At 48.1% G+C, this 143,321-nt stretch overlaps 1 protein-coding gene across 1 annotated transcript; it reads left to right on the top strand.

Moving 5' to 3' along the window:
* The first annotated feature begins 47,278 nt into the window (after window positions 1-47,278).
* On the top strand, window positions 47,279-136,876 carry Pdia5 (protein disulfide isomerase family A member 5). The gene is made up of 17 exons (XM_041673175.1): window positions 47,279-47,421; window positions 70,197-70,323; window positions 72,641-72,728; window positions 81,488-81,571; window positions 81,899-81,944; window positions 85,618-85,710; window positions 87,519-87,579; window positions 92,213-92,280; window positions 101,731-101,822; window positions 101,907-101,978; window positions 109,351-109,487; window positions 121,740-121,810; window positions 122,324-122,484; window positions 126,583-126,713; window positions 130,593-130,663; window positions 136,251-136,385; window positions 136,651-136,876. The coding sequence occupies exons 1-17, from the start codon at window positions 47,386-47,388 to the stop codon at window positions 136,729-136,731; spliced, it is 1,554 nt and encodes a 517-aa protein (XP_041529109.1). The 5' UTR covers window positions 47,279-47,385; the 3' UTR covers window positions 136,732-136,876.
* The last annotated feature ends 6,445 nt before the right edge of the window (window positions 136,877-143,321 follow it).

Below are 143,321 nucleotides of genomic sequence, written 5' to 3'. Positions count from 1 at the left end.
CAGATCTCCGTGGTACCCGGAAGGGTGGACAGAAGCTGCCTCTGTCCTAGGTCTCTGAGCCCTTGCCATCTTTTGTCTACCTTTACCGTGCTCTGCCACCCCATCTCAAACCAACACCAACTTGGAGCCTGAGAACCCCCGCCCCCCCCCCACACACACACATAGGGCTCCCCAATTTTCCAGCCCTTTTAGCCCTTTTCCTGCCTGTGGATTGAAATTTGAATGAGAAAAGGACTGCGTACCAAACCCGGTAGATTTGTAATAAACTCCAGTAACAGATGTTAGGTTGCTGAGTAGGACCGAAAAGCCAGAACTGGCGAGTTGTTGGTTAGCCTCACACGCTACACGACCTTGGGAGAGCCTCTTCAAGCCTCAGTTTCCTCAGCTGTAAACTGGAGCTGGTGACGTGCACCCTTACCGAACCTTAAAAAGGAGAACCAGCAGCAGATCTAGGGAGTGAAATTGCCTCAGGGACACTGGGAAGGTGTCCATGGGTTGCACGAACCCACGAGAGGCGGAGTAATCTCCACAGCAGAGAGACCCTTAGCGCAACCTCGCCAAGCGGGGTGGGATTGTTTCCAAGTTTCAGCGATCTAGTGTTTCTGGTGGCTGGAAGTCGTCGGCAGGGAAAGTCGTGGAGAGCAAGCCTCAAGCCCTGGCTGCCACCGCTGCAAGCACGGATGGAAAGGGAGCCCTCTGCTGAACAAAAAGGGTACTTTAATTATCAAATAAGGTGACCTAAGGAAGTGAAACAGTGGGAAAGACAAAGGACCAGAAAAATTAAAAACAAGAGAAGTGTGCTTCTAAGAGAGAATCAGAGAGGACCGCGAAATAATAATACTTTGGGGAAATAAAAACATTAGAAGACTTTCTGGAATGCCTTGGAGGACTAGAATAAACTCCGGGTGAAGCACTTCATGTCACAAAATGCTGGGTAAAGGAAGCCCTGGATAAAGCCAAAGGATGGAGGCAGCGGGAGTCTCGGGAAGTACCCCGCCCAGCACCCCCAGGGTGATGGAACAGAAAGGCTGTGCTCTAAGAAAGCCCTTTGTGAGGTGCTGCGAAACGGGAACCGGTGCCAGATCGCAGAGATAAAGACTTTCTAGGGCAACAGAAATGCTGAAACTCATAATGTGCTGAATAAAGAGGAACTCACAAAGATAAAGCCTATTCTGGGCCCAGAGAGAGATGCAAAGAAGGGGAGGGGAGAGAGCATCGCCTGGGCAGAGACAGGTCTAATGCAGAGATCAGCTCAGAAGAACCAATGTGGTGGAACACAGATCAAACCTCACGAAGACAAAAAGGTCAGCAGTGGAAGCCACTTGGCAGAATCTCCGGGGAGGGCGGGTGTTCAGTTCTCCCGATGCCCAATCTGGACCTTTTCCACGCTGTAAACGCTGCCCCAACCCTCCCACACACTCTGAATCTCTAGAGCAGTGGTTCTGAACCTGTGGGTCTCTACCCTCTTTGGGGTCACCTAAGGCCACCAGAAAACACAGATATTTGCATTATGATTCATAACAGTAGCAAAATTACAGTTATGAAGTAGCAATGAAGATAATTTTATGGTTGGGGGACACCACAACATGAAGAGGTGTATTAAAGGGTCACAGCGTTACGATCAACCACTGCCGTAGAGCATTGTTTCTGCCATTGAAAAGATACAAGTACGTGGGACATAAAATATCTCTTTTTAAGACTTGGTTTTATTTTATATGTATGTTGTGTGTCTGTGTGAGTGTATGCCCTGTGTATTCAGGTACCCATGGAGACAAGGAGAGGGTGTTAGATCGCCAAAACTGGAGTTAGAGACAGTTGCGAGTCACCTGATGTGGGTGCTGGGAACCACACTCAGCTCCTCTGCAAGAACAGCAAGGGCTCTTAACTGCTGAGCCATCGCTCCAACCCCTAGAAATATATTTTAATTAAAATAAAAAAAATTAGTTTCATAAACTGCATGGAAGAGAACCTCTCATTTGTTTGACTAGGAGAGAGTAAACAAATGTCTTCTGGATGGTTCTGTGCGCCACAACTCTCTCTTAAAAGCATTCAAAGCCTCTGTTCTTCACACAGCCTCTCACCAGTCTTCTCTCTTCCCACTGTCTGGACTGTTTTCTCTTCCCACTGTCATCCCTAATTCCCTCCTAGCTTTTGTCTACATCTTATGAATGAGCTGGGTGTGGGTGGCGCAGGAAGAGAAGAGATGACACCCGTGTCTGGGAAAACAGGAAAGGAAACCATCCTCTTCAAGGAAGAGCAAAGGAGAGACGCTAGGAGGCTCAGGGTGGGGAGCAAGCCTGCGTGCAACCCTGAGCTAATTAATCCTAATTGCATCCTACTGTGTTGTATTGATTATCAGTGATTACTCAAGGGCTCTCAATATCAGAGAGTTCCAGAAGCTGGACACTATAAAGAAGGGCTAGTTTCCTCATGAGCCTGCCTCACCACCTACTCCAGGCATTCCCTAGTGTTTGGCAAACCCAGCCTGGAGAGAATCTTAGAATTATTTACTTGGAACAAAATCCCAAGTCTTGGTCCCATCATCGGCAGCTTCTGCCACTTCCTTAGACCTTTGCAATCACCTCTGCGATAATCACCTCTGGTAGAAGCCATCCTCCACCTACTCAAACACTGTTAATTAAACTGAATGTAAATACAGTAATTAATACCGAATTATCCCAAACAAACAAGTCAAAGAGCTGTGAACACAGGGGGTGAGCTGAGTCTTAGCGTTCACTCTTGATGGGGAAATTCCAGTGTTACCTAGCACTGAGATTCTAAGAGACTGAAGAGTACACATTTTCAGGTTCATGGGTGACAGAGCTGAGGGGAGGGCAAGGCTGTCCCCTTTCCTCCCTCCTGGGTGACAGAACTCTCTCTGAAAAAGAATATAGTGCAGCTTCTCCCAAGAGACACATGTGTATCACCCACATGCCTTATGTGTGTGTATGTGTGGTGTGTGTGTGTGTGTAAATGCCTGTGTATAGCCTTAGCACTAGCACAAATCTTGTCTTACAGCAAAAGGCAAACAACAGCCAGCAATATACTGATAGGAGAAAGAAAATTGAAAACAAAACAAAACAAAACAAAAAAGCAGAGATCACTTATAACGTCCAAATAGTTTCCTGGTCCCAGGATTGCCTACTCATTGTGCTGTGGGATGACAAAGGGAAAAAAAAAAAAGCAAATTCCCATCTCAGAAGTCACTGTCACTCTGTGAACCAAAAACATACTCAGGTCAGAGGAACTGAAGTGTCACTAAATGACAGCTCTGCCATTGTCCTCAACCACCGCGAGGGATCTTCCTTCCTTCCTTTCTTCCTTCCCCCGAAATTTAAGTGCCACTCACTATGTGAGGTGCAGAGTTCATAGGAAGACCCTCCCAGGCAGGCCGGGAAGAAGGTAAAATTCTAGTCAATGCAAGAGAAACCACAGGACAAGGGCTCGGCTGGCACTGAGAAGGCCAATGCCCAGCTCTACCAGGCAAGCTAAGGACATCTTCCCTGAAAAGGGCCATTCTAACTGGGAATGAAAGATAGGGCAGGAATTTGCCAGACTGAGAAGTGGGAGGAAGCAGAGTATTCCAGGCGGAGGAAATAGCATGTGTAAAAGCGCAAGGCGATATAATTAGATTTGTGTTTGAAGAATTACTTGGTCCTGGTTAACAGATTCCGAGAGAGCTGAGGCAGTAAACGTGAGCAGGTGCGTTGTGTGGTGAAAACAGCCTGATGGCAGCAGGTTCAGCCTCCTTGGCTCCAGGGTGGCTAGGTCATTGAGGAGCTGGGTGACCTTGAACAAGCCTTTTATGACCTCCTGGACCTCAGTGCCTTGTGGCTAAGGTGAAAGGGTTGATAACTGGTTTCTTAGGTCCACAGGATTCCACGATGCTCCCTTCATTTGCCCATACTTCTTTCAGTCCTGCTCTATACGATGCCCTTGGCCATGGTCATAATTTATTCTTGCAATGTGCATAGCACTTTGTAGTTTATAAAGGCGTCTTCTATCTGCTGTCTCTTTGACCTTCATGTGCATATGAAGGAGACAGGCATACTGGAGCTGATCTTTCTCGTCACCTGTCTATAAACACCATCTCCGTGTTGCTAACACTCAGGCTCATGCCTGCAGCTCTGATCTCACACAAAAATATAACTAACTGCTGTTCCTCCCTCTACAGAAATGGTTCCCAACTTGTGGGTTGCTACCCTTTGGGGTTCGGATGACCCTTTCATAGGGTTCACCTAAGATTACTAGAAAACACATACGGTGGGCCAATGGTCTTGTACCCTATAAAGATTTGCCACTTGTATTGGTTTAATAATGTGCTGATTGATGAGTAGTAGCCAGGCAGTATAGGTGGGGCAACAAGAATAGAAGAATTCTGGGAAGAGGAAAGCCTCAGTCTGCTATCGTCACCCAGACACAGAGGAAGCAAGAAGAGAATGCCTCACTGATTAAAGGTACTAAGCCACATGGCTAACACAGACAAGAATTATGGGTTAATTTAAGATGTAAGAGTTAGTTAATAAGAAATCCTGAGCTAATAGTCCAACCAGCTTATAATTAATGTAGGCCTCTATATTTTTCTTTGGGACTGAATGGCTACTAGGCCAGGCAGGACAGAAGCCTCTGTCAAACACAGATATTTACATTACAGTTCATAACAGTAGCAAAATTACAGTTATGAAGTAGCAATGAAAATAATCTTACGGTTGGGGACACAACATGAGGAACTGTATCAGAGGATCGCAGCATTGAGAAGGAAAACCACTGCTCTCCAGGAATGCCTGCTGAGTTCCCACACTCACCCTGAGCAACACCTAGCATCAGATGAGTGCTTCCCTGAGACTCCACTGTAGCAAATAAAAACTCATTTCCTTAGGACTGGGGTTGTGGCTCAGGGGGGAGAGAACTTGCTCAGCATGTGCAGAGTCCCAGAAAACAACCAACCAACAAAGCCTTCCATTCTTCGCCAAAGTAACCCGCAGGCAAGCCATCAGGAACCCCTGCTGTGTCTGCAGGTCTGTCTTCTGCTCAACACTTTTACCACCATCTCTACCGGCTTCCGGTTCCTGCCATTCTCCTCTTCCCTGATGTTTGCTCTTTCTGTTTTCATCTTTGTGTCTTGGGCCACTTTTAATACAGAAGCCCTCCTAAGTCACGTCCCATCATTCTGCTCCAAACCCTTCTGTTGGATCCCCACGTAGGCCGTGTTCTTTCCAGGCCCAGGTATGTGCGGCTCCTTCTGACACCATGCCCTCCCCATGTCCCCTCCCCAGTTTCTCTTCAGCCACACCACCACTGTTTCTCCGCTGTTTCTCAAAGATCAGAGGTTCTCGCCAGAGAGCCTTTGTGTTTGACGTTTTCCATCTGGAGAGCTCTCCTGCCAAATGCCCACACGGGTCATTTCCTCACTTCAGCTTCCGCTATTGACTATTGCCACCTGACATTTCACCTGAGTCTACGTGCCGTGAAGGCAGAATCGGCCTCAGCAAGGCTGCAGCTCCCACCCACAGAAAAGTACTTGGCAGAAGAAGCTCAGAATACTGTTTTAGTGTGTGTAAGAATTAACTGTCCCCATTTTGCAAGTAGGGAAACTGAGGCACGGGGATAGGGCTGGTCCTCTTAGAGCTCAGACTTGGATCCAGATGTTTCCTTGTGAAATCACTGGTTTACTCTTAGATAACACCTACACTGGTACTTTAAGTGGGTTGTAATAGAAGATGGGCCTTACAGAAGAAATGTGGAGTGCTGATTGCAGTCTTGCCCATGGGCTGATACCAGGGTATCATTTCTCTCCTCGGGCCCTCCCAAGCACCTCTCTCCCTTCCTCTTTCCCACTGTCCTGGGACAGGATGTAGATTTGGGCTGAGTGTAAATCAGGAGCAAGGGAGAGGTGTCAAGGCCAGAAGACAGGCTGAAAGTATGACTGATTTAGGGGTCACACCATACTTCCTGGCACTCAGGACAAAGGACTAAGGGGAGCACTCAGTGACAGACCAGGACCCGGGGTCTCTTACATGCGTTTGGGCCCAGAGAAAGCTGCTCAGTGCTCTCCAGTATCTGTGATGACTTTCCAGGACTGGCTTAGGATAGGATGAATGTGACTGGAGGTTACCCAGAGAGGTACATCTGACTAAGAGGGTCCCAGATTGTCATCAAGAAGGGTTTGCACCTCTGCTTAGAGGTCACAGAGAATAAGGGGAAACCTCCTGCCAAGATGGGTGGACCCCATCCCCCAAGTGGTTGAGAGGTCTAGAAAAATTCCATTCTCAGAATCAAATGACTCCTCTCTGCTGTTCCATGACCCTGGATTCTCACACTGGGGAAACAAGAGGCAGGCAAAATGCCTTAGCTGGACAAGGTAACTCATACATGATGATACAGGGACCTAGTTCCCAACCTTCGGAGAGGGAGCTTTCACAACAGTGTTACTGGCTGGGTAAACAGAAGGATGAGAGGGGCTGCTGCTGGGTCATGAATGGCTGGGATGACAGAAGCCTCGAGGTTTGGAGCAGAGGCTGATCATGTGAGACAGGTGACAGGGTGCAGACTAGAGGAACAGTTATAAGGCTAGTGTGACAACCCCAGTGGCTGTCCAGTGGCTTGCAGAGGACAGACAAGTAAAAAATAAGATGGAGAAGAAGAGAAAAGAACAAGAGATTCACCAGGCTGTGGTGGTGCATGCCTTTAATCCCAGCTCTCAGGAGGCAGAGACAGGTGGATCTCTGTGAGTTCGAGGCCAGCTTGGTCTACAAAGGGAGTTCCAGGACAGCTAGGACTAACACAATAAAACCCTGTCTAGAGAAACCAATAAAAATAAAATGAAACAAACAAAAAATAAGAGACTCAGCATGGTACTTAGAAAGGAGGAGTGTGGGAGCCAAATAAAGACTAAGCAAAGGCTGGTCGGCTTGGGGGAGCTTGCCCCAGTCTGGGAATTGAATGGAGGTGGGATGTAAAAGAGGAGGGCAGGCATCTTGGCAATGATGCAAATAACATTTGTCTCAGAGAAGCCCTGATTTTGGTGGGGTGGGAGGAGGGGCAGGTTTCTTCTTTTCAGTTAAAGAAGAGTTTTCACAACCCTGTCATTTGCTCAGCTCTGTTCTGTGCTGCAGAGGACGCTGGCAGAGGCTGAGCAGCACTCAGGGGATGATCATCTCCCTGGGGACGCGAGGTGCATCCATGGAGCACACAGCAAGGGAATGCTGGTGTTGCTGCCCCAGGCAAGAGACTGGACAAGTTCATGGAAGAGGGAGACCTCAGGGTTCCCTAAGGGAAGCTTCCTGGAGGAGTGTGTGGCAACCTTGGGCCACCAAAAAGGTGCAGAGGAGAAAAGAAAGACAACGGTGATGTTCCTTGAGAAAAGAGAAGAGCCAGGACCCATTACCAACTAAGACCTCTCCATTAGGCTTTTGATAAAACTTTCTAGAGAGAGCCACCTAAACATTTGAATTAACACAAGAAAGGAGGAATGAAGTCTCTTTGATCAAGAATATCTTGCCTGGTGGTGGTGGCACACACTTTCACTCCCAGAACTCAGGCGGCAGAGGCAGGTGGATCTCTGTGAGTTTGAAGCCAGTCTGGTCTACAGACTGAGTTCCAAGATAACCAAGGCTGTTACACAGAGAAACTCTGTCTCTATTAGAAAGAAAGAAAGAAAGAAAGAAAGAAAGAGATGAAAAAGAAAAGACAGACAAACAGAAAGAAAACTCAATGACAGAAAGCGAAGAGCAATGCCAGTTTAGCCTCCTCTAGAAGATAAACGAAAAGTTCTTCCATGCAAGAATCCACACAAGGACGACTGGGTGTGTGGCATTTGGGGGACTGAGGTAGGAATAATGTGAAGTTTACATCCCATAGAAAGTTCAAGGCCAATTTGAGCTTGGAAAGAAAACAAAATCAATAAACAATATAATATAGACACACAATGGAGTAGTGTTCAACCTTAACAACAAAGGCTGTCCTCATCGGTGCTTCAACAAGAATAGACTTTGAAGAGATGAGATGAAGTGAAAAAAACCAGACACAGCAGGGCAAATGTTGCACTGCTGCATGTATATGGTATCCTACTCATAGAAGAAGTGAGGGGTCGGGGAGATGGGAAGCATTCTGCATGCAAAAGTGTAAGGCCCAGAACCCACACAAATGTTAGGTGCATTGTAGATGCTTACTAATGTTAAAAACAAAGGAGAATCTTGTGTTACACAAAGGAACTTACATCCAAAGCGAAGGCAGATCGGCAAGGTAGTCTTTTCTACAAGAAGGATAGACCAAGACCCAAGGGAAAGGTTAGATGAGTCCTTGCTGGGCTAACTATCTTAGATACGAGCAACAACAAAATGGTTTTCCTGTCAGTCATCCCTGCCTCTGAAGGCAAACACTAGAATCCCTGAACTACCTGGCTGTTGAGACTGGCCATCTCAGGGAGCTCTGGGTTTGACTGAGAGATCTTACTTCAGTGAATAAGAGAGAAGAGCAATCAAGAATAAATCCCAGCATGATCAGTGGGCTTCCACATGCACAATGCACCCACAAGCTTACATGTGTTCACATACGAGCATGTAAACATGCCTGTATCTGGGGGAAGGAAAAAGTGGGAGCTATGGTTTAGCAAATAGAGATTTCTATTGGGAACGATGCAAGAGGCCCGGGGATGGAGGCGTGACAGGGGCACGATGTGGATGTGTCCAATGCCACACGGAACTGTGTGTTTAAAACTCACTAACACGAGGCAGGCATGGTGGCTGCCAGGAGAGGCACACATCCAAGGTGAGCTGTGGCAGTGTGCTCTGAGTGACTCAGCCTTGACACAGAGGAAGATTTACAGCAAACAAATTCTCCTGTAACCAAACACTAGAACTATGGCGGTGACTCCGGAACTTAAGCAAAGTAGGAAATTAATATAAATAGAATGATGCAGTTCATATATTTAAAAGTTACCTTTTGTTTTGTTTTATTTTTCAGAGACAGGATTCTTTGTATATCTCTGGTTGTCCTGGAACTCACTCTGTAGACCAGGCTGACCTTGAACCAGCAAATATCTGCCTGCCTCTGCCTTCCTGAGTGCTGGGATTAAAGACACACGCCACCGATGCCTGGCTTACATTTTTTATTTTTTTAAGATAAGATTTTGTCCAGGTGAGTCCCCGGTTCCAGTCTTCCCACCACAGTCTCTCTGGGTGCACGGATTACGGGTTTAGAGGGGCGATGGACCCCTTTGCAAATGTGCAGATGAGGAAGTTTTTCACCTTTTCCAAAGTTTCCACATGATCCTCACACAGAACTAGGGTTGAGTGCTCAGAGCACCAAGGCTGAAAATACCCGTTTGCCTGGGGTTCCATCTAGGCACCGCCGTTTGCCAGCCGTGTACTGATCAAGCTACTTAATCTCTGTTTCCTTATGTCCACGGCTCCAAAATTTGGTGCTAAAAAACCGTTAAGTTGCAGAAAGAAAAGATTAAGAGAGACACCACAAGTTCCACCCGGGACATTTAAAAAGTGCACTAAACATTCATTTTTATTGTTATCAGCCCAGTTTGTGTAAATCAGCTGAAAGATGGCAGATAAGTTTAACATGGTGCATACAGTATGCTTAAGAATAAACAAATCTGGGGGCTGGAGAGGTGGCTCAGGGGTTAAGAACACTGGTTTTTCTTCCAAGAAGACCCAGGTTCAATTCCCAGCGCCCACATGACAGTTCACAACTGTCTGTAACTCCATTTCCGGGGTAACCAATACCCTCACAGACATATATTCAGGCCAAACACCAGTGCACATTAAAAAAAAAAGAAAGGAAGGAAGGAAGGAAGGAAGGAAGAAAAAGAATAAACAAATCTGCCAGGTGGTGGTGCAAATTTTTAATTCCAACATTTTGGAGGCAGACGCAGAAGGATCTCTGTGAGTCTGAGGCCAGCCTGGTCTACAAAGTGAGTTCCAAGACAGTTAGAGCTGTTATACAGAGAAACCCTGTCTCGAACAAACAAATAAATCCAAACCCTGTGGAGTCGCTATCAATGAATGATATGTCTGAAATGAATGTCTGAAATTATTCCCAGCTCCCAGTATATGAGTTTCAAGTACTCCTCAGTTCTAAATGCTCAGAAAACATGCCATTGTCAGCAAGGGGAGAGACGCATCCAACATAAGTGCACCCATGCACGTCCCTGATCCTGGTGGAGGAAGAGAGAAAGAACAAGCTAGTAGTGTGACTGGAGAAGACAAGCTGCAAAGGTTAAGAACACCCCGAGACTGGACAAGGGCAGGGTGGGACTCATCACACACATCAATAACCGGGGAGAAGGTGAACATGGACTCACACAAGCCAAGTACTCGCTGGAGGGGAAGATGATCAAGGAACAGCTAGAACAAATAAAAGAAATGGGTAATAAACTCCTGGAGCACATTACTTCAAGATGTAGGACCTGAGGGAAATATAAATGAATTCACACAGGGTCTGGAAAGAGGAATGTCAGAGTTGGAAACGGCTACCCAGGGAGGCTGACATATGTCCACCTAGAAGGTCGGCAATGAAGAAGGCAGTGAGCGTGGCCCCTCAACAGTGAAGAGCCGGATACAGACTGCAGAACCGAATGCCGTTGGTCTGCTGCCTTCAGGGATGCAGGGGTTACTGGCTTGGCCAAAGCCAGCGGTCCAGAAAGGGAATTTGTATGCAAGACTAAAATCAGATTTTTAAGATATTCAGAGCCAATAGTGGGGGACAGCAGATAGTCCAAGAATCCCACGGGGTTGTAATCCCTTTCACCCAACCCCTTCTAAAAGATTTTAAAAAGGTGATAAATACCAAGGCCCTGAGTGTTGACAGCAGAACACAAGAATCCCAAGGCTCTTTTACTACACATGGTGGGCTGGAGCAGAGAGGTCTGTGGGGAAAACTCATTACCAAGTCAGTGAACTTCGAGCAGTGTCTTACCTCCCCTGGGACCAGTGTGAGACAACTTCACCCTCTCTCAGCCCCATTAGCTTAGGAGTAAAAGGAGAGACTTAAAAATCACAAAGCTGATTTCTTGGGCTTTCCTCTCTTAACTAGTGGGAACCGACGCTTTCCCCAAATTCCTCGCTATAATTCTTACCAGCCCCAGGAAATGACTTAGCTGCATCCCGGCAGCCATTGTACCTCCTGTGCATAGCGCCGAGCTGCATACAGTGTAAAGTTCAACAAATATTTGTTGAATGAATTAGTGGAAAATTCCTCTTTTCCAGGTGGATTCTCACCTCAAGTACGGAAAAGTAATTCCCCTCTACAGGAGGTAGAAACCAATCCCTATATTCTTGTTGAACGTTCTTTGGTCGTCTTAGGGTGAACATGGCTTGACTTCCATCTAGGACCCTATACACCTGGGATGTCCCAAAGAGATGATGTAGACACAGGTTCAACACAGAGCCTGGGCTGTAATAGACAACGCAATGCTATTATTCTTTTTTCTTTCTTTTGCCTAAGTAGGATAACTGCCTAAGAGGGGCAGGCAAACATAGAGACTTTAAACAAGGAAGGCATCTAAATGAAAGCAATCTGGAGAGACCATGGTGCATTTACAGCTTGCATAATATGTTGTTCTAGCCACTGAAACAGAAAAGACTATAATAGTGTCCTTTGTTACAATTTTACTATAGGCCTCACTATTTCCAAAAAGGATTCAAGGCAAGTCAAACAAGTTTTTAAACAAACAGACATTTAAGTACAAAAAGCAAGCAAACAAAAACAAATAAGGCACCAGCTAGTTGGTGGGTTTGATGGGATTCAAGAATGAAAGAAGTGAACCTTGGGGCCAGGCAGAGGCTGAGATGGTCCATGACAAGAATCACAGGCTCTGGTGTCAGTAGGCCATAGTTGAGGTGGGTCAAGATGGTTGGCAGTGAATGACCTGGTTACAGGTCATAATGGAGTCCAAAGGTGTACACCTGTGAAGTTCCTGGGTGAGGAGAACGTTCTCAGTGTTTGATCATTCTAATAAAGCGAGAAGATAACCAGATAGGCATGTAGATGTATTTAAATTTGGAAATGAGAAAGAGCATTGCTTTGAGGAAGACAAGATATACTGATATAATCTATGTGTTAGCTTTTCATTGCTGTGACAAAATATTGGAGTAGAGTGAAGCAATTGAAAAGGCAAAAGGATTTCTTTGGATTTACAGTTCCAGCCCATGATCAGCTGACTGACTCCATTGCTGTTAGCCTATGATGGGCATTGGCAGCCAAGAGCAGATGGAAGAGTAAGCTGCTCCCTAGTGGTGGTCAGGAAGCAGAGGGGGGGGAGGGGGGGAAGGAGAGAGAGAGAGAAAGAGATCACATTAGCAGACTTCTCCCTTACTTCACTGCTGTGAATTAATCCTTTTGTACAGATCTGTCACTTGAATTGGTTCAATAAAATGTTGATTGGTCAGTAGCCAGGAGGGAAGTATAAGTGGGATGACCAAACTAAGGATGATGGGAAGAGGAAAAGGAAGGGCAGAGTCAAAGGTCATCAGTCAGATACAGAAGGAGCAGGAAATACACATGCCTGCTAATAAAAGTACCACCATGTGACAGAGTGTAAATAAGAACTATGGATTGATTTAAAATGTAAGAGTTAGCTAGTAACAAGCCTGAGCTATCAGCAAAGCATTTATAAGTAATATTAAGCCTCTAAGGCAATTATTTGGGAAGCAGCCACCAGAAATTTGGGAGAAGGTGGGACAGCACAGAAAAACTCCACTTACATTTCATGGTGCCATCTACATTCAGACCAGGCTTTCATCTGTCAGTTTCTGTTCTGTAGGCAAGCTATCTGTGGAAATGCCACCACAGACAGACCCAGAAGTATGCTTCATTAATCCCCTAGGTAGCTCTCAATCTAGTGAAGTGGCTAACCATCACACAAAGCAATACTTGAGACCTTTAAAAAAGATTATGATTGTTTATCTATTTTTATGCCATACCACATTTGTGGAGGTCATAAATAGGACAGCTTACTAGAATTGGTTCTTTCCTTCTGTTGTGAAGGTCATGAGGATTGAACTCTGGTCATCAGTCTTGGTGGCAAGCACCTTTGCACACTGATGTGAAAATGTGATGTACATACTCTGTGGACTACCATGCAACCGTGAGAAGAGTAAAGAAAATAAAGTTACATCTCCTTGGCCTGGTGTTTCAGATCTTGAATATTGGTTTCCTTCTATCTTATTTTGGTCTAAAGTCAAGGCGATAGAAAGATAAAAACTTCTGTTTTTTTTTTCTACTCTGAGAGTGGTGTGGGAGGTACTTCTTGTGCTTATGAATTGAGCAAGAAAATTGAGAAAAAAGTCAGAGCTCAGATTAGGATGGATGAGAAGAGCAAACCAAGAGAAACATGGCAAGGACTGTCCCCACAAGGAATCTTGTTGGGATATGACCACAACTCAGCACCAGAACAGTGAAGGCTCCATTCAAGGACATCTTGTACATCACTGTCTTAGTCAGGGTTCCATTGCTATGAAGGGATACCATGACCATGGAAACTCCTATAAAGTTTAAAAGACATTTAACTGGATGGCTTACCAGTTCAGAGGTTAAGTCCATTATCATCATTGTGGGACATGGTGGCATGCAAGCAGATATGGTGCTGGAGAGGAGTTGAGAATGGAAAAGGATCCCACAGGCAACAGGAAGTGGTCTGAGTGCCACACTGAGAGAAGCTTGAGCAATAGAGACCTCAAAGCCTGTCCCTACAGTGACACACTTTCTCCAACAAGGTTATATCTTCTTCAACAAAGTCACTCCTCTTAGTAGTGTCACTCCCTTTGGGGGTCATTTTCTTTCAAACCACCACAGCCAGCCTCTAAGGTCCAAAGAACTTCAGCCTGATACCACCCATCATCTTATGACCCATTCTTGGAAAGGTGAGACCACCCCGAGTTAGTAACTTTTAAATCAACATGGTCTAAGAAAGACTGAATTTTGTTGAATGTGCTTAACTGTGCCAGGAATAACATTTCTTGAATTAGGCAGAATAAAGGCCTGAGGTCAAATGTTAACTTGAGTTATAAGAAAATAAAGTTACATGTTTGTACACCTGAGTCTGTGGGTATAACATCCCATTCTGGTTTTCAGTGTTGTTGTTGCTATAGTTACACTTCAGTTAGCCAGAGAGGCTCCTTCTAAGAGCACCCAGCTTCAGGAGGCCTGAAAAGAAGCTAAACAGAAGCTGAAAGCTCCTTCTTGTGCTGAGAATGCCTCAAATCTGGGACAGTAATGAAGATGATGCAGAGAAAAGGGCACATAGCACACACTTAGAAGCTGGCTGACTTCCGTGCTGTCAGTCCTTATTTTTCTCTTCTCTCTTCCACCCCATCTCAGCTGTGTGACCTTGGGCACATCATTTAACCTGAGATCAAGAACTATAACAAAAGAACTGTGAGGATGCCTGAAACATCATTTGCCCTATGGGGGTGTTAGTCATTACTTCTCTATCAGATAAGACTCTTTTGGGACTCAGGCAGAGTTACATTTGAGTCTTGCCCCTTGCCGTTGTCTGTTCAGCATTTGCTGAATATTCGTTACTGTGTGTGTAGGTAGAATTGAACTGAACAGGTTGACTATAGCTAGTAAAATTGGAGTGCTCCCTGGGAAAATGAAAACTACAAGAAGAGGGAGAGGAGAGGAAGGAAAAACAGAGGGAAGGCAGCAAGGCAATGCCAAATGAACAGAGGAGGAAGACCCTGGCAGGAACCACACCCACTACTGATCACCTAGGACACCTCAATTTATCTATCTGGGGCTCACCTGGCAAGTGAGATAATAGTATTAATAATGATGACGACACTCATAATAATGATGAATAATGATAATACCTATAACAAAGGATCCACAGAGGATTAAGGAGCTGTCATATGCACCGTCTGTGTTTACTTTTGGTTTGCTTTGATGTTGTTTACTATGCTGGGAACAGAACCCAGGGTCTTGCCTGTGTGAGGCTGGTGCTCTGTTACTGAGCCACATCCCCAGCCCAGAACTCCATCAATTATTTTCATTATTGTACACATTGACGAGACATTTGAAAATGTATATTCTCATTTAAACTTAAAGAAATAAAGAATGAATACAAAAACTATTGTCATTTATTGGCCAAAATGTTTTTAAAAACCTGCAGTTCTTGAACTGTTTCCATCCTATGAGATACAAAAGTGACTATCAATTGGAAAGAGAGAATTATTTTAAGATGATTTTTAAAAAAATATTTCTTTATAAAAATAAAAGCAAAAAATAAAATTATTAAAATATTTATTTATTTTTATTTCATATGCATTGGTGTTTTTACCCACATATACGTTTGTATGAGGGTGTCAGATCCTCTGGAACTGAAATTACAGACAAGTGTGAGCTTCCATGTGGGTGCTGGGAATTGAACCTGGGTCCTCTGGAAGAACAGTCAGTGCTCCTAACTGCTGAGCACTTAGCAGCCCTTAAGATGATTTCTTTAGGGACAGTTGTGCCAAGAGTCTCTCTCTCTCTCTCTCTCTCTCTCTCTCTCTCTCTCTCTCTCTCTCACACACACACACACACACACACACACACGTGCACACACACATGTGCACACACCATTATGACCTTTGTTCAGCTTAAGCCTAAGAAGAGGCGTTCATTAGGATCTCTCAGAAAAGTCAATATGCCACCCCCTACAGCTGAAGAACGGGAGTGGTGAGCAGGAGCCTGAGGGTGCTGTGGTCCAAGACATAGCAGGGGAGTCACAATGAGGGAGACACGGGGGACATTTCAAAACACTGGAATGGGCAAAGCTGTTTTTGATATGACCCAAAGAATGCAAGTGAAAAGAGTCAAAGCAGACAAATGAGCTTACATCAAATGACAAAGCTTCTTCACAGCAAAGGGAATGATCAGCAGAGTGAAGACACAGCCCACAGGACAGGAGGAAATATTTGCAAACTGTTCATCCAGCAAGGGATTAATGTCTAGAATATATAAGCAACTCAAACATCTCAACAGTTAGAAAGCAAACAATCCAATTAAACAATGGGCAAACGATCAGAATAGGTATCACGAAAAGAAAACACACAAATGGCCAGCAGGTAGATGGAAAATGCTAAGCACCACTAACCATCCAGGGAAAGCAAAGCAAAATTGCAGCCAGGTATCATGTCACCTCAGTAAGGACGATAGCCATCAAAAGGACAAAAGCCAAAAACCAACAGCAAAGATGGAGAGAGACAACTTGCACACACCAGCAGAATTAGTAAAGCCATCACAGAAAGCCGTATGGACATTCCTCGAAAAATAAAAAAAAAAAAACAACCATAAGAGGCATCCATCACACTCACAGGTGTACAGCCCATGGATGCAACATTGGCATGTCAAAAGACATCCTCATTGCCACACTCGCTGCAACATTACTCCAATAGCCAAGATACAGAAGCAACCTAAATGACCATCAGCCAAGGGGTGGATAAGGAAAATGTGAAGTACATACTGGGTGGACTACCATGCGACCATGAGAAGAGTAAAATTCTCTCATTTGCAGCAACATGGATGAGCCTGTAGGACACCGTGTTAAAGGAAATAAACCAGGCCCAGATAAAGTGATATCAGTCATGTACAAGAGTTAAAAAAGTTGATAGCACAGATGTAAAAAGTGGGTAGGCTGGGAAAGGTAAGGGGAAGGGGGGAACAGAGAAAGGTTGCTTATTGGGCACTGGGTTGTCACAGGTTAATAAATGGAGCACACCTTAGTATTCCTTAGCACAGTAGGGTGACTTTTTCACATAGCTGGGAGAGCTGGATGTGGCCATGCACATCTGCAATCCCAGCACTTGGGAAACAGGCAGGAAGATGACTGTTGAGGACTAAATGGAACCCTTTCAAAAGAGTAAACGAACAAATTCTAATGAGCCATGAGTTGAAATGAGCTGACAGCCGAGCAGAGAGGCTATGGTGTCTTAACAAATGCCGAGAATCCACTGTGAGCACATGTGAGAACCAGCGCCATTGAAACATTCAAGGGTCTACAAAACAGCTGGAAGGGAGGACTGAGTGTTCGCAGTAAGAAATAAGAAGTGGCTGAGAAGGTGGCTATGGCCATTACTCTGATTTGGTCGTTACGCTTTAAATAGGGTGTGTGTGTGGCATTCACTCTTTGTCTCACACACATGTATAATTATTACACGTTAGTGAAAAATAAAAATGGTTCCAAGTGCATGACGGTGTCCACAAGAGAGCCAGGTTCGAGTATCCACTGTGTTATGAGAACCCAAGGCCATTTTAGGACAGTACCAGTCAAATAAACACTCTCTCCTCCCTTCCATTTTTCCCTTTCATGAGGAGCCAAGGCAGACAGCTTGCTGCCTGGCTCATCCCACTTGGGGAATGGAGGAGGAGCCATCTTTGAATGAGGAGCAAAACGCTAACAGGATTACCTGCTGTAATTCTATGACTGAATGTAGGATTGAGCTTGCACCTTAGAGTGATTACAGGCTGTTTTGTTAAGGAGAGATGACTAGAGTTTTACATTCTGAAACAGGACTGTAGATTTCTTCCAATGAGCAGGTTTATCTAATTATTTGCTTATTACTGATTGATTATTTTTTTTTTTTTTGAGACCAGGTCTGGCTATGTAGTCCAGTCTAGCCCTTCTCATAATCCTCCTGCCTCAGTCTCCTAAGTGCCAGGACCACAGGTATGTATCACCATGTCAGCTCCATCAAGTAAGTTTAGAAAGACATGAGAAATAAAATAAATGTTTTATTATCGCATTCTCTGAGTCTGCGCTTGCTCAATGTGTTGATTGTGTATGGCTCCCAGCTCCAGCAGTCATTGCTTTGCTGTTGTTGTGCTGGGGTGGGGGTAGAGTTGGGGCTGGGCGGTATGGTTGAGGGTGAGAGGGTGGGTGGGGAGTATCTGTCTACCTAACAACTGCCCCAAGCTGATGGGAGATCCCAATTTCATCCAAGGAATGAGCGCCCTCATTGTTCGTTCAGTACAACTCGGCCATTCTTTCTCACGTGTGGCTAGTCCTGCATCTAAGCTCAGCCAAGGAGAATTTCTTACAAGACTCATGAACCCTGACAGCAGGGGTGTCATCATACAGAATTAATTACTCCCAGGAGCCGCCATTAATCCCTGGGCCCAGAACCACGGAACGTACCTTGATTCTATGGTTACTCCAAAGACATTCCCTTTATTCATGCATTAGCTGTCAGTGGTTTTTGCTCCTTGCAATAGAGAGATCCTGCTTGTCAAACTGGAGGGGAAACATATGTGGCAGAACAGAGCTGGCAATGTGACAAACGTTATCCCCGGGGAGGGAGCCCTGCTTTCCTCTAATAGAAGTGTCACAGAGCACAGCACAGCTCCCGTGGAGGGTGGACAGTTACAAAAGGTGGGCAGATAGACAGTCAGATGTATAGGTAAAGATGCATGCATTTTTCCTTCTAATAGCATACGGTCATTCTCTCTGTGGCCTGGTGCCAACTGAAAAGCTGAGTGGAGGCCGCACATCACAGGCAGTTGATGGAGCCTGAGCTCCCGAAGTTCTGCTGTGGTGTTTCCATGTAGGACACAGTTAGATGAAGTTCATAAAAAAAAAAAAAAAAGTCACTTCATCCTGAAGCGATGGACCGATTTTGTAGCTCCTTCCAGAAACTCTTTGTTGTCTACGGTCTCTCTTGAGCAGTTTTATGTATTGAAACTGGGTTTTTATTATGTCTGGCTTAATGATGTTTATCTCAGTAGAAGTCAGTGAATCAAATGTCCTGGGGTTCAAGCAGAATAAAATAGATTAGAATCAAGAGTTCTGTATTGAGGTCTGGAAATTTAGCTTGGTGGTATTATATTTAGCTGCAATGTGTGAAGTGTTAAGTTCAATTCCCTGTGTCAAGCACCCACACACACTCCCCCCCCCTCACACACACACCCTCCCTCTCCCACCCCCCCTCACACACACCTATGTATGTATTTCTGCTTCAGGCATTGTTGCTTCTCTAACCAGTAGCCCTCCTCCTCTACTATCTCCTTGCCAGTATAATGGTGTGTACTATTAAGACACGAATCTATATTTTAGGGGTGGATTGCCCCAACCTAATCAACAATCTTAGTTCATTCAAAATACTACTTAATTTGTTAGTAATTAGTTTGGGGAAAGACACTTGACTTAATTTCAGAGAGTCACTAACAGCCATTTGCTTGGTGGGGCATGAGACACTTACTTTCCATATAACTATGACAAAACACTCTAGGAAAGAACAGCCTCAGGGAGAGAGGTTTGCTCTGACTCGCAGTTCAAAGGGACACAGCCCAGGACAGCTGTTGTTGTGTGCCTGGGAGCACACCTGCAGGGGCAGCTTGCTGAAGAGCTGGTCTCAACCTCATGGCTCAAGAAGCCTGGAAAGCCAAGTCGGAAGCTAGGTGAGCTATAGCCCTCAAGATCTGCCTTATTGCAACCTTCTTCCTCTTCCTCCCTCTAAGCCCCATTTCTAAAGATTCCAGAGAGAGAGAGAGAGAGAGAGAATACTAACTGGATGGGCAATGGCTTGGACTTTTGAAATCTTAAAGCCCACCCCCAGGGACATACCTCTTCCAACAAGACCACACCTTCTAATCTTTTCCAAACAGTTTCACTAACTGCAAACTAAGCATTCAAACATTCAAATATATGTACGGGGTGGGGGGGGGGGGCGTTCTAATTCAAACCACCACACCATAATAAGAATTTTTTTTTTTTTAGTCTTAAATAAGATACAAGGAGAATACTGTACTTTTTCTGTCTCTGGAAGCTGATGTGTGGAGTATGTGGTGCCTAGAGATAGTGCAGCTTTTGCTGGCTATGAGCAATGCAGGCTAGTGAAGATGGAAAAGAACGAGACAGGATAGAACTTGCTCTTTAGTGAGATTGTTAAGCCAAAAAAAAAAAAAATGAAGAGTTCCTAAACTGTCTTAGGTCTTCGTTTCTTATTATATGAATTAGTGGTAAGTCTATTCATTTCTTCAATCATTTTATTGATGCTTTGTATTGTTTTATGAAAGCTTTTTCCATTTGGTAGTTCCCAATGCATTATAGAAATTCCCCTAAAGGACTCTTTCATATCTGTACGGCTGGTCATGAGGCGGCAAAGATACTTTTCTTAACTGGGCTTAACATTCTTTTGAACCTGTCAAAATGATTATTTGTGAATTGTGGACCTCTCTAGGTAAGCAGAACAGCTTATTACTTAGATAATTATGAACTACTCCCCGAGGCTGTGGCCTCACAGCGTCTTCCCATCTCCCTGCCCTCCTCCCTCGCCTGCCTGCCCGCTCTGAGTTACTCCGCTCGTCCGACCTATGGACCAGGGGAATATTCTGAATATGAAGTATTATCACAAAACAAATGTCATGAGTTGGCTGCTCTATCATGTAGACACTATGGAGGATTTTTTTTTTATTTAGTCTTGTGACAATATTACAGATAGGGCTTTCATAATGCTTGTGCCTGAGAGGTTGTTCAAAGTCAAACATTAAAACGAACTCGAGGAAATCCTGACCAGGATCATGTATGAAGACACATGTCCCTTGCTGAGGAAGAGAGGCTGTCTGTAATGCAATAAAATTGGCTCAAAATAGATCTGTACGCCATCTTGGCAACAGCAAAAGAAACACACACCTGGTGTTTTGGTAGGCATCGGAGCTCCCGGTCTAGTCACCAGGGGCAGAAGCGCAGCAGGAACCGATGTGGGTGCTCAGGCTATAGAAGAGTTAAGACACGTTACCACGGTGGAGAAGAAAAAGCTCCTCTGGAGGAGCCGCAATTGCCAGGGAGAAGGCAGCTCTGACCTTTGATTCGCTGATTAATTTTGCAGAAAGGCAACCTGCAGAACATTGCCCCCAAGAGCAGCCAGGCCATGACCTTCACCCAGCTCCGCTGGAGAGAAACACATAGCCAAACGCAAAGCTGACTTTGGGGCTTTTCCAAAAGAGCAATTTACAGGCGTTTCCTGGGGTCACCGATCACTCGGTCCCATGGGTCGTCCTGTCTGATGCCATTACTGTAGTGCCAAGACACGGCTGCCACTGCGGATGCCGATGCCAAGGCCCACGTCACCCATTGCTCCTGCCTCCCCCTTGCTATCTATACACGCGCCTTCCTCATCCTGCTTTCTGTCTGCAGAGGCCCATCAGCCCCTCAAGGTGGTTAGTCGTGTGTAAAGGCAACAAAGTGTCTGTGTCCAGGGCACTCCTTCCACTACACCGCTATAGTTTCCAGGGCTGGGACCTGATTGGTCCCAAATTATGCTGATTGGAGTCCTGTCCTTGGAAGCACAGAGGTTGAAACAACAGGGGACAAAGGGCAGTCTCCAGACACTGAGAACCAGCAGGCTGAAAGATGAAGTCAGCTCTGTTCTGCAGAGCAGGAGATGGTGCCCAGCATGGAGAGGCAATAAAAAGGGAAGGGTTGCTGGGTGGTGATTGTGCATACCTTTAATCTCAGGAGGCAGAGGCAGGCAGATCTCTGTGAGTTTGAGGCCAGCCTAGTCAACAAAGCAAGTTCCTGGGCAGCCTGGGCTGCTATACAGAAAAGTCCCGTCTCGAAAAAACAAAGACAAAAACAAACAAACAATAACAAATAAATAAAATAAAAACGAGGAAAAAGATGGGAATGTCCAAAGCAGAGGTGAGACACCTCCTGGGCTTCCAGGCTCTAATCCTGGTTGATCCACAGTCCTATGACTCCCCGCACTCAAAACTGCAGCCCTCAGGTGCAGCTCCATTTCTGTGTAGCTTAGCAAACTGTTTCTGAGCAAACGAATCCAGTGTGTTACAGCCGGGGGCCTCTCTTCACTCCTCATGTGCCTTCTCGGACAAGTTGGTGGAGCTCGCACGACGTCCCTGCCCTCGCCGAACATACAGTGCAGCGGGGAATGCCAGTATCACACAAATAATCACTCAAATAAATATATAATGAGAAATCTCTCAGTTCCTTTCCCTGAAGGACTGAAATACGTCCCGCGTAGACACTTATGAAGATGAAAACGCATTTTAATAGGTTTCAAAGGTCAGGTCCCTGCATAGCAACAGTTAACTTCAGTGATGTGGAAAATGCACTAAGCCTAGCCCCTCTTTGCCTCCTGCCAGATGACTGAGGCCGCTCTGTGGATTGTAGACTTCAGCTCCCATCATCACCTTTATTGCTCTCTTTAAACCCTGGGGTTTCAATTTTCCTTCCCATTGGAGCCATCGTTGCTTCTCACGACCCTGGCCTTCCCCCACTGTAATTCTCTAGATCCGGGCCTGGAGCATCCACCGACCGCTCTCTAGCAGAGGGCTGCTCAGACCCCAAGGAGCTATGTTGTCACTGATTTATGACTCTTCATCCTCTGCCTGTTGAGGAAAATCACTTTATCAAGATGAAAAGTGGGTGGGAGTGGAGCCGGATTTCCCCTTTGGCTGCGAATGGCCCTCCTGCATATCTCTGCAGCATTATCGGGACTGCATGGGAGAGACACCGAGGAATCACCAGAGGTATGATTTGCCTCGCACTCATTCAGTTTTGCTTTTCAGGATTTACAGGATGAGATGCTGCAGCTCTGAATGGAGAAACGAGGAGTGAAAACAGCCTGCCCACACACATGGCCCAACGGGGAATTGCTACCTCAGTCCCCCAGTCAGGGGATCTGAGCACACTTGTCACTAGAGTCGTCATCAATATCATGGTCTCCTGTGTTAGTACTGGAAGGTTCCTGCATTTCTGCCCAGTGAGTCCACTACGTCTCAAATGAGGGAAGTGGGGTTTAGAAAGGAGGGGTAAGCTGAGGGTGGTGGCTCACACCTGTAATCCCAGCCTTCAGCAGGCTCAGTCGGAGGATTGCTGAGAATTTGCGCTGGGTCTGGTTAACATAGTGAGTTCTGGAACAGCCCCACGCTACAGTGAGACCCTCTATCAAGAGTCCTTTCCCCTCTTCCCCCATCAAAAAGACGACGGGGGCCAGAGATTATCTCAGTTGTAGAACACCTTTGTTACATACACAAGGTTCGGTTCCCAGTGTCATCAAAGGGAAATAGAGAAGCAAGCGAAGGAGGAATGAGTTGTTTGGTACCATGCTATGAGGGCAGAGCAGAGGCCAAAGACAGTCTGATTTGGAATGTTATTAACAAGCCTTTTGTGGGCAGCCTGAGACACGGGGCCCCGTAGAGTGGCCTCGGTACTGCATATAGTAATTTTAACATCACTGAGGCATCCCCAGTCTCAGGCAGATATGGAGATTTATTTTACCATTTGTTTCACCTAAATAGTTGTACCACTATATTATAAAACCTCTAAGAATAAGACAAAGAAGAGCTTGTTGTCCTAGAATAATCTACGCGAGCATTTAGCTCTTCTGAGATTTCCTTTATATTTTGTTTCCTATGCATGTTCTTCAGATTGTAGTAAACTCACACAGTCTTAGGTCCTGTGTTTTCATTTCATTTTATAATGCAAGCATTTTCCATATTATTACTTTGTCTTCATGACTGTAATGTTGATGATTACTTAATATTCTACCAAATAGATGTATTACAGCTTACCCACTCCTGTTAACATTGGACACTGTATTCCTACAATTTTCAATTAACATAAATAATGGTACAATGAACATCTTACATGTATAGCATTCTCTCCATATTTATGTTATTTCTTTAGGCTAGCTTCCAAAAATGGAATATCTAAGCCAACTATCCTGAGCCATTTTATGGCTCTTGAAACAGATTGCCAAATTGCCTGCTAAAAGCTTCTTACCAATTTACATAAACAATTTTGAATAAGAGTCAAAAAAGATGACCAAATAAAAACTTAGCCAGGAATTAAATAAGAACCGCTCCATATACTCGGTCTTGTAGGCAGGGTGGTTAAACGCATTCTGACTTGTAGGTCATGGGGACATCAGCGCTCTCTCTCACGGGGTTGAAAAGAAGAAGAAAATAAAGGGCCGCAGGCTGGCTGTGCTCTCATTACTTCCAAGCTTCAGTGCTGTGGTTTCTTCTGGCGGTGCAAGAAAATAACTCCAATACTGTCAGACAGCAGAGACCCAGGGCTGCCCCCAGAGGTTCCGGTTTAATTAGACGGGCCGTGAATGTGGTCTGGCTCTGAGATTGGAGACATTCCCCAGGTGTTTCTATGGGACGCAGGTTGAACACCCCTGCATGGGTCTAGAGGCTGCTGATTTCAAGACATAAAGACTCTTGATGACTTCCCTGGGTTTGTTTCCTTCTAAGCTTCCTGTGCTCCAGGAGACCTCAGCCCGTGGGTGCCAACAAGTCTCCCTGCTCCGCCCATCCTGAGACCAGAAATGTCGGCTCCATCCGGCTCCCACGGTCCCAGAGTTTGGAGTTCCAAGGATTCCTAAGAGGACCAAATGAGGACGTAGGGAAGGCAGGGATGACTATGGAGTCCCTGTGCTGCCTACTTGGGATTTAAGATAATAGCAATCTCATGTTCGACTGGAGAGAATTGGTAAACCCTTCACAACACGTCCATTCCTAGAGCAGTGATTCTCTGTCTTCCTAATGCTGCGAGCTTTTAATACAGCCTCATGTTGCAATGACCCCCAAGCATAAAATTATTTTTGTTGTTGCCTCATAACTGTAATTTTGCTGTTGTTATAAATTGTAATGCAAATATTTTTTCTGGAGATAGAGGTTTGTTAAAGGGGTTGCGACCCATAGGTTGAGAACCACTGTTCTAGCATCTCATACAGCCTTTTAAAAGAGTTTATTTGTGCTAAAAATGGAAAGCTCTTCAAAATGCTGAATGAAGAAGACCAGGTACAAGAATGAAATGCATTACATTTGGGTGAAAAGAACCCTATTACATATTCGCTTCTCTGTACACAGAAGGTATCTGGAAATCCCATAGGGACACAAAACTGTGACCATTTTAGAAGCATGTCTTTGTGGCCAGGCAGCTGAGAAGAAGGAAGGGGACCTGAAATCATTTTTCCACGCCCTTCTCTGTGGCTCCTGTGCCTCTGGCATGTGGGTTTGTTTGTTTGCTTAATTTTCAAATTGTATGGGTCTAAGTGTTTTGCCAGCATGCATATCTGTGAAGTACATGTGTGCCTAGTGCATGTGGAGGCCAGGAGAGACATCAGATCCCCTGAAACCGGAATTACAGATGCTTGTGAGCCACCATGTAGGTGCTGGGACCTGATTCCAGGTTCTCTGCAAGAATATCAACCACTTTCACCCACTGAGTGATCTTTTTAGCTCCAGCTTGTTTGTTTTTTTAAAAACTTACTTGTTTTTCACTACTTCGCCCAGACTGGTCATTAACCTTTCCTCTTCTTGTCTCTACCTCCTGAGTTGTACCACACCCAGTCACGTGCTGCTTTTATGATTTTATTTTTCAAAGAGTGGTGCAGATATATGTCTTTGACATTGGATGGCTTGACTTGTGAGTTTTCAACTTTACTACGACATGAAGGCAGCATACATTGGGAAGACATGGAACTTTGGAGCAAGATAGCAAGTTGTAGTGTTGTACTCCCTTGGGAGGCTTGTCAGTGGCAGCTCCCATTAAGCCTCGGTGTCTTGGAAGGAACTGCTCACAGTGTTGTAAGTTACAAAGCTTGATTAGTGGGGGTACATTGTGTGTGTCTCTCTCTTTCTTCCTCCCCCAAGTGTGTTATAGGTATATGGGTGTGTTGTGCACATGAGTGTGCAGGTGCAAATGCCAACACACACTCATCCAGAGGCTAGAGAAAGACGTTGGATGGTTTCCTCTATCACTTAGTGTCTTATTCCTGTAAGACAGGGTCTCTCACTGCATGGGACTCTTGCTTGAGACAGGGTCTCTCACTGCATGGAAAGCTTACTGTTTTGACTAGGCTAGCTGGCCAACTAGCTCCCAGGATCCACCTGTCTTGACTCAATGCTGCGGTTGCAGACATCCATAGTCATGCTGGGCTTTTTTACGGGGGTGCTAAGGATTCAAACACATGCCCTCAGGTTTGCATAGGGAGTGTTCTTGCTCACTGTACCATCTCTATAGCCCCATCACAATGTTTCAATTTATGATGAACATCTGAGGATCTGACAGTAAGCAGGGAAAGATCTGTACATGGCTTTGTGTCTTGCTGGGTGTGATGATAAACATATTTAATCCCAGCACTGCAGTGGCAGAGTCAGGCAGATCTCTGTAAATTCTAGGCCAACCTGGTCTACATAGAGAGTTCTAGGCCAGGCAGGGATACAGAGTGAGACCCTGTCTCAAAACTAAATAAATGCATAAATAAATCATCTAGCAATCCCCTGTAGTACAGCACACTGCAGATCTAAATGTACCTGCACTGTCTCTTCTGAGGTGAGTCAGGCCGGTGTTATTATCACTTTACAAACAGAGTAGCTGTAGCATCAAGAGGTACAGGCATAGCGAAAGGTTCCAGGCTGATAAAAGGTGGATCAGAGTTCAGGGCTTCTGCTCTGCAGCCCTAGCCGTCCTCCTCCTCTTGGTAACCCCGTGCTTTGAAGCAGGATTCTGATGGCCCAGAAAACACTGGTTTCCACCTGCCATGCTACCCACTTGGAGCCTGGCAAGCATAGAAGATGCCTAGGACGTCCATGGGAGAGAAGACGAAGAACTGGCAGCTCACTTGCATTCTAGGCGTCCATGGCAGAGTCACCAAGCAGTAAGCATGGCCTTCCTCTGTCTCCCAGGGCTCAGCCTGATGGGAAGGAAGAGAGTGTCTTCTGCTGAAACTGCTGGAAATGTGGGGGCAGGAGGAAGAAATACAATAATTGATTGCTACAAAGGCAGCACGTTCAGCATTTAGGAAGCTGAAATCCATTCCTGGCCCATTCCTAGACACTGACTCTGGGCAGTAAAGAGTTAATCATCAATCACTGCTAAGCCTGATTCTGAATTCTCCCTTGTAGGGAGCTGAGCTTTTCAGAGGTGTGCAGGGAGGGCTCATATCCACTCAGAGATCCATAGTACACTCCTGCCCCCATGGGCGTCTTTAAAGGTCATTTGTGTACCTGGTTTCCAGCTGCACCCTTCATCCCTCCCAGATAAATCCCGAGCACTTATTGGGGGGACATGGCATGCGTCTTTCTTACCTTTGTGTCCTGCAGTGCCTTGCCTCCAGGTAGCATGAAAACCCCTCCATATCTGTCAAAGACTGTGTACTCAGTCACGAGGTAAAGCGAGCAGACACCTGGTTCCCGACACAGTGCTTGAGGGCCAACGGCTCGCAGACAATTTCTTGTCGCTTCTCATTTTCATTTTACTATGGAGACATGGGACTACTTCCTCACCATTCTGGGACCATGCATCCCATTCTTCTCCCTCCCCTCTCACGCCTACATCTTCTTAACACATCCAAATATTCCTCTTCTCTCTAAACTGAGCTCAACTCTCACTTCCTCAGAAAGGCTCTTTTTAGCCTCTCCCCATTGATATGGAACTTCTCTGCCTTCTTTCCTGGTCCCATAGTGGCTTCCCCCCTCCCCCGGAGCACGTGTTCTAAAGAATCTGCTTTGCCAATAGTAAATCAAGGTGGATGGGGGAGGGGATTTCTGTCTCAACACTGACCAGAACCTTCCCATTCATCTTCAAGAACCTACTAGGGAGCTGTTGACACCCTGTGCACTAAAGAAGTGCCCACTGTCATCTGCAGTTATTTTGTGTTCCTCAGCCACCGCTGAAAGAACTAGGGATGAGCATCAACTGAACTGAGCTAGACTCATCTGTCTGTTCAGTCTCAGGAATTAAACAGAGGACATTTACGACTGACTTGGCCAATACTGTCCCATCCATCTATTCTGGACTAAGCCGTGTTCCCCACCCAAACAATGACGATATCACAGCCCTTAGCACATGTGACTATAGCCTTATTTGGTCTTTGCAGGTGGCCAGTTGAGATGAGGTCATGAGAGTGAGCTCTCATCCAATGTGACTGGTGTCCTTATGAAAAGGACATCATCTAGACACTGAGATAGACACAGACCAAGACAAGATGATGTGAGATTGTAAGGAAGACACATTTATAAGCCAAGGGATGCCCAAGACTACCAGAAGCTAGGAGAGAGGCAGACCTTAGAAGGAGCTGGCCCTGCAGACCTTTTGACTTCAGATGGCTGGCCACAAAACCTGTGACACAACCAATTGATACCCCAAGCCACCCACCTAGAGAGATCCTAGGAAATTAATAAGTCTTCTCTCCTGTCAAGAATGTGGTTCTAGAAGCGTGACTCTCCATGGCTCAGTGGTTAATAGCACTGGCTGCTTCTCCTCCAGAGGACCTGGGTTCAATTCCCAGCACCCACATGGTGGCTCACAGCCTTCTGTAACTCCAGTTCCATTGGATCAGACACCATCTTCTGACCTCCACAGGCACCAGACACACGAGTGGTGCACAGACACATGCAGGCAAAGCACCCATACACACATAATTAAAAATAATCATCCTAATAAGTGCTACTCTCCTCTCCTCTCCCCTCCTGCCCTCCATGGTTGTCATCACCACTCTCATTGTCTTTGTCATTGACGTACTTGTGGGTCCTTTGTTTGTGCTATTATCTGTGAGGTTGATCCTGTTTGTCCCTATTTTATAGAAACAGAAACTGAGACTTGGTGCCAATAGTCACACCTCCAGTGAGCAACAGAGCTCAGATTTAGGTCTAGCTAGTGCTCCAAGCACCACTGTCTAACAGTCCTCCCACCTCTCAGAGGGCTGAAGACAGGTCCCAAGCTACATCAATTAAAGATGCTCTCAAGGATTTTTTTTTCTAAATATGAATTTGGAGGCCAGGGAGATTTGTCTAACCCGGTGGCCTGAGTTCCACTCCCTAGGACCTGCATAGTGGAAGGAATTTATCTTCTGATCTTCACACTCATGCTCTCCCAAATAAATAAATAAAATATAAAAACAAATCTCAGAATATGAATTTGAGAGAGAAGAGGCAATCTTGGATGGCCACGTTTGTCAGGTACCCTTTGACACCTATGTAGCAGGGACAGAGCTATTAGAGAAAGATAGTTAGAGATGGGTGTTGGGGAGATGAATGACACTTAGTTCCTTTTACTTTCTCATCAAGAGGGCTTATTCCCACCCCACCCACCCCAAAGCTTGTTTCCAAGACCCACATATCTTTCCCATCATTTATAGATAGATGATTCCAGATGAGAACACAGACACACACATTAGGAACCAGAACTGAAGGACTCTAGTCTCATTTGAGGTGGTCTCCTAAGTGACCGCTTCTCAGTCTCTGTAAGGAGTCCCCCACCCCAGTAGAGACTGAATACCAGACATAATGAGAGAGAGCAAAGAGGAGAGAGAGAGAGAGAGAGAGAGAGAGAGAGAGAGAGAGAGAGAGAGGAAGAGCTCTCTGTATAGTCTGAGAGCTCTGGGTTCTAAGGCTTGTCTGCTTTTCTGTCCTTGAAACCCAGGAGCCCTCCCCACGCATGTAATCCTCTCCTTCTTTTCAGTTTAAATTGGCACAAGTTGGTCTCAATAGGTTGCATGCAAAGAATCACAAATAATACACGCGCAGTAGGAACCCAATAACTGTTGAATATAATGGAAAGTTCTTAAGGGAGGCAGTAAATAGGATGGAGGCTATTGCTTAAGAATACTGCTCAGAAGCCTGCATTTGGGGGAGATTAGTTGAAGGAGCACAGAAGGCAGACACCATAACAAAGAGGTACTCACAGAGGTCAGGATTGGAGGAGACAGGACCTAAAGGACTGGGAAGGGAAGTGGGAGGTTCTGAGGATAAGGAGTTGGTGGGGCTCTGCATTTGAGGAGAGTGGGGGTGAAGGAGACGGATGTCAGAGATGTCTGAGAATCTGAGCTTGTTTTCAGAAGGATGAGACCGTTACTAGATGGCGAAAAGTCAGGGGAGAAGCTAGCTATGGTGGTAATGACAGAGCTAATTAGAGCGACTGTGCAAAAAGGACCGTGGCCTCGTGTTCAAGAGAGGAAATGCAGGAAACCTCCTGAGGCAGAGCTGGAGCCTCGGAGGCCAAGGCAGCTCTGGAAAAGCATAAAGAAAGAAACGGTGAAGGCAGGGAGCTTATTTTAGGAAGGGAGAGAATGAGTTAGCTGAGAAGTAGAGACAGAGCGGTCCAGGAGGGCAGAACTGCAGCATTAGTGAGGAAATGGAGGAGGGAGACCTTCCAGAAGGTGGTCATGGGGAACGGTGCTCAGAATGGCAGACAGATCAAGAAACGACAGGTCTCAGGGGACCAAGACAAGGTGATTTAGCTCACTGAGATTATGAGAACCCCCAGGGAGCAGCGAGTCAATGATGAGGGAAGAGGGCAGATGGCAAGGTCTCTAGGGAGGGGGTGAAGTAATGTAATGTCAGAACAGGCTGCAAGAGAATGCGAGGATGCTTTACAAGCAAGGGAAGAGCTAGGCTGTCTACTGGATGAGAAAAGTGCAGCCTCCAGAGCTGGAGGGACGGTAAGAAGCCTGGGGCGCCCCTCCTGGTTTAGGGATGAGAGATGGGGGCTGTGGGTGGGACTTGAGGCTGACCGCAGCCTCATTGACAGAGAGGTGAATGAGAAGAAGGGAACAGAAAATAACCATAACCCCAGCAAACTTCGGCAAAGAGAGAATTCACTGGGAAGCTCTCCTTGGCTCACAGAACCCAGGAGTATATTAACTACTGATGCTTAACAAATTTGCCCAACATTTAGAGGGTAAATACAACACATTTATAACCCCAGTTTCCGCAGGCTAGCTGTTCTGAGTCGTTCTGGCTTGAGGGCTCTTATTAAGGTGTTCTTGGGTGGTGGGTGAGTTTGACCTTCAGAAGTTTGGGGCCGGAGGAACATTTCCTCTTTTACTTGGATGTTAGTTATCAGGACACCTTGCAGTGGGCAAGGGGCTTCATTCTCCTATAGATGAGTCTTTTTGTAATGCTGTGGAGTATTCTTGTGGCTTAGCAGTTGGCTTCCTCCAGAGTAAATAGTCTCAAAGTGAGGGGAAGAATGAAGAAGAAAGAGCCATTCCTGCTAGGATCTACTCTCCCAAGCCACACTTCGATGCATCCATGTGTCGCTGTATTCCATGCGCGAGAATGAGTCGCTCAGTCAAGCTAACTCTGATGGGGAAGGTGAGTTAAGTCTCACCCCTTGATGATGATGTATGCTTGTGTGCATGTTCTAGAAACTAAAGGCAACCCAGGAAAGTTGAGGAATTAGTCTTAAGAAAGTAGGCAGGAAGTTGTATGGCTAGATCTCCAGCCAAGGTCATACCGAAGAACTGCCTGGCTAGGCAAGATGTTGGAAACTCTGCTGCCCAACATGGCAACCTACTTGTCAAGTATAACACTTGCTCCAACACACAAAGTCATCAGCCCAGAAGCTGATTAGATGAATTTGTTGTCACTGTGTCCACACCTCAGTTGGCATGATCTTTGAGACTTATCCAAATATGAGGCAAGATCTTGACTCACACCAAGACCTACACAGCTCAAACACACACACACACACACACACACACACACACACACACAGAGAGAGAGAGAGAGAGAGAGAGAGAGAGAGAGAGAGAGATCTTCAAAACATACACACATGCATGCTCGCATACACACACTTCAAGAGCATTCCCCACACCAGAGGGGCTCTTGGCTTATTCTACGTTCCCTATTGGGTGTCTATAACGGTTCAATTCCACTGACTTTGGGAGGGAGTGTGGACCCTGTGGGTTGAGCAGCTGCATCGTGTTTGTGCCATAGGATAAAGAGAAACACAAAGTGCCAGTGAGAAGCGTAGTGCATCTGTATACCCAAGATAACAGCGATTCAGGGGCCGAGGCCCTGCAGCCCATCTTTGAGAATGCCAAGACTCTCCTGCAGTATTTGGTGGGAGCAAGGTGTTGGGTTTCACATCATATATAGGATGAGGCTTGGAGTCGTTAGATGTCACTGTAACAGTGGAGTGACCCCACAGGTGGAGGTTATAGAGATATCTTAGATTCTTACACAGGGCTTTAAGTGCACACCCTAGTAATGTGAATGGTATCATTGAGGTAGAAAACAGGTCAGTTCTGGATTTAGTTTTAGCAAGACAGTGATTTTTTTTTTTTTAATGAGCTAGATAGAGCCGGAGGCCTTGTAGGTAAAGTCACCAGAGAAGGAAATTCTGGGAAAAAAGTGAGGGCGGGTGGCGGGGGGGGGGGGGGGGGGGAGGGGGGGGGGAGGAATACAGATGTATTGTGGAAATAGCTGTCAAGACAGATGTAACCAGAAGGAAGGCACCTTCCTCAGGTGCTCATGGTCACTTGGGGTCTAGATTTCTAATAGTCCCACAGCTCCAGCTCAAGGGTGACGACTGAGTAGAGTTTAGGGGCACTCTAGTCAAAGAGGAAGACCATCTCTACCTAAAGCTAAAGAATGGGAGCACAGTGGTTCGCAACCTGTGAGGCTCGACCCCTTTGGGGGTCAAACAACCCTTTCACAGGGGTCACCTGAGGCTATCAGAAAACACAGATGTTTGTATTACAATTCATAACAGTAGCAGAATTATACTTATGAAGTAGCAATGAAAATGATTTTATGGTTGAGGGTCACCACCACACGAAGAATTGTACTGTGAGAACCACCGTCGTTGCAGGAAGCAGGACGAATAGGGTGGAGAGGAAGACAAGGCCAGGAAAGCTGGAAGTCAAGGACAGCAAGGACAGGTCTCAACTGCATTTGCCAACTTGAGAACTGGTCTCCGTAATGTGATGTTTCCTTAATGGAGTGTCAGATGGAGGCCTTGCAAGTGGCTGATGATGAATGTCCAATCAATGTTCGACAGGGAATTATTAATTACTCAATACCCAGCCACACTGCCCTCAGGCCTGCCAGAGAAATAAGACCCTGGCAGGGATGCCCTGAGGTGTGTTTATGCATGCTGGTTTTGGAAGAATCTGTCAGGACTCTCTCTTGGTGAGATTACTTGGTCAGTTTGCTCTCTCTTTCTTTCTTTCTTTCTTTCTTTCTTTCTTTCTTTCTTTTTCCAAGACAGGGTCTCTCTGTACACAGCCCTAGCTGTACTAGAACTCACTCTGTAGATCAGGCTGGTCTCAAACACAGAGATCTACCTGTCTCTGCCTCCCTATTGCTGTGATTTAAAGTGTGTGCTACCACTGCTGGGCAAGAAGCAGTGTTTTTACTTATAAAGTTTTCTGCTCTTCTAGAAACGTAAGGATTTAATTATAGAAAGCCAAGGCTTCTAGTATTTTCCTACTGTCATTCCTCAGCATGTAAGTAGTAGGTTGATATCTTTTTGAATTATATTGTGTTAGAATGGTCATTTTAAAATTGCTCTTTGAATTATTGACTTAAATTTCATAAAAACCATTCAATGCATTTGACTGGGGATTAGGACAGAATTTCCATCGATTTCTGAAATGGCCCCAAAGATACTTCTGCCATTTCATATTATATATTTATGCAAAGCAACTTTCCCAGCATTGGTGATCTTAAAATAAAAATATTGATCAACCCTGAAAAATATTCAAGACTCTTTATAGCATGCAGTAACAAATTTTCAGCCAAGCCTTGTTTATGCAAAAATAAATAATTAGGTCTCTCTCATTAGTATGAAATGTTGCACTAATCTTTAAGAAAAGGTAAAATTATATATATAACAAATAACTATTTTAAAATAAATTTTTTTTCCAGGTTCATTATTGGTGAGTGTTTGATTTGTGTACCTGTTTTATATATTTGTTGCCGTAAGCTCCACATTAAGGGCCATTTGTCATATCCCACGGCCGGGCGACAACTGCCGGGTCCCGCCAGGTTTATTTGTCTGTACTTGGAGGGAAGAGTGAGGATTAAGAAAGAAAAAGACAAGAGACATTAATAGAGTTGGGCGGGCATAGAGTACTACCGGGTCCCGCCAGGTTTATTTGTCTGTACTTGGAGGAGAGCATGAGGATTAAGAAAGAAAAAGACAAGAGACAATGAATATGGGAGGGCATCGAGTAAATACTGAGCTTCACTCTGTGTTTATTCCTCATAGGCTTCATAGACTCCAATCCAAGGAGGAGGGGGAAGGCAAGGGGCTTCTTTGCTAAGATACAAAGAACAAACAAAGTAACCACCTTCTCAATACCCAAAGCATCAAGTAACCACATCCTAGGTCAAAGCGTCCTGGTAGTAGCCAAACCTTCTGTGATATAACCTTGAAGGAGCAAGAATAGGTCTGAACTCTGTGACCCTTAGTCAAGGTGGAGTGGATCCACTTCTGCGAGTTCCCACAATTTGTATACTTGAGCTTGTAAAAATTTGTTGGACGAAAATAGGGTCACAGGTGTATAAAGCTTAAGAAGCCCCGACTTAGGCTGGGAGAGTGCTTACCATCTGTTGGAGGCCTTTGTGATATGGATAGCCTGACGAAAGGCTGGGAGCCACCAAGAACAGGGCTGCACAGAAATGTGGCTTGGAACCTGTTTATCTTTACTTTTCATCGTTGCTTTTACCCCAGCCCTCTCTGATGGCATACCTGGGTCCCTCGTTGCCTGGCTTTCCTGGATCGCAGCCTTCTACTATTCTCTGGTGAGCTCTTCCTATTGGACAGCAGGTCTACATTGTTCACTTTCAGTGGACAACTCTGTGCTCATTGACACACTAAACAGCCACACCCTGAGACTGTCACACACCCAGACTGCAGCAGCATGTAAAGGGATGGTTAAAACGGCTCCATTTCAGAACTGTGAACACAACAACCATACAGGGAGTGTGAACTGCTCTTCTCGTTACTGTGACTGGATTCTTGCCAATAAATGACTCAGGATGAAGAGTTTGGGTGGCTTACAGTCTGAAGGGATACTGTCCATCATGGTGGGGAAGCTGTGGGGACAGGTGTATGAGGGATTTGGTCATTGCACTTTCAGTTGGTGTGCTGGCTAGTTTTATGTCCACTGGACACCAGGTAGAGTCATCTGAGAGGAGGGAACCCCAACTGAGAAAATAACTATGCGATTGACGTCAAAGGGCTCAGCCCATCGTGGGTGGTACTGTTGTGCCCAGATCACAGAGTCCCCGAGTCCTGTGTGTAAAAACAAAGAACCTTTATTCTTACACAAGTTTGCAAACTCAAACTCTCTGCATGTCCCAAGTATTGGAATGATCAGAGACCCAAGCTCAATTGGGGTTGGGTTTTTATAATAACAAACATAGGGGTGAGAGATTTCTAAAGTTCAGGACCCCCGATTGGCTGACATTTGTCTAGGGGTGTCCTGGTGAAAAGAGATTGGTGTGTGCTGGCGGCAGGTGATCCTATCCACAATGGTTGGAATGCTAGGAATTTCCTTTGGATGGTTTGCTTCCAGGTGGTGCCTGGGTAGTCCCAGTTTGTGGTCTTTCTTGGAACCTGGTATTGCCTTAGGGTAAACTACTGAGACTTGGGCCTCTATTGAGCTTGTCGGGGCTGAGTCCTCCGTTGCCTCCCTGGGCTGGTGAATCTGGGAGGTGTCAGAAAGCCGGTTGAGCAAGCCTTGAGGAGCAAGTCCGTAAGCAGCACTCCTCCTTGGCCTCTGTGTCTGCTGCTGCCTCCAGGATCCTGCCTGGTTTGAGTTCCTGTCTTGGTTTCTCTCAGTGGACTGTGACTCAGGGATGTATGTAATGATTTCAGCCACATAAGGCAGATACTTCCAGGTTCTAGGGGCCATGCATGTGCAGACAAGCCCTCAGGCTTGTCTAATGGCCCCCTGGAGATGTTAAAGGGTCCACTTGCAGTATGGATTACATCATTCACGTATGACTCAGCTAAGCCCTTGCGTGCATGCGTGAGCCCTGTCATCTGTATGATGTAGTCACATCAACCCCCTGTGCGCATGTACTAGGCAGCTTTTAAAAGCTGGATGCGCCATCTTCCTTTCTCTCTCTCTCTGCACACTGACTTCCTCAGGCCTGTACACACCCCCTCTAATAAACTTCTTTTTTTTTTTTTTTTTTGGTTTTTCGAGACAGGGTTTCTCTGTGGTTTTGGAGCCTGTCCTGGAACTAGCTCTTGTAGACCAGGCTGGTCTCAAACTCACAAAGATCCGCCTGCCTCTGCCTCCCGAGTGCTGGGATTAAAGGCGTGCGCCACCACCGTCCAGCCTCCAATAAACTTCTAAGCGAGTTTGTTGTGTGTTTGTTCCGTGTTTCCTTCACACCCACGCCAGGTAGTTTCAATATGTAAGCCAAATACTCTTTCCTTCTCAAGTTGCTTTTGGTTGTGGTGTTTCTTCACATCAATAGAAACACTAACTAAGCCAGTCAGAAACCAGAGCATGGACAAGAGCAGGACTGGACTATAAAACCTGAAGGCCCGTCTCTAAAGATGGCGCAATTTTCTAAAATATCACCACCAGTTGGGGACCAAATGTCCAGAAACTTGAACCATGGAAGACATTTAATATTCAAACCACAATGAAGGGGGTAAAGCCCTTGTGCTCCTGAACCCAATTTTAGACATTCCAAATGTATTTTTCTTTGTAAAAAGATTTATTTTTTTAGCCAGGTATGGTGGCACTTCCCTTTAATCCTAGTGCTTGAAAGGCAGAGACAGGTGGATGTCTATGAGTTCAACGTCAGCCAGATCTACGAAGCAAGTTCCCAGGCCGGCCAAGTCTACACAGTGAAGCCCTGTCTCAAAAAGAAAAAAAAAAGATTTATTTTTATATTTTAATTATGCGTATATATGTGTATATGTCTTTGTACAGGTGTGTGCACATGAGTATAGGTATTAATGGAGGTCAAAAGAGCACATCTGATTCCCTGAAGCTAGACTTACAGGTGTTTGTTGTTATGCCCAGTCCATGGGGATCCCAAAAGACTACCAGGGAGACCAACTCACCAAAATGCAAAAGCAAGGTTTATTTGTGCACAATTACAAGCTGGCAGGAACCTCGTTAGTGCAGCGAAAGGAGGTACCCCACCCTTCTAGAGGGCATTATTTAAAGGCAAAATCCAGAAAAGCTACACTAGCAGGGTGTGGGGTGTGGGGTTCAATCCTGATTGGCTCTAATCTAGGGACGTTTTAGAAATTCTTATTTTTGAACCTTGCCTGTTGCTTGTCAAGTTTTTTAATCAGCTGACCTTCAGGTGGGGACATTCTGCGGTTATCTGTACTCTCCAGTTGGCTACCCTGTTACTTTTGCCCCTAGCTATTTCTAAAGACTGGAATGTTTTATGGGAAATAGCTTACACAAGACACAAGATGGAGGCGAAGGACAAAATGGAGCAACTTTGGTTCTTCAGTTGTGAACCGCCCAACATGGTTTCTGGGAACCAAACTCTGGTTTTCTATAAGAGGAGCCTTTGCTCTTAACTTCTGAGTCATCTCTTCAGTCCTTCAGAATCATCTCTCTTAAAAAAACAAAACAAAACAAAAACTATTTATATATAAATATACGCAAATCTTTTAAAATTATGCACATGTCTGTTTATGAACACGTGCACACATGTGTGTGCCCCCAGAGTTCAGAACCCCTAGAGCTGGAGTTGCAGACAGTTGTGAGCCACCTGGCATGGGTGTTGGAATCTTAGTTCTTCTGTGAGAGCTGCAGGTGTTCTTAACTACTGAGCTATCTCTCCAGCGCCCCAGAATTGTATTTTTGATTCCACAAGACCTCTGTTCCTGTGGTCTTACTCCTATGTCTACTTTCTGCTCTGATATGAACCTCATGCATCACCCTTCCCCCCAGCATCGAGCATGCCCTGTGTCTTAGCGGTCCAGTACTCAGAAGCAACCTTTTCATATTTACTGGCAACAGAGATGCGAATCAGTCTCCAGTCACTTGGTGCTTTAACATCCAAGGTCAGGGGTGAAGCAGATAGTCTCCAGCTGCCTCCTAACCCACAATGTATCTAAACAAAGTCTATCTTGGGATAAAGTTGGGCATATCGTCATGGGAGGACAGCACACATTTTCTCACAGATCTCCTGAAGGGCAGGGCACTGCTCCAGAGTCAGCCGGTTCATCCTAGCCGTGTGGTACAGCAGAAGATTCAGGGTGGACATAAAGACCCAGTTTCTCATAGAAAACGAACGAAGTGGGGCTTGGAGCATTGATTGGTTCAAGACAAGTAAGACGGTGCTGAGCTGGGGTTCTCAGTCCTCTAGCTCCCCAATTCCAGGGTCTGCATAGTGGCCTCAACTCTTTCTGGCAGAACTCGGAGACACCCTGGTGTAAATAGATTGAATGATATTGAAGAAGCAGAACAAACTCCATTTTGGAAAAGAACTCCATTTTAGACAGACCCTAACTACGGGGATGAATGCAGCCCAGCAAAGTCATAATAAACATTCCCAAGAAACTGTGCCTGCCCTGGTCAAAGTAATCCATCAGGGTGTTCAAACAGCATCTGTTTACATCTGCTTGCTTCAAACGTCCTTGTAAGGTACCTGATTAACCACTGTTTTAAAATTCTCCTATACCCCTATCAATGAATTCAAAAGTTGTATACTTTTACCCAATCTTGAAACACTTGTGCCACCCTGCTTGGGGTTTTTTTCCTTTAAAACCACCCTACCCTAAAGCCTCGGGCCATTTTCCCCTAAGTACTGTGACAGTGTGTTGGATTGTAGTTCGAGCTAGCTAACTTATAACCAATAAACCCCAGTGTGTTTGCATAAGACTCTGGCTATATGATGGTCTTTGGGGGCCCTATGACATGGGCATAATATGATAGCACTTCAATTCAGGTATCTGGGTAGATGGATGCTCCGGCACAGGACAGACAACTCAAATCTAAGTGTGAAAGCTGACATAGTTTAATGTCTCTTAAATTGTCTGAACTTTTAACTACATATCTAAGAAATCATTGCTGGGCTGGAGAAAGGGCTCAGAGGTTAGGTGCACTGGCTGCTGTTCTTGAGGTCCTGAGTTCAATTCCCATCAACCTTGTGGTGGCTCACAACCACCCTAATGAGATCTAGTGCCCTCTTCTGTCATGCAGGCAGGAGACTGTGTACATAATCAATAAATCTTTTTTAAAAATCATTGCTAAATTCAATGTTATGAAGCTTTCCCTTATGTTTTTTTAAATTACATTAATATCTAGTGTGCGAGTGTGTGTGTGTGTGTGTGTGTGTGTGTGTGTGTGTGCGCGCGCGCGCGCGCGCGCGCGCGCAGGACATGCATGCTTGTTTCTGGCTTGGTGGCAAGCTCCCTTACTTGCTGAGCCATCTTGCTGGCCTTTATTTAGGCTTTGATCCATTTTGATTTCATCTTCATTGGTGCTATAAAATGTGGGTTCAATCCCATTCATTTGCACAGATACTCAGTTTTCATAATTCTAACTGTTGAAGAGGTTCCTCTCCAGTTTCAGCAGCCATTTCTAAATGCACAGTTCAGCTGGCACTGGGAATATCCACGTGGTTGGGCAATCATCAGCACTAGGCATCTCTAGAGGGTTTCGTCATCCAGTCATGGTGATTAGCATGATTGTTGGCACAATGTAGAGTCATCCGGGAAGGGCGTTTCAGTGAGGAGTTGGCTAGCTTCGGCTGGCCTGAGGGCATGCCTCCGAAGGATTTTCTTTATTGAGGTGGGAACCTACGCCCAGAATATGGGTGGCGCCATTTCGTGGACTGCCGGGGAAAGAGTGAACTGAGCACTGTCAAACACCCTGATCCATTGCCCTCTGCGCTTGACGGTGGTTGTCATATGACTGCTTCTTTCCAGCTCCGAATTGTCACCTGAACTGTAAACTCCGTGCACATCTTCTCTCTTAAATTTCTTTCGACAAGAGTATTCCATCGCAGCATCTGGGAAAGAAACGGAGACGCACTTGCTGTGAAACTGTGTTATCTAGAGGTATGGCATAGCCTTTGCGTCTTGAAATCACAGCATCTATGGTTACCAGCAGGAGACACTCACAATATGGGTCCTATGAACATTCCACGGTAGAAGTGAGTGTGTGTGTGTGTGTGTGTGTGTGTGTGTGTGTGTGTGTGTGACGGGGGTGGGAGGAACTGGTCAGCAGATCCACACCCCAGATTCCAGCCACCTGCAGCCTTGGCTGCATACAATTCTGCTCCAGCTGCATTTGATCTTGGAGAATATACCCTAGAATATATAGAAGGTGGAGGGGCTGACTGGGTACGAGATTAAAGTGTTGCCGCCTTTTTGAATCATTATGCCTGCTGGATAAGGCTTTTGGTGATGTAGCTGAGTAACGCCCCTCCCATAAGAACCCCTCGCCAAAAACAAAAAACTAAGCCCAAAACCTCATCATTCCTTAATCTGTGGCTGAAATTGTTACTCTAGTCTGTCCTTGGTGCCATATCTGGAGTGAATAAGTGATTGTTCACACTGTCCTGGGAAAAGTAACACAATGCTCTTTTGGAAACTCTGTATGGATTAAACAAATCCCTTTGGCCCTGGAACACACTGATGATGTACTTTCTATCTCTGTGACCTTATCGCTGTCTTTGTTCTAAAGGACCATGGTCTATACAGAAAGTTGTGGGATTATAGAAGGGGAAACTGAGTCCTGGGCTGGTAGAATATAAGACAATGGGGAGACAGGGTCTGCTATCAGTCAGCCGAGGTAGATGTGAGGGATGGGGTCAAAGCCTTGTAAGGCAGCCCCTGGAACTGTGGGCCCTGTGCAGTGTCAAACAGCCTAATTCCTTTCATTGGTTCTCTCAGCCAGGCCTAGATGCTACCAAAAGATTTCCTAGCTGTTTCTCTTTTGAGACTTGGTGTCTTTTTACATTTCTGTATTCAGAGCTAAGTTTTCCTACCTCTCCATTTCATTCCTCCTTTTTTATTTCAAATTGTGAACTTTATTGAAACACAGCATTTGTTCAGTATACTCCGCGAATGTGTGTGGTGTATTTTCCCAGTATGAGCATGCCCATGCATCTAAATTCAGAGAGTGAAGAGAATTTTCCAGTATCTCAAGGGATCCCTTTCAGTGATTCCTCGTGCTCTTCCACTAAAAATCTGTTCCTTTTGGCTTCTGGGCCTTTTATACATGGAAGCAACCAGAACACATTCCTTTGTGTCTGGAAAGTACTTCTTTCTGAATTCCCTCCTCATGCTGATCATCACAAAATGGTCAATCTGTTGGCCCACATGCCAGCTGGCAGGATGGAGGGGGTTGGCTACATGAACGTAAGGAGAGGTCAGATTCACAACCCAGAACAGGATAGGAGTTTCTCTAACTGGGCCCCAAGGGTCTGGTGCTAAAAAACGGATGGCTCCCATTGCAGGCCCTAATGGAGGAGGGATGCACTTGCCACGTGCTCCCTTCCAAACATTTCAAGGAGAATGAAGCTTAGAATTTCTAAACATTCCCGGAAGAGCCATAAATCACATTTCAGCTTGTTTCAATTGTAGAATGAAATGGTCTGTTTTCTTGGAGATTTTTATTCTTTCTTTTCAGTCTCTTGCCCTCTGGTTACCTGGCTCTCAGCTCCCAGACACGGGGCTGGCTTGTTGCCTTCCTTCCTTCCTTCCTTCCTTCCTCCCTCTTATCCTCCTCCCCGCCATGTGATATTGTTCCTGGGGAGACAAATATTAAGGTGTACTCACTCCAGACAGATAATTGACAACAAACCAAAGTCACGATGCTGCCAGAGGTTAACTTGGTGAACCAATGAGCTTATTAGGATTACTCATAGGAATGTGGGATCATTTACAGACAGTTGCATCTCATTGGAAGCCCACCCCAGTGTGGGTGAGGATTCATGAAAGTTGGACCCCTGCAACTTTCTGTACAACTTACAGGTAACTTCACAGACTGTAGTCTCCTCTCCTCAGCTGTCTTCACTGTTTATGTAACCTTAGTGAAAGAGGGGGTCTTGTAAAACTGCTAAGATTTAGGGACTTATTAATATTTCTGAGTTTACTTCCTGAGTCTCTCTCTCTCTCTCTCTCTCTCTCTCTCTCTCTCTCTGTCTCTGTCTGTCTGTCTCTCTCTCTGTCTGTCTCTTCTCTCTCTCTCAACAGGGTTTCTCTGTGGTTTTTGGAGCCTGTCCTGGAACTTACTCTGTAGACCAAGCTGAGCTTGAACTCACAGAGTTCTGTCTGTCTCTGTCTCCTGAGTGCTGGGATTAAAGGCATGCGCAGCCACCATCCAGCCTACTTCCTGAGTCTTAAAGGGTCAGTCACCCTTTAGAACTTTCTGAGTCTTGGTGAGCTCTCCCCGCAGGGTGATAAGCTCCAGTTTATATAATGATCCCGTCCTCCCCCTTTCCCTTTATTCCTCCCCTTTCTTAGCTCTGACAATTGAGTTTCGAGGCTTCATAGAGCAGGAACTTGATCTAGTCTTAGAAGACATTTAAGTTACAAGGAGTCCTAATGATTAGAAGCCTCACCAAGCCTTTCCTTGCTTAGACCTTTCAAATGTCACTGTACAATTGCTACTGTAACAGCCCAGGCAATTAATTCAGCTCAATTAATAAATGACTTTCTATGTAATAAGTCAGCAGGCAACCATCATTTAATCTCCGTATCTCCCACTCCCACAACGCTTCCTCCTGCTTCCCCCTCTGCTCCTCCCACTTGCTCTTTTCCCATCTTCAGAGAGCTCCCTTGCCTGTTGAACTTCAGGTTGACACTGAGTATTGCCTTGGATCTGCCTGCTTCCCCTGAGCATCAGGGTTAGTCTGGCTGTTGTCCTGGTTCCCTAGAGCTCCCGTAACAGAGCCTCCGGGACTAGGACGGCTTAGAAGTCTACATGGCCGGTGGTGGCGCACGCCTTTAATCCCAGCACTCGGGAGGCAGAGGCAGGCGGATCTCTGTGAGTTCGAGACCAGCCTGGTCTACAAGAGCTAGTTCCAGGACAGGCTCCAAAACCACAGAGAAACCCTGTCTTGAAAAACCAAAAAAAAAAAAAAAAAAAAAAAAAAAAGAAGTCTACATGTTCATGTTCAAGGTCAAGGTGCTGGCAGGGTTGAGCTCTTCTGAGGGTCTCTCTCCCTAGCAATACTATCTTCTCTCAGTATCTTCACACGGCCTTTTCTCTGTGTGTATTTGTGTCCTAACTGCTTCTTTTTCATAGGGCAGAGCCTACCTCAATAACCTCATTTAACCTTTATTAATTATTTCTTTAAAGTCTCCAAAGCCAGTGACATTTTAAGGTATTGAGATAGGACTTCAACATATGATTTGGGAGGGGACATATTTCAGTCCATGATAGCTACTAAGAATAAAGTTGTAGCAAACACTTTAAAGTATAATTGGTATATACACATGAGATTGATGGTTAATTTTTTTTTGGACAGACTTTTACTCATAGTCTCAAACTCACTATATAGTCACGGATGACCTTGAACTTCAGATCCTCCTGCTTCCCCCTGAGGGCTGGGATTATAGGTGTCTGCTGCCACAGTCAGTTTCCTGTGATGCTAGGGATCAAAATCCAAAGCTTGTTACATACTAGAGAATCACTATAATAACTGAGCTATGGTCCCAGATCTGATGGTCAATCTTGAATAGCAACTTGATTGACTTGAGAAACACCCAGAAAGTTTAGTGTTCTAGTTTCATTTCCATTGCTGCAATAAATTGCCAGAAAGCAACACAGATGAGGAAAGGGATTACCTGGTTTATGGTAGTTTGAATGTAATCGACCCCCATAAACTCATCAGAGTGGCACTATTAGGAGGCGTGACTTTGGTGGAGTGGGTATGGCCTTGCTGGAGAAAGCGTGTCACTGTGGGAGTGGGCTTTAAGGTTTTCTAGGCTCAGGATACCACCCACTATCTGAGTTGACTTCTTAATGCCTTCAGGATGTAGGCCTCTCAGCAGCTACTCCAGCACCAGGTCTGCCTGCATGCCGCCATGCTCCCTGTCATGATGACAATGGACTGAACCTCTGAAACTGTAAGTGACCCACCCTCAATTAAATGTTTTCTTTATAAGAGTTGCCATGGTCACGGCATCTCTTCACAGCAATAGAAACCCTAATAGCTTAAATTCCAGGTTACAGTCCATCACTGAGGGAAGTCAAGACAGAAACCCTAAAGTTAATCCTGGTTGCTATTCCACATCGCGTTACCTCTGATGCAGGAAATAAACTCCTTCCTCTCCAAGTTGCTTCAGATCACGGTGTTTACCACAGTGGTAGGAACCCTAACTAAGACAAGGACCATCTGCCTAAGGAATGGTGTCTTCAGTGGGCTGGGCCCTCCTATGCTAATTAACAGTGAAGACAGTCTCCCACAGACGCGCCCAGAGGCCAAGGGAATCTAGGGAACTCAATAAAGCTACCTAATTTTAGCTTGTGATAAATTGATAGCGAGAGCTAACTGGGTAAAGAGTGCCCTTTTGTAGGCACATCTGTGAGGATTCTTCTAGAGATGGTTAAGTAAAGGGGTCTGAGAGAGACCCACCTCGAATGCAGGCTTCACAGTCTCATAGACCGAGCACACAGATTGAATAGGGGGAAAGGAAGCAAGCCAGGTGGCGTGGGCATCTCTGGTTCTGCTTCCTGCTTCTCCGTCCCTGTCCCTGTGTCCCCCCCTGCCCCCGCCACCAGAAACACCACACCAACACAAGCAATCCCTTCCTCAAGACGCCCCTCTTGTGGGGCATTTGTCACAAGGACACAACACTAACACCGGGAGGGGTTAGTTTTTCTCGCAAGCTTCATTTTGCTCATGGGAAATAGACTCACTGAGAAGAGCTGCATGGCTCACCTTCCCAGATGTGGGTCGTGAGTTCGAAGCTGCCGAGTGTGTTGAGGAAGCCGTGTTCCCCACCTGTTGTAGAAATTTCTGAAGTTCCTCCAGGTGACTTCATAGGACTATTCACCCAGGCAACATGGGAAACACCCATGGTTGAGCCTGTCTCAGGCTCTGGAAGTGGGATGGTAAACAGGAAGAGAAATTTATATTCCTGGTGGAGCAACACACAACAAATACAACTAAATACAGCTGCCCCTTGGTATCCTCAGGGATTGCTTCCTAGAGCATCCGCAGGGTCCTCACAGACAATGCACCACAGGGTTGTTCAAGTGGCATGTGTAAAACAGCTTCGTATTCGCACATAACCTGTGAGGACCTCTCATGCACTTCACACCATCTCCACATCACTTATGATACCTAATGCAATGTAAATGCTATGGAAATAGATGCTTCACTAGGAGGGAACAATAACAAGAAATAACTGATCCTATGAGGGGTCAGTATCGTTGGAGGTCTTTGTACAGACTGTTCTAAAACCACACTCGGTTGAATTTATGGATGTAAACCCGTGGCTAGAGACAGAATGAAAAGGCAGACCGTGGTCAGTGAAGGCCAAACAGGGACAGAGAGCGAGGGAATTAGGGGCTCAGGGATGGGAGGATGAAATTGCCTTTTACGGTTTCCTGTAAATGGGGACACAGGAGAGCTCCTGGAGGATTAGACTGTGCCAGTCAAACAAAGGCCTGGAAAGAACAGGAAGTAGGAGCTGCTCAGGGGAAGGGTCCCAGGAATGAGTGACAGAAGAGGAACTGGCCAGAGAGAGATGAGGATCTGGATGAGGTCCAGAGGGCAGACACAGGACTGCAGGTCCTTGAGAGGTTTGTTACTCTAAGGCAGTGGTTCCCAACCGGCAGGTAGAGGCCATTTGTGGGGAGGTCAAATGACCCTTTCACAGGGGTGGCTTATTAGGTATCCTGAATTTCAGATATTTATGTTACGATTCATAACACTAGCAAAGTTACCACTATGAAGTAGCAACTAAAATAAGTTTATGGTTGGGGGTCACCACAGCATGAGGAACTGTATTAAAGGGGCGCAGCGTTAAGAAGGTTGGGAAGACAGTTCTAAGGGCAACAGGAAACCATTGAATGGGTTTAGAGAAATGACTCACAAGACCCAAGTGACATTACCACATGGGTCATTAGGAATAGCAGGGACACTCTAGAGACTGCTGCTACCCTTGCCTGGGTGGAACATACCAGTGACAGCAGGGGGGTGGCAAAATGCCTCTATTTTGGAGGTAGAATAGACAGGACACGGCAAGGAATTAGATGGGTCTCTTGGGAAGGGGCAAGGCAAGGGTGACTTCTAGATGTGGCCTTGAACCTCTAGATAGCAGGCAAGGTTTATTCAGAGACCGTCGCCCAAGTCCTGACTGTGTACTTCCACTGTCCATCTGCATCCTCAGACAGAGTAGGTGTCCAGCAAACATTCCTAAATGAACAGCTGGCTGATGACATGCATGGCAAAGTGGATTTAAAAGAGGACTTTTTTTACATTAAAAATTTATTTTATGCATATGAGTGTTTTGCCTCTATCTGTCTATGGGTACTGCTTGGATGCCTAGTGTCCTTGGAGGTCAGAAGTGGGCATCACAGCAGCTGGAACTCAGGATACAGATGCTTGTGAGTTGCCGTGCAGATGCTGGGAACCAAACCCTAGTCTCTAAGAGCAGAAAGAGGTCTTAACCACGGAGCCATCTCGCCAGCTCCCATTTTACAGTTTTTTTCAGGTAACTGACATTCACTGGCCATTTTAAAGCACACAGTTTGGTGACATTTACCGCGTTCACAACGGTGAACAACTTACCCCTCTATATTCCCCAAATCCATTAAATAGTCATTTCCTATTTCTCCCTTTCCCGAGCTCAACCAATAATCTGCTCACACTCTGTAGCTTTGACAGACTTTCGATATTTCATATGAATGTAACCATACAGTATGTATCTTTTTAAATATCAGCATCATATTTTGGTATTTGTTCAAATCACGACACTTCTTTTTATTGGCTGAATAGTATTCCTTTGTGCGGGCAGATGTCACATTTTCTCCATTGAGGTTATTTGGGTTGTTCCTATCTTTTGGCTAATGTAAACAGCATTGTTAGGAGCAGTGGTGTGTGCAAGTACTGGTTGAGTACGCTTTTCAATTCTTTTGAGTTTATTACTAAGGAGTAAGTGAATCATATGGTAATCTATGATTAACTTTTTAGGGATCTCTAAATTGTTTCCAGACCTCTCAATAAAATTTTGCCAAGGGAAAAACAGAGGAAAGTCGGAGCCTGGGAAGTAGAGGGTTTACCTTATTCTCCACAGGCCACACTAGACTTACAATTAGTTATCTACAGTCAAATGACTGGAATTCCCTGAGTTGTCTCCTAATCCTCAGAGTGTGTAAACTAATTTCTGTGGGCAGAGTGACTTGTTGGTTCTGAAGGTCCGGGCATAGAGCAAGGTCCCCAAGTGAACCACTACCCCTACTCCTCACCCTCCCCACCCCTGATCCCTGCAGCTGCTGCTCCGTGTCCCCAGAGCAAAGTCCATCTCAGAGGAGTCCGGGTCAGTGGTTCATGAACTACAACTCCCGGCAGGCACCTCTCCGGGCCGCCTCTCCCAGCCTAGTGCGCAGGCTTTGGCAGACGTGGCACCGGGAACTCGGAGGCGGGGAGCGGCTGCGAAGTGGCGATTGCTGTTGGCCGCCGTGGAGCTGGCGGGCGTGCGCGGGAGCCGGGCGCAGACGGCAGGAGGCGGCGGGGATGGCGCGGGCGTGGGGGCTGCTACTGGCGATCGGGGTGAGGCTACGGGTCGGCGACATGTGCGCTCAGCGTGGCCGTGGGCGCGCGCGGTCCGGGGCGGTTGGGGGGCGTGCGCACCGGGGGGCAGCAGGGTCCTGGTCCTCTGCGCCCCGCCCGGGTCGGGCTGGGTGATCCCTTGCTCGGGGTTCGCGGTCCTGCACAACTTTGCGGGGGCGCAGGTCCGGGACGCCCTCAGCCGAGGCAGGATCCCCCGGGCGGCGCCTGCACCTGTGTGAGTGCGGGGTGGAGGATGCCTTCCACCTGTGCAGCAGGAAACCTTGCTCGTGGGTTGGACCCCGGGAGAAAGGGCGCGTAGCGGGCTGGGGTGGGGTCGCCACCTCCAGGAGTTCTGCTCCCACACCCACGTGACGCCGGCTTCAGCTCCGGCCACTTTCGAGCAGTCTGACGCCGCGGATCTTTAAACGTGTCTGTGTTTCTTCCACGAGCTGGGGACAGTAAAGATACCCGCTAACGAGGTTGTCAGATGGGTCTGCTGAGGAGTCGGAGGAACAAGCTCCGTAGACTGCAAAATGATACCGGAGTGATACAGGAGTGGAGGAGAGGGTGAAAGGGGGTGCAGACTGTGGGGATGGGAGACTTTCCAGGGCATTCCCCGGAGGAGTGGGGATGGGGGTGCCTCTGGGGTGAGGGGTTGCTGTGACTGTGTGATGGGATGCTGTGGCCTTCTTCCACATCTCTCCCATAACTTCTGTCTCCCTTCTGTTGGGTCCATCCTTGTCACTCCCACTCCCACCAGTTCCAGAAGACTTCCTGCTCCTATCACTCCACTGTTTTCCCTTTGGGTGTGGCAAGGATGCTGAGCAGATTGGGGGTGGGGAAGAGGGGTGAGTGGCCTTAAACACTTTCTCTTCCCAGGGTCCTGGCCTTTTGGGGGTCACCAGTAAGGAGTAGCCTCGAGTTTTCTCTTGTGTGGAAGTAGGTGGCGAAGGAAGCTCCCTGTGCCCTGCTCTGTGTCCTCCCTCCAGGAGGGACCCTGTAAGGGTGGTGCTGCCGGTGGTGTTGCTTGATGTTTGCCATCAGTTTCCTGGAGCCAGTAGGTCTGATTCCCATCAGGATGTCAGTCCTTGAACTCTGAGGGAGGAGGGTTCTGCTTTCTTCCCTTTTCCCTCCCTCCAGTAAAACCAAGGGCTTAGGAGTCTGAACTTTTACTCTGTAAACATTTATCAACCACGGTGTTTGCCACCGACCTGAGTTTTGGGTGGAGAGCAAACTACACTTTGTGCCCGCTGTCAGATGTTGCCTGTGGCTGAAAAGCAGTCAATCCAGGAGCAAATAAAGATAGAAGGACGAGAGCAGTTAAGAGCTAATGCTCTTATTGCTGCTGGTTGCCTGTCACAGGAGAGCCATACATTATCTTTGAGGGAGAGTCCCTGTGGCCTTCCCAAGATGGGTGGGGAGCAGAGTGCAGGAATAATGTGTTGTAGATACTTCCTAGGTAGAGGCCTGCAGGTACCTCCCCATAGGCAATGTGGAAGAGCACTGGAGTTTTCTCAAAGCACTGGCATATGGGAGTTCTAAACAAAGCATTTTATGTCTTTTCCCCTAAGCAAGTGTGAGGTAGAGAGATGAGAGCCTTCAATCAGCAGGCAGCGATAAGGGACTCCTGGTTGGGCCCGGTAAGTTTAAAAGCTATGTGGATCTGATAAGGGACTCCCAGGTCTCCAGGAGCTCTTTGGGTTCTTTGTTCACTCTGTAGTGACTGAAGGCCCCTGGGTGTAGCCCAAGGGATATGAAAAAGTACTTACTGGATCTGATGACACAGGCTTAGAATCCCAACTACTTAGGAGGTGGAGGCAGGAGGATCAAAAGTCCTGTTTGGACTACAGAGTAAGTTTAAGGGCAGCCTGGGCAGACCTTGTCTCACATGGGGAGGAGGGGGTATAACTCAATGACAGAATGCCTGCCTAGCATGTACTAGATTCAGTTCTTAATACCGTATAAAAAAATAATTCAGTATCCCCGGTATTGTGGCCTCACTGTCCAGTATTAGGCTATCTGTGGCGAGTAAGAAGGACCATGGGTCTGAAGACACAGATCAGAGGGTAGAGTGCTTGCTTTGCAAAAGTGAAGCCCTGGGTTTGATCTCAGCATCGCGTAAATGGGGTGTGGTGTAAAGTCAGGCAGCTGGACCAGAAAGTCAAGGTCATTCTCAGAATTTCAGGCCAGCCACCACGTCCTAAAAAAGGTGAGCATTGTATAAGAAGGTATTTTGAGAGGCCACATTCACTTTTTATCACAGTATAAGAATAACTGCTGTATTTCATTAGTTATTTTAAATCTCTGCCTAATTTATAACTTAAACTTGATACCAGGTACGGGTGTATGAGGAAAAGTCTATATGTTCTGCACAGTCTGCAGTTTCCAGCAAACCACTGGAGGTTTTGGAGCCACCCCTTTCAAATAAGGGAAGCCATGATGGGAAGGGTTCACAGAGATTTGTGTTCAGGGCTGTGCATGGACCACATCGTTTTATAAACGCAAAATACGGAAGTAAATTAATTACTCAATAATTGTGGCATGGTGTAAAACCTTCTGGCCACTTTCAGACTTTGGAAAGTAGTGTTTCTTTGTTAGTTTGGCATCTGTAACAAATACACCATAGACTGGGTCTTTATAATGACAAATCTGTCACTGTTTCAGATGCCGGATGACTGATGCCAGGACTCAGGCAGGTTCTAGGGCAGATTCTCTTCCAGGCTGCTGACCGCTGATTTCTTGTATCCTGTGTGACAGGGAGGAGGATCCAAGAGCTCTCTGGGTCCCCTTTAAAAGCACTGATCCTATTCATGCATATTTAATCTTTCAGCCCTGATAACCTTCCCAAGGCTCCAACTCTTCATACCTGACACAGTGTGGGGGGTGTTAGGATTTTGACATTTGACTTTTAGGCTACACCAAACATTCGGTCCATTGCGGTAGTTGTAGAGAATATGCTTACTACAAGTAGTGCTTGTTGATCAGATATGCTAAGATGTGGATGAAGACCATCTAAAGAGGAAAAAGGCTCATGTGTAAAAACCAAGATACAGAACTAGACTTCAGAGTGGATGAAGTTACAGATGAAAAAACTACCAGAACATTGAAAGACTGGTTGTTCTAGAAGGTGATATGGTGGGTGACTTTTTTATGTTTTCTAATATATATACATATATATGTGTGTGTGTGTGTTTATGATCAGAAAAGTTTTTAAAAATTCAAAGGTTTTCTTAGCAGCCCTTTTTAGTCTTCTAGAACAGTTCCCGGTGGCACCTGGACTACAGAGGGCAGGACCCCTCAACCTGTCAGCCTGCTTTCCTGCTGTCCAGCTGGTGCTTCCTGCCCAGCCCAGCCTTCCCTGAGGGTCACACGCTTTGTTATGAAGTGTCTGGCAGTCACAGGATGAGAACTGTCCTGTCAGGGCTTAGTAGCTGCCTCCAAGTCTGATGGTCCTCAAATGTCAGGCCAAGGTCTCTGCTGGGCTGTGGTGGAATTTTCAATAGTGTACAAACAAATTCCAAAAATAACAGCAGTGAAAGGATTTTTTTTTTTAAAAAATTAATTCAAATATTTCCAGTTAAAAACTTGCCTATGAGCTAAGTGGTGGGTAGCACATGCCTTTGATTCAAGTGTTCTGGAGGCAGAGGCAGGTGGATCTCTGAGTGAGTTCTGGGACAGCCAGGGCTACACAGAGAAACCCTGTCTCGAAAAACCATGTAAGTAAGTAGATAAATAAATCTTGCCTGAGGCTTTGGCAGTGACTTAGTGGCAGAGTAGTTCTTAGAATGTGGGAGGCTCAGGGTTCATGCCCCAGCAACACACACACACACACACACACACACACACACACACACACGTACTTCTTTCATGTCTGTTATTTATTTATTTATTTATTTATGAGACAAGATTTTTCTGTAGCTTTGGAGCCTGCCCTGGAATCAGCTCTTATAGACTAGGCTGGCCTCGAACTCATAGCGATCCACCTGCCTCTGCTCCTGAGTGCTGGGAATTAAAGGCATGCACCACCACTGCCCTACTCACGTCTGTATTTTAGATGTGATGTTTTGTGTCTTTGAAACTGAACCCAGTGGTAGTATATTGATTTTTCACATCAAAAAGCCCAATCTTGATAAAAATTTATATAAAAATAGACAATGTATCTATTTACAAATATTTTTTTTAAAAAAGTCCATGAGCTCGAGACATTTGCTCTTTATTTTGTAGTGCTGGGAATTGAACCCTGAGCCCCATGCATGCTAGACAAAGCACTCTACCCATGAACTACACCCCCACCCCCCAGCCTTCTGCAGAGCCAAAAGAAGAGCCAGGTCTGCTGAATTGTGAATTGCGTTCCTCCCAGTCCCTTCTTCAGCTTGCTTGCAGTGCCCTTGCCCCTGCGGTGACTGGAGAGCTCAGAGCCCAGGAGACAGGGGGTGCAGGTTCAGAAGGCATATGTGTCCCATGACCTCTCCTGCAGAGCTTTTGAGGTACACTCAGGCGGGTTGTCTTTTTCCCTGACACCGTTGTATATTTAATAGGCCTTTGTGGGCTGGCCTGGGAACCTAATTGCCATTGATAATGCTCCTTGGAGCTTAGAGTGCACTGTTCCTACAGAAATAAATGCATTACTGAGGAAGTCTTAAAACAGATGTGTGGGGTACTTAGGTGGAGCTATGGTTGAGTTCCACATGGATGCCAAGTGCTGACAGCTGGGGACTCAGCCAGGGGCATATAGTGGGCACCGAGTGACCAGAAAAGGCCCCAGGAAAGGGTTGTTCTCACAGGGAGGGTGGCTTCCAGGCTCTGTGGCTGTTGGGATCCTTGCCTGACTAATGTGTGGTGGGCGCATATCCCAGGCCCTGGCATATGGGTGACGGAGGAGCATTTGGTGGAAGGAGTAAATGCTGCAGACAGGGAAAGAAGCCTCCCAAGACTGAGATGTGAGCAAGACAGGAGAGGGGTCCAGTTGGTGGGAAGCAGAAGCAAGAGTCTGGTGGTGGGAGTAAGAATGGAAAAGTGGAAATGTCTGCCATTCCCAGGACTGGATTTTGTAGGCCACAGAACGACAGACGAAAGTGGTCCCTTTAACAACACCATAGACAGTGGATAGAGGGGAAAGGCTGAGTTGTTTGCTTTGCCCAGAACACTTCCTTCTTGCTTTCCTCCTTGTTATCTTTTCAAGTCAAGTGTGATGTGTTGGAAAGAAAGCGACTTTCAGCCAGCTGATGCTCTGTAACTGCATGGCCTTAGGCCCCCTCTTTACTTGTCTGTAAAATGGTAATAGTATCCATTTTGCTGGGTGGAAACAATGTAAGAAGCCTGCTGCACAGTGCTCAGCATCAGCAGGAGCCTCGGCATCTCTGAAAGCTGTTGAATACGAGGTGTAGGACATTGGTAGAGAGTAGGTCATATACATTGGTGGGCCAGACTGGCAGGTGTGAGCAGGGGACCATGTGATATGGGTGGCAGGTGGTGGGGCCTGTGCTGCTGGGGTTCTCCCTCGGGGCTTCTTGGTACTGACCCTCGCCTTCTCCCTCTTTTGCTTTACACCTGGGGATTGGTTGATGCCTACAAAGAGGCTGAGGGGTTAAATCTTCTTTCTGAAAGTCGATCCTCTCTTGGGGCCGAGACACACTGACCAGACCACATTAATCCCTAGAGGGTTTCACCCCAACTTTGTGGTTTTGTTCTGCAAGGCTGTTCTGTGTGGTTAATTTCAAAACTAAGTACCCAGGTTAGAAACAGTTGCAAGGAGAGGGTAAGTTCTTTTAGGCTGTGTAAACTGCCCAGACCTCTTGCTGCTCTATTTTGGGCCCCTCACCGCCTCACTTGCTGTTCTTCTGTGGTAGCCTGGTCTGTCCCTTCTGCTGGTCCTGTCTTACAGCATGCTCCTACTAAGTCTCGGACTATTCTAGTGAGTGGAGTTGTGACAGATTTTTTTTTTTTTGTGACAGATCTTATATGTTTGTAGAGGTACCTAGCGTTGACCGGCTTGATCCAAGTGTCCTTTCTTCAGGGTGGCGTTAGGTCCTGTGCTGATGTGGTGAGCTAAGCTGGTTCAATACTGTGACCCCAGAGAGGGATGAGTCTATGAACTAAGGTAGGGGACAGCACTGTTTCATAAGAACAGAGGGTGCCTGGATCGGCCAGTGAAGGCACAGCTTCTGCCCTGAATGTCTAAGCAGCTGAGCTGGCCTTGTTTTCTGGAGTGGCAGTGCCGCTTGTCCTGTAGCTTACTGATGGCTGCATCCCGGGAGGAGCAACTGGCTTGGTACCAGCTGGCTTCCTCCTCTCCAAGTAGCTCGGTTTGCATCCCCTTTGGCCACCCTCCGCCACATGCCAGCCTTCCAGCACTTTTTACTAGCCATTAGCTGTGCCGTTGTGCACTGGGGGGCTAATGACACTCAGATGGCGTGAGGTTAGAATAGCCTTTTTATACCTTTTTTATTCTCAGAGTCACACTGAGGCCCCGGTTGTATGTGCAGTTTTCAGCTCATTACAGCTTTCTGGAACAGGGATGGAGCTACCTCTCCTCTAAAGAGTGCCGCCATTCCGCTAGCCCGTCAGCATCCTGTTTGTCAGCAGATCCTTTAGTCCTTGTTGGCAGTCACAAGGTCCAGGTTGAGAACAACGAGCTAGGGTTCAACCGTGCAAGGTGACTCAGAATCCTTACCCAGAGGGAACGAACCTCCATTGTTAGACCAAGTAGGCAAGGGTCCCCAGGGGTGTCCTTTTATCAAAGGGTCCCATCTTGCCGCTTCCTGGGCAGAATATTGTATGTGCCCATTGAGGAAATGGACCAGCGCCTGCATCCTAAGGGTGTGACAGGAGTTTGGCCGTTCAACAGTTACTTCTCTTTTAGAATGGTTATTTCCTTGAAAACTTTTGTGAGCTGGGTCCTGTGCTCAGACATTTGAGCTGTACTGATGAATCAGACCAGTGCCACCCTTCCTCCAGTGGCCAAGTCAAATATTAGTGATGTCATTTAGATAGGAGCTGCTGGAAGAGGAAGCAAGAGACCGCTCACAATCCCTCCCTCCCTTGATGCAGGGCGCTGAGGAAAGACTTCCCCGAGACTCCAGGGGCCCTGTTTGTTATCCAGAGTGCATGGGACTAGAAGGGAAAGCAGAAATGCCATACATGCTACGTAAGATGGCCATAACTTGTTGGTCATAGATTTTCTGGGTTGCTGAGTCATGGAAGATCTGGATGGCAGGTTTGAGAATTTCCATTGTTTAGAGCGGTGGTCCTAGCATAAACAGCACATGAGGCTATCTGCTCCAGGAGCAAGAAAAGGTGATTTTTGTTGGTGGAGTGGGTGACTGTAGTCACTACTGTCATGTGCCACCTCCATACGTAAGTTGAAGAAAGCATTAGTGCATTTACAAGTACGCCGATGTTAACAAAAAATAAGGCTGGACCTCTTTTCCACCCAGATTCACAGACTCTCGGGCACAGTATCTAATAACATGTGGGAGGCAGGAGGCGCAAACACTGCTCCAGGATACCAGGGGCTCGAGATGTGATGTAGCCCCTGTATATATAGAGGCAGAAAGCATAAACAAAACCCTGGGTTCCACCCTCTTCGCCATGAACAGGCTCCGATGCATAGGTACAGATACATAAAAAGATTATCCAACGTTTGGAAGTAAAAAAGGGTTTGTGAACTTTAATTTTTTCTCTTTTAGACTTTTTTTATTCTCATTGTATTTTGTGTGGGTGCTTTGCCTGCATATATCTGAATACCATGTGCAAAGCCAGAAGAAAGCATTGGCTCCCCTGGACCGGAATGACAGACAGGTGTGAGCTATCACGTGGCTGCTGGGAACTGAACCTTGGTCCTCTGAAAGGGCAGCCAGTGCTCTCAGCCTCCAGTCTGTGAACTTTTTTCTGTGTAAGAAGTCCCTCTGAAAGCCATCTGCGGGAGAGAGCTCTGTTTATTCTTCAGGGCCCATGTTCTGGGTTGGGAGAAGCTGCAAATGATCTGTTCGTGAACGGGAAGAGAAACCCAATTGTTCCTGGTGTCTAATTTGGTCCTAAGTATACTACTTTCTAATAACCTCTTTTAAAAAAAATGAGTTTTTGAGCTTCCCTCCTTATGTTCTCTTTTGATCTGGCTTTGTTATTTTAGTGGATCTAAATAATAATAATAAATATAAAACTTTGGAATATGCTCAATATGGGTTTGTATGGGAATTAGGTTTTCTAACAATTGTCTGGTCTTTGAACCCACAGTGACAGCTGTTGCTGAGTGTGTAGATGTGACTCACATCTCAGTTGTCAACTTGACACATCTGGGAAGAGGGAACCTCAGTCGAAGAATTGCCTTCATCAGGCTGGCCTGTGGGATGTTGGGGTGAGGGGGCTGTCTTCTTGGTTGCTAATCAATTGAGGAAGGCCTTGCTCACTGTGGGCAGCACCGTCCCTAGGCAGATGGGTCTGGGCTGTATAAAAAAGGAGCTAAATGTGAATTTGGGAGCCAGCCAGTAAGCAGCATTCTTCTGGTTTCTACATTTTAAGCTCCTGCCCTGCTTGAGTTCCTGCCCAGACTTCTCTCCATGAGGAACTGTGAACTGAAAGTGTAAGATGAAGCCTAAACCCTTTCCTCCCCATGTTGTGTTTGGTCAGAGTGTTTTTATCACAGGACCAGAAGGCACACCAGGACAGAAGAAATGAATGTGTCACCCAGAACGGAGTAGCCTAGGCTGGGGACATTAGCAGTGTTCTTCTACGGAGAGAGATCTCCTGCAGAAAGCATGCGGTGGACAAAGGAGGGGGACTGAGTGAGCCCAGAGAGGCCTCTGTGGTGTATATACAGAGAGGGAGAGGATGGCGGGAGAGTTAGAGGGGAGGCCGGAGGACCACAGAGGCCCAAGCGGCTGTGAGAACCTGATACCCATAGGGTTTGTTGGGTACGGGACATTGTTGAGCCATCTCAGTGGTAGGGACCACATTTCAGAGGGATGAGGACTGGACAGGGAAGCGATGGAAAGTTCTGACTGAATGGGGAGGGGAGTGACATGGGGGTCCTGAGAGAGTGGTTTTGAAAGATGCATCAATGGCAGCCTCTCCAGTCAGGCTATGGCTCTGTGGCTAAAATCCACTTTAAGAGAAGGTGCTGATTTCCCCAGGAAAGGTTTGATCAATAAACTTGAACTAGTGTGTGTGTGTGTGTGTGTGTGTGTGTGTGTGTATGTATACATATACATACACATATATATTTTTTCTTTCATATATATATGAATCTGTGCATAAAAAAACCAGATTTCTGGGCTGTCAAGACCCATAAATCAACCCTCTTTAAGAGTAAGGCCCAGAAGTTTGGGTTTACAGGAAGCTAACTGTTGTGTACTACTGTGTGTAGCAGGTGCCTTTAATCCTAGCTCTCCAGAAGGCCCTGGCAAGAGGCAGGCAGATCTTTGAGTGTGTTTGAGGTCAGCCTGGTCTACATAGGGAGTTCCAGGCTAGCCAAAGCTGTGCGGTGAGACCTTGTCTCAAAAAGGGGGGACAAGTGGGATAGAGATCCAAAAATGCTTGAGTCAGTTTCTTGTGGCTATGACAAAATCCCTGAGGTTATTCGCTTAAGAGGGAGAACGGCTTATTTCCCCTCAGGGTTTCTTGGGCTTGAGTCCTCGATCTCTGGCCCCCATTGCTTGCAGCAGCACCATCTGTTACAGGGACAGCCTGTGGAAAAGGCCTGAATACCTTGTGGCAAATGTGGAGCAGAGACAGGAAGGAGCCCGAGTCCTGGTGTTCTCTGACTTTGCAATAATATACTGCAGTTGGGAAGTAAGCTTTGTATACTTGGACCTTTGGGGACCATTCCAAATCTAAACTATAGCAGGGAGTGTTAATTTGTGTGGCAGAGAGTCGCTTGGCAGGCAAGGTTACTGCTCTCTGCTGACTGGTGCGGCCTGCCATTCTGCCACTGTCTTGAGTTGTATTGCCAGTGTCCTGCCGTGCAACTTGGCCCGAGCCCATGAAGTTTTCAGTATTCTGTGAAGGACTTCTAGGGAATTGCAGGCATGCAGGTTAGTGGAAGAAGATGGATCAGGCTGTCATGGCTCCTTTAGGTCCGTCACACTCAGTGGCTAGAAGGGAAAGTGAACTTGCTGGCCTCTTGGTTCTTTTTCTTAGAGCTATAGGGAACGGGAGAGAGCACCAGAAGAGTCTGTGGCAGCACTCCCATGGCCAGGTGTAGAGAACATAGGAGCTTTGTACACACCCTGGGCAGACCCTGCATGCGCCCTCTCAGGCCTGGCATGAGGTGAGTCTTTTAACTGCTTTGAGCCTCAGTTTTCGTGCCCAGGGAAGTGGCTTACAGCCAGAACACGTGCTCGCCTTTTGGGGGGATCATGGTGGAGCTACTGAGGGTTGAACCCAGGGCCTCACAGGTTAGACGTAGAGTGCTCTGTCACCCAACACAGACCGCAGTTACGTTTCTCCAAATGCTTAGTCTCGCCACCTCTCAGATGCTCTGATCTTCCTGTTTCATGTCATTTGAAAAAGATGCAGGTGTCTCCCGCTCGATTGATTTCATGACTGCTGCTGAGTGGAGACCGGAAGGCTGGAAAGGTGGCTTTAGACTTGGTGTCAGAGGACTGAATGTGTGGTAATGCGTGTGAAAGCCTGGCTGTGTGCTGTGGGCTGGGGGCACCTGAGTTGGTTTTTATTCTTATTAATTAGCGAAGCTTTGAGGCATGATTGGGTTTCCAGAGTGGGAATTCACCTCCTCCTCCCCTGCTTCTCCTCTCCCTGTCCCCCCTCCCAATTCAGTGTATTCTACCAGTTCATCCTTGTTAGCAGGCCTGGCACACTGGGCTGGCAGTCACCCAAAGCCCTCTTGGCCCTAAAAGAGGTTTTCCGAACCATTAAAAGCCTCAGGGACGTACGTCTTGGTTAAATGCACCTCAGTTGCAATTTCAGGCTAAGCAAACCTGTTTTTCTAGGCTCCTGGATCAATTGTCCTGCCCCTGACTTGTCCCTTGTTGACAGGCACACTTGTGCTGTGCAGAATACAGGGAGAAACTGTGCTGTGCTGTCCTTAGTATAAGGAGTGATTTCTCCAAGGAGGCAAAACACAGGCCGAGAATCCTTAGCAGAAATGATGGGATCCGGAGTGTTTTAGATTTCAGGGTTGTTTTTGTTTTGTTTTGTTTTGTTTTTTTTTTTTACAATATTTTCATATACATCATGAGATCTTGGTGATGAATTCCATGTCTGAAGATCATTTCCCTTTCAAATGATTCCTATATGTGTCGCCTGAAGGTAATTTTATGGCGTATTTTTTTTAAGCATACCTACATTTGCACTGGGGCACATCAGGTGTCCTTGGGTGTGGGATTGTCCACTTATCGCGTTGATACTTGGAAAGTTTTGTGTTTGGATGCAGGCACAGTGGCACAGATCTGTAACCCCAGCACTTGGGAGGCTGATCAAAGGGGATCAATACAAGCCTGTGCTGCGTAGACCTTGTTTCAGATTGTCAGCGTCCAGATGGTCAACCTGTCTGAGAACGTAGCTAGCTTTGTGTGCACAGGACAAGGAGTGACTGACGCCTTTGTTCTACCCCGTGCGCTAGGGTCCTTCTAACTGGTGTCTGAACCAGAGATCACTTACTTGCTGTGTAACCCCGAGCAAACCTTAGTGCTGAGTACCCCCTAAAGGCCCACATGGAGGTCAGAAGAGACCTTGGTCTCCCTGGAACTGGAGTTGAAGATGGTTATGAGCCCCACTATGTAAGTGCTGGGAATCGAACCTGGGTCTTCTGCAAGAGCAGCAAGGGCTCTTAACTACTAAGCTCTTATCCCACCCCAGTCTCTGCTTCCCCCCATACTCCCCCCTACCCCTCAGCTAGAGGCCGGTGCTTGTTTGTGCTTGTGTTGTTGCCCCTCCCCCATTCGGGGACTCTTGACACTTTTGTTGTATTTTAAACCCTGCTGGATAAACAATGACATCAGAAATTGGTGGTGTGATCCCCAAACTTACTCTATGGTCCCATCTTCCTTCCTGGTTTAGGAGCAGTGCTCTGCCATGCCGTTGGAGATAGATGCTTACGATTCGTCCTTTGAAGGAGCATAAGTTATTTATATTTAAAAATTCAGGTTATTTTGTATAGCTGCCTCATCAAACTCATGTAAGAATTTGCTAGGTATTGCCGGGCGATGGTGGCGCATGCTTTTAATCTCAGCACTCAGGAAGCAGAGGCAGGTGGATCTCTGTGACTTCAAGGCTGGCTTGGTCTACAGAGCAAGTTCCAGGACAGGCACCAAAGCCACACAGACAAACCCTGTCTCAAAAAACCGAAATATAGTTATGTGTTACATGCAGGATATTTTTCAATTTTTTTTTTCATGGTGACTGTATATTGAACCCAGGTCCTTGTGCATGCTGGGCAAGTGTTCTACCACAGAGCCACACATCCCCAGCCCAGCGTTTTTCAAATTCTATATATGAGTTCCTGTAAAGGAAACAAACAACCCCCAAAACTGAAAACAAAAACCAACCAACCTCCCCACAAATGAAACAAAACAGAACAGAAAACCCATGGTTCCTGAAGTGGTGGAGCATCCAGCCCGTAGTGCAGGAGCAGGAAGGAAGGGCAGGTGAGCGCGGGCTGTGTGTGGAAAAGTGCTGGTATTGCCATGGCCGAGCAGGTCAGAAGGCCTGTGGGAAGTGATGGGAGGCGTTTGAGCCATCTCTTAGCGCCATCTCTTTTTCCTTTCTTTTACTGGGCAGGTTTATTTTATTTTATTAATTTATTTATTTTGCCGGAGGCTAGGGCTTGTTTCTGCAGTGCTGGGGATTGAATCCAGGGCTCACATATTGAGTAAATTCTTTACCACTGAGCTACATTCCCAGCCTCAGCCAGTGGTTGTTGCTTTTGTTTGGTATGTGCACGAGTGTGTTTGTGTGTGTGTTAGAATGTGTACACTCGCATGTGCATGTGAGTGTGAATGCATGTGTGTCGCAGCCAGAGGTTGGTGTTGAGTGTCTTTCTCAGTATATCTTGTATATTGAGGTAGGGTCTCTCCTGAACCCAGAGCTCACTGATTGGCTGGTCTGTCTAGCCATCTTACTCCTGGGATCAAATCTCTCCTCCAGAGAACTGGGGTTATAGACAGCTGCACATCATCCTGGCGTTTACATGGGAGCTGGGGACCTGAACTCCTGTCTCCACACTTGCTCCAGTGTTTTGCCCTTGAGTGATTTCCCTCACCCCCCACAAGAACCTTTTTGTTTTTCTGTCTCTCGAGTAGAAGTAGTGCCAGCCAAGCCGTACAGGAGAGTTGCATGAAAAACAAATATAGCAGGTTCTTTCTCCTAGGCCCTCCATTCGATCCCGTTTAGACTCTTCCCCTACATGGACAGAGTATATATTATGATGTTTCTTGCTCCCTAAATGCTTCAGAGCAGTCATGTTTCCCAGCGGTGTGTTTCAGCCCTGTTGAGCTGCGTTTCCCAGCATTAACCGGTTCCTGTCATTAAGCAATGCGTGACTGTGTTTCCTAAAGCACGGGAATATTATCTCACCTAACACAATGCAGTGATCAAAGTCAGGAAATGAGAGCGGATGGCCCTTAGTGGCCACTGGGGAACAGGTCCAAGAACCCTGCTGTTATGTAACGCCACGAGTGTTCAGAGTCCTTAGAATGGCGCAGGGTTTCACACGTATGTAATCCTTCTGTGTATGTAATCCTTCTGAGTCATCTCTGGCTTACGATGCCTGCTCCGTGTATGCTGCATTATGATGTGTGAACCTCACACTGCTGTTGGGGCTGTGGCGAGAACAATCACCATGAGTCGGTACAGGTCAGTTCTCGGAAATGCTCTTGATTTGAAGTTGATGGAGTCTGCAGGTGTGTCAGCTGCAGATTTGTAGGGCCAACTCCAGGGCCCAGGCTCGACCCAACGTGCCCAATTGTTCTTTAGCTCTTTTTGTCCTAGGGTGGCTTCTTATTTGTTTTTTTGTGACCTTGGCATTTTTTTGAAGCATTTTGTGCAGCTTGAGATTTTTATTTGTTCATTTGTTTTTAAGTTTTAAAATAACTTTTAAAATTACATTTATTTATTTATTTGGCGTGTGTGCACACGCATGCATGTGTATGTGCATGTGTGCGTGAATGCTTGTGTGTGCGCCATGCGTGCTTGTTGGGGTTAGAGGATAACTTAGGAGAGTTTATTCTCTTCTTCCTCCATGTGGGTACTGAGTATTGGACTTAGATCATCAGGCTTGGCAGCAAACTCCTCTACCCACTGAACCATCTTGCTGACCCTGTTTTTTTTTTTTTTTCTTTTGTTTTGACAGAATCTTGCTGTGTTGTCTAACTCCCAAACCTCCTGCTTTAGCCTCCCGAGTGGTGGGATTACAGAAGTGAGCCAGCATACCCGAGCTACAGTTTGAGTGCTGATGTTTCCGTTCAGTGTGTGATAGATAGCAGGAGGCCATTGTCTCACTTTGCCCCGTCCCTGGTGCTGTTAATGTTGGTCCTTTGCTTGACTCAGGAACTTTCATGTCTCGCCACTGTAAAGCTGAATTTCTTCACTGGGAGACTCTTTGAGAGGTCTTTCCATAATGTAGCCAAACGGTGGTCATTTTTTTTTCTTTAAAAACTGAAATCAAACATTCTTGCTATGTTGAGCTATAAAATAGAGAAAGAAGCACGCAGTTGTGCAGGGGCAGTCGTGGGTGCATTTCCATCTCTGCCGGTCTTTTCCGAGCGTCGTTTTGTTTGCTCATGGCTGTGGTCATGCCGTGAGTGTTTCGTTTATTTTATTTATTTTAACTTAACCTCTAGGCAAATGTTTTTGCCTTGTCCCTTCATTCCTCTGTGCCGTTGTGTGCAGCCATTCCCCTGCTGCCGGCTGTTTGGGTTGTTTGCACGGATTTGACTCTGGTTGTTGGGGCTGTGTGAGTCATGTTGGTGGAAGAAAGCTCGCTCATCCCCTCAGGACAGCTCCTCAGAAGTGGATCCACCGAGTCAAAGGGCACAAGCACTTTCAAGAGACCCGCTACCTCATGCCAAGCAGCTTGCCAGAAAAATTGGCTGTGTTAGGCTCCTGCCAGCCCTGGAACGGTCAGGCTCTATATTTTAAGGCTGGGCTAATGGTGCCCCAGTCTTTGTCTCTCTCTTTCAACTGTGGCCCACCAGCAAAGGGTTGTGTGATTAATATCCTGTGTTTTGAGTTATGAAAGCAGGGTACTTCTTTCCAAAAATAAACCACAGTGCCAGGGAGTGCATTACTTTTCTCAGGCGGCACAGCATTTAGCAACGGTCTAAGCTCTGATGTCGCATGTCTCAGGAAGATGCTTCAGAACGAGGGGCGACTTGAGATCACGGGTGAAGACTTGGGGTGTTTAACCTGGGCTCTCTAGAGGGGATGGTGGGCTTCAGCGTGTGATGGCTGTTGCTAACCTGGGAGGGGAGGAGCTTAAACCTCCCATGATTGGCATTGTTCAGGGTGATACAGGCAGGCCAGGGGACGTGGACTTCCCGGAGGGTGTTCGTGTGGTGAGATCCCACAGTCGTCTTCTGTCTTACCCATCGTGTCCGGACCCTGGTAAGGGATGAGCTGGCCTCCTGAAGAGCAAAGGGCCAGAGAGGGGAACTGGAGAGGTCCCAGCTGGTGGTTACCTGTGAAGGTAACACCCAGTGAAGGTGCCATTGATCAGGAGAGGCATAGCACGTGCATCCCTCCACAGTCCCTCTCCCACCTTCCTCATAAGCTGCCCATCTGAAGTGGGTGCAAGGTCTGGTATTTCAGGTGCCTTCTTGTTGAAGCTGCTGTTTAATTGGGCACTCAGTTCTATGCGTGTGTATGCCAGAAGGTCTAGTTTGGTAGGACCTCAAGAAGACCATTTATTTCGCTGGTGTTGAAGTCTGGAGAGGTATAGCCCTCTGTTGTGTGAGAGATCCTTCTCAGCATGGCTGTTAGAGTTCCAGCCACCGTATATAACTGCGGCTGGCAGATTTAAGAAGACTCCTTCCAAGGCAGGCACAGTGGCACGTGAGTTCGAGGCTGGCCTGAGCCTGATCTATGTAGAGAGACTCTGTCTCAAAACAAATGTCTCCTGTTTAGATACCTGCTAAGGATTGTCCTTAATAGTTACATAATTTATGCTTACATCCCACAGTCTGGGGTTTAACCAGATGGTCCCATTTGGTGCCGGGGAGTCTTTGAGACAAGTCTTTCATTGCAGTGACCATAGCACAGGGAAGCCAGCCACTTCTTCAGAAGGCAATCTTGCCTCTAGGTAGTTACAATATTAGGTGTATCTAATGCTACCATTGGGAAGAACTTTGGAAAAAGCTTTAGCCCCTTTTGTTTGCAGAGATAGAAGCAGACTTTGAAGAGAGGTGACGTATGTACCCACGGTCACTCAGCCAGTAACTGACAAGGTCGGTACCAGCTTGACTTTGTGATTCCTGCTGCTCCCAGATCTGGGCCCTGAATTCTCAGCCAGCCCGTTCCTCCAACATCCAGTTGAGACCCTTGTCTGTTTTTACCCCTCAGTCCCGTCCCGTTACCACCAGGTTCCTCAGTGTCTAGACTTCCAGATTCTGACATTTCAAAGCTATTTTGAGCAAAATGTGGGTTAAACTAAATTAAGCCGCTTTCTTCACGGCTCCCAACACAAGAAGGGAATTTTCACTCAGGTGACAGAGGAAAAAGGCTTGTGTCCCACCTCCATCCTTCCTCCTAAATGTTAAACTTCGGTCCCCAGATCTTCCTTCTTCGGCAAGCCACTTTTACGTAATAGACTGGCTCTGGCTCTGGGACTTGCAGAGCATAGTGAGCCTGCAATGATAGCCGCCGCCAGCTGCAGGGAATGGGGAGGATGCTGGCACGTGCCCTGGAGACAGCATTGTTTTTTTAAGGTGGCGGAGGGGGTGTGATGGGACAAGGACTCTTATTCCTGGTTGTTTTCCAGGTGTGTAGGATGGTGACACTGCCGGATGGCTCAGTGGAGTGAAAGGGGGTTTGTGTGTGCTGTGGGCAGGTGGGAGTGGACACCAGACAGGGTGAAGTGGAAAGGGAGGTTTGGCATCTCACACACAGGCCCTGCTGGGAACAAATCAAGGGTGACCACCTCATGTAGAATGTCTCTACTCTTGGTCCCAAGAGCCCTGGTCAATCCCGTGATCCCCTGCTTGAAGGAAGCAGAGTGTCAGAACAAACTCCTGCTCAGCCATCCTGGCCATTAGTTAGTTCTGTTGCTGGGAAGTGGCTTCTTTTCTCTGTGACTGGTTAGGCCAGGATCCCGAGGGGTGAAAGGAGATTCCTCTCAGAGCAGGTGTAATGAGCAAGATGAAGCCCTGGCCCTGCTGCTTGTCTACTACCTGTCCTTGGTCACTTAACTGTTGGTCCTTCTCCCTCATCTGCTGAAGGACACAACCCACCTGGTATTTCAGGTGCCTTCTTGTTGAAGCTGCTGTTTAATTGGGCGCTCAGTTCTATGCGTGTGTATGCCAGAAGGTCTAGTTTGGTAGGACCTCAAGAAGACCATTTATTTCGCTGGTGTTGAAGTCTGGAGAGGTATAGCCCTCTGTTGGGTTTACCCTACCGGTAAACTAGTCACCACACACACCAACCTGGCAGGGTTCTAATCGTGCTGTGTGACCTTTGCAGTAGGTCATTGTGCAGATGGCAAAAGACGCCAGGTTTTCTGGTGCTGAATGTGCGTGCGTGCGCATGCTTTCCTGCCTGGACCTGTGGCTCTGCCTGATTGCAGACGAGGCCTCCTGGAGGAAGAGGTGGTCCCCGGTGTCTGTTGTCCTTGCTCATTAATAGTACTCAGAGGCAATTAGCAGTTGTTATGCACTTACGTCTGCCAAGTATTGCATTAGGTTCATGTCCCCCTCCTCCCTCATTTAATCTCTAGCCAAGCCACCAGGTGAGCATGGGTATTATCCTCTCAACTTCTGGGTCAAGAGATGACACTCAGCGGTCTAGTAACAAGCCTGGAGTCTTGTAAATGGTGGCAGCTGGATTCGTGCCATGTCTGTCTGACCCCAGAGTCACGGCTCTTTCCAGGGTGTCTGAAAGTGGCAGAGGGAGGGGGGTGGAGGACAAGCCCAGGAACGGATGGACTGTGTGGTGGGAGATAAGCAGCCGCGTAGATGGGAGAGCCACTCAGAGACGGAGCAGATGGAGAAGGGATTTGGTCTCATGCAGTTGACCTAGCTATGCTAGGATGAAGTTTCAGAGGGCTCTGAAGGAAGCCTTGCATCCCAGTGAAGGGGATTGGTGGTAGTAGAAGGGGACCCGTCATTGGGATAGGGTGCTTCTCTGGTGGGATGGGGTGATACTTTTCTGGTACAAGAAGAATCTAGCAGTGGAGGGGAGGATCCTCTGCAGAAGAAAAGGGAAACACTGATCTCTCCCAGGAAATCCTTTGGGGTCTCAGCCCAGGGGGAGATGGGCAGAGTGAGTGGTGAGTACAGTTCGAGAATGCTTGGCTGCCAGTGTGAAGGCCCACCAAGCAGAGGAACTATGTCAGGGCTGGCTGGGAAGCAGCTGGATTTGGGGGCACTCCAATGCCACCTTTTCCTCCCTGGGGCACAGCAGAGGAGCTGATAATCTGTGGGTCATTAAAGCTGTGATTGTGGCTGTAGATACTGTTGTCAGGCGTGCTTGTGGGTTGTGACTGGTCTGCTGCTGGTTCTGGACCAGGCAATGCAGACTCACTTCAGCTTCGGGTTAAGGAAAGGACGGAGCCTGCTGGAAATGTTCATGAAAGGAGCAGAGGAGAAAATGGAATGTTCAGTGGCTCACGGGGTAGGGAGGGGTGGCTGCTCCTGTGGGTGCCTGTGAGGGTGAGGCCTTGGGACTCACAGAGGCCTTTTATCCCTTTCTCTTTAGTAGTCTTAACTATGGCCACACTGTTGTCTGGCCATTCTGATTGGGTTTCCTATGTCTGTCAGGCTCTCAAATCCCGCCTCTTGGCAAAATCCGTATCTTCTGTGCTCACAGACCCCTGAAAGCTCCCTGCCTGCTGTGGGAACCCTCTAACCTGTTTGCTGGCTCGTGTTACCCAGCTCCTGCACTGGGTGTAATTGCTCAGGACCCTGGTTTGCAGTCCCCCCCCCCCCCCCCAATGCTCCCAGATGTCACCAGCAGCCTTTCCCCATATAGCCTGGCCTGCTTGTCTGTCTCACTTGGGGGCTGCTCTTATCATTTGGTCCTTCTTCCTGGGCTGGGCTCTTCCTTGTCCCTTCTCTGGCTCCAGATCTTGGAAACTTCAGTTGCTTCACGGCTCATCCTCTAGTTTGGAGGACATGTGTTGTTCATGGGTGCTTTTTCACATGTCTGTTGGCTACAACCCCAGAAATCCTAGCCCACTGCCATCTTCTTCAGTCTAAGAAAGAAGCTGCCTTCTACTGCTGGTCCATCTCCCGTGTTGGGCTGCGTTCCATCCTTGGAGGCAGAGCATCCTGTTTAGACTTCTCTTCCCACTTGCTGTGAAGTCGTTGGAGGTGACTGCATGGACCTTTTTCCCTTACCTGGTCAGTCACCCAGCTGGTCACCCTATCCTGACAATCCTAAGGTTCCAGGTAGATGAGTCTATTGTCTATCCTGACACACCTCATGACCACTGTCAAGTTCTAGGCCTGCAGGGAACCAACTGCCCTCATCAGTCCCATTCTGGACACCCATTGTGCTGGGGTCTCCCTGGATTTCATGGCCCTTTCTAGGCCTCTTATCTCGTAAAGCCACCAAGGACTCACTTTGTGACATGCTCTCTGAGGGTTGGTATCTGGTATCTGTAGGCTGTCATGTTTATTAAGCTTTCCAATGAGCAGTTAGGGCGTCTTGCTCTCCAAAACTCTTAATCTTAAGTAAGGGTGAGGATCCGCAGTAAGACTGAAAAGATAGACCCTTCACAGAGACTTCTGTGTAGCCTTGTGTAAGGGAGGCCCGGTGCCAGCCCTAGCTTCTCCTTGTGTGATGGATTTTGGGCAAAGTCAGTTTGTTCAGGCTATTTCCAGAGAAGCTTAATGCTACTGTGTCAGTAAACATTGGGCCATAGGCTTCAGTGGGTGGCTGGAAAGTGGTGTGTTTGTTGTCAGGTGGTCCTTGGTTGCATGACCTAAGGGACTGTCTGGGTTTATATAAAGGAAGCCAGGGTTTGTGGGAGATTCAGATTCCTATGGTTTCAACGATGGGCACCGTGTCCCCGAGGCAAGCAGCACATCAGCTGCCTGGCAGGTGCCTGCCAGCCCAGGGTGGTTGATCTGGGGGTGAGGGTCCCTGACCAGGGCAGTTTCCTGACTATTCTGAGAGTACCAAGTCACTGTTTCTACAACACACTGTCTAGTTGTTTCCTCACTTGTGTGCACTGAGCCGTGGACTTGTGGTGTTCAGGGCATAAGCCCCTGTGGAGCAGTGGGGTGACCTGCAGTGGTCAGCTGTGAAGGACTGTTCCTGTGAGCTTTGAAGATGGTCTGTACAAATCACTGGGTCCTCAGGCTGTCAAGGAACCTGACTCCTGGGAAGCTTTACTCTGGGGAGAAGGAACCCCTATTCTGGTGGCAGATTCCATTGGAAATCACTAGGGTATGGGCACATTTCTCTTTTCCCTCTGTTGAGCTGGCCATGGGTGTTAGACATTATGTTAGTGAATGCTCTTTATGGTGTTTTATGATTTGTAAAGCATATTCGAAAAGTTACCCCATCTGTCAGAGCTGTGCCACCAGGGAGGCATTCATTATTACCCCCATGGCACAAGTGAGTCACAGAGCCTCTGAAAGGGTGAGTGCCGTTGCTGGGTCCTTAGCTTTGAGGGGCAATGCATAGACACAGCTCAAGACATTGGGCTATGAAGAGGAGATGACATGACCGGCTTGGGACGCATCAGAAATTTAGATGACTTGTTTGTATGTTCCTGGAAGATATTCAAATTCCTCTCCATGTGGAAGAGGATAGCATGTGGTCTCCAGTTGCCTCTGCATCTGTGGTTTTGCTCTATGACCTCCGTCCTTGTTGCTGGTTGCTTTGAAGCTTGTTGTTGTAGTCAGTGTGCTTTTGCTGTGAAGAGAAACCATGACTACAGCAACTTGTATAAAGGAAAACATTTAATTGGGGCTGACTTACAGTTCATAGGTTTAGTCCATTGTCATGGCAGGAGGCATGGTGGCACGCAGGCAGGCATGGTGCTGCAGAGGTAGCTGAGTGTTCTACACCCGATCAGCAAACAACAGGAAGAGAATGAGACACTGCGTCTGACATGAACTTCTGACACCTCAAAGTTAGCCCCCAGTGACACACTTCCTCCAGCGAGGCCACCCCTACTCCAACAAGAGCATATCTCCTATTCCCTGTCAAGTAGTGTCATTTCCTAATGACCAAGCATTTAAACATATAAGTAAGTCTATGGGAGCTATCCTTATGCAAACTACCACACCTGCTGACAGTGGCCTGGGCACTCTCCTCACTATCAGCATGGAAACTTCTCTTGCCTCTCTCTGGTGCTGGGACCTTAGTTTCCTAGGTTTTGTGACACTCATTCTTCATTTCTTTCTTTTTTTCTTTTTCTTTTTTTTTTGTTTTGTTTTGTTTTGGAAGAGCATGAGTTCCCATGACTTTCTGAGAAAGAGTGGTACACTTCGCACATCTGAGATATCTTCAGCTGGTGTGAATAACTCTTTCTGATTGGCAGGTCGTGTGGCTGGGTGCACAGTGATGCACTTCCGAGAACTCTGGAGGCAGTGCTCTCCCATCTATGCAGGGAGCAGTCACTTGCCTCTGGTCTGTCATGAGTGGAGCTGCTGACTATGTAGTTGGACTTCCTTGTCGCACTTTCTTTGGACCGCCAGCCCCCAAATAATGACATGGAGATTTATTATTAGTTATGACAGCTTGGCCGTTAGTTTAGGCTTGTTTCTAACGGGCTCTTATAGCTTAAATTAACCTGTTTCTATTAATCTATGTTCTGCCATGTGGCTCTTCACCTCTCCTCCATTCTGTATGTCCAACTCCCTCCATATGTCTCTGATATCTCCCTCTCTTCTTCCCAGAGTTCCTGTCTCTGCCTGGAAATCCCGCCTATTCTCTCCTGACTAGCGATTGGACGTTCAGCTTTTTATTAAACCAGTCACAGCAATCCATCTTCACACAGTGTACAAATATCCCAGAACAAGCAGGCTTTTGCCTCTGGTCTATCATGGGTGGGGCTGTTGTTTGTAGGCTCTCCTTTTGTCAGTGGTATTCAGGAAGTACTCAGTTCCTGTAAAGAGGCCTGGGCATCTGTTTGGCAGTTCCTCCTTTCTCCTATTTTCCCACCACCCGGCTCTACTTTCGGTCCTCTCTTCATCTTGCCCACAGAGGCACCTGGCTCCTCAGCTTCCCGGGAGCTTGGGGATACTTGGCTTATTCTATTGGCCAGGTCTCTGTGATTGTTTGGCCGAGTGAAAAAGCCTTCACCTCGTGCCCATTCTTTCCATCCTGGATGGGAGAGAGCATGCTTCCTGGGGTTTTCTAGGAGGGATGCAGTGTGCCCTTGCATGCAAACGTTGGTCTCTCAAAGAGTTCTTGTTGATGGGCGACACTATATTGTGTATGTATATATTCCAGATACCCTCATCAGCATACATGGAAGGCAGGGTGAGGTGGGGGCCAAGTGGGATCTCTGGAGATAGAGGCAGGTGTGGTGCTCTGGGAGGGGCTGCTTGGCTCCATCCTCCAGCAAGAACATATGTTTGGGATGGATCATCTGCGTGCAGCATGAAAGGGCCAGAAGCTGGACTCATGGGTCTTGGTGGCTTGGTTTCTAGGTTGTCCTGCCAGCCTGGCTGTCCTCCACAAAGGTCTCTTCACTCATTGAGAAAATCTCCGACCCTAAGGACTTGAAGAAACTTCTCAGGACCCGCAATAATGTGCTGGTGCTTTACTCAAAATCTGGTGAGTGACCCTTCCAGACCTTGGGGATCACCTATCGGGGGAGATGGGATAGGGGGAGAGAGGACCAGAGGGACATTAGTATTCTAACTTCCTTTGGCTACCTAGGGCACTGGGTTACTTTTGCAATCTGGGGGTCATTTCAGTTCCTTTTTCTGAGCTTCCTGGGAGAAGAAGGCTCTGGGACCCCTACCTAGCCCAGCAGAGGACCGTATGAGTCCTGGATGAACACCTTGACTCCCCGCCAGCCACAGGTCCAGCCCTGCTAGGGCAGGCTTCATGGGAGCTGTTGATTAACTACCAGGCTGGCCTGTTGCCAGCTGAACTGGTCCCAGGCCTGTGGACATTTACCTGCGCCAGTAGTCCTGGTGTTGCCTGAATCCCGGTGTTCGGCTGTGGGGTGAGATACAAAACTGACTTTGGAGTGGATGCCTAAGTTCAGGCCCAGAAACCTCTGTGGGCGGGAGCAGCCACCTGCCCCTCCTCTGACCTTGGCCTGATAAGGGTACAATGGACAGTTTGCTTGGCTCTTGGCAGTGACTTTGGGGAAGGGCAAGAGACTGGCTGTCGATGTGGTTCCAGCAGAGTTAAGTGTTTTTGCTGCTCCTAAGGATGCCAAGTTTTCTGTGTCCTGGAGGAACAGCAGCCAGTGGCTAGGCCAGTTCTGGGCACAGATCCCCTTGGCAGCTCATCTTCTACACTCATTAGCACTCTGGGCTGATGGATGATTTGACCGTGTGTCCCTCTTGAAGGCTGTGCCCTCTGAGCATTCACGACATATGGCTGCTCTTGCCACTTGCTGCTTCTGAAGGTCTGGATGTACTTTCACCAAGTTTCCTGTTGGGAGCCCAATGTGTGACCATGTTTTTCTGTGAGTAGGGAAACTGAGACCAAAGGAAACTTGTTTCTTGTGAAGGTTGGGCTTGGGGTAACCCCCTTGTAAACTCCTGGGTCTTCTCAGGGGCAGGTGTTGTTATTGGGACCATTTATGAGCCTGTTCATTTGCTCCTTTGCCACAAGGGAGGCAGTGCAGATTGCCAGATAGTATCCCATTTACTTTTATTTTTGGTTTTTCAAGACAGGGTTTCTCTGTGTAACAGCTCTGGCTGTCCTGGAACTCGCTTTGTGGACCAGGCTGGCCTCGAACTCACAGACATCCAACTGCTCTGCCTCCCAAGTGCTGGGGTCAAAGGTGTACACCACCACTGCCCTGCTTGTATCCCATTTATAAATGAGGTCATCGAGATAAGAGGACATGACACTTGAGTCCAGCCATTCCTGGTGGTGGAATTGGTCCCCTGTGTCATCTCTGTACCTCACTTCCTCAGATAGAGGATGGGATCAAGTGAGTTATCTCTGCAATGTTGGGGCTTTGGAATCAGCCCAGGTCTGAGACAGAAGGCCTCCTGAGTGGGAAGTTGGGGTCAGTGAGATCTGCCATTGAGGCAGGATCCAGCCATTGCTTTGCCCCTTACCTGGCTCCGCCTTTGTTCGGTTCATCAGAATTACAGCCCCTATGCTGCCTCAGTGTGCTGGGGGCAGGGCCTGGGCAATGACTTCACCTCCTGCATCTTGCCTGCGCTTACTGCTCCAGATTCTGGCCTCCAGTGGGTTTTCTGAGCACTTAGAAACTGGATTTCATCCCCTCCTCCTCCCATCCTTCCAAGCAGCTCTCCCCTCTCGATGGCGGGGTACTTCCTATTTTTCTTCTACTTCATCCATACCCTCTCTTCGCCCCAGTGGTGAGCACAGAGGAACAATGGCTTCCCTGCTTCAGTGGTTTGCTGCCTCCTGCTGCCCTGGCTGGGGTTTCTTGGGAATGCCTCTTCTCAACCACTCCGAGCATGTTTCTTAAGCGATGCTTATTGTCCGCCTCTGTGAAAGGCTTCAGCATGCTTTGTGTTCACAAACAGCTCCCATTTCCACCCTGGAGGAGCAGCTCCTCAGAGGCACATAATTCAGATATCATTTCTGCTTGGCCTTGGGTTTATCATGGGGTTCCGGGCAGGAGAAGGCAGCAGATTGCTTTTTGTCGGGCTCTGTCTGATGGGCTCTTTGAGAAACTTACATTCATGGGATCATAAGGAGGAGGGAACTAAGAGTCTGCCAGGTGCAGGTGTCAAAACCAGCCGTAAGCACCGTGCAGCAGACCATTAGAGACCGACAGAGTTGAAATCCAAAAGCTTGTCCACAGGACCCTGCTGTCCAACGGTATTACCTGGAAGCTCTGGCCGCATACTCAGGAATTGTCGCCCAGACCCCACCCTGCCCATGGGCCAGAGCCCTTGGACTCAAATGTTTCATCTTTCATTTTTTTCAGAGGCAGCAGCCGAAAGTCATCTCAAGCTACTGTCCACTGTGGCCCAGGCAGTGAAAGGACAGGGTACCATCTGCTGGGTGGACTGTGGGTATGTACTGGGGACCCAGGGCGCAGGGCTGGGGGTTCTGGTGACTGGGGTGCAAGGGAGAGCATGATGGAGAGATCCTTGAGGTGACACGGGGAATCTCTTGTACCTTACAGGTTTGGCTCCCCGCCCCTGTCTTCCCATTCCCTGCCCCTTTTTCTCTCATTTTCCTGGAGCTTTCTCGTATGTCCTGTATATTACTTATTTATCATCTTAGAGGGCGGTAGGCAGAGGGCGTCTTCCCTACTGGAAGAGAGGAGCCTTGATTCTAGGCACAGGTGATTTTTTTTTTCAGGGCCACTTACTTGGCTGGTGATGGGTCTGCAGACATGAGCCATGAGCTTTGCCCCCAGTCCAGGCCCTTCTCACTCCTACAGCACAAACAGTGTCCTCAGCTGGCCACCGGACTAGACTGCCTGGGCCTGAGTTTGTGGGCCCTGCGCCTGAGTGAGTCCTGAAGGACAGATGGAAGCGGAGTGTTGGTCCACACTGATTTGTAAGCTGCAGAGGGGAGAGAGAACAGCACAGGAGAGTCATGCATTGAGGTGTGTGCGTGGATGCGTGTGTCTAGCTTCATGCGTCTAGATTCATGCGACACTGGCTGAGCAGAAATGGCTGCTCACTGGGTCTTAGCCACTGGTTAACTGTAGTTTGCAGTTGGGTTGACAGTACTCCCATCTTTCAGGTGCTTCTGTCACCTCCATTTTACCGACAGTGCTCTATGGAACTGGGCAAATGACAGAATCTATCAGAGGAGACAGGACACTTTGGAATTTCCATATCTGAAGATGACAGCAGTTCTGCCAAGCTGCTGGAGCATCCTTAAGAGGGTCACGGGTGCCAGGAGTGAGCAGAAGGGCTTCGACGTAGCGGCTCTTCCCTCCAGCTTTACCCATCAGCTATTACCGAGCACTTACTCTGTGCTTTGAGGGCTCCCAGATAAATAGTTGTGCCTTCCAGGAGCTCAGTGTGTGAGGAAGGAGCAGACATCATGCCAGGGCAGATGCTGCCAAGTGAGGCGTGCTCTAAACAGGCTCCAGATCTAAGAGACAGTCTGTGTACATGGCCTGGAGAGGTCAAGAAAACTTTGCAGAGGCAGTGAAGTTTCAGGAAAAGGACGAAGACCTGAGATGGCCATGCACTGCTCGTGCCCTGGCTTTTCCTGCCTGAGCTCCCTGCTTCTTAGCTCCCAAGTACTGTCTGTGAGGATGAGCAAACTGCTTTCAGAGGGGCTATGGAACCTCCAGAGCAGGATACCTGAGCTAGTGGGGCCTGGGATCAATGGGTAAAGGGAGATTAGATTAGGGATTAGGACTAATTTACAGTCTTAGTGTCTGGGGCTAGCGCCAGTGGGAGAATCCTGTGACGTTGATATGCTAGAATTAAACTCTAGGCAGAGGTAGGTTAGAGCCCTGAAGAGGTTCCTTGTTCAAGAGGCAGGACTGGTCTAACAGTGCCTCTCGGTTTATCAGATTTATTTTTGTAAGAGGAAGTACAGTCCCAAACGTTAAAGAGCTTTAGTGGAGTTTAGCCAAGTAGGTGGATTTGGGTCTGGGTTTAGGATCAGAGGCAAAATACTGCTGACTGATGGCTTCTGGTCCCTGTAAGCCACCCTGAGTGATAGATCTCAGGGACCACAAAGAGATCCCAAGAGATGAGCTGGCGTCTGCCCTCTCATTCCTCTTCCTGTGAATCCTAAAGGCACTTAACCATGGGGACTCCATGGCATTCTAGAAATCAGCTTAGTCTCACAGGCCACCTGTCTGTGTCCCTGAGCTTGGGATGAGACCCTCACATTATTGACAGGAGTGTGTGGAGTGGTTTTCTGGTACTGTCTGCGGAGGAAGGAGGAAGTGGCCTGGAACCAGTGTTTCTTTTTTCTCCTCCTGCTAGGAAGCAACAGATGGTCAGCTAGCCACCACACAGTAAGTTCTGCTAAGGTTCCATCTCAGTCTCCCCAGCTAGACTACTTCCTGCCATGCCATCAGTAGATGGCAGCCAGAATGGGAGTGCTGTGGTTTTGCTGGGGTAACCAGGAGGGTCAACAAGGACCAGGCCACTGAGATTTTCCTCTTTAAAGGGAACGGGGAAAGAGAAGATGCTGCTACAGTGTTGGGTCATCTTTGTAGGTGTGTGGAGTGACAGACACAGTCTGGGACATAGGAGGACTCCAGGCTGGAGGACCAGGCACTCCAGTTCCTAGCCCCGTGACTGAGGGGAGCCATTTAACCTAAGTCTGTTTCCTTATCTGCAAAACGTGAAAAGGCTGCATGTTCTGTCTTTTCCCAGTTTCTGTAGTGAAGAAGAGATAAGTGAAAGTTCTAGAATCGAAACAGGGTTTAAATGGGAGGTGCTGTTCTGTTACCATCATTTCTCACCTAGCTGGATATGGGGGGGAATGGACATTTGTTTGTTTGGTAAGGTTTCTTTTTTTCTTTTTTAAATGACCATCCTTGCTTTACTTGCTCTCAAGATGTGTGAAGCGAGCTTGACATGGTGGCACCCATCTGTAATCCCAGTACTCAGCCCTCTGAGGCAGGAGGAGTGTGTTGGAGGCCAGCCATGGCATGTAGTGGGTTTTGTACGGCTGCAGGGCAGGGGGCCTGGCTTTGAGTTTGTACTGTGGGACGTTTGGCTTTCTGGACTGCAGTCTGACATGTGTGACCTGAGCAGCAGGACCTTCCAGATTGCTCCTGTCCCTCAATGATCTGCTTCAGAGAATTCCCAAAGCTGCCAGCATGCTGTGCTTAACTGTCTGGTAGGCATGTGCCTTCCAGTGCTAGAGTCTGGTTTGTGGGGCTTCCTCACAGTTTGGGGTCCCCTCTCCCCCCTGACATGTTCCTTTCTCTTCCTTTGCAGTTTACTCCCAGAGAGGAGCCGAGTCTCTGCTACTGCAGTTCGTTGGTCTTCTTTTCTTCTTTATTCTCCCAAAGATGTCTCTAAGTTTTCTTTGGTTTTCTGTCTCTTGCCCTGTCTTTTCCATATGCACACCTGCTGACCCTCATGTGTCTGTCTACTGACTTTTCCCCGAGTCCCTGGCTATCTCTTGAGCACATGGATTCTGTCTGCAGAAGTTCCAGTTCTCCTTTTTCCCACTCTCTCCCAGCTCTGACCTCTACAGTTGCTTGGCAGACTGGGGGTGGCTATGCACTGGGCCACGTGTGATGGCGTTGGTAGCTCCCTGGTGTGGCACTGGAATGGGCCTGTGTGGTACTGCCATCTAGGAGGCTGAACCAGGCCTGGTACACTAGTTCTGTGAGCAGAGCTCCCCTCAGCTGCTGGCTGCTTGCTTTCCCTGGAGTGCAAGGCCACTGCCTAACCATATTCCCTTCCTTCCCTTTTCCCATCTGCTTGATTTCCCTGAAGCAGTAATGGCTCCCCAGATGCAAGATTAGGGGCCTGCCAGGACAGGTGTAATGTATTTTGAGGTCTTATGTTTTCTTCTAAGAATTAATTTGAATTTTGCGTTTCCTCCTTCTTGCCTAAGCAAGGCAAATGTTACTTCCCATGAGAGAAAATAGACTCCCCTAAGAAGCATCTTGCTTGTTCTGTGGCTTTAGATATCTTCTGGCATATGGCATGCATTTGAGGAATAAGTTCCAACTGAGAAGCAAAGCCTTAGACCAGTGGTTCTCAACCTTCCTAATGCTGTGGCCCTTTAATACAGCCCCTTATTCTGGGGTGACCCCAACTGTAAAATTATTTCCACTGCTACTTCATAACTATATTTTTCAACCGTTATGGATTATAATGTAAATATCTGATATGCGACCCCTGTGAAAGGGTCGTTCAGCCCCCAGAGGGGTTGTGACCTGCAGGTTGAGAACTGCCGCCTTAGATAGATGCTGGTCCAGACAGGTAGGAGGAGAAGGGGGCCTTTACCACCAGAAAGGAGAGGCCACAGGCCTCTTACCGCAGTATCCAACGCATACCTCGTCGCCTACTTCAGAGGTAGGCACCAAGGAGACTAGCCAACCGGGCATCGTTCTGCTAGCATCCCTTCAGGGACTTAAGGTTTAACTTCTCCAGGACTGCTCTCAGCTGTCTCCTCCTCATATCTTCCAGTCACACTCTGTCCTTGTTTGGCACCGAGCAGCCACTGTCATCCTGTCCTGTGTTTTACAGCTCAGGCTTCCCTGAAGGTCCTACCTGCTGGTGGTGGCGCCAGGTCTGGAAGCCGTATGCTAGCCAGCTGAGAAGCCATCTCCTAGGACAGGCTCAGGCCGCAGGTCTAGAAAGACCCAGTAGCTCCTCCTCTTAGCCCTCCGCATCTTCTCCGTCTTTCCTTACTCTCACCCCGCTCTCAGTCCTGGATCTGACTCCTCGGAGTTTAAGCACTCTGTACCCCGCAGCAGCCACCCTAGACTGGCAACCTCGTCCCCACTTGTACCTGTCTCTTGGGGTGCAGGGTATGGGATGTGCAGAGGCCTCCAAGATCTTTCCCTCCTCGTTCTTTGTAGCGAAGGTGGAGGAGAAAATAAAGTAGAGAGGGGGTGGTGTATGGCCGTGATGCCTCCTGGCAGACTGGTGTGTAGTTCCTGCCAGTCAGAGGAGAGCCTGGCTCTCTGGGACTTCTGGCAAAGCTCATTTCTCTGCCTTTGTCTCCTTTTCCCCTAGAGTCTCAGTCACGAGCTGCAGGAGGGAGGGAGGCAGTGGATCAATTAATTGTTCTTAATCTCTCAACTCAGATCCTTTTAAGTGCTAAGGAGAATGGGTAATTTTCTTCCCTTCCTGAACTCTTACGACTTTGACTGTCTGAGCCGCACAATTAGTACCCGCGCACATGCATACTTAGACACGCTAAGAGACAGGATTGTCGGGAGAGAGGGCAGAGAGCTGAGGGGGCCCCCTTGGGATTTGTCACCTGGCAGGATTCCTGGTGCCCAGGAAGCCAGAAGTTCAGGGCCCTGTCCTAGCAGCTCCAAGATAGCATCTTACATTCATCTCTCATTCCGCTAATTCACCTGTCAGGTCAAGTTATTGTTTGAATGCCGCCGTGTGCCAGCTCCTCTGGTGACCCTAAGGAGCAGCTGTGAATGAAGGCATGGCCTTGCCTTCAGGAGGCAAGCTTTTCTGATGGGACGGAGCAGGCAGAGACAGGTGGAGAGAGACGGGGAGAAGGGAGGTTGGGAGAGATTTGATAGGAAGGGAGCCACATCTTGTTCCATCTCCATGACAGAGTGTGTAGGAGGCAGGGGAGAGTTGAGGACCTTAGGCAGTGTCCTATAACCTGAGGAAGAGGGTTATATAGTCTGCAACATGGAAGCCTGGGATAGAGATGGGCGAATTCCATCCCTGCAAGCTGAGCTAGGCTGCAGGACCACCCCAAGGAAGAGACTGGGTGTTCCTGTGTTCCCAGTCCCAGGTTCCACCACCCACATTGTTTAGCGTGGCGCTTTGCTGCTGAAGGGGAGCTGAGGCTTCATTTCTGGGACTCTCCCATGGCCTAGGTTTTGGCTGCCAGACTGGATGGGGCCTGGGGAGGTCACACGGCAGCCAAAGCTAATAAGTTCCTGCACCGATTGTTGTTGTTGTTGATGATGGGAAGGTGATCAGAGGATTTGCTGAACAGAGCAGGGTGGGTGAAGAAAGTGTCAGGGTTGGTCGTAAATATCCTGAGCGTGGCCCTCTCTCCAGGTCCTTAACTCAGGACAGGGAAGGGGGCCTCGTTGGCTGCTGTTTGACACACAGGCCTCGGCAGTTCAGATTCACAATAGACTCCCCAAAGGTAGGGGTAAACCCAGACCCAGACAGCTGCTGTCAGAAGAGCCTTGTATGTGGCCGGCTCCAGGCTTCAGGGTGAGAGGGTTTAGGCTAGATGCTGTGTGTCGCCTTCTGATGCCTTCTTTCAGCCTGTCCAGCTCACCTCTTTGTCCCAAACCCGGCTCATCTCTCTTAACACTCTGTTTCCTATCCTTGGCCATCTCCTGTCACCCTGTGATATCGCTGCTCCCTGCCCTTCCTCTGTGTGTTCCTCATGTCATTCTTGAGTCTCTACTGTTTGCCATTGTTGTTTTTACTCTTTGGCTCTTTACTCTTTTGGGGCCCCGCCCCCCCCAGCTCCCAAATAAATCACACACAGAGGCTTATTACTTATAAATGCCCGGCCTTAGCTTGGCTTGTTTATAGCCAGCTCTTCTTAAATTATCCCGGCTTCCTTTTGCCGCTGGGCTTTTCCCTTTTCTTACTTCTGTAATCTTACTCTCACTCTTGCTCTGGCTGGGTGGGTGGCTGGGTGGGTGGCTGGGTGGGTGGCTGGGTGGGTGGCTGGGTAGCTGGGTGGGTGGCTGGGTAGCTGGGTGGGTGGCTGGGTGGGTGGCTGGGTGGGTGGCTGGCACCCCCATTTTTTTTGCCCCTAGATCTTCCTTTTCTCAGATTTTTTTCCTCCTGTTTATTCTCTCTGCCTGCCAGGTCCACATATCCTTTCTCCTGCCTCGCTATTGGTTGTTCAGCTCTTTATTAGATCATCAGGTGTTTTAGGTAGACAAAGTAACACAGCTTCAGAGAGGTAAACAAATGCAGCATAGAAGAATGCAATACATCTTTACATCATTAAACAAACGTTCCACAGCATAAAAGAATGTGACACATCTTAAAATAATATCCCATAACAGTTCACAGTCCAGTGATCAGAAGAGGTAATGGCCACAATGGTCACCAAACATCTGGGACTGTAGAGAGAGGGATGCTGGAGACCTGGGTGAGGAGGGGCACGGTGCCATCCGCATCCACCTGCACCCTCTTCATCCAGATGACTGACCTTCCTTCCATCCTTTTTTTCTTTTCTGTTTTTGGTTCTTCAATACAGTGTTCCTCAGTGTAGCCCTGGCTGTTCTGGAACTCACTCTTTAGACCAGGCTGGCCTCAAACTCAAAGGTCCTGCCTCTGCTTCCTGATTGCTGGGATTAAAGGTGGTGCCACCACCACCCAGCCAGACATGTTTCCCCCACCTCTGTTTTTTGTTTTGTTTTTTCGAGACAGGGTTTCTCTGTGTAACAACCCTAACTGTCCTGGAACTAGCTCCTATAGACCAGGCTGGCCTTGAACTCACAGAGACAGAGATCCATCTGCCTCTGCCTCTTGAGATTGCTGTGATTAAAGACATGTACCACCATCGCCCGGCTCTAGACATGTTTTCTTAATCTGAAAATCTCTCCCTTACATTGGTGCCTGCAGTTTTGTTTGTCTGCTCATGGTATTGCTTGGAGAATTGAGCTGGGGGGCTGAATGAGCCCATCTGCTCTGGAGCCCCAGCCCAGCTGTGTGACGCTGGCGTCTGTATGTGGAGTGAGGTGTGCAGACAGGTGGGGGAGATAACTTCCCACAGGCGGCTGCCATACCCAGCAGCACAGTTTCCCTGGAGACTGCTGCTGTGTGGCCAGGTATCCATGGAGTGGCTGTCTGATGGCCAGAATGTTCTCACTGATCCCATTCAGACCTGGAGACATGGTCCTTACAGGACAGCCAGGATGCTGGGTCGATGGAACAGCTGGCTGCCTTTGGCTGGTTCCTGGGTCAGAGTGCAAAGGGAACAGTCAGAGTAGGGGGTCTCTAGGGGACTGAGTCAGGGAGCTGAGGAAGAAGGACCTGTGCAGACCAGTACTCTCACTCAATAGTTCCCACAGCACAGTGGTTTTCAACCTGTGGGTCATGACCCCTTTGGTGTCGAATGATCCTTTTGCATGGGCTGCGCATCAGATATTTACAGATGATTCAAAACGGTAGCAAAATTACAATTATGAAGTAGCAATGGAAACAGTCGTATGGTTGGGGTTAGAGGGGGTCACCACAACATGAAGAAGTGTATTAAAGGGTCGCAGCATTAGAAAGCTTGAGAACCACTGTCAACAGCATATAGCAGGTGCCCAGAAGTGGTGTTAGGATGCATTTGCTCAAGTTTCCAAGAGTAGTTGTATAGGGGGTATGGACTAGGGCCTTTGTGTTTCTACTGCGTTCCTGGGTAATGCTGGTGTAAAGCATCACACTCGGAGGTTTTATTGGCCCCTCTGGAAGGATACCACAGTTAGATCAGGTCCTACACGGGTGCTTTCTGAACAGTGATGGGGTACCCGACGGACAAGCCGTGCGTACCAGGAGGATTCCTAGTATAGTCACAGACAAGGGAGAGAGAGGCTTCTCTAACCAAAGCACTGCTCTTCTTCCTGGCTTTTTAACAAACCCCAGCTCATCTCCAACATGGCAGGGCGTTATCTTTTCCCAGACAGATGGCCTGTAGCAGGTGGCACACGTTCAGAGCCTCAGAAGCAGAATCTTGCTGTGGTGCCACTTCCACAGATTCTGAAGCAGAAGGCCAGGCTGTTTTAAACTTCCCCAGGTGACAGGCCATGTTGTAGGGCGTTCACTCCCCCCGCCATAGTCGTGATCTCCTGGGCTCAAGTGATTCTCCTGCTTCAGCTTCCTAAGCAACTGGGCCTATGGTCCCTGGCTTCAGGTTTATATTTATTACCACAGTGAGCTCCCTGCCCCCTCACTTTCCCAGTGCTTTACTTCCCCTGACTGGACTCACCCCTGAGGTCTCTTAAGGCAGCACATCCTCTCCCTTCCTGCTTGTCCCTCCCCTGACCACCGCAGAGTACACACCCTGTCCGTTACTCTCCAGGTCCCCCAGAGCCACCGTCTTCATCTGCACCTGAGAATTCTAGGTCACCTGCCTTGTTTCTCAGATCTCTAGCAGATTCTGCTGTCAACACCTATGTGACGACTCCAGGTAACAAATGGTGCCCGACATTTCTGTCTTTCAGTGACGCAGAGAGTAGAAAATTGTGCAAGAAGATGAAAGTTGACCTCAGCCCAAAGGACAAGAAGATTGAGTTATTCCATTACCAGTAAGTGACCCTGCGAATTCCCAATTTCAGAGTAAGTGCTAAGAGTTTTATTGGTGGTCTCAATGAACACCAGGTTTCAGTTGGATTTAGTTTATTTTAGAATGATTTTCCCACTGTATTTACCATTATTTATTAGAAAGACAAGAGGAAAGAGACAGACAGACACATGCACGCATGCACACACGTGCACCACACACACACACAAACACACAAACACACAGAGTTCCAGTGTCTGTTAGCTGAAGCATATTAAACACACACACACAGAGTTCCAGTGTCTTGTTAGCTGAAGCATATTAAAGTTAATGCCTTTTCCTTATTTGACAGAGATGGTGCATTTCACATGGAATACGACCGAGCTGTGACGCTGAAGGTGAATTTGCCTCCCTCCCTCTCAGTGGGGTGGAGCCTGAGTGGACACCAGATGCTTGGCAGGTCTCCCTGAAAGGAGAAAGGGCAGGTTGCACAAAGGCCCCTCCTGACCACCTGAGGGTCCTTATCATTACTTTTGATGTCAGCAGAGGATCCAGCCAGGGTTATCGCTGTTGACACAGGGGAGACCCGGGCCTTGTCAGTGAATGCCTAGGACTCACCTACTGGGGCAGGTGATATCGTGACCCCTCCCCCCTCCAGAGGTCACAGTCTCCTTTTGCTCTGGCTTCAAAACCATCTCCTCATCAGTGAGGGTACCCACAGGGGCTATCTGTAGACTGAAGGGCATGAACTGCCCGGTGTTTGGGTAAGCATGGTAAACGTTGGGGCAGATCGGCAGCTTCAAGCTGATGTGGCTCCTTCCAGGTGAGACGTAGATACCACCAAGTGTCCCTGCTACTCTCCAGTCTATAGGTAGATGGAAAGCCTACTTATAAAAGGATAAGTGTAGTCCTGAGCTTTCAGGTGCCGCCTGGCTTTCCCAGAGGAGCTACCTTTCTGCCGCCCTCAGCTCTCCTTCAGCTTAAGCATCTTCTGCCTCACGCCAGCATCACGCTTCTGGTCCAGAGTCATCACCTGCCTTGGCTATGCATTTCATCCGGTTCTAACCTGAGCTGAGCTCAGACAAGGTTCATCTCTGAGCGCCTGTATGTCCCCCGTCCCATTTATTTGCTTTTACCACACAGGAGAATGCACCTAGGGCCTCGTGCCTGCTCGGCAGGTGCTCTACCACTGTGTTACACCCTCTGCCCTGTCTCTCTCCATCCCTTTCCAGTTGTTTTTGTCTGTTCAGCTGTGTGTATAGCTGTCAGTGCTCAGCTCCCCTTGCCCTTCTCACAGGGCATTCCTTATTTACCCAAACCTCTGTGTTGAAGTTGCTACAGCTGTACCCTCCATGGCACTGGCTCTTGGCATTCCTAATGTTACGACCCTGAATACAATTCCTCATGTGATGACCCCAACTATAAAATGATTTTTGTTGCTACTTTGTAACTGTAACTTTGCTACTGTAATGAATGGTGATGTAAATGTCTGACAATGCATGTAAATGATCTGATATGTGACCCCCCAAAGGGATCATGACCCACAGGTTCTGCTTTAAGGGCTCTCTGCTTATTTCTATACTCTCTTAACACCCATTTTGAGGTTTGGAGATCTATTTCCAACTAGAGTTGCTTGGCCTTCCGTGTTCTGTGTTGTGACATCGACTAATGTCCTTGGAGAGAGAACACATGTTCCCCGGGAGCAAAGTGTGATTGGGAAGCAGGATGGGTGAATTGTTTACACATCGATGAAGGATTGGCTGGCTTGTGATTGGACCTCTGGAAGGTCTGCCCTGGAGTCATTGAGCAGGAATGGTGCTGCCCAGAAAGAACTCTGTGTCAGGGAGGCAGCCAGAAGCCCAGGGACAGGCTGGTGAAGGGGAAAGAGTGGTCTCTGTCACACTCCTGGATATATCTCTTTCTGCATCAAAGAATGCGTCAGGATGAGCATTGGGCAGGGTCTTTGGTTTCAGAATGGGCAGCCACAGTCGGAGAATCTCCCAGCTCAGAGGGTCAAGAGAGAATAGGGCAGAGGAAGGCATAACATTCTCTTGGTTGTCTGGATACTGAGCATCCTGCTAATGGTGCTTCAGGAACTGAGTGGGCTCCCAGGTGCCGACTCCCATGGTGACTCGTTAAAAGTTGGAAAGAACCCGTGGGTGGTGTTGAGCCTTAGTTAAATGAAAATGCGCCCACACAAACAGCAGGATTCTAACATGACTGTTTTAATTGTTTCCCTTTTGTTTTGTTTGTTTTTGTTTCCTCTGGATTCTGGGTAGAGGTGAGATGAGCAGGTTGTGGGAACTCTGAAGCTCAGCTCATGCTGAGTCTGGAGACAGGACTCCCCCCAAGTCCTCTGAAGCAGTAACTGCTGACCAGTCCTATGTTCCTGATCCCCCTGATTACTGAATTAGGGACCAAATAGTGTATATGCACATAGCAAGGTGGTCCACACTTTCCAAACTAGAGTCTTAATTTTGTGCGCTCTAGATTGAAAACACCATACTAGGTATTTGTGGAATAGCAGTCAGGTGGACACCCACTAGCATCTGTTTCCCATGTTAGATGGGATGCTGCCTCTGTGGCTGTGGTAAGTGTAAGCTCTGGAAAGGCACTGTCCGTGCTGTTTGACGTATGTTGTCCTGATGAAGTGTTGACAGGCGATCAAGGAAGGGTAGGTCTAACTTTTGCAAAATGGCTGTCCTTCCCTTGCTAGGAGGGACTTCATCATTCCATCTGGGCAGACAGGCAGTGCTATGGGAAAGAGACCTTCTAAAAGCGTGGCTCCTTGTCCCGTAGTAGCCCCTCCCACATAGGAGGTTCCAGAAACAATAGACCCACCAAGGTCCTCTGCTATGGCACAACATCATTAAGCGCCGTTTTCCCTTCTCTCTCCAGCCTTCCTTCTTTCTGTCCTTCTTCTCACCTTCCTCCCCAGCCCTCAGCTTGGCATTTGCTCGCTGACACTTGATAAAATTGGCTGAAATAAGAAATCTTTTTTTAAAAAAATGTGTATGAGTATTTTGCTTGCATGTCCTCCTATGTGTGCACCCCATGCAGGTAGTGCTTGTGGAGGTCAGAGAAATGTGCTGGATTCCCTGGAACTGGAGTTATAGAGGGTTATTTATCATCATGTGGTTGTTGGAAATCAACCTGGAAGAGCAGCCAGTGTTCTTAATTAATGAGCCCGCTCTCCAGCTCCCCAAAATAAGCAATTTTGCTTTATCAAATAGGGACTCTGAAGATCCCTGTGGCTGTCCCCCTCAGCCGCGAGTGGACTGAGAGGAGGTTGAGGCACCTTTCCTGGTTCTCACCCACCTTGAACATCTCCCCAGACTGAGGTGTCATTTCTGTCTACATCAGTGAAGTGTTATGGGTGGTGAGGATGGAGAGCAAGTGGACATTATCCTTCTCCGATTGGAGCCAACTCTTCACCCACAAAAAGCCCAGCCTCGTTGCCCTGATACAGAGGGTCCAGGGAAAGAAGTGCCCCAGCCTGTACCAGGCCACTGGGGTGGGCAGTTTGGCTTGGTGCTTCCCAGCCCTGGCCCCACTGACTCACACGCCAGGCTCCGAGGCTCATCAGCAGTGTAGAACGTGAACTCCCCAGCAGGCAATAAGCGCTGCGGTTACATGCCTAGAAGTTGACAGGAGAGGGGCTTAGGGATGTGGGAGGATGTGTTTCGCAGCAGCCTGGAGGCCTTTGTTCAGTTGAGCAGAAAGGCTTCCTGGGGGAAGATTTGTAGTTGAAGCCCTGGAGTGTCTCTGGCTGAAGAAACCTGCTTATTGTCTCAAGGTACAAGGTAGAGAAGCATGTCCACATCAGCTGACCAGTGGTGCCATGTGATTGAAAAGGCCTGGGGGACGTGCTGGGAATAAATTCAGGTCACTTAGTGGTGATGTCCATGGACAAGAAATATTTCCCCCTTCCAGCCAGTGCCCCATGCAGTCCCAAGACTGGCACTTGGTGTGCCTGGATATTTAGACAGGTAGCAGAGTAGGTCTCTGGGTCTGCCAACTCACCCATTTCCTGACCAAAGCCCTGGTTTCTTTTCCTTTTTCTCCCTTCAGTCCATAGTGGCCTTTCTGAAGGACCCCAAGGGTCCCCCGCTGTGGGAAGAAGATCCTGAAGCCAAAGATGTTGTCCACATTGACAGTGAGAAGGTAATCTGTTCCCTCTGCTTCTGTTATCGCCAGTTAGGGCCAGATATCTGTGGGAAGGTTGTTAGGATCGAAATGTAATCATGCTTTAAGCCCTAACCCCTCCTCAGAAAAAAATTTAAAACTTAGATGAAACTGTGAAGGAGGGATCACTCACGTACTTGCCTGATACCAAGAGCTAGTGACCAGCACTCCCCAGAGCCCCCTGCAGCCTTCCTCAGCCATTTCTGCAGAGGTGGCCGTCTACCTGGTACTGACTGCATCTCATTACCGAACTCACTTCATCTTCATTCACCTTTGGAAGCTGCTCTGTATGCCTTTGGTTCCCCAGCTTGCAGACTCAGCATCTAACCACTCTCAAACGCCATGATTTTCACTCCCAGTGTTGAGACTCCAGCCCAGGGTCTGGGTGCCGAGCAGACTTCCTCCCTCCGAGCTATATATCCCTAATACCGCATTTCTTAAAGCCTCCCTCTTTGGTTGTTTTTGAGGTAAACATCTGATTACAATTGTGACTGTAAATAAAGGTTAGCTTTTTTTCAGGGTTTTTTTTTTTTTTTTTTTTTTTTACAGAGTGTTTTAGATTCCCACAAAAATTACAATCTTGTTTTATCTAGCTGAAAAAAGTCTAAGTAATACACATTCCCTGTTGAATATTTAGAAAGTGTAGCTTATGCATAAAAGAAAACCACAAATCACTCCCTCTCTTCATTGAGAGATGGCCCACTACTGATATTTGTGGAGGCTTCCAGGCTTTTAAGGTAATGCATATATAAATATTTTTACTCAGAAGCACGTCATTGCATTTATATGCTGTTCTATACCTGCCCCCCCCCCCCAGATTAACATGCACATCTTAGTGTGACATTAACTATTCCACCCCGCTCTTCAATGCCGCAGTTGTATCCCATCGTGCGGGCCTGCCGTCATTTATTACTCCGTGCCATGTTGCTGTCAGAAAGCTGCCTTTTGAAATTTTCTCTTATTTTCCTTATTATTCAAAAAGAAAAGGCCTCTAATTTTCTTCTGAGAAAGCTGGTTGGAGGAACTTAACTGTAATCAAAATATGCTCTGTGGCAGGGCTTCTCTACGGCCCTCAGCGGGCTCGCTTCTCTCCTCCTCCGTTGGCTCCCTCTTGGACCAGTCATCAGAGCATTGTGACACCCATTTCCCTTTTTCTATTGGCCACGGTTATTTAATGGATCATTTTATATTACCTAATAATGTGCCAGGCAGTGATCTAACTGTTTCACAAATACAGATGATCTGTTTATGATGCCCTGGATTGTCCCGCGGGGCACTGTGGGTCTGTGGACCTGTGGTGGTGGTAGACCTGAAGCCAGAGAAGAATTAGCTGGTGTGGGTTCATCATCATCCAGTACTTCGGTCAGGAGATTCCCGGGGTCACAAAGAGCAGTCATGAAAACTGTTATCCTCACTGAGACAGTCACTCGTAAAATCACGTGGAGGGCTGGTCTTTTTAGTAGGCTTGTAGAAAAATGGCTCCTTGATGTCTTTGGGTTTTATAGGTAGAACTGAAAGTTAGGAACTGACTCCGGCTTCGTCACCTCGCCCAGTGACTTGGAAGAACCATTTATCCCCTCAGACCCTGTGTTTCATCCTCTCTGATGGCAGAGTTGTCTAGAATAGGGCAGCCCTAGGTTCTTCCAGTTCCTGTTGGGCTATGACTGAGTCTCATGTGAATTCTGAAGCATTCGCCACCATACCTCCCATCACTGCATTCTGGGGCCAAAAGCTCCCATGTTGTCTCCTTGCGTGTGACCTCCTGGGGTTTTCTCTTTATGCCTCAGGACTTCAGACGGCTCCTGAAGAAAGAAGAGAAGCCACTCCTCATGATGTTTTACGCTCCCTGTAAGTGAATGCTCCTTGGGCCACAGTCCATTCAAACTGTTGGTGATGGGCAGCCAGGCCTGCCTGGGGCCCCCGTCTCTCTACCTTCCTCCCTTCCCCTTGGCCATTCTGACTGGCTCCCATCTTCCTGCTGTCCTCTTCCTTTCTCTCCTGTCAAATTGGCAGGCTCTTGCCCTCACCACCCTGGATGCTCCAGGTTGTCTCCTCTAGTTATCTGTGCGTTCTCCTGCCTCTGGCCCTGGAGTTTTCAGGGCGTGCCCCCCTCTTGTGTGCCTGCTGTAGCTCTGCTGCTGCCCACCAGCCCCTGGACTTGCCACTCCTCACCACCCCGAGCCTGTCTGCCTCTGCGACACCAGCTCCTTCAACACTGCTGGTGTCAGCTGGCAGGACCAGGGGACCAGGGTGAGGCAAAGTGGGACCTGGGGATTTGGGCTCCGTAGCTGTATGAAGCCTGAGGCTGTAGGAAATGGCAGAAGGACAGTTGAGGTGGCAGCGGGAAGACCCAGATCTGATGCCAGCTGGCTCCCAGTGAGCTAGATGAGCTTGGCCAAATACTCCACCTCTCTGGGCTCAGTTTCCACACTTTTCAGAAAACAGGCTTCCCACCTTTTAACTGCATTTCACAGGCTTGAAAAGATTTCCCATCACCGCCCTGCACTGTAACTCTATGTAAATTACATGTAAATAAGCCACTTCTGTGTCACAGAACCATACGTACCCTCACCATGTGCTATGTCCCGTACCAGATGGTTACTGTATTCTGTTTTATTGGAAAACTGTGTGCTGTGCCTGCTGCTTCATAAGCCTCTGATATGGATCAGCAAATTATGGCCCCATGGCTCACTGTTTTTGTAATAAAGTTTTATTGGAACTCTGCTATGTACATTGATACAGTATCTATGGCTGCTGGACAGCTGAGTACTAGTAGCAGAGATACAATCTTTCTAACCGCTCCTGCAGTCTCATAGTCCCAACTCAGCACAGTTAAGGCTCTGAACTCTGACCCTGGGACTACACATACCCTTCTAGAAACCAGAGAGTTTGTCAGCTGTAGGAGGAGGTTGTGCCCAGGAGTATGCATCGTGGGGGTGACTGGCACAGTCTGTGGCACCAGACTTCTGTTGACTCTTGAAAGCCTGTCTTTCACCTTTCTGGAAGCTTCTTGCCTAGAGGCCCTTCCCTTGTTCCCTGTGTGTTGGTGTACACCTCGGGCCACATGCCCCTTTGGGGTTCTGGTGGCTTTGCCTGACTGACCTGTAGTTTGTTCATGACAACAGTTCTTTCCCAGCCTCCTTGCCTTCAGAGGTGTTGGTGACGGCAGGAGGAGCCCAGTTGCCCATGTCTGAAGTTTCACCATGGCTCACTCTGGTAATGCTCACGAGCTGGTCGCAGCAGGTTTTTCCCTTTGCTGAGGACCTTATTAGTCATTTGGCTGCAGATTGGTCCAGAAGTCACCCTCCTTGGCACCCGGAGGAGCGGGTCTCCCTTGAGTTGTCTCCACCTCCAGGAGTCAACACACTGGTGAAATGAAGCTGTAGAACTCTGTGTGTGTGTGTGTGTGTGTGTGTGTTTAGGTGGTGCATTCGGGAGGCAGGGCCAGGTTACTAGCCTAGCCACCCAAGGTTCCCTGGACCGCCATCAGTCATGTTAAAAGCGCATCCGCTAGCACTTGCAGCCTGATGTTCGCGCCGTCTGCCCCACCCACTCCCAGGCTTCCTGGCAGCGGGCCTGTGCTGCTCATGGCTGCAGAGACTGTCTTTTGTTAATAGAAAGCCGAGGCTGGAGGAGTGGGGAGCCTCAAAGGTGTCACAGATCATATTAGTGGTGGGAAGGGAGGAAGAAAACTGACTCGCTCAGTTCATCTTCCCGTGGAGGGTCCGATTGGACAGTGGCCAGGTCCCAGAGACTCCGGGTCTTTTTGTTATGTGTGCATGTGTGTGTTTAGTGAAAGAAACTCCGGCTTTTAGTATGCCTCGACCAACCCAGCTGCTGTGGCCCCACTCCTGGGATTCACAGCCATCCCCTACCCCGACAATCTGTCAGGACTCTGATCCTATGATTGCTTGTAGATGAATAAACCCAGAGACAGTGGGAGCCTTAGCTGTGACAAGGCATCTGGGTCCCCAGGCCCTGCTGCTCTCTTAGTAAATGTTTGTTCACTGAATTAATGAGAAAATAAAAAGACTGTCTGCTCAGGCTTTGGGGCTGCAAGAGTGATAATTAATCTTACCTCTTTCCTACCTCGCAGTTGAATCCCCCAAAGAGGAGCTTACATGGGAAGCATGGCACCAGCTCTGTTTTGTAGTGAGGTTGGAAATGGGGTTAGTCTGGGGTTTCCTGTCCTTTCTCACTCCCCCAGGACCTTCTCTATGCAGAACTGTTGACCCCTGCCCCTGGGACGGCTGGGGAGTGCTTTTGCTGCAGGGTACAGAGAGGCTGCAGCTGAGGAGACAGGGGGCGCATTGCTCCTGAGGGATGGCTGGGCTGGTGGGCAAGCACACTTCCTGGCTGAGAAAGGCAGTGAAGTGCAAGAGAAACACTTATGTCCTCCTTCCTTCCTGGAATGGTGTGGCATCCCCTTCCTCCTGTGAAAGTACTTCTCCCACTGCGGATGAGGAGCTGACTCATACCCTGTGTTGAGCTGAGATGCATCCTGGGCATCCAGTGACTCCCGCTGTCTTGGATATCTCTGCACAGAACCCATGGGGCAGGCACTGTCTTCACAGACGGGGACACTGAGATTCACATAACCAGAGTCCCATAACCCTCAAGGACACTGATATTCACCTGCCCAACATCCCCTATCCCTCAAGGGTCAAGGGCAGACAGATGTAGATGGGGACCGTAGTCCCTGGAACGTAGGGTCTCTGCTCTGCAGTCTGCTGCTTTCCCTGCCGTGGTCTTGGCTTGTGTATTTCCCCTAGAGCACTGCCCTGTTTCCATCTCCTCGGGGAGTTCCCACAGTGAGGGCAATGTCATCTTCCTAGCTTTTTGCCACTGCTTGTGCCCAGGCCAGGGTGACCAGCCAGCAAAAGAGAGCCACTTGACTTTCCAGGACAGGTGCTGCATCCTTTCACCAGCTCAGGGTTGGTAGTGTGTGGTCGAGGTGTGCGTCTGGGTACCCATCTGTCAGGCAGGAATGTTGGGGAGAAGGCTGTAGGGCATTGGTGATGGTCTGTGTCACAGTTTCTTGCATCTGTCTCTCCTAGTAGATTTGTTACCAGGAAGGGTTGGCTAGTCCCAGGAAGAGGACAGACAGACAGACACACACACACACACACACACACACACACACTCACATACTCCATACCTCTTTCTGCCCTTGGAAAGTGAGAAGCCCCTCCCACCTGGATTCTTTGCTCACAGCCTTTCAGGGCGTGAGTGTGTCGGCTTGCCACTGATTGAAGCATGGCTTGCTCTTTGAGATGAGAACCCAGCTGACATGTAGTTCCAGGCAGCCCTGGATCCTTTGACCCTCAGATACGCCTCTCAAGGCTTTCTTTGCAGCAGAGAAGCTGTCAGAAACGGTAACAGCTTGGCATGTTACAATTCCTCGTGACTGAGCAAGCTGGACCTCGTGCCCAGTGGGGTCAGCGCAGAAATATGGCCTCTTCTGATTTGGTGTAGATGAAGGAGCAGGTTTATGCCAGGCTTGCTCTGAAGTAATAATAGATATTTGCCACAAGTATACCAATGCTGGTGTGAGGGGCATTACCACCCCAAGAGAGGAGCATGACTATTCAGACCACAGAAACCTGAGAGGGCAGAAGAGCCTCTGGCTCCTGTGCAGGGCTGGGAGGGCTGGGGGTCTGTTTTCCTCCTTTTGCCAGAAGGAGAGACAGCCCAGAAAGGAGTTAAGCTGGCCAAGGCTATCAGCAGGCAGAGTAAAGAGTAGCTCCGAACTCCTCAGTCCTGGCCCAGTGCACTTCCCACCTGCAAGAGCCAGCACCTTTCATGCCTTCCCACCTGCGAGAGCCAGCACCTTTCATGCCTTCCCACCTGCGAGAGCCAGCACCTTTCATGCCTTCCCACCTGCGAGAGCCAGCACCTTTCATGCCTTCCCACCTGCAAGAGCCAGCACCTTTCATGCCTTCCCACCTGCGAGAGCCAGCACCTTTCATGCCGACTTCCTCCAGTTTATGGCTTAATTATGCTTGTAAATGGGAGAGAGAAGAGGCACGAAAATCCCCAAAGTCATTGTACTTATAGTCACAAATTTTCCTTCCTAGTGGCATTTGACTCTTTCATTTGCCATCCCTGACTGGGTAAGGAGGGCAGCTTTTAGCTGTGCGTGTCAGAGGCTGCTCTCGACATCTGTCCTGCCTCCCCATGTTGCTATGGAGCAGGCCAGCCACGCTGGAACACTGTGGGCTTTGCTGTCTCTTTGGCACCTTCACTTATCCCATCTGAGATCCATGGAGGAACTAATGTGCCTGTAAATTCTTTGGCAGCCAGGCCTTTGCTTCCTGTACTTTGGGTTCCACGGGGCCTGAGTCAGCCCTGAGCTTTCTAATGTGTGAGGGGATGGTGTAGATGTTTGTGGGTGGCTGCTGGCCTGGTGTGGGGGTTGGGAGGGGAGCACAGGCCCTATAGTCATCACTCTAACTAGGTGTGGTTCTTCTGCCGCCAACAGGGTGCAGCATGTGCAAGAGGATCATGCCACATTTCCAGAAGGCTGCCACCCAAGTGCGAGGCCACTTTGTAAGTACGGCCTGGGGGCCAGCAGAACTAGTGGTTCTCACTTGGGTCTGGGATGGGCTGGAGAGGGTAGGTTCCGAACAGTGACGCTGCCAGTCCGCACTGCCCAGGTTACTTCTGAGATGAGACCTGTTCTCTGAAAGGGGAGAACTAACTGCAGCGTTTGCAGGGCAGGAGTGATTGACACCTGTCAGAGGCCAGTGATAACACATCAAGGAGACAGCAAACCAGGGCCAAGGAGCCAGGGCAGCGCATCTGAAGTCTAGTGTTTTGGGTATTGGGGTCTGTCTTAGCTAGGGTTTCTATTTCTGTGAAGAGACACCATGGCAACTATTAAAAAGGAAAACATTTAATTGGTGCTGGTTTACAATTTAGAAGTTTAGTCCATCATCATCATAGCGAGAAGTGTGGAGCCATGCAGCCAGTCATGCTGGAGAAGGAGCTGAGAGTTCTACGTCTTGAACTGCAGGCAGCAGAAGGCTGTGTGCCACGTATGTGCTTGAGCATCTATGACCTCAAAGCCCACCCCCACGGTGACACTCTTCCTCCCACAAGGCCACACCTACCCCAACAAGGCTACACCTACTGCAAAAGGCCACACTTACTAGTAATGACACCCCTCCTATTTAGACCACCACAGGTTCAAAAGTGGATTAGCAGTTGCTGGGAGGGAAAGGGGTTGGTGGTACTAGGGGTACACTGGAAACTCAGAGCAGGCTCCCCGAAATCAGGCTTGCCCCTCCTCTTTGGGCTCTGTGTGAGGGGGTGGGGAGGGAAGCAAGCAGGCCTAGACAGGAGAGTTATAGAACCAAGACTGTAGATAATCCCCCAAAAGAAGAAAGGAAAAACATGTAGGGAGGTAGAGAGGAAGCCAGTGGGTTCCAGAAAGCCTACGTTTAGGGAACACGATGAAGAGAAACCATCAGGGAAGCATTTTTATTTTATTATTTTATGTATCAATCCCAGTTCTTCCCTCACCTCATCCAGCTCCCACCACCCCATCCCCCATCTGCTCCTCAGAGAGGGTGTGACCTCCTATGTTGAGGCCCTCCCCCTGTGTCTAGGCTGATCAAGGTATCTCTCCATAGGAAACGGACTCCCAAAAGCCAGTTCATGTACTAGGAATAGATCCTGGATGTACTGCCCGTGGCCCCATAAACTACCCAATCCACCCACTGTCTCCTACATTCAGGGGGCTTAGTTTGGTCCTATGCAGGTTCTGTAGCTGTCAGTCCGGAATTGGTGAGCTAGTTCCTGTGGATTTCCCCACCATGGTCTTGAACCCGTTGCTCATATTATCGCTCCTCCCTCTCTTCAACTAGACTCTGGGAACTCAGCCTAGTGGTTACTTGTTGTATGGAGGCTGTTTGTTTGTTCCCAGCTGCCCAGAACCGAAATAATCACACAGAAACTGTATTAATTACAACAGTGCTTAGTCTATTAGCTTATGCATATTTCTAGCTCATTTTTATCTTTTAAATTAACCCATTTCTATTATTTTATATTTTATCACGAGGTTTGTGGCCTACCGGCAGGGTTCCAACTAGCAGCTTACATCTTTCTCCTCTGGTGGCTCCATGGCATCTCTTGACTCCACCTTCTTTCTCCCAGCATTCAGTTTAGTTCCCCATCCCCATCCTTGCTCTACTCTGCCCTATCACAGGCCAATGCAGATTCTTTATTCATTAACCAATAAAAGCAACATATATACAGTAGGACTTCCTACATCAGTTACTTGTGGATCTCTGCATCTGGGGAAGCAGTTCTTTAGAGAAGCCAGAACTAGCAGCATGGTACAGCAACATACTGAGGCAGACACTCAGAGAGGAGGAGCTGGGCTGAAGTCTACCTCGGAGGGCTACCTGCCTCCTGCCTACCCTCTGCTGGGCTGTGGTCTACCTTGGAGGGCTGCTTGCAGCCTGCCTGCCCTCTGCCCTGTTTAGAGCCGTCTTCTTTGCCATAGATCTGTCGGTTCCTTAGGCTGAGTCAGGAGCACGCTTGTTATGCCTACCACCTCAGCTACATATTAACATACAGATCTGAGTATGTTTACATTGTTGTGAAACAGATCTCCAGGTCAGCTAGCTCACTGTGAATTTCCGCTTTGCTCCCTGCCCCTAGCCTTGGTCTATGCCTTTCCGTGATTTTGAGGTTAGATCCCTCATTAAAATGGAATCATACAGTATTTGTGATTTGTAACTGGCTTATTTTGCTTAGCTTGTTGTCCTCTATGCCCACTCATGTTGTAACATGTGACACAATGTTTTTTTCTTTTAAAGCTGTATAATATGCACATATGTACACACACACACACACTGCCACTTCTCTATTTATCTCTCTGGACATTTGAGTTGCTTCTAGCTCTTGGCTGTTACGAAAGAGGCTGTGAACGTGGGTGAGCAGATGTCTCGTTGAGTTCCTGCTTTGACTGCGTCTCTGGTATGTTTGTCCCTTTCTGCGCTTACCCATAAGTAGCAGAAGCATTTTTGGTGGCAACAGAAAAGCATCTGCTGCTTTTAGGAGCGTGGAAAAATCCATACACCACTCACAGAAGGTTGTATCATAGGAGCCATCTCACTGAGTCTGGCCCACGTCCCATTATGGGAGATCTGAAGCCTTGAAACAGCATCACAATCTTTATGGATCAAATTAAGTGGGGATTAGTTCAAAGTCAACACAAGCGCTATCGTGTAGACGGGGAATAGCCTGCTGCAAGATTGGCTTACAGGAACCAGTGTTTTCTCTGCTGACCTCATTCTCGGGCAACACCAGGGTCCTGCCTGCTTCTCACTAGTGAATTTTTAGTAGTTTGCCTGAAGACATTTGCTCTTCAGGTACATATACATCACTCTGGGGACATTCACTGCTCATTTTTGGGGCCTCAAAAGATAACCATATTTTAAGATTATTTAGCCTGAAGAAAAGACTTAATTATCCTCCACATTCTCCTTACCTGTGCCTGTGTACACTTCGAAACTACTCAGCTCGACTTCCAAACTCTATAGAACTGTCAAGTAACTCAAGCCTAAAATCAGAATACAAATGACCCCAGCCAGCCCCAGCCATATGCGCTTTCCGGGCCGTTCTCCGCCATTGCCACACTGTCCACCTCAGTGTTCCCCCAGAGTCCTACCACCCTGCCACAGACACAGGACCTGTCTGTGCCCGCACATAGGGCCACCCACCTTTGCTTTTGTGTCTTATCACTTTACAATTTCATGCACTCATGATCTGTGGCCTTCCTGGAAGCAGCTGCCGCATGCAAGTCAAGTATGTTTCTTCAGCAGGGGCGTAGAAGGTACCCGGTCTGTGTTGACAGATGGGGAGCTTGGAGCGTATCACTCCTGGGTTAGAATGACATTCCCCCCCTCCTATAGGAATCTAGAGTATTAGTTATTGAGCTCAGAAACACAGTGAGAAGGAGGTTTGTAGGGCAGGGACTTTGCCCTTGGCCAAGGGCTTATCCCGGGATGTTTCATGAAGTTGGCTCTGAAGCATACTTGTGTTCAGAGAACCTGCGCTTCCTTTCTGGGCCTAATCTGGTGTTCTAAAAGTTGCCCTTTCTGGCTCCACCAGTGACATTATAGACAAGCCAGGAAGCTTGAAACAGCACAGTGAAGGCCAAGTGTGAGTTACCTCCACCCAGGGCATCTGTGTCTGTAACTCACATTTTTCCTGGCTTGAGGTTTGCTTCGTTCCATTTCCACTTTAGTTTCTTAGGAAAGCGGCTTTTGTAATGTTTTGTACTTGCACTAGATTCCTGGTTTCTGGTCTGGGACTCAGTGTGCACTGGTACCTTCCCAGAAACCAGGGACAGGACAGAAGGGCTGGACAACCCAGAGGTGTTGATTGCTTTCTGCCTTTGCACACAGAGCACAGCAGGATTGACGTGGACTCTTTTCCCCAGGCATCAGAAGCTTGCCCTACCCTCTGCTAAAACCCAGCTTGCCTAGAGCAGCGAGCAGCCAGCCTCCTCCTCATCATTGAGGCCTTTTTTTTTTTTGGTCTGGCTGTGCCTGTACAAGGGTCAGAAGTTGTCTTCTGCTCCGGAGCGTGGGAGGTGTCCGACCTGATGATGTCATACAGGAAGTCGGGTCAGGCCAGGGATATGTGGCCTTTGCCATTTTCTAAATTCAAATCTGCCCCCTTGGCACTGACATTGGCCAGTGGTGAGTCATGGGCATCTGTCCTCCCTGCTGCTAACTAATTGGCATCCTTGTCCGCAGCCAAGCTGTTCCCTGGGTCAGCAGCATTAGAAAGAGCTGTGCCTCCATGTGCTTGTCTTCCTGGCCCTGGCCCCTTCCACACTGGGCCTTTGAGCATCGCCAGTCTCTCGTTAGCCTCGGCCACGATTGGACAGAGTGGATGTAAAATGGAAGTGTGATGGTCCTGGTAAAAGGTCCTGATGACCTTTACAGACTTGTAAAGGTCAGGCTTGGTGCTGGCACTCACTCACTGCCCAGCTGGGAGTTCTTGAGCAGCGAGGTGCTGAGCCTTGGATCCTCCATTGCTCTAGCTATGAAATGGGGATGATGATGCTGGCCCTCTGGGTTGAGAGGCGCAAATGTGTAAGCGATGGTGCACTTTGTAGGTGTAATGCCCTCCACCTCCTGACTACCTCTGTGTCCCTTCATCAGGTTCACTAGGGGGAGGTGCCTCTGAAGCCTGCATTCTCTCTGTAGTGCAGAACATGCCTGGCACTGTGCTTTCTTTGTCCTGCCATAGTCCACCCCTTCATGATCTCTGTGCCCCTGCTTCTGCCCAAGCTCATTTCCTAAGCTCCAGTACCACATATCTGATAGCTTACACATTACAGTCAGGATTTCCCCCTCTTCTTCCTGCCATGTGGCAGACTGTTCCCTCCACCTGTAGACTTCCTTCAAGCCCCTTACTGAGCTGCCTGAATCCTCGGCAGTGTATCCTGCATCTCGACAAACACCTCTTTTCACATTCACCCCCTTTGTCTCCATCCCCCATCTTGTCTGCATCTCCCATCTTGTCTACATTCACTACCTTGTCTACATCCACCATCTTGTCTACATCTTCCATCTTGTCTCCATCCCCCATCTTGTCTCCATCCCCCATCTTGTCTCCATCCCCCATCTTGTCTACATCCCCCATCTTGTCTACATCCCCCATCTTGTCTCCATCCCCCATCTTGTCTATATCCCCCATCTTGTCAACATTCCCTATCATGTCTACATCCCCCATCTTGTCTATATCCCCCATCTTGTCTACATCCCCATCTTGTCTCCATCCACCATCTTGTCTCCATCCCCATCTTGTCTCCATCCGCCATCTTGTCTCCATCCGCCATCTTGTCTCCATCCCCCATCTTGTCTACATTCCCCCATCTTGTCTATATCCCCATCTTATCTCCATCTTCATCTTGTCTACATCCCCCATCTTGTCTACATCCCCCATCTTGTCTACATCTCCCATCTTGTCTACATTCACTACCTTGTCTACATCTGCCATCTTGTCTACATCCCCCATCTTGTCTACATCTGCCATCTTGTCTATATCCCCATCTTGTCTACATCTGCCATCTTGTTTACATCCCCATCTTTCTACATCCCCCATCTTGTCTATATCCACTATCTTGTCTACATCCGCCATCTTGTCTACATCCCCCATCTTGTCTACATCCGCCATCTTGTCTACATCCCCCATCTTGTCTACATTCACTACCTTGTCTACATCTGCCATCTTGTCTACATCCCCCATCTTGTCTACATCTGCCATCTTGTTTACATCCCCATCTTGTCTATATCCCCATCTTGTCTACATCTGCCATCTTGTTTACATCCCCATCTTGTCTACATCCCCAATCTTGTCTACATCCCCCATCTTGTCACCATCCCCATCTTGTCTACATCCCCAATCTTGTCTACATCCCCAATCTTGTCTATATCCCCAATCTTGTCTACATCCCTATCTTGTCTACATCCCCCATCTTGTCTACATCCCCCACTTGTCTACATCCGCCATCTTGTCTATATCCACAATTCTGGACCTTGTTCTGCTTGGCCACATAGGTATTTGTTGGAGACTACTCACTTGTTTCCTGACCTACAACTCTCCCTTGACAACCTGCCCTATCCTGTGCATACACCTTGTGTGTTCCAGAACTCTGCATCTGTGAATTCAGCCAATAGTGAATCTAAGATATTTAGGGGGAGCTGTTCTATATTGAACATGTGCAGACTGAGTTTATCCCTTCAGTCATAACTATCACAACTATTTACCATCTATATCGTCTTCTGTTTGGAGATAATGTGAGGTAATTTGGAGCATATGAGAGAGTTTCTGTAGAGTATATGCAAATACTACCCCATCGCATAGAAGAGATGAGAATCCCAGAATTTCAGTATCCTGGTGTTTTCCCCAATTCCAGTGGATACTAGGGAATGACTGTGTTTCAAAGAAACGCCGCTGGATAGTAATATTTTCTTTGACCCCAGTAGTTTTCTACCGTACCTGAATGGAGCACCAAATGCATTGACAACTAAACTCTTTTCCAAAGTGACTTTGGCTAACTTGCTTGTAGCCTTCTCTCCTCCAATTCTATGTATTCCATAGTGCAGCTGGAGTAGACACACTCTCCATTTTGGGGGGACACACACTCTTCCTGCTGTAGACCTTGTTTCATTTCCCTTCCTGAATGTCTTGGCAGTCTGACCCTGCTTGGAGCAGCAGCTTATGAACTCTCCCCACTGTGCAACATCCATGACCGTTCCTGCCAAGGGTTAAATATGAAGAAGTGCCTGTTGGGCATCCATTTCTACAAGTTGCTCAAAAAAAAAAAATACATATCTCCCTGGATGTAGGAGCACACACCTTTAATCCCAGGCCTGGGGAGGCAGAGGCAGGAGAATCTTTGAGTGCAAGTCCAGTCTGGTTGCAGGACGAAGTTGCAGGACAGTCAGAGCTACATAGCAAAACCCTGTCTTAAAACGTACACACATACACGCACACACACACATACACCATACTTCTCATTAACCAGTCATTGTCCCCCAAATGGCCCAGAAGTGCTACAGAAACACCCAAGTATAGGTGTTTTGAAAAGGCTATTCTGGAGATGAGAGATTTTGGGTTTTGCCTAAATAGATGAATGAGTCTTTAGTGGTTGCCACATGGTGGGGAATAGGCTAGGCATCTTCAGCAGGGGAACCAGAATGCCCAAAGTGAGGGACCAGAAGCAAAGACAACACATGCTTTAGAAATGTGAGTAGATTATCAACCTTGTGGTATTAACAAGAATACCCAATTTATCTTGAGTGTAAACAGATTTTACGTGTGTTATCACTTAAACATCAAAGCACATGACTTGCTGCAGATGAGGAAGCTGGAGGACAAGAGCCTTGTCAAAGAAAATGCATTTGCTAGGTGGGGAGTCGGACAGCAGTCCAGGTGTCTGTCTGGAGTTCAGAGTGTATACTCTACTGGTGGTAGTAGTGGGGGAGGAAGATGAGGAAGATGATACACACCAAGGTGTCTGAGAAGCAGACATGCCAATTTCCTTCCTGTGCAGAAGTCTTAGACTGTCTCTTTCCTTGCTTTTTTTTTTTTTTTTTTTTTTTTTTTGGTTTTTCGAGACAGGGTTTCTCTGTGGTTTTGGAGCCTGTCCTGGGACTAGCTCTTGTAGACCAGGCTGGTCTCGAACTCACAGAGATCCGCCTGCCTCTGCCTCCCGAGTGCTGGGATTAAAGGCGTGCGCCACCACCGCCCGGCTTTTCCTTGCTTTAAAAAAATGAAAAGAAAAGAAAGCAGAAAAAAAAAAACCTCTAGGCCTTAGCAGGTGTACAATTAAGAGATTTGTAAGAAAGAAGGATTCACAATTGAGACAGAGACCATATGGGCTGAGTACAGATTGGATTTCCGCCTGTATTCAGCAGGATTGTAAAATTGAGTGCAGAGAAGGGATGTGATGGGAGAAGACGGTGTGTGCGATTCCTCTTGTGGCCAGTGTGCACTGACGTGAGGGAGATCCATTAGCCCGGAGAAAGGAACCTCCAGGTAGATAGATATCACTGGAACAGATTGAATCACTCTGGGGACTGAGCCAGGTGGCCTATAGGGGGCTCCAGGACTCCTAGTCAGTTCTGTTTCAGGCTTATTCCCCCATATTCTTCACAACATCCTACAATGGGATGGGGGAAACCCTGTTGTTGGTTTAGCAAGCCCGTGTTATGCGTTTTCTTTGCCAGGCACTGTGCTAGGTATTTAAAACAATTGGAAAGATGCTTCTGGGCTAAAGGGGCTGATGGCACAGACCATCGGGGCTTACAGGAAAGAAGGACCCGGAGGTCACAGAGCACCGGGTTTGGGTTTAAAATCTTTGACCTAGGTTGTCTCATTCTGTTCTTGTAAGAGACCTGCAATAGTCACATCACCTACACTTCCAAACAAGGAGCCTCGGGGAGGGTGACTTTGCAAAGACCACATAGCTCATAGGTGGACACGGATGCTAGGATCAAGTCACCAGAGTCACTGTGTTCCTTATTCTCTTTCCTCGTGTCCATCTCTGTTAGAATCTAGTGTTGAGCTTCCTGCATTGTCTCTTATGTTCTCCCGTTCACTTTTGTGTTATTCTACTCTGTGAGCATGACCAGCCTTCCTGTGTTCACCATTCTACAACTTTCTCCCATGAGAACAGACTCAAAGTTGTAGCCCCTAATCCAGCTCCATGGGAGAAAGGCCCCTGGAAGGAAGGCCCATCTCAGGAGACAGCACATTCTGGGTGGTTCTTAGGGTTTAGCCACATAGCAGCGACACAGCTGCTCAAGTTCCAATTCATGGGTGTGGACCATGGAGGCCCCAGAACCAGAACGCTGTCAGGCTTTTATAATTATAGTCAAACCAGACTGAGTGCAAGGGTCACTACCAGGAAGAAATAGAGGGGCCCCATGGTTAGGTCAGGCGTGGGGAGAGGTTAAGCAAGCCTGTGGACGTCTCATCTCTCATGCACTGTAAGAACCATGGTCTCCTTAGCCACACGTGAGACATGTAGTGTGAAATGACTGTATCAAGCCTCGGTGGGCAGCCTGAGGACAGGACATGAGGTGCCCAAGACCCTTACACAGATGCTCAGTGTGTCCCACCACTGGTCCCGCCACTTAGAAAGATGAACCCTGCTTGAACACATTGTGTGCTTTGGTGGCTGTGGCCTTGGTCCAGGCTCTCTTAAGCTCAGCCCTCAGAACTCTGTTTTTGTTCCAAATGCTCCTTCTTGTGGAACAGCTGTTTGGAGGGCGGCCCTGGAACTCAGATGTCTGGCTTTTCCAAAGCTCTCTATTGTTGTCTGGGCTGGTTCAGACAGCCTTGTTCCCCTGGTTACACACCAGCTAGCAAGACTCTGTCCCGAGCGTCTTCTTCCAGCGGTCCACCTGGCCAGGCCAGGCATGGATAGGGGCAGATAGTGGACCGGTCTCTTCTCCATCCTTTCAGGTGCTGGCTGGGATGAACATCTACCCCTCAGAGTTTGAAACCATCAAGGAAGAGTACAATGTACGCGGCTACCCTACCATCTGCTATTTTGAGTAAGTCTCCTGATTCCCTTCTAGAGTACAATGCCTCCCCGATGGCATTGGTGTCCCTAGCTGAGCCAGTTTGTCATTTCACAGGAAAGGGCGGTTTCTGTTCCAGTATGAGAACTATGGGTCCACAGCTGAGGACATCGTGGAGTGGCTGAAGAAGTAAGTCAGGGGCATTTGTGTCTGGGTTCATCAGGGTTTGGGGGGCATCTGCTGTGCTAAGGGCAGCCGCTCACTCACAGGGCTGTGCTGGAAAAGAGGTCAAGGGAGAGAAAATACGTTCACACTGCCTGTGTAGCTGGTCCCCCCATGCGGCTCTGTGATAGGGGCTGCAGGAGCTATGAGGATTTGCTGAGCTGTTGACCTGTGGTGATGGGATCTGTCTAGAGTTTGCCCTTTCCTCTCTTTCTTCATGGCATGGAGGTGGGGAGAGGCTATCTAACCTGTCAACTCTCTTGGCATAGTCAAGGGTTTTCTGAAATCTTCCCATGCAGATTGAATCCTCCCCCCATTCACACACATTCGATGATGATGGATGGAAGTATTTCTCACCCAGGATATCATGTTTGAGAGAGTTCTGTAGAGGTCTCTCTCTGAAAATAGGTCCGTCACTTGAGTGCTTATTAAAAAAACAATACTGTATTAGATGCTGTGAAACTATTCGGGAACATCCTAATGCCTTCTTCGACTCTCTCTCTCTCTCTCTCTCTCTCTCTCTCTCTCTCTCTCACACACACACACACACACACACACACACTCCCAACCCTGCTCCATGGCAACCTTCAATCCCTGCTTTATAATATGATAAGATCTCTGGACATCAGATTCCACAGTTCTGCTGGCCCCATCCCTCATCTTAGCTAGCACGAACCAGGCCAACTGCTGTGTCTTGTCCATCATCCCTCTGAACATTCTACTCTTCCTAAGCCTTGCCAGGGCCCTCATAGAGCTCAGTGTTCTCTCCTGGAGCCCCCAGGCCACCCCTTCCCCAGTGCCCACCCCTCTCTCACGTGTGGTCATTTGTGCATACATCGAGGAATAGGAGCTACCGATGCGGCCTTCTGCTTTGTGGCTAACACCGTTGTAAGCACCTGATAGAGTTTCTCATCCAGTACTCACAGTAGCACTGGCGGGAAGGTGTTTTTATTCTTGTTTCATGGTCAAGTTAATGTTAACATAGGCCGAGGGACAAAGTAACTTGTCCAAGACTATAGAACTGATGATAGGTAGCGAGACCACTGACCCCATTCCCCAGGAGGCCCCTTGGAGTCCCACTCAGAGCTCAGCATAGGCCCTCAGCCTCATTAATATATATTGGCATCTTTACTTTAGGGACCCCAAGTGCAAACCCTAGGGTTAAAGAATTAGTTATCCAAAGATATAGAGGTTCAGGATGTGACTTTTCAGAAATTGTGGTAAGAATGGATTTTGTATTAAAAAAACAAAACTCTAAGGAACACACTGATGGATTTCTGAATGTTGAAGCCCTGTCTCCCTAACTCCCGGGGGCCCAGGAGATGAAAAACCAGTCCACCTGTGTTTGCATAGAGACACGTATTTTTTTGGAAGCATTCCCACATCTCTGTCCCCATCGGCTACCTCATTTTCCGGCCCTGCCTGAGAAGGCTGTTCCCTATTACCATGTGTTCACTGTCTTAACCCGGGCCTTCACTCCCCTGTTTCCCTTTTTCATTTGATAATAAGCGTGTACTCTCCTCCAGTCTGACATATCTCGGTCCGCTTTGGGAAAAGGTTTCAGCAAACAGCAATCTCGTTTGTCACCAGAGCATAAAATCTGCCTGTGTCCCTCCCCCTTCTCCAACCCTTTCTCATTTCAGAACACCCTCATCTCTTTCTAGAAGGATAGGGTTTTGTCTGGGGCGGGGGATGGGGATGGGGTTTGCTTGCTGGAGATTTGTGACGGATGGCTGTCTCCACTGGAGCCTGCCTCTCCCCTGCCGACCTGATCTGTTGAAGCCCAGGGCTGCCTGCTAAGGAACACTATCCTGGCCATGCATGCCAGGTCTTCCCACCTCTTTCTTCATCTCCTCCGAGTCAGAAGGAGCCCCTGCCGTCAGCCTAGTACATCTGTAGTCTCAAAGATGAGAGAGGAGCTGGGAACCTCTGAGAAGGAAAACTTGGGCTCCCTGCAGCCACATTCTAGGCAGATGTGAGCACTCAGGGTTGGGGCACATTGCTGTGCTCCCCCCATCAAAGTAGGACTAGCTAAGTCTCACCTCTTACAGGCTGACAGTGAGCTGCCTGACCTCGTGCCCCAGCAAGTTAGCCACCTCACTGTGTTGTCAGCTACCTTAAACTTTGAGTTTATTGGTTTTCAAGAAAGATGTTTTCTCGTAGAAAACCTTTTAAAGTATGAGGAAAAACACTTCTGTACCCTTTTACCCAGAGACAGTCGTGTGAATTTCCTTCCAGATTTTCCACTGCGCACACCCATCTCTGTGTGTGGTTTCTCCTTGTGTCATGCATTTTAAGTCTTTACCATTTTTTCCAATCTTACTGGGCAGTACAGGACCTCGCCTTACCACTGCCCTGGCCCTGAGCTGTTCTCTGGGGTCTCTGTAAGCCAAGTGTGAAGACTGGGGTGCTCCCATCCTGGCTGTTTCTCCCAGTGATGTATAAAGCCCCCTGAGAAAACCTGCCCTTCCTAGAACCCAGTCCTGGTGTCTCAGCGCACACAGGCTCTGGAATAGACAAACATCATAGTAGCTGTACCCCCTCGTGATTCTAAGGGCCTTGTCACCTCTGCGGAGCTGGGGTGACAAGTTGAGGGGTAAGTAAACAGCAGTCCGTTTTGGCCTCGCTGCCTGCTTCTGCCTGTCTCTCTGAACCAGAGGTAAACTGACTTAACAGACGCCCAGTGTTCCTGCCCCCTGCTGCTCCGGTTGCCTTTCTCTGTCTGTGGCTCACACATCTCCCACCTTTCCAGTCCTGGAGCCCAGGACAGATACTCCATCTAGCCTGCAGAGCACATGGAAGGATACTGAAGAGTCAGTAAGCACACCCTAGCAATAACCCACAGCGTCCTTTACCTCGATTTTTTTTTTTTTAACCACGTATATTTGTAAGAGTGTGGTGTATGTGTGCGGTCTGTCTGTGTGTGTTAGAGTGTGCAGGTTCACGTGGACATGCACCCATGCAGAGGCCAGAGGAGATGTTGAGTGTCTTGCTCTATCACTCTCTGCTTTATTCCCTTGCATCTAGAGCTAGGCTGGCAGCTAGCAAGCCTGGGTGATCTTCCTGTGTCCACCTTCCACAGTACTGGGGTTAGATACAGGAGACCCTGCCTGACTTTTTATGTGGGCTCTGGGGATTTGGACCCAGGTCTTCATACTTGCGTGGTAAGGACTTTTATCCGCTGAACTATCGCCTCAGCCCTTTGCTTCTTTTTGAGTTCAAGTTAGGCTGATTATCTAGGAATGTCTGGTTAATCCTTGTATATTTACAGAGCAGCCCCTGCTCATTGTGTGCCTGTCAGTGAGAACCTGAGAAGTAGCCATAAAAGGCCAGCGAGTGGTCCATTGTCTAATTTTTAAATTCTTCTCTCACATTACATCCCGACCACAGTTTCCCATCCTCCTCTCCTCGCAGTCCCCCCTCCCAATTCCCTCTCCCCGAGATTCACTTCTTCCTCGGTTTTCCTTCAGAAAAGGACAGGTCTCCCAGGGATATCAACTAAACATGGCATGTCAGGTTGCAATAAGACTAGGCACCTCCCCTTGTATTAGGGCTGAACAGGGCAACCCAGTAGGAGGGAATAAAGGTCCCAAAAGCAGGCAAAAGAGTCAGAGACATCCCCACTCCCACTCTTAGGAGCCCCTCTAGAACACCAGGCCACACAACCTTATGTGCAGAGGGCCCAGCTCCATGCTTGGTTCAGTCTCTGTGCGCCCTATGAGCCTAGGTTAGTTATTCTGTGGGTTTTCTCATGGTGTCCTTGACCTAATGTTTGGCTGTGGGTCTCTGCATCTGCTCCCATAAGTTGTCCAGCAGATATTTTAAGTCGAAGTTGCTTACCTGGGCTCCTGTGGTCAAAGGCAAAGGTCAAAGGTCTAGGTGCCTTTATGCCCTGGTTCTGTTGTCCGCTGAGTGTAGACTTAAAGCAGTGCTCGCTTCTTCTCTGGAGCCTCTACTGGCTGGCATTAGATCTTCTCAGAGATACAGAAAGCAAAGTATGGGTTCTCTTTTCCAAGCAGTCTGAAATACCATTTTAAATTTTCACTTGTTTATTCTGAGTTTTGGAGACAGGGTCTCACTGTGTAATCGACCAGGCTGGCCTGGAACCTACAGACATCTGCTCGCCTCTGTATCCTTAAGCCAGGTTTCTTCACTCATTTCTCAGTGAGCTTGCATTAGTTGCCTGGTGTGTGTTGGATGCAAGAGATAGGAGGGCAAGAGGGAGCCCCAGTCTGCAGAGCGCTAGCTGCATGGGTGGCAGACAGTGAAAAGCACCGTCCAGGGCTCTGTGCACAGCCTTCTGCTTGCTCCCTTTCAGCCCATGCTCCTATAGCTGTGTCCCCCCTGCAGCGCTCTCTAGAAGGTAATCCCCCAGTTGTCTGTGGCATGGGCTTGCAGTGACACTGACCCCCAGTTGTCTGTGGCATGGGCTTGCAGTGACACCGACCCGCTTCAAGGGTGTGGCTCCTGTAACCGTGGTGATTTTTTTTTCTTACTCCTGAAATTGTGCTGACTTCTCCTCCCGCTTTGTCTGTCTGGTTGTTTTCATTTTGGTGGATTATACATTCAAAAGAAATGACCTAAACCTCATTGTGGTTTTAGGGTAGTCTCTAAACTGGAAGCTTCTCGGGCTCCTTCTTAATACTCTGCCAGGACTTAGCTTTTGCATCTATGTTGATGCTCTTGCTGAGTTCATAAAATTACTTTGATTTTTGTTGTTTGGTTTTTCAAGACAGGGTTTCTCTGTGTATCTCTGGCTGTCCTGGAACTCACTCGGTAGACCAGGCTGGCCTTGAACTCGAGATTCACCTGCCTCTGCCACCCCCTTTTCCCCCCAGTGCTGGGATTAAAGGCATGTTCCACTACTGCCCAGCTTACTTTGATTTTTAATAGACTACATTCTTATAATTTTTTAACAATTTAAGGTACTTTAGTATGCATTGAAAAACCTTACTTCTGTTTTTTCTCCCTTCCTGTTCTCCCTGCCACATCCTAGAGGTATCAACTTCAACTCATTTCTTGTATGGTTGCAAACTCTTTTTCATAGCAGACACAAACAAGAACATTTATCTGCTTTCTTATACAAGAGCTGGTAAATTATAGATTGCTGTGTGCATCTCCAGAAGTCTGTCCATGCTGCTGGGCAAAGAGTACGCATTGTTCTTCAGTGTTCAGCCCTCCACTAAGAAAGATGGTTCATGGTGTACCCAGCCTGTCCCTACTGTTGCCTGCTGACTGACCCCTGGTCTCTGCCTGGCAAATCACCTGCTATAGATATCTTTTAAAAATTAGCCTTGTCATCATTATCATCATTATTATTTTGAAATAGAATCTCACTATGGAAACTTGGCTGGCGGGAACTTGCTGTGTAGACCAGGCTGGCCTCAAATTCATAATGATCTGCCTGCCTCTGCTGGGGTTAAAGGTGTGTGCTACCACAGCCAGCTGCAGTAGGCATATACTGTGCAGATGAATTCTCTAATGGGATTGATGGTGTGAAAGGTTAGTGGCTTGAGCCCAAATACAAGAAGCTAGATTTCATGGAACTGGTGTCTGGCCGGTGATTCCTCAAAGCTTGAATGTGCCACCAGAACCATCTTGTTATAAAATATAGGGGTCACATCCTGTGTCCCAATCAGGTCCAACCTCCCATCCTCAGTAAGCCAATTAAAGAGCCATTATCAAAAGTGGAAAGCAACTGGGTATAGCGGCACACACCTTTAATCCCAGCAGTTGGGAGGCAGAGACAGGTAGAGCTTTGTGAGTTTGAGGCCAACCTGGTCTACATAACGAATTCCAGGACAGCCAGATCTACGTAGTGAGACCCTCCTGAAGATAGGTGGAAAGCAAGAAAGGGAGGTATTTGTTTTCAATGGGATCCCATTGGGAAGATGGACAAAGGGATCCAGCAATCCCCAAGTCCATCTTTGGGGTCTTGATGTGAGATATCCGGATGTTTGAGTAGAGAGCTGTTCTGGTCAAGGTGTAGTCCTGCCCACTTTTGACCCATCATTATGAGCTTCAGTTGTAGAACTGTGTGAAATCTCTTTCGGGGAGACCAGTTCCCCCTCTAGCTGGTACCCTTTCCTTTCCAGCATGAGATTCCAGAGAAGTTCTTGTTTCTTTGGGGTATTGTTCAAGTCTGATAGACTGAGAGACTCATGTGGTTTCTTTAGAAACTGTCCATCCTGTCAGGCCTGTTACAGCCTGACACTGGTAAGCAGAGGCCAAAGGCTTTGCCACTTTCTGTTTCTCCAACTGTTGTGGTCCCTGCAACACCAGACCAGCGAGACTGAGGCCACCAGGGCAGCTCAGTCCACAAAGCCAACATGGGCTCATAGGCTCTGGACCCAGCTTTGCTTCTGTGGGGTTGGGAGACAGCAAGACCTGCTGTGTGAGCCGCTTTGCTCCTCTCCAGCCCCGACTTCCTGAACTCTATAAACTGTAAGTGCTGTAGGCACTTACAGGAGGGGAAGAGTGGCTATCTCCAGCCCGGTCCCTGCTGGAAGCACCTACTGGTGGGGAACAATGGTTGCCCCTTTCACATTTGTCATCCAAAGGGTTTTTTCAAAGCTGCAGTTAAGGTGTTTTGGCAAAGGTGCTCGGCAGTAGAGCGGCAGGGATCTTATGTCACCAGGCATCTTCTCCTGGGCAGGAAGTGGGTAGCTGGGAACCTTGTCTTCATATTGCTCCAGGGCCTACAGTCACCAGCCTGTGCTTCTCCACGGAGGAGGCAGCCCCTGGGGTTTGCAGCTGGTGAGTGATGGTGTAGATGAGGGCTCTGGGTGGCAGCCATGTCCGTTCTTAGCCTCTGGAAGGATTAGTAAAAGTGTCGAAGATTCCTGCAGGACGTATACTACCAACCTGGTTTTCCTCAGGCTCAGTGGTCACCCCTGCCCCCTTCACAGCTTCTTTCTGCTCAGCCTCTGGCCTCATACCTTCTTCCTCCCATGCCTTGCCAGTGGGTGGCAGAGAGCAGGACATCCAGCTTCCCCAGCGGGCACTCTGCACCATTGCTCTTGGTCCTCGCCAGCTTGCTGGAAGTTTGCAAGCCTTGAAAAGGCTAACAAGCCCTCCAGTTGCTGGGAAAAGTGAGATTTCCTGAGCTGTCTTAGAAAGTTGTAGCACTCACTAGAGTCAGCTAAGTATCTCTGCTACTTCGAGGGGCAGGTGGAGATGGGCAGGGCAGTCCCTTGCAGTCCAGGACTCTTCCTTAGGTCCAGTTTCCAGTGTATAAAAGGCCTTGGTGTGGGAGCTTTGTGTCCAGGGGGCTGGATTTTGCACGGGCTGTTCAGGCCCCAGGGCTTTCTCTGAGCTCTGCCTGTTTTTGGTCTTCCAGTCCACAGCCGCCACAGCCCCAGGTCCCCGAGACTCCCTGGGCAGATGAGGGCGGCTCCATTTATCACCTGACCGATGAAGACTTTGACCAGTTTGTGAAGGAGCACTCCTCTGTCCTCGTCATGTTCCACGCCCCATGTGAGTGGAACTCCGCTGCCCCTACCTCCCCCTTCCTCAGAGTAGGACACCACCTTGGGACTCTTTGGATGGGGACATAATGGGAACTGGCATGGTGCCGATCCTCAGCTCACACGCCTGCATCGGAACTGCATAAAAGTCCTGGTCAGGCCGCATGTGTTCCTCAGCAGAACTCAGGCCTGAGCATCCTCCAAGCCAATAAGGGCTGAGGAGTCAGACTGGGTTCTGGCAAGGCAGTACTAGTCCTCCTTACTGAGGGTGGGAACCATGTGGAGAGAGGGCCTGCCCCTGCTCGGTAGCTGGGCAGGCATTGAGGCCAGCAGCTAGAGTACCACCCTGCTACTTCACCGCATTCAATCTCAACCCGAGATGACTGCAGAGAATCACAGTCCTGGTGCTCTCAAGAGTGACAGGGAGTGACAGGAAGGCAGATAGCATCTTTCTGAGCCTGTGTCCTCTCTGTACCGTGGAGAACAGAAGGTTGATTAGGTGGCTTCAGGAGGAGAGGGCTGTCCTTGAAGGGAGAGCAATGTCACGTGAGAGCAAAAGATGGCAGCCCTGCTTGGAGCTGCCAGGGGCTGCTGGGAAGGGCTGGCCACTCCCAGTTGGTGATGAGCTAACTGGCCTGGGATAAACTATGCGTTTGTGAGGTCCTCTCTTCTCATAGCCTCCTGCCACCGGTTTGGCCCAGTGATTAGAGTGAAAAATTACAGAGAAGAAAAGAAAATGGCAGGAATTCCGTGCTTTACAAATGCGTGTGTGAGAGGGAGAGAGGATGGAGAGCCATAGAGACACTCCCAGAGGAGGAGGAGGATGCACCACTGATTAATCCTGTCAGCACAAGGTCCTCTTGCTGACAGAGTGGCTTCAGAAGGGTCATCTTCCATCTTACCCGCAGTGCCACTGAGTGGGTGTGATTAGCACCGCCTTGCAGATAAGATTGTCACAGATTGTTCACTGTGCTACTTTCTGTCTCTGGTGGCCAGTGCATGGGAGTGGGAGGGGCGTGGGGGAGCAAGGTCTAGCTTGACCCCTCTTAGGGAGCTGCTACTACGAATTTCCCTAACTTTGTTTTTTTCTTAAAAGTGCTAAATTCTTGGGAATCCAGAGGAAAAGCATTTCCTGTGGTTTTGTTTCTAGTTCTAGAAAACAAAGAGTTCAGGAATATTTTTCCCGCAGAGACCCTTTAGACTTGGGAATAAGACCTGCTGATTAAGGACAGCGTCAGAGGGACAAAGCAAGGTGGGAACACCTGTGATTCCAGCCCTGGGGGTGGGAGAACCACTGAGTTTGAGGCCAGCCTAGGCTACAGAGTGAGAACTTAGCTCAAAAACAAGGCAAAGAAGATTAATGACAGGGCCTGTGAGGTGTGGTGTTCTCCAGGCAGGGCGGACAGGGGATGTCCTTAGTTAATGGGTCTCCCAAGGTTAGTGAGACCTTAGAGACAACGACTGCCTGGGCTGCAAGCAGTACCGTACCCACCCCCACCCACCTCCAAGCTACAATACACTTTCCTAGTCCGTCTCAGGGTTCTGGATGGAAGCAAGTCTTGCAGGTAGTTATTATGTTGGATTCAGAGCTGAAGTAGCCCTGCTTACATCCCCATCCCAGCTGTAGAGGCGAATACTGGCAGATGCTGGAAGATGCCACAGCATGTTCTCCTTCTGTCTGTCTGTCTGTCTGTGGGCCGGCACATGTGTTTATCACTGCAGAGTGAGGGATGCAAGCAACAGCATGAGGTTTACCTCTGGATGAACTGCCCACTAACGTCCCCGTAGATGGCAGTGGTCCCTTTCCTTGCCGGGAACTGTGCCTTTCAGCCTGGGGAGGGCTGAAGTCTCATGGTGTCAAGGGGAGCCAGAGCTCAAGGTGGGGTCCACGTGGAGCACTCTTAGGAGCTTAATTCCTACATAACCCATTCCATTTCCCATCAGCCCCCGTCAGAGACAAGTACACTCCGGACCTATTTCCTGCCTGTGTGCCTCCCACTCACATGTGCAGATGGGTCAAACAAACTTGTTTGGGGGAATGAAAACTTGTGGCTTGTCTCTCACAAACAATAGTCACCAACATTCCAGGAACTCTCTGTCCTTGGGCAAGGGACTCGCAAATCAGAGGCGTTTTTGTTTCATGGATCTCTAAGGCATAGTAACTAAAACTTAAAATGTAACTTTGGCTCTCACAATCTGTTTTCAGTCCTCTGTAGTCAGGCTGACCTTGAAACCTCTGTTGGTCCCCCGCTTCTTCACCTTCTTTTTGCCTCGGCTTGCCCATGGCTTTCCTTCCCGGTAAGCCATCCAGACTCTGGTACAGCTGGTGCCTGGGTAGTCACTGGGTGGCGAAGTATTGGCAGATCTATTGAGACCCTCTGCATAGACTAGCTCAGTCACCTGGTTTACAGCCAGGCTTGTCCCTGGGTCCTGCTCTCCAGGCGGTAGGCTGGGCCCCCTGAGGAGTACAATGCAAATGTAAGCAAAGGGCTGAGAGAGGCTGTGTGCGCACAGTTGTGTTGTGTGGCAGAACCTGGCTTTGCAGCCCTAGAATGGCCTCTGCTCCTCTGTTGGCCAAGTCTCGTGTCTGACCTCCCTGGGCCTCCATGAGGAATTTGACGTGAATGCTGCGTTATGGAAGAGAGAGACCATAGTTCTAGGCTATGTAAGAATACAGAATAAACAGGCAGAAGCTCCTCTCCCGGGCACACTGTCCACCCCAGGGTTGGACACTACTAAAGCCAGCATCTCCATTTCTTCTCCTCCTCCTATTTTAGTATGAGCAGGGACATTCTTATTCATTTTATCCATTTCCTAGGATTTGACTTTTTTCACTTACCAGTAGGATCTGATGTTTTCATGTAGATGTAAGTGTTGACATATAAATCTAACCACTGCGTAGTGTGTTATAATTTGGATATGCCATAAATTTTAAACAAATCCCCTACTGATAGACATGTGTCCTCAGCTTTTCACTACTCCAACAGTACGGGAAACATTTCTAGACATATATTGGGACCCATGTCTAAATATTTAGGATTAATTGCCAAAGCGAAGTTGCATGCTGCGGATGGACTCGTTGTTTTGAAACTTCTCTAAGGAACACCCAGAAATTTTCTGTGTGTGACAGAGTCAGCACCATGGCAACTTTGGTGTTACAGTTTGTGGTGGCTTAAATGAGAATTGTCCTCTGTGGGCCCAGAAGTGGTCGGCATGGTCCCCGGTTGGTAGGTTTAGGAGGTGTGGCCTTCCTGGAGGAAGTCTGTCACTGGAGGTGGGACTTTGAGGTTTTAAAAGCCACCATTCCCAGTTTGCTCTTTGTTTCCTGCTTGTGGTTTGAAAGCTGAGCTCTGTGCTGTGTGAGCTGCCCTTCCTGCTGTGTCCCTTCCTCACCTTGATGGTGAAGGGCTCTGACCGTCTGGAACCACACGCCCACATAAACCCTTCCTTCTGTATGTTGTCTTGATCGTGGTGTTTTATCACAGCAATAGGGAAGGAGCGAGGACATGGACAGAGCCTAAGACAACTCACGTTTCGAGTGCTTATTCCCCAACCCATGACCATTTGGGGAAGGCTGTGGAGGTTTAGGAAGATGGGGTATAGCAGGCAGAAACAAGCCACTGAGGGTGAGCTTTTGAAAGTTACCATCAGGTCCTTCATTCTGGTCCATCATGACATGAATGGCTCCTTCCCACGTTCCCACTGCCATCTGTGAAGCAGCTCTGTTGCACCTTCCCTGCCACAGTGGGCCAAAGTTTTTGAAAACCATGACCCAAAAGAAATCTTCTGTCTTTTAGGTGGTTTCCTGTTACAAATTGAGGTCATTGATGCAGAGGTAACAGATACATACACACACACTGTCAGCTTTTCCTTGCCTGCAGCTTTCCTAACACTGAAGAAACAAAACATCCTTTGGGGCAGTGACCTGCCTTGTTAGCCCAGCTTTCCATCGCTGGAAACGTTCCCGAGAAAAGCCAGGTGAAAATGAGGGGAGACTTATTTTTGGCTCACGGTTTCAGTGGTGATGCTCCATGGTCACTTGGCCCTGTCGCCTTTGGGCCTTTGCCAAAGCAGATCATCATGGCAGGGTGCCCATGGCGGAGAAGGACAAGGCAGTCAGAGAAAGGAAGGGACTGTACTCTTAAAGGGAACAGTGACCTCCAGTGACCTTCCTTCCCTCCAGAAGTGTCTTCGCCTCCCAACACCACCACCTACTGGACACATGAGCTTTTGGGGAGGGCATTGAAGAGCCACACCAGTTTTCCAGCCTTTCAAGCTTGATCCACGAAAGCCACCTGACCACACTCTTTGCTCACTTCTCCCTGGGCTGTCATTTTCCTTTTACCCAGAGCTCTGTCATTATGGGTATTGTCTTTAGCTGTCCAGGTGTCTCCGCCTATATCCCTGATGCTCTCTCTTAGTCTGTAGCTTGCTTTAACTTTGTGGGTGCATCTCCTTGTACAAAGCTTTGTTTTTGTAGCCACACTGTAGTCTTTACTGAGTAATTGCTACGGTCATATACTAATTCTAGACACATATTACTTCGTTTCACCTTTACCACAAGTCCTGTGTCATTATTCCAGTTTTATAAAAAGCAAAGAGGGCACCTGCAGGCCAGCGAACTTGCCCAAGGTCATACGGCCAAACCGGTGCAGTCGGGATTGAAATTAACCTAGGCAGTCATAGAAGCTGCACCTCAGCACTGAGCCATTCTGCCAGCTGGCCTTTCCCGTCATCAGCTTGTGTTTTGCTTAGGATCTCCACCCCAGAACGTGGCAACACTGTCTCGTCTTTCTTGTAACGTTTGTTTTTTCATTTCATTCTCTTCTAAACTTCTTATTTTATTTTATTCTTGGCCTAGTGAAAGGACTTTACCTCCACTTTTTTAAACCTATGTATTGTTTTCCTGTACATTGTCTTCTTGATGTTTTCTTATGTTACTAAAAACACCTTTGTGTTGCTTTTGGTGGCCACATGATGTTTTATCATATAATGGAACCGCAAATTGCTTAACCAGTGACAATGTTGAGACTTTGAGTTGTTTACTGAATTTCCCATTATAAATCACACTGCCGAGAATGCTTCCATGCATAAATATTTATCCACATGCCAGATTATTTCCTCAGGATTGAAACCTGCAAATAAAATTTTAAAAGCTTGTTATCCGCATTTTACAATAACATAAAAGATAGGGAGACCTCTGCGGGATGAAGGGCTGTGGTGAATAGACGGGTAGGTCAGGGTGTGAGTCATTCCCAAGGGGTCAGCAGGTCAGTTCTGACCCTTGATGGTACCCAGACATCAGCTGTTCTACTCGCATTAGTAGGACGCCCTCTGAACTGAGCTACCCAGGGTTTTGCAGATGAATTTGACCTCCCAGAGAATTCTGCTCTCAGCATCCAGGAAAGCATGTGGCTAGTTTATAATACAGTTGTCAGTAGAGGTGAGGTCAGTATAGTCCAAAGGAGTCTGAGGGCTTTGGGGTGACAGGAGGCCAACACCCCTGGGACCAGGGGAGATTGGGATAGAGGTGTTTGTGTCAGAACTCCACGGATCACAGAGTCAGCAGCTAGCGCACTTACACCCACGATTTAAAAAAAAAAAAAAACTGACAAGGAAGTGAAGTTTGGCCATAAAACTTAACGGCCTGTCAAATTACAGTGCGGACACTAATGCAGCAGGCCAGAGCCCTGCTGCCCACATCTGACGCTCCTGACTGTCCTGCAGCTCACATATCCAGGGACACCCAGAAGGCAAGGCACAGGAGCTGGGCCTTGGGGCAGCACAGACGCTATGTACCACTCCAGCTCCTCCAAGTAGATGCTGTTCAGGAGGAAGACATTGCTCAGCCAGACCTTTCCCTTTGTCTGGGCCTGCATGGACCTCTCATCATAAACTCTGTCTGAAGAAGTTCAGCGCCTAGCCTTGATGTCTCTTTCAAAAAGCAGAAGGAAAGATGCTAGAATGGAAAATCTTAGTGATTTCTAGTGAGCGCTACCATGGCTTCGAGATACGCTAGACCAGCACCTAGAAGACTGGCGATCTCTCCAGACAGTTGCCAAGACAGGGAAGAGCAGGGAAAGTGTCCTCTGGTAGAAGAGAGAGAATGTGTGTGCACAGTGAGTACCTTGACCACAAAGTTTGCAAAGAAAGAGCCTTTAGTCAAGTTAACAACGATTTGTGCCCCTGTTGATAAAACGCTCCATCTGGTTAAGCCTTTTGTGTTATGTTAGTTGTCTGTCATTGTGCCAAAATGCCTGAGATAATCAACTTAAAAATATGAGGAGCTCTATATCTTGGCTTACGGTTCAGAAGTTTCTGTCCACGATCCGTTGGCCCCATTACTTTTAAGCTGTGGTGGGGCAGGACGTGGTGGCTGGAATGTGTAGTGGAGGAGGCGACTTTCCTCATGGTTACCTGGGAAACAGAGGAAGAAGAACGGGCTGTCGTCCATTGTCACTTTTGAGGGCACAGTGCCAGAGATCTAGCTTCTACTTCCTCCTGCAAGACCCCATGTCTTCAAGGTTTTCCAACTTGGTAACAGTGCCACAGACTGGGGCTTCACCTTTGGGGGACACTTGCCCCAGCTATGGCACTTTGGTCCATAGGTATAAACCTGAACAGTGAGGAAAGCATGCTGCTTGACATCAGAATCAGTCAGATGGACAGGTGAGCTCCTGCCTGTATGACCCAACTGTCCAGCTGAGGAGACAGGACCCAGATAAACAGCTGGCTCGGGGCACATTGAATAAAATTAGGGGAGGATGCCTACTGTCAGAAGGTCTCTTTGGGTTGGAGGGTCGGAGGGGGTAAGATCGGAATTCAAGAAGAAGGGGTTACCCATAAGCTGGGATGGGGTAGGGGTGTTGTATTTGAGGTGGGGCAGGAGCACATTCAAGGATCCTGAGGGAGACCTAAGCTTGATGGGATGGGGGAGAAGCTGCATCATGAAGGACGGGAGGAAGTGAGCTGAGCCGAGGCTGCTGGGCAGGTGGGAGCCAGATGGCATTGGCTGGCGGTAATAATAAGGAGCTTAGATTTCAGTCTACCACCTGTGGCAGAAAGCCCTTGGAAAGTTTTAAGCAAGGGGGATGTGATATGATTTATATTGTGGAAAGAGACCCTGGCTGCTCATAAATATCAGGAGATAGCACTGATCCATCACAAGGCAACCGAAAATTAAATGCCGTGGGAATATCTGAATAAGAAGCATTTTATGACTGGAAGAACAGCTCCATCAATGGAGCTGGAAAGACTCAAAGTGGGGCCCAAGTCAGGGGGCACCACAAGGGTGGCCTGGAGGGGTGCTTATCCATCAGGGCGGGGCTAAGATGAAGATAAGACCCCAAGAGGTCTTACATTTCATCTGCTAGAGCCACAAGCTCCGCCAGTAAAATGGACCCTCTGATCTCTGTCATTTGTCTTGTGGGGCTGCTAGGATTGATTTAAATGGTTGGGTACAGAAAACAAACTCCTCCTTCCTCAGCCCCGAGAGACGAGGCCGGGAGTACAGGAGAGAACCGTGCACGTGAGCAGAAGAATCTAGAGGTTTTTTAGCCATCTTCATGCCCAGCACAGACACTGTGGCTGATCACAGCCCCTCTGCCCAGTGAGCCAATTCTCAGTCTCTGAGCCTGCCTCTGGCCCTCTGTTGATAGAAGCTGGCAGGTGGTATAGAGCCCATTTTCCACCCCAGCGGGGCAGTGGCATCAAAGGACAGAAACCTGATAACGGCATGAAGGCAGTGCAAGGTGAATTCCCTCACCCTCAAGGATCCTGCTGCACCAGCTAGGTCATTGAGAAAGAAGCTGTAATTTTCCTTTTGTAGGCTTTCCCCATTCCATCCACCGACCTCAGTTGCAATCCCTCCACTGTCCAGGCCCCTACCAGCAGCGCTGTAATTTTCCTTTTGTAGGCTTTCCCCCTTCCATCCACCGACCTCAGTTGCAATCCCTCCACTGTCCAGGCCCTACCAGCAGCACCAGCAGCGCCACTCACATCACATTCAGGGGACAGAGTGTCGGGGGACCTTCTGCTGAGCCAGCTTGTTTCAGGGCTCAGCGGCCGTCACTCCCTGCCTTCTCTCTAGGCCGGGCTGGATTCTGGGGTGAGAGGCCCAGCCCCTAACAGCAGGAGTGTCTCTGGACTCACTTTTCTCCAAGACTTCTTGTACAGCATGAATTCACTCTGTCTATTGAGAGGAGGTTGGCCTCGGGCAGGAGAATGGGGTGAGCTTTGAGAGCAAAGCATAAGAGGGATGTGGCTGGAGGTAGCCCTGCGAGGTTCCTGGAAGCACTGTGGAACTTCTCCATTCTGACCGACCATAAACCTCAAAGGAGCTCTTCCTCTCTTTTTAGTTCAAGCAAATGCTTTTAAATCACAGTCTATTTCACGCTAAGTCAGTGGAGCTTCCCACAGAGTATCCTCTTCTGCTCCTAACGTATCTTGTAGAATGGAAGGTGACCTGAGTCCAGACATCTGTAGGGCCCCCCACATTGCTCCACCCACCTCTTATGGGAAAGGGACCACTTCTCCCTCCTAACCGTTTAGTCTAGGACACAAGTTCACGGGGCCCGGGATCCCTTAGAAGTTACTCGTGAATTTGGGGGTCGATGCATCATAAGGAAGAAGAACTTATTGTAGAGTTGTTAGCACCCAAGACTCAACCTTCAAGGCCACCTCTCCTGTCTCCTATCGCTGAGACAGCTATCCGGGAAGAGAGGCTAGCTTGGAGTCCCCCAGCTGATGGCAGGTTGCACGTGTCTACCTGGGGAAGGAGCAGGGACAGGAAAATAACACTGCCTACTCTGTGTGCGTCAACTGTGCTCTGTCAGAGGAGCTTTTGTGGTCATTCTTGGGGATCTGCTTGTAATCCGAAAGCACAGATGTTTGTGTGTGAAAACGAACCAAGCAACCTTCATACACCATAACCCCTAAACCTAATTCTTAGAAAGCAAAAAAAAAAAAAGATGGATGGTTTATAATGATGCTAAAATGTTTATTTCTGCAAAGTATGTTTTTATAATTCAAAATAAGAATGGGTTGACACTTCTACAGTTGATGGAGCTCAGTAGAGTCAGATGACCCCTACCCTGTCCAGAAGCAGCCCTGGGAACCAGAACTCAGTGTTGCAGAGGAACCTTTGGAGACAATTTCTGGGCCAGTGGTCTTCCTTGCCTTGCAGCAGAACTCTGCCCTCCTGAGTGGGGCCTGGGGATATCTGTTCTGAGGCTGTCCTTCCTCTGGAGTTCAGGTCCTCCTGAGTGGGGCCTGGGGATATCTGTTCTGAGGCTGTCCTTCCTCTGGAGTTCGGGTCCTCCTGAGTGGGGCCTGGGGATATCTGTTCTGAGGCTGTCCTTCCTCTGGAGTTCGGGTCCTCCTGAGTGGGGCCTGGGGATATCTGTTCTGAGGCTGTCCTTCCTCTGGAGTTCGGGTCCTCCTGAGTGGGGCCTGGGGATATCTGTTCTGAGGCTGTCCTTCCTCTGGAGTTCAGGTCCTCCTGAGTGGGGCCTGGGGATATCTGTTCTGAGGCTGTCCTTCCTCTGGAGTTCGGGTCCTCCTGAGTGGGGCCTGGGGATATCTGTTCTGAGGCTGTCCTTCCTCTGGAGTTCGGGTCCTCCTGAGTGGGGCCTGGGGATATCTGTTCTGAGGCTGTCCTTCCTCTGGAGTTCGGGTCCTCCTGAGTGGGGCCTGGGGATATCTGTTCTGAGGCTATCCTTCCTCTGGCGTTCGGGTCCTCCTGAGTGGGGCCTGGGGATATCTGTTCTGAGGCTGTCCTTCCTCTGGAGTTCAGGTCCTCCTGAGTGGGGCCTGGGGATATCTGTTCTGAGGCTGTCCTTCCTCTGGAGTTCGGGTCCTCCTGAGTGGGGCCTGGGGATATCTGTTCTGAGGCTGTCCTTCCTCTGGAGTTCGGTCCTCCTGAGTGGGGCCTGGGGATATCTGTTCTGAGGCTGTCCTTCCTCTGGAGTTCAGGTCCTCCTGAGTGGGGCCTGGGGATATCTGTTCTGAGGCTGTCCTTCCTCTGGAGTTCGGGTCCTCCTGAGTGGGGCCTGGGAATATCTGTTCTGAGGCTGTCCTTCCTCTGGAGTTCGGGTCCTCCTGAGTGGGGCCTGGGGATATCTGTTCTGAGGCTGTCCTTCCTCTGGAGTTCGGGTCCTCCTGAGTGGGGCCTGGGGATATCTGTTCTGAGGCTGTCCTTCCTCTGGAGTTCGGGTCCTTGTGTCCCTGCTGCTTATTTTATTTGGTACGTGTCCATTCTTACATGCCCTCTGATGATCTTCCCAAGCCCCTGGTCACTCCCCTTCTCCTTAGATTAACTAGGAGTCTTCTTGGTGCTGTCCAGTAACTACTTACTGTGTCAATTAAATAAATGATGGTCACTTTGCTTCGTGTGGAGGCACGGTGTAAAACATTCCCAGGTCCTGCCTTGAAGGAGTCGGACTCCAAGGCTAGAGTCCAGCAGTGTGCAGTTGAACACACAGCACAGAGGAAGGAGCCATAGGGATTCTCTTCCTCTGGTCCATCTCCTCAAAGCATCCTGTGAACTCTAAACTGTCTCACAGGCCATGCTCCTCTCTGTCTCCAGCCAGGAAGAGCCTGTTACCTGAAACCTTTCTCTTCCCTGTTGGTTTAACCCAGCAGGAGGGCAAGCCACCTAACCGGAAGTCGCAGGGTCCTTATTTCCTCTTTTTGCCTGTTGGTTGGGTACTTTGGATCCTCCAGGTTTGTGATATCTCTGCCAGAAGGCCTTCTGGGAAGAGCCAGCACGTTGAGACAAGTGGCAGCTACTACCTGAGCTGGACTCCGTCAGCATCACTTTCCTGCACTGAGTCCTGTCCCCAGTGCTCCGCAGAGGAGCATGGAGCTTAGCTAGGATTCTATCAGGAAGCGGAATGGCCACCCTGACAGCCATTTGTCCCCCCCTTTCCCCCCCCCCCGAGGGACAGGGTGACAGTGGGTTGAAGAAGACAAGAGTGGGATGGAGAGGGTCTTCTGTCACTGTGCCTCCTGGAGCTGGGCTCTGTGGTGCTGTAGAGGACGCAGACACCCTATCCTAGGCAAGACTGCCATGGAGGTAGGAAAGTCAGTTGAGGTGCTCAGGTGGCTTCCGGGAAGGGAAGATGTGGGAGGTCTCCTGATAATAGTGACTTTCTGTCTTCCTTTCTTTTTGTCTTTATTTTTCCTAACAGCCAGAATCCATCACAATTAGCACACCCCCAAGAAGGCCGTCGTTTCTCATCAGGTTCCGAGCCTCGTTTCTGTCAGGTTCCTATGCAGCTGGGCTCCCTTTGAGAGCATCCTGCAGCTGTTGAGCCCTCCACACCTCTCAGCCTCTTTAGCATCCAAAGTCAGATCCTCTCTTTCAATGCAAATGGAAGAGTTCTCTTATTCCCTAATGATACCCACAAAGTGACTGGGCTTTGTTGTTGTTGTTGGGTTTTTAATGTCTTTAACTTTTTTGCATTTATTTATTTGTGTATTGCATGCATGTGTGTATGCCTATGTGTGTACTAGAGGTCAAAGGAAAGCTTATAGAGGTTCGTTCTCTCCTGCTCCCATGTGGGGCCCAGGGATCCAACTGAAGTCATCAGTCCTGGTGGCAGTGTCTTTACCCACTGAGCCCTCTCACTGGCCCCTGTTTGCTTTGTAATGTATCAGTTTCTGTTCTTCATGACATCATATGCTTATAAGGCAAGGGCAGAGCAGGTTCTATACCAAGGAACGCCATTAGTTTGGACATACGTAGATCCCGTGCCTGTGCTTTCTCCTGTCAGGATTCAAAACTTAACATCACCGATGTTTTTGCTTCTGTGGCTTCTTATTCCCACCCTGCAGTCCAGAGAAGATGATTCGCAATTGCAACACAATCCCAGGAGGTCTGTGCCATCTCAGCAGGGCTCCTGCCGGATTGCTGGGGGCTGTAGCACACCTCTGACTATGCTTGTCTGGTCATTCTTAGGCAGCCACCCACCACCGTCTTGTTGCTTCAGTTTCTCAACATATAAAATAGTGACCGTGTCAGTTCCTGCTTTGCAGGACTCACGGAAGGGACGTGCACCTGCCCTACCCCAGGGCCAGCTTCCGGGGACTGGATATGCAGTGCCTGTGATGTTTAGATGATTGTTTACACAGCATTCGTTGTTGTCTCTCACTGCCCAGATTCCTGGAGTGATGCTAACTCGGTTGGGGGGGGGGGGTGGGCAGCATGAGGACATCGGGGCCTCAATGCCACAAAAATACCCTCCTTGCGCTCTCTCCACAGGGTGTGGACACTGTAAGAAAATGAAGCCAGAGTTTGAGAGTGCCGCTGAAGTCCTCCATGCAGACGCGGATGTAAGCTTCCTTTCCTGAGTCCTCGCCGTTCCCTCGGAAGATCACCAGCTCCTAAAGTCATTGTGATTTTCTATAAGCCCCAAAGTGGCTCTCCCTGTCCCTGGAGGCTACAGTGCCTCCGTGTCCCCTAGTAAATATATTCTGTCAGGCAGGTGGGGCCCCTCCCAGGTACAGAACAGGGCAGACAGCCTATGAGACCATGTTCCTGTAGCTAACTAGGGGGGACCTCTGCCTATTTCCCTCTGTTCTCTGGGACCTTGACTGTTGGGAGAAGGCACTGTTCTGCCCAGCATGGTTGGTGAGGCAGACTCAGAAGCCTCATCTTAGCCCATCAAAGGGAAGACAGGGATGTGCCAGGGTTTCATTGTTCCCTGTGGTATGTAGGTGCAGAGATCCAGGCACCATTAGATCGTGGCCAGGCCTGGGGGAGGGTCGGGCCGGCCCCTGGGCTCCTCTTTCCAGCAGCACCACTTCTGAGGCTGTAATGCATGGTTGGCCTTTCCCCCATCCCAGAGCTCTGGTGTCCTTGCAGCTGTCGATGCCACCGTCAACGAGGCCCTGGCAGGAAGATTTCACATCTCCGCATTCCCTACACTGAAGTATTTCAAGAACGGCGAGCAGCAGGCTGTACCTGCACTCAGAACAAAGAAGAAGTTTATTGAGTGGATGCAGAAGTAAGTGTTTGGGCTTTGATAGTGTGACCTAGTTAACCAGCTGCCGGCCCCTGGAGACGGCCTCGAGGAAGAGACGTTGTCTTAGCTGTGAAGAGACACCGTGACCATAAAGGAAAAATATTTAATTGGGGCTGGCTTGCAGTTTCAGAGGTTTAGTCCGTTATCATCATGGTGGGGAGCATGACGCCATGCAGGCAGACATGGTGCTGGAGAGGTAGCTGCGAGTTCTGCATCTGGATCAGCAGGAAGAGAGGAGACACTGGGACCTACTTGAGCTTCTGAAACCTAAAGCCCACCCCCGATGACCTAGTTCCTCCAACAAGGCCACAGGTCCTAATCCTATCAAATAATGCCACTCCCTTGTGAGCCTGTGGGGGCTGTTTTCATTCAAACCACCACAGAAGTGAACTTTAAGAAGCCCCATCCTTGAATTGGGGCCCAAGGAGCCAAGAGATTTGACTCCCTCAATCTAAAGTCACCATGCTATGCGCGTCCAAAGGCAACAGTCGCCATTCTAGATGGCTCCATCGGCTTCAGTCAGTTGCCTTCGCTGCCCCAGGGTTCATCATCTGTGAATACGGGAAGGGTACACCTGCTTGTCATCACAGAACTGAACTCATTTTGCCCCAGGTTCATTGGTAGTCAGCTGTCTTGGAATGCCCTCAGTGCTGGCTTCCAGGAGTCAGGATTCCAGACAAAGATTTCTCAGAGCCCCCAGGCTGTGTGTTAGTTTTCTAGACTCCCATAACAAAGCGTGAGCATCTAGTTGACAGAATGTCCGAGGTTTATTGTTTTTTAGCTTTCTGGAAGCCAGAAGTGGCAATTCATGATGTTGGTGGGGTTGGTTATTTGGAGGCCTTTCCTGGGCTCAAGGTATCTGTTACTGTGATAAAATATCTCAACAAGAGCAACTTTTCGGGGAGAAAGAGTTTGTTTAGCTTATCATCCCAGTCCCTCACTGTAGGAAGGTCAAGGTAAGATCTTGAAGCATCGGGACGTGTCTCACCCACACTAAAGAACATAGACAGGAATTTGGGCATGCCTCTCTTCCTCTGCTTTGTACAGTCTAGGGCCCAACACTAAGGGATAGTGCTGACATGGGTCTTCCCACATCCACCAGAGTGGTCAGGACAATCCCGCAGACATGCCCACAGGCCAGCCTGATAGACTGTCCCTTGTTGAGGCTTTTCCCAGGTGATTCTAGGTTGTGACAAGTTGACAAAACTCATCATGGTAGTGGCCATCTTCTGCCTGTCTTCACCTATTCTTTCCTTCTGTGTGTGGCACTGTGACCTCACCTCCACATACCAAGACCACCAGTCCCCACTGTATGAAGGACCCGTTGTAGTGACTTCATCTTAGTACCTCCAGATCCGGTTACCATCTGGGATCCTGGGGCATAAGGACGCCCACGTGTGAGTCTGCAGGACGCAACTTAGCCCAATCCACTTGCAAATAGAGAGAGAGGCTCTACCGTAGCTGACCCAAAGACCCAGAGGAATTTGAGCCTCAGTTATCAGTATTCCCCTCTGTGAGTGGAGGAAGTTGGCCTGTGACGCTGATGCCCCAGCCTGGAGAAGCCTCCAGGCATGCTAGAGAAGCAAAAGCTGTTATCACAATAGCGTTGCCATAGCCTGGCCCTGCCTACTGCTGCTGCACACCAGTGACCATACACAATTTTAATATTCGAGGCTGTGCCCTCATTTCAACAACAGGAGGGAAACGAAAGTGAAAGAAGCCGTATCCTGGCCTTCACAGAGGTAATGATGCGGGTGTGTGAGGCCAGACTCTGGAAAGCAGGGAGAATGACAGCAGCTGGATTGCAGTCCTTTCCTTTGAACCTGGATGTGCGTCCAGTACACACCAGGTGTGGCAAGTGTGTGCAAAGACGTGCAGATTCTGAAACTCGTATTCCTGAGCGTGGACACAGTGGCCGTGAGTGGGTCTTCCTGCCATGGCGTTTGGAGAAACCTCGGTGTATGGACTAGGAGCGCAGATGGTACGAGGCCCTGGAGATGCCTCTTGTAAGAGAAAAGGAAGTGGCCAAGTTCCACCCTCAGCTGCTCCCATTTTTCTCTGCTCCCCAAAAGGAGCCTGAGTAGCCACGCCTCGACTCTCGAGGGTTCTAAGAGAGACAAAGTGTTCCGTTTCCCTTCTGGTTTCTGAAGCAGGGGACTTATCCTGCCTGCTGTCTCAGTCTCACTAGGAAGGCAGTAAACTCAGGGTCCTCATCTGGTAGGGAAGGGTTCTGCTCCTGAACCAAATCCCAGCCCTGTTAAACTGTGCTTCTCTGCATCCACAAATCCTCCCAAGGCCAGGATTTTTTATTCCAGTTTTATCGAGAAGACATTTAAGTTCAGAGAGGTTAGGATCACCACCCAGAGATAAGACAAAAAGCAATAGCTCTTTGAGGCATTTAGAAGAGAGCGTTCTGGTGCCGGACAGCAGATGAGTCTGGGAAGGAAGGTGGAGGTCTCATTCAGAAGCAGGGCAAGAAGACACGCCAGGCAAGGCGCATGGTACTTACCCCGCTGGGTGTACAGGTAGCCAAGCCCTGGGTTGCTGAGATGTGTCCACCAGTATATGGCCAGCGAAACATCGTTCAGGGAGCAGGCAAGCAGAAAAGACAAGTTGGTGCTGTCAACCATGTGGCCACATGTTATTTTTCTCCCCAGTCCCTCTGCCTCCCCCCGATTCTCCATGCTGTCAAGGCAACTCCTGTGCTGGTGACAAGACCCAACCCTTCCCTTTTCTTTGTGCATGAAGAAAAATCACATGTCCCAAGTCTGGGTGGGTTTAAGATCACAGTGGGGCATCCGGCTGGAAGCAGGCTCAGATGAGAGAGAGAAAGTTCATGGTTACCACAGCTGCGGAAGCCACTGAAGATCCTCACATAAAGTCTCGTGAGAGTTGCAGAGGCTTGGAGTAGAACTGGAGGAAGAGAAAGCTATGGGAGACATGGGACACTGAAGTTAGGGAGTGCTATTAGAAGGTTTGTGGAAAGTGACAGGTCAGAGAGGCCCCATGGTTCTCGGAACTGAATTAGGGTTGTGGCAGAAGTGTAGCGGGAGGGGCAGTTTGGCCTAGCCTTCCTTGCCAAGAGTCACGGGGTTTGCAGAGAGGGGACACAAGGATGGCAGAGGCTTCTGAAAGACCTGGGAGCTGGATGTGTTGACATTTGCCTCTTACCCCAGCACTCACAGTGCTAAATCCGAAAATTCCAAGTTCTAGGCCAGCCGCATGACAAGATGTTGTCCCTAAAATAAATAAACAAATCAGACTCAGCATTAGTCAGCTTTCCCTTACTGTACCGAATCCCTGAGATGATTGACTTCAAAGAGAAAAGTCTGTTTTGCCTCAGTTTGGTGAGTGTCGTTCCATGGCTACTTGGTCATGATCTTAAAGATAAGACGTCCCGCCTTGGTTTCCGCTACCTCCCAACAGTGCCTGAAAACACATAGACTTTTGGGGGACATTCAGATCTGAACTACAGCAGGCTTTATCCTGTTGTGAGGCAGGATGGGATGGGGGACCAGTGGGCAAGCAGAAACTAGAAGTCGGTTAACATGTATCCAGTGCCTGCGGTTTATTAGCATTCCTAGCTTCTCTAGGCTGGGCCAAGCAGGAGCTTCACAGATACTCCCTGTGTGCCTCTACCCTGGGTACCACTATCCCATGTAACAAAAGCAAAATGGTGACTCAGGTTTGGTCACATTCCATAAAGTCACAAGTCCTGCAAGTAATCTGGACTGGAGCCCGGGTCTCCCTCACTGCTTGACTGGTGCTCTCTCTGCCAGAACAAACACTTCAAAGAAGATGATAGAAGGAGCCAGGGAACCAGGTGGAAGAGGTTCTGTGTCTTCCGTAGGATTGGTGACCAACACCTGGGGGGTGCCTGGTTCAGATGGGCCCAGGTCTCCCACCTCTTTGTGGATGGTGCACATTTGTTGGTGTTGAAGCCAACGTTTTAAAATGAAATCCCAGAAGAAATGCAAAGTTGTTTGTTCGTTTGTGTTTCACAGTGGCTGGGCGTGGGGTGGGGTTTGCACCTGTCTGTCAGCCGTTCCTCATGCCTGCCCCTCCCCCCAACTTCCGCAGCCCTGAGGCTCCCCCACCTCCAGAACCCACCTGGGAAGAGCAACAGACAAATGTGTTACATCTGGTGGGGGATAACTTCCGGGATACCCTGAAGAAGAAGAAGCACACCTTGGTCATGTTCTACGCGCCTTGTGAGTAGCTTTGTGTTCGTAAGGAGGGAGGTGAGAGGGCTTGGCGCTACCACGTCACAAAGGGTCCCTACCCCAGATACCAGTGCAGCTCCTGGCCAACCCTGAAACCGTGTGTGCCTGAAGCAGGACTCCCAGTCTCAGCAAAGGCTGAGAAGGCCTGGAGACTTCATTGCTTCCTTCTGTCAGCCCCCGTCAGAGTTTTGTCCTCATTGGGGTAGTCTTTCTCTGCTCAGGCTTACAGACTCTGTTTGTGGTAGGAACCAACTTCCTAGGTCTCCCAAAGTCCCTGGATTTTTCTGTTTTTCTTCCCCTTTAAAAAAAAAAACATTTATTTTTTATTTTATGTGCACTGGTGTTTTGCTTACATGTATGTCTGTGTGAGGGCATAGGGACCAGAACTGAAATAACAGTGAGCTGCCATGTGGGTGCTGGGAATTGAACCTAGGTCCTCTGGACAAGCAGCCGATGCCCTTAACCACTGAGCCATCTCTCCAGTCCCAGTCTCCGGGTTTTTCCATGCTGCCTGTGCTCCCCTGTTTGCACCCCCTCCCACTGCACACACACCACACACACACCATACACGCGAACTCAATTCTTTCCCCCCTCCTCTGCTCCTGTTCTTTCTCCTGGTACTGACCTTGTCTTCAAAGCCTTAGGACTCCCACTGACCTTTTGTAAAGGCAGATTCACCTGCAAGCCCCATGATTCTCATTTTAATCAGAGTACAAGTTGAGGAAGTGATGTGTCTGCTAACAGGGGTGTTTGTGACCTCGGGTTCTCGTGCATTCCCGTTCTGAAGTTGTTAATTGACACTTGGAGGGAAAGCGTCTTAGCGTGTCCCACTCTTCTCCTGCCCTTCTCTCTCTCCCCCAGGTTACAGCTCAGCTTAATGGAGTGAGGATAATAAAAGTCTCTGTCTACAGGGAAGCCAGGCACTCCGTCTAGTCGTAAACCCACTCGGTTGTGGCAGGACCTCCTGTTTGCTCTGCTCCCGTCCCCACTGTTCAGTGTCAGAAGCCTACCATGGCTCTTATTGTCACCGTCACTGTCTTAGAGACCCCACCCCTCCGGCAGCCAGCACACCCAGGCAGCCTCCCTCCCTTTCAACCTTGACCTCTTCTCTGGTTTGCTCTCAAAGGCCCTCACTGAGATCCTCAGAGACCTTGCCCGCTTCTTCAGAGCAGAAGAGGTTGGAGGGCTGAGACACGGGATTTTTGCTCTAGGCTTTGTGGCAAGTTCATGGCAGGCCCTTCCTGCAGCCCAGGCAGCTCTGTCTCTGCCACAGGCACAAGTTCATCAAGAGTGATCTCTGTGAACAGCCAGTACACGACAGTCAGCTCAGTGACCAGCCACCAAGTAAACTTCACATAGACTAGACACAGTGATTCCCCAGAAATGCTCCCTCTCTTTAGCCCAGGCCACTCCTTGTTCCTCACTGAGGACCTAGAGGTTTCTGTGTCTCCAGGGATCCTCCCATGCTAGCCAGGTGAGACTAGTCTGCCTCCCTTCTCCAGACTGCACCCAGGATATGGGGGAAGGAGCCTTATCCCTGCCCGGCCTCAGGGGTTCCCAGCCTTCTCTGAGAACATTCTTCCATGCCAGTTCATGGCCACAGTGGGGCTATGGAATAACTCCGCTGCCGATGAAGGTCTTAGTCCTCAGAGCTCCCCATTTCCTACTAGTTTCCTGTTTTCATATCTTGCCCCGCACTCCTGGGGAACTGTGTGGAATCTTAAGGACAAAGAAGTCTGTCTTTTTGTGCATTGTGATGGTAATACACTTACTTGTAAGCTACACACATACACACACACACACACACACACACACATTTATATATAAATACTGCAGAAATGTCAAGTACCAGATAAAATTTTCAAGTAAAAAGGCTTGCCTTACCCATCCGGCCTCCCTGCCACTGTCCTCCTCCCCCAGATCTGCCTCCCCAGGCCTCTCTTTACTCCCCGCTTCTCTTTATACCCACTCCATCCTGCATGATCTGCTCATAGGAACTGCCTTTCCTGGACCAACTCAGCACATTCTCCAGTCCTCCCCCAAATCTGAAGAAGCCGTGGCACACTCTGGTCCCCCTCAACCTCTCAGAAACATCCCGTGCACTTTCTGGCCCAGCCACCCCGCCAGCCAGTTAGTCATCTGCCCTGCACCCTTTAGCTAATGAGAAAATGAGATGCGAGAAGCCATGCATCTGAGGCCTCGATATTTTAAAATCGATGGCGTAGGAACTCGCGCTGGGCTGACAGTTGGCTTTTATGCTTTCGATAAGTGGAGGTTAAAAAGGGAAAATTAATAATGAAACCGGATTGTGAGACCTGGGGTAGATTATTTTCAGCCCACCCTGTAAGCGTGCTATTAGTAGGCCCATGCCCTTCACAGGGCCTGTGGCTGCCCACGAGATGAGTCTACCAATAGACTGTGCTCTTTAAATGTTTTGAAATTATGTAACATCACTCCTCTGTACTATGACATTTTCATGAATTTGACTCTGTGTCTCTGTTAGGCCAAATTAATGGTGTTACTGAGAATTGCCGTTTTAGGTGGTTGAGAAGTCATCTGTCCATTAGCTGCCTCATGGGCTCATTTATTCCGAGTTAACCCATTGCCATCCCAGGTCTCTCTTCTGTTCCTGCATCAGATGTTGGGAAATCCCCGAGTCTCTCCCCCTCATCCCCCCTCTCTTCTGGGGCCAGCTGGCTGCTCCCCAAGTCTGACCATATGGGTGGTCCCACCCATCTCAGGAACCAACTCAAATGCTAAATTCAGATTAAATTTGTAGCTTAGCCTTAATTTAGTTTCACAAAACCCTTTGAAATGCCAGTCACTATTATCTCATTCTCAAGAAGAGAAAGCAGAAGAGCAGAGCCATTTTCGTTCCCACAGAGTCAGCCCTGTCTACCTCCCTAAGTGGAGTGCACAGGCCTTTGTCAGGAAGCTGACGCTGGACCCAGGTCTCCCAGCGGGTCTGTGGCCCCTCCCACCGGTTTTCATCAGACTTGATTACTGCCACAGTCAGGGTCAAAGCTGTCTATCCATGGCAGTTCTGTTCACTCATATCTGCCGAACAAATGTGAGAAAGGGCAGGTTTGGGTTCTTATCCGTTCACCCAGTGGGGCCTGTGGCTTCCCCAGCTTCCGTGACCAGAGCAGAAAATGGCTCACAGATAAGTTCCTGTAGTACACTCCAGCAGGCAGGCTCAAAGTGATGCATAGGCAAGGAACAACCATAAGTGGAATGCCACAGCCCTTGCTCCACTCAGGGCCTCTTCCCTGGGGCGAGGACTGGGTACTGATGACGCAGTAGCTCTTTTTCCTCCCAGCCTCCCTCAAGGGCGTCCACTGTTGCCTTCAAGATTAAGATTGTAGAAAGGGGCAGAGGGCGTTGAAGGGGAGGAAGCTATCAGCAACACAGGAACCTTGGGAACCTGGGCAGAGTTGCTGCCTCCGACCCCATCTTTCCAGTACCACTTCCTCAGGAGAGGTGACCCGCCATAATAGTTAGGGCAAGAGAGCAGCGTGGTAGACTTGAGTCCTGAGCACACGTGGTCCACTCCAAGACCCTATGCACTGTAGCTCCAGCCCTGGTGGTCTCCAGGGCAGCCTCTGCAGGCTTCCCTTTAGGCCAGGTGGCAGGGGAAGAATTCTAGAGCAGGAGTGTCCCCAGACTCAAGGGCATTGACTCCTGCAAAGCCCCATGCCCACAGACAAGATATGGAAGACATTTGAATGTCAAGGTTAACAAATGAACCCTGACAGGGTGAGCAGGATGTGGGGCTCTGGGTGTGGGAAGGGACTATCCAGAGTTCCAGAGTGGCCCCAGCTCTGCCATCTTCAGACATTATGTGACACTCTGTCCCTTCTCACCCAGGGTGCCCACACTGTAAGAAGGTCATCCCACACTTCACTGCCACAGCTGATGCCTTCAAAGATGACCGCAAGGTAAGGATACCTCCCCTCATTCCATCCCCAGTTTGCCTTGCACTGATTCCTACACCTTCTTCTCTTCTGATTACATTCCCCGACCCTGTGTGCAGTTCTGCCCAGACCTGTGAGCAGGGTCATTCTCAGAAGCAGAACATTCTTTCTCTTCGCCAGGCAGCCAAAATGGATTTCTGCTGCAAAACCAACTGGAGATATAAACTGAAGCCTAGCAGCCCTTCTGTGGAGGAGGGGGTGTAAAAGGAGCCATGTGTTCATTTTCCTTTAGTGCTCAAACATTTTTACAGTAGGATCGTAGTCATGCGTTACTTAGATAATTAAAAATACAAATAAGAACCCCACAAAAGTCAAATGGAGGAGGCTGCAGTGGGGGAGAACCAGACCATGCCAGAGGATCCTCGTCCTGCCTGAGCTAAAGGCTCCTGCAGCCACCAGCTGATGGAGCATAAAATTAACAAACTGGAGCTGCAGAGTGGATTAAGGAGTGGGTGCCAGGCCTCTTCCTGCAGCAGGGAGCAGAGCCACCACTGGCAAGGGTGGGTATGTGGCCCTTGAAGCAGGGATGGACCCCAGAATTCAGGAAATCCTCTCAACCTCCAGTCCTCAAGTTCCTTTCTCTTAGGTTTTTGTTGTTTCTTAGGGACAAGGTTGAAGGCTGACCTCTTGCTAGGCAAGCAATCTCCCACTGAACTATATCCCCAGCCCTTGAAGTCTCTTATCACCTTATTGATCTGGAGACTGGTAGAGATGGTTGCAAAGATGGTTCCCAGCCCTTAGACTTGGTCATACCAGGCCTCACTGGGTTTATATGGGGACTTACACACACACACACACACACACACGCTGGACCCGGAGTCATGGTGCTGCTATGACGGCTCCCTTCAGCTGCTCCAGACACAAGCTAAGCAGATTTCCCACAATAAATTGGCTGATCCTGAAGAGCAGGTGATGCAGCACACGTGAGCACAGAGCTCACTGTCCTGGGGATGGTGAGGGTTTGGCCAAAGGCAAAAGGAAGGTAGGCCTGCAGGTCCCTCCGGGATGATGGAGGCAGAGATACAGGTGCTAGGACACCTCGGTGCACCCTGAGGGAGCAACAGAGAAAGGGTGGTGAGAACAGTCTAGGAAGACAGGCCGAGAGCAGGCACATGTCTGGGCAGTGAGGTCCTGGAGGACAAGATTCCTACTTAGACTTTGAAACCCTTCCCTGTATTCAAAGTCTGACTGTTCCCCATAAACCCTGTCTATGTCCTTGAGGTCCCCCTTATTCTTCCAGGAGGGAGTATAAGGATCACACCCCTTTTTTCTTTTCTTTATTTTTTTGCATATCACCTAACCTGGTGGTTGCTTCTGCACTGGAAGCTCCAATGATGTCCACCATAGCATGACTGCCTACCTCAACACGGGAATAGATGTCACTCAAAGTCATGATCATTGTTGCTCCAAGTCCATCTCCTCTGTGCTAGAATACTGAGGGCTCCAGGCTAATTGGAGAATGAGTAGAGTCAGTGGCCTCCCTACCCTGAGGCTGCCCAGGTGTCTGTATGCTCTAGGAGATCCTCAAAGGGATTCTCATCGCTTTCTGATGCCCGGAGTTTGGACTTGCTCTTCTGGTACATATGGTGTGGTAGGCAGGGTTGGGGGAGGTCTACTAAGGGACCAAGGTAACCAGAAAAGTCTTGCAGCATGGCCCACATTGCCATGACATCTTTTTCTATTAGACCACTGCGAGGGCCTTCTGAAGCTAGGCCTGTGAGGTCCACATAGGCCACCTAGAGCTAGCCTCTCTCCTACCCATTCACTTTGGTATACAGGCGCCGTTTCCTGCAGCTCTCCTCAGTACTGATCATCTTTGCTTCATCATCTGACAGAGGCTAGCCCTTTTCTGGGTTCACAGCCTCACCCCACTTCCTCTGCCCCTCTGTCCAACCTCCTTCATTCCACATCTCCGTCTGTCTGTCTGAGAAGCTGACTCACCTGAGGTTTCTAGCATACTCAGCAGCAATAATAACAGCTCCCAGAGTCGATGTGTGGTCTGGGAACTAAGGTGAATGGTACCCATTCTGTGCCCAAAGCAGGGTGCCATACTTTAACCATCAGATGGAAGGCTCTGAAGCATGCTTCCAGAAATTGGTGACTTACACAAGCTGGCCCTTAAGCTGGCCATACACTGGTGTTTGGGACCATTGGCTCATCCCATTTGCTTTTATTTTGGAGGGACTGTGGCCTAGAAAGGAGCTATGTCCTTGGTGTAAGGATGCCCTACAGACTATTGCTAGCCAGAGCTGGGTCTCTCCTGACTCCCTGAAGTTGTATTTTGCTTCCCACCCAACAGCCAGTCTCCGTTCCTTCCCCAATCAATATGCAGTTGGTTTTTCACTTCCATTTTCATAGCCAAAGTCAATATTAGCTCCTGCAGAGATTTATTTTACTGAATCAATAAAGCTGTGTGAGGCAGCTCATGTTTTAGCCAGGGAGCCTAAATCTCCTCCCGGGAGCTTAGCTGGGGACCTTATCAGTTGACATGCTGGTGGAGAAGGGCTACAGACCGTGAGTGTTGGAATAGATGGTGTTTTTGAATGGCCCAGAGGACAGGGACCCACGGTGGTAGGCAGGTGGACCAGAGCAGAGGCCAGGGACTGCTGAACTGGCTAGGAGGGGCTCACCTCTCACTATACTTTAAAGTATGCCCACCTTGGGCATGGGGCTAGGGCCCGTGAAAGTCTGAAGGTCATTCCAAAGGAGGTCACAAGGCTGCCGGTGCCCCGCTCTGACTGGCACACGTCACCATTCTGACCTGGACACTAGCGAGCACACCTGTCCATCCGGAGTGGACACTCCTTAGCCCATGAGCCTCATTTGTTCTAGATCTCCCAAAAGTCTTGCTGCTTTAGACCCAGTGAATGTTGACTAAATGGCAGAATGCTAATGAGATTGATGGAGGCTTTTATCCTCTGATCAGCAAGGAGTCCTGTGGTCCTCGCAGAAGCTTGATGGATTAGGTATTACTGCAGTCCTCATTTTACTGGTATGGAGTCTGAAGTCCATGAGGGGTCAAATGGGAGCCCTGAATCAAGCTCCTTTGCTGGGAAGGAGCCGCATCAGAATCTGAACACAAACACTGCCAGTCAGTGTTTCCTGAAAGCAGGTCCTGTGCTGGCTGGGACTCCTGTGAAGGCCGTGTATTTGGGAGATCTCAGGAAGTACCACAGAGGGTTGAGAACGTGATATGAAAGGGGACGAAGCCACAGGAGGGATGACATGAGCAGGTGACTGTGGGTAGCTGCATCTCTGTCCCTTGGGAGAACTCCTAGGACCTGAGCCACAGAGTTGTCCCACTCAAAGGTCCTTGAAGCCAGGGTACTGTCCTTGACCCCTTATCCATTATTACCCTTAGTTCTGCAAGTTGAGGGCTTGGTGGAGCTGTCAGGTCAGACTTTAGGTACCAGGACAAGTCCTTGGCTGGGGATCCTTCCGGGCACAGACACAGAGCCCAGGAATCCACAGTAGTAGCTACAGGAGAACAAGGCTAGAGGCTGTAGGTGCGTTGAATGCAGGTGACCAGTGGAGACCACAAGTAGGTCCTGATGGGACAGGAGTTGAGAAAGGTGAGATGGGAGCTCTGAGAACAGGGTCTGTTTGAAGAGCATTAGCCACACTTGTCTCTATAGACACGGAGCATGGATTCCCTTCATAGCTAGAAGCCACATTCCGAGTTCATAGCTGACAGCTAGTGTGAAGGATTCACAAGTATACATTTTTAATTTAGCAGATTTATAAAACCATACACTACATCTCCAACAGCTCCAGGGCATGTATACAAATTGAATTCATAATTTAAAGTGGATGCAGGGAGTACAGCGGCCCGGAGCAGTGTTCATCAAACCCTGAGCAGAGAAGCGGTGGCCCCTGGCCCAGGGCTAGCTGCTGCGGGCCCTGTGCTGCTGGCCGTGTGGAGCTGGATGTGCTTGTCCTGGAGAAGAACACCCTGCACTTGGGTGACCACAGGAGCATCTGCCTCTTGTTTCTAAATAATTCAGAACACAATTTAGAAGACGACCGGGGTTCTCAGGAACCCACTGTGGCCAGATGCTGGCCTAAGCGAATTGAGCTCCTTGTGGGTGCTGGTGAAGGGTAGGGTTAACCTCCCAGAAGGAGACAGATGCTCGCCTGCTCAGCCAGTCGCTGCCTGTGGGAACACAGGGCAAGTACCATCCAATCTTTTGATGTTTATAGAGGAGCTCAGAGCCAAATTTTTATATTAAATCTTCTGGCTCCTTCCACATTGGCAGCTAATTCAAATTTATTTTCTTTTTAAGTTCTATGTGGGCCAAATAGAACGGGCCTGAGAGCCAGCTATGGATTGTGTTCAGTGAGTTTGCAAACTTCGCTGCAAAAGTCTTGTTGTCTAAAAACAGTCAGGCTGACGATGCAAAGGGAAGCCTGAGGTAAGGGAGCGCGGGGTAGTGCTCTAGAGGCAGGGAAGCGGGACTGTACCCTCCTGATTACTTTGGTGTCAATGCAGAGGGCAGTAGCCACTTGCCTAGGCACATAGTCAATGGCCAATGGCCATGACTGCTGTGGCCCGCAGAGCCATTTTCCATGGAAAGAAACCCCTGCCTGGTGTGATGAGCCAGCAGGCAGAACTGTGAATCGCGATTCTTAAACAGTCTTTGGTCTCAGAGATGTCAGCACAGCAGACAGCAGGCTCTAAATTGATCTCGTTTGTTACATAGCAGGTGCTCGGTGGCTGGACTTTGTCAAGGTCACCTGTGTGCATCTGATCACCCCCTGCCCAGCATCTGGAACAGGCTTGGCACATAAGATGAAGACTCGCTTGCCATCCAAGCCTGCCATTCCAGCTTTCCAGGGATGTTGCTTTGTGTATTGCCTCTAGCTGATTCTGTCTCCTCCTTCTCCAATGTGTGGCTTTCAGCAAAATAAACTCCGCCCCACCCAACATACACACAGCTTCTATTTTATACTCTCTTACTTTGAAAGGAAAATAAGGAAAAGATGCCGGCATATGCAGCTTGCTACGGTAGACAGGAAGAGGCCAGAGTCTGCTTGAAGAACTTTCTTACCACAACCCAATTCCCATCGTGAGACTGAACTCCGTAACAGATCCAGGATGTACCCCTTGGCATTCTGCATCCTTAGGACCTGGCTCGGATGGTGAATGGTGCAGAGTGCCTTTGGTCCACTGGCATACTGGGCCACCCCCATGATAGCTCAGATCACACAAGGTTGAGAATGTTCCTTATCCGATGTCCTGCCCGGGCTCTTGGCTCCTGCAGGGGCAGTGTATGGGTGTGGCGTCCACACTTGCTAACCGTTGGTCATGTAATGACAGGCCTCATTGGAATCCTCTCGGTCTTTGAGACATTCTGATGGCTTCAGTTTGGTCATTATTGGAGGAAATTGAGGTACCGAGTGGCTAGTTACTTTCCATGAGTCTTAATGTGCCAGCAAAAAGATTTACCCTTAGAAAACTGGGCTGCGATGGTGTCTTCTCAGTCCAGCGCTGCCCCTGGCAGACATAGCGACTGGCGACGTCCCCGCTGACCCTCCCCACCTCACCCCTTAGATCGCCTGTGCTGCCGTGGACTGTGTCAAGGACGGAAATCAGGACCTGTGTCAGCAGGAGGCCGTGAAGGCCTACCCCACTTTCCACTACTACCACTACGGGAAACTTGTAGAAAAATACGAAAGCGATCGCACGGTGAGCGGAGTGGTCCCGGAAGTCGCCCCTGCAGAGGGCGGGGAAGGGAGGTGGACAGGAGCCCCAGCTGTCAGTAGGACACTCCATGCTTACAGTGTCCATGCTTACATCTTCACCCTGCTGGGAACCTGCGGGTTATGTCACAGCCAACAGTGCCTCCTGGTGGATCAGCCCAGGAGTTGGTGGGGGTGGAGGGGGCGGGAGGGTGTGCATCACTCAGGAGTTTAAGTCTGTCTTTTTTTTTTCCTCCCTTCCTACCCTGCAGGAATTGGGATTCACTAGTTTCATCCGAACCCTCAGGGAGGGAGACCTCAAGAGACTAGAGAAGAGGAGGGAGGAGCTGTAACCCGCCTCCTTCGAGAGAGCCCTTCCTTTACACTGTGAACGATGCCTATTTTGTTCCTTCTGAATTTCCATGTGTTCTGAAGACAAAGTTTTTTATAGCCACTCACGGCCTTTTGTACAATTTTGAAATAAAATTAAACCATTTATTCAGTGGTAGAGCTTTATTTTTCACAGGGCCTGTACTAACCGGATTGTGTGAGATGGAGACCTGTTCTCTACCCTCCCTGAGAGGTGGGATCCATCCAGCACCACCTGCAGAAAGGTCCTGGAGGGTGGCGAGGATATGGGGTCCCAGTTCAGTCACTAAAGAGCAAGCAGAGAGACCACAAGGCACTGGTGGTGGCCTGTTCCATAATGAGAACAAATACACTACTCTGCTATTTTTTCCCTTTGCTGCTAGTGCTTTTGGTGTCATGTATAAAAAACATTGTCAGATTTCGTGTCTTCCCCCATATGTGTTCATCTAAGAGTTCCATAGTTTTAATCTTTAGAGGGTTTTGTCCATTTTTAGTTAATTTTTGCATGTCCTGAAAGTGTCTGCTTTGTTATTTTGTATGTGGATATGCAGTTTTCCCAGGACCATTTGTTGAAAATATCATACTTTTCAGGTGGTCCTGACAGCCCAGTTGAAAACCATTTGGTTGTATACGTGGGCTTTCTTTTCTGTTCCTTTCCCCCATATGCCATCTTATGCTGGTGCCTCCCTGTCTCCCTGTAGTTTTGTCAACTTTGAAATCGCAAGGCCTTCATCTTTATTCTTCCTAGGATGGTTGTGGTTGTTGCGGCTACCTTGGAACTCTGTGTTGATTGCCATTTACCATGGGTGTGGATTTGCATAACCCACTACTATCAAAGTACGAACTGTGTTTGTCCTTTGCCAAACGTCTCTCTCTGCTACTTCCCCCACTAAAACTATGGCAGCCACTAGCCTGTTTTCCATCTCCATAATGTTATCACTTAGAGAATACTACATGACTGAAATCATATACTATGTAATAATCAAGATTGCCCTTTATCATTCTGCATAGTGTCCTTGAGATCCACTAAAGTTGTTGTATAGTTTAGTCTTTTTACTTTTTTTTTTTTTTTTTGGCCAAGCAACATTCTATTTGAACCATCTTCCTCTTAAGGGATTGTTGTGGGAACTCTTTCCCCCAGAGAGATGTAAACAACAGTCTGCCCCCTCTTAAAAGGGTACCCATGACAAACCAAAATACTATTCTGCCAAAGTCCAACCTTGGGAGCCAGTGAGTATGTTGGGCTCCTTACAGAGCTCGGTGAGGAGTAACAAGAGCATGGTGACTCCAAAGCCCCCCACATCACAGGTAAGCCTCCAGCATGGGTGATGACGTCCCCATAGCTGCATAGAAGTAGCCCCCCTCCCCATTAACTTCCATTAGCGTCACCTACACTGTATACTCTAGCACCTCTCTGGACCATGAGGTCACAGAGATTGGGTAAAATTTTATATACCTGGTGGGGAAGTGTGGGAGGGAACAGTCAGAATCTCAGGTGACCGTCCCACCACCTCCTTTCACGATAGAACCTCAGCAGTCAACAGACCCTATCTTGAGCATTATCAGATTAGCCATTGGCATTTTGCATGATGTGATGAAGAATCATAAACAGTAGCCTAGTGCTCCATGACAGGGCCTCCATCAAGCTTCTTACAGGCATTGTTGCTATCTCATCTCACATGAAGGGTAAGTACAGGATGATAAGAATAAGGTGTATTGAGAGTAGCAGAGGCAGTCAAATAACTTATTATAGTATTGTTTTGACTACTTTATTACTAGTCCCATATTATACCCAATTTGTAAATTAAATTTTCCTAACTGTGGTGGCTATCCTTGGGTGTCAACTTGTCTATATCTGGAATTAACTAAAACCCAAATTACTGGATATACCTGTGAGAGCTATTTTTCTTAGTTCAATCTTTTGACTTGAAAACATCCACTTTTAATCTGGATCTTTGAGGTGGAAAGATAAACCTTTAATCCAGATCGTCTGAGGTGGGAAGATCCACCTTAAATATGGACCACACCTGCTGGCAACCCATATAAAGGACATGGAAGAAGGAAGTTTGGTCTTTGCCTGCATCTCTAGTACTCACTAGCAAGTCCATTCATTTGCTGGCATTAGAGCCTACTTCTTAAGGGTTTTGACATATACTGAAGACAAGCTGAGACATCCAGCCTCATGGGCTGAACAACTGCTGGATTCTTGGATGGTCCACAAAGACAACCATTGTTGGGTTAGCCTGTAAGTCATTCCAATAAGTTCCTTTCATACATACGTGCGTGCGCATACATACAGACACACACACACACACACACGGGGGGGGGGGAGAGAGAGAGAGAGAGAGAGAGAGAGAGAGAGAGAGAGAGAGAGAGAGAGAGAGAGAGATTAATTCTATAAGTTCTGTTACTCCAGAGAACCCTGACTAATACACTCAGGTATGCACATAGAAACAAATATTAAGATTCTGTATCAAATATTCACAACACATATGTAAGATTCTGTATCATATTCAGGACACACATCTATACATATATATGAGTATGTCCTGAATACCTGATATATAGATGTGTATGTATGTATACACATATATAAATATCTCTAGTTATTACCAGATATAGAACCATGTATCTATGTATACTCTATATGCCGTAATAATACAGAATCATATGTGTGTATACATATATATTGTTCTGTATCTGATAGTAACTGGAGATCTTACAGCATATACCCCTTGCATACCTTTATGTTATTCTTCCTCCTGTTAAACTCAGGGTCCTGGACATGAGAACCTACATAGGACCTAGTCCACAAAGAGAAATAGGACCATGAGTCAGTCATTCTAGATATTATATCTCAGTTCATCTCATATAAAACTATAGGCTCCCTGTCAGCAAAACCTATCAAAAACCTTTGGGCACCGTTTACAGAACAGATCAGTCCTTGATAGTTCATTTTCATGGAATGTATTTCTTTAGTTGATTTTTCAAAGTAATGCATGTATTATAAGAAATCTTGAAAAGTATAGAAAAACATAAAAAAATTTAAACCATGCATAGCCCAGTATTCATCAGTAGCTGTTGAATATATATTTTATTGTAGGTCAGGTGACTATTTGCTTTTAAGCATTTTCTAGCCATTATAAGATCTTTAGTGGCATCCCTGGATGTCGGCAGCTTCTCTGTGGGTAAATATTTACTTGCAAATTCATGCCACTGGCCCTGTGTTACAGTATTTTTTCAGTCATATATAATACTGGGAAGGACATTCCTGGTTGAGTTACTTTACACATTTTCAGAAGGAACTTTGTGAATTAAATCTTATTTGTAAGGCTTGTAATCAATCACCTTGTGAGTTTTTGCTTAGAAATATGTCTATTTGTATCCCTAGTATGTGAAATTTTTTCGCTTTCTAAATACATTAAATTTGGAAATTACAGTTTTCTTAAAAAAAATCTTAGCAAGCTTTATTTGGTAAATAATTATATGGCACAATTTAAAATTTTATTTTATATGTGGGAGTGTTTTTGTATTCACGTGTGCTGTCTGTTCACCACTTGCTTGCCTGGTAGAGGCAGAAACCAGAAGGTATTAGATTTCCTGGAACTGGAATTATATACAGTTGTGAACCTTCATGTGGGTGCTAGGAATTGAACATTTGTCTGGTGTGGGAGGTCCTTCTGTATGTGTTTTGCTTTTATTGGTTAATGAATAAAGAAGCTGCCTTGACCTGTGAGTAGACCTGTGGCAGAGTAGAGCTATGTTTGGGGGGGGCAGACTAAACTGAATGCTGGGGGAAAGAAGGCAGAGTCAAGAGAAGCCATGTAGTCCTGCCTGAGACAGATGCCGGATGCTAGACAGAACTTGTCATATGGCGATACACAAATTAACAGAAATGGGTTAACCAAAGATATAAGAGCTGGCTAGCAATATGCTTAAGTGATTGGCCAAGCAGTGATTTAAATAATATAGTTTCTAAGTGGTTATTTTGAGTTTGAGCAGCTGGGAACGAACAAGTGGCCTCATACATCATGGGTCCACTGAAAGAGCAGCCAATCAATGCTCTTAACTACTGAGCCTACTCCACTTACATTTTATCTTGTTTCCCATCTTTATTTTAGCCTACCAAACTATTTCAAACTCTGTGTGCACCGTCCTTTTCTTTTGACTGAGGTCACTTTCCGTCACAAAGTTTAAAGACACATTTTGGAGAACTTCCTCATCCTTGAGGGTCATATCTTGAACTTTTGTCACCAGACAAGTCTGGCTGCTCACATGACGGTCCAATAAACTCACAACACAAACTCTTGAGACAAGCTGATTAAATCAGGTTCTCGACAACGTGGACTTTGAACAAGAGTTCTCCAACTTCCATTAAAGCAGCTTCATTCATTGTATGGTTTATATGGGCAGTGGATGGAGGGTCCCAGACACGCGGGTGTCTTCTCACAACTAGTGAAGCTGCAAACTGACAGATGCTTTCTAGTGGGAGGACTGCATGAGGCACATTTGGCCCGAACTGCACGGCCACCATATACTCCCCACTTCTGCAAGCCTCAAATATCAAGAACAAAGAACATTATTTCCTGGCCCATTCTTGTTAATAACTCATGTGCGAACACGCAGTTCCTGACATCCTAGGTTAGAGGACAACCCTTCCATCTCCTCTCTGCCCACAGATGCTCATGCCCTTCTATCTCAAGCTCTAAGTCCTTGACATTAAAGGAATGGGAGGAAGGGATGCCAACAGCATCGGCAATAGCTTATTAGATGCCAACAGCAGCAGCAGCTAGAAACTCCAGGAGCTAGAAGCTCCCTAGTCACAGGAGTGCTTTCCGCGGCATCATCCACTGGGGAAAGAATGGCTAACCAACTTTATTCATCTCCCAGGTATGTGGCTCTCAGTCCTGGCTGTCATTTCACCAAGTATATGGGAGGGCGTGCCTAGGCTACATGCAAAGACTGTGTCATTCTATGTAAGAGACTGGACATGTAAGAGATGCCATATCTTAGGAGACTGCCTGGACCCAACCAAGGTTACTGAGCATTGAGTGTTTATATATATGAGAGCAAGGCTAGAAAAATACTTAGAAATAAAAAATCAAGGGGGAGACATTTTCTCTAAATTTGGAGCATAATTCTCTAAAACACTAGAAATGCTTTATGATGAAGCAATATATTGCTTCTGATCTATTGTCACTCTTAACTCTCCTGAAAACTGTCTCTAAAAGACATTCAGTAGGATGCTCTAGGAAGCCATTCAGATTATCAGTGCAAGACAGGATCCATGCAGCGCCAAAGATCTCAGCCGTAAGACTCAAAAGTAGCGAAACAAGTGATGCTAAGTCCATCTCTATTTGTCTGGATCAGCAAACGAGCATCCTGTTAGCGTTTCAGATGCTGCCACATCGTTGGGTGTTCAGCCTAGCATCCGGGCTGGGAGTCTGCCAAGCAAACATCTCCTCTAACAGAATGTTAGGACTCAGCGGGACCCACACTTTAATTCTTGTCATCTCCTGACTGCCTTCCCATCATCTACTTTCTGCAGAAATTGGTCTGCTTTCAAAATTTTTTAAGTTAAGAAATAAACTAGTGTGTGGTCGCATACTAGGGGCTTATCTGAAGGCAAGCAGACATTTTATTTTCAAAAGTCTCTGACTTGTTGGGAAATAAAAGAGGTGTCAGAAGAAGGGAAATTATTGATAATGATAGCTTACAAAATAGGGCTCCGGAAACCAAGCTTCCAGGGTGGGGAGGGGCAGGGCAGGTTTCTGGCATGTACTGAAGATACCGGGACCTGGAATATAACATCTTATTATACACATATTCAGCCCAGCTCCCATTCCTCTTCCTGCTTTTACGTGTACCTAAGAGGACCTCCAGATTCTAAACTTTCTTAGAGCTCTGTGGTATGTGGGCAAGACTGGATTTCTGGTTGGCAGAGCTGGTGACTGACTATCCACCCACTCAACTCTCTTTGGTAAGCTTCATCTCTTGTTCCCACTTACAACCAGTCTGTCAGTGGATAGTTGGTGTAGGAGGTCCTTCTTTCTATGTGTTGCTTGTATTGGTTAATTAATAAAGAAAACTGCTTTGGGCCCTTGATAGGTGGAGAAAACAGAACTGAATTCTGTGAGGAAGAAAGCAGAGTCAGAGAAGCCATGGATCCTCCGCCTGAGACAGAGACTGGTTAGAATCTTTCCTGGTAAACCATTGCCATGTGGTGATATACAAATTAATAGAAATGGGTTAAATCAAGATGTGAGAGTTAGCCAATAAGTGGCTAGAGCTAATGGGCCAAGCAGTGATTTAATTAATACAATTTCTGTGTGGTTATTTTGGGGATAACCTAGCTGCGCTGCTGAGAAGAACAAGCAGGCCTCTCCCTACAACAGACAGTTATTCCTGAGGTCTGAAGCAATATCATTTAGGAACTCTTTAAAGAAAAGTGACATGCGCCTGGCATGGTGGTGTGTAATCCCAGTACTCAGGAGCCAAGGCAGGAAGACTGCCATATGTATGAGCTTATAATGAGTACCAAGCCAGCTAGGGCTACAAAATAAGACCATCTCCC

The sequence above is a fragment of the Microtus oregoni genome, unplaced genomic scaffold, assembly GCF_018167655.1.
Source record: "Microtus oregoni isolate MIOR12 unplaced genomic scaffold, Mior012 000023F_ref0000262, whole genome shotgun sequence".
Taxonomy (NCBI): Eukaryota; Metazoa; Chordata; class Mammalia; order Rodentia; family Cricetidae; genus Microtus; species Microtus oregoni.
This window is presented reverse-complemented; position numbering and strand designations above follow the sequence as displayed.

What these genes read in the sequence shown, in the direction of transcription:
- Pdia5 (XM_041673175.1), top strand. Translation starts at nt 47,386, where the DNA reads ATGGCGCGGGCGTGGGGGCTGCTACTGGCGATCGGG. An exon ending in GGTGCTTTACTCAAAATCTG is followed by an intron (nt 70,324 to 72,640) that starts GTGAGTGACCCT and finishes CATTTTTTTCAG; the next exon opens with AGGCAGCAGCCGAAAGTCAT. An exon ending in TTTATTGAGTGGATGCAGAA is followed by an intron (nt 122,485 to 126,582) that starts GTAAGTGTTTGG and finishes CAACTTCCGCAG; the next exon opens with CCCTGAGGCTCCCCCACCTC.